The sequence below is a fragment of the Vanessa atalanta genome, chromosome 12 (genome assembly GCF_905147765.1).
Source record: "Vanessa atalanta chromosome 12, ilVanAtal1.2, whole genome shotgun sequence".
Classification (NCBI taxonomy): Eukaryota; Metazoa; Arthropoda; class Insecta; order Lepidoptera; family Nymphalidae; genus Vanessa; species Vanessa atalanta.
Genome location: NC_061882.1, coordinates 6,735,581 through 6,879,759, shown reverse-complemented (window position 1 = coordinate 6,879,759; position 144,179 = coordinate 6,735,581). Strand labels below are relative to the sequence as shown.

The 144,179-nt window shown below is 32.5% G+C and overlaps 7 protein-coding genes across 15 annotated transcripts; 4 read left to right on the top strand and 3 right to left on the bottom strand.

Annotated features, from left to right (window-relative positions):
- The first annotated feature begins 8,390 nt into the window (after positions 1 to 8,390).
- On the top strand, positions 8,391 to 10,470 carry LOC125067918. The gene is made up of 2 exons (XM_047676814.1): positions 8,391 to 9,089; positions 10,384 to 10,470. The coding sequence occupies exons 1-2, from the start codon at positions 8,505 to 8,507 to the stop codon at positions 10,468 to 10,470; spliced, it is 672 nt and encodes a 223-aa protein (XP_047532770.1). The 5' UTR covers positions 8,391 to 8,504.
- A 61,193-nt stretch (positions 10,471 to 71,663) lies between these two features.
- Positions 71,664 to 72,996, bottom strand: LOC125067645 (mitochondrial inner membrane protein OXA1L). Its single transcript, XM_047676347.1, has one exon. The coding sequence runs from the start codon at positions 72,900 to 72,902 to the stop codon at positions 71,721 to 71,723; it is 1,182 nt and encodes a 393-aa protein (XP_047532303.1). The 5' UTR covers positions 72,903 to 72,996; the 3' UTR covers positions 71,664 to 71,720.
- Positions 72,997 to 73,863: 867 nt separating this feature from the next.
- On the top strand, positions 73,864 to 75,856 carry LOC125067646 (U3 small nucleolar RNA-associated protein 15 homolog). The gene is made up of 4 exons (XM_047676348.1): positions 73,864 to 74,084; positions 74,164 to 74,262; positions 74,384 to 74,566; positions 74,651 to 75,856. The coding sequence occupies exons 1-4, from the start codon at positions 73,983 to 73,985 to the stop codon at positions 75,836 to 75,838; spliced, it is 1,572 nt and encodes a 523-aa protein (XP_047532304.1). The 5' UTR covers positions 73,864 to 73,982; the 3' UTR covers positions 75,839 to 75,856.
- Positions 75,857 to 78,176: 2,320 nt separating this feature from the next.
- Positions 78,177 to 107,936, top strand: LOC125067963 (DENN domain-containing protein Crag). Of its 9 annotated transcripts, none has more exons than XM_047676908.1 (36): positions 78,177 to 78,357; positions 78,576 to 78,727; positions 85,684 to 85,848; positions 89,891 to 90,130; positions 90,781 to 90,868; positions 92,267 to 92,426; positions 93,020 to 93,211; positions 93,414 to 93,515; positions 94,050 to 94,222; positions 94,572 to 94,663; positions 94,749 to 94,870; positions 95,607 to 95,709; positions 95,801 to 95,889; positions 96,227 to 96,391; positions 96,715 to 96,931; positions 97,169 to 97,340; positions 97,455 to 97,641; positions 97,802 to 97,968; positions 98,444 to 98,544; positions 98,778 to 98,882; positions 99,068 to 99,196; positions 99,264 to 99,367; positions 99,590 to 99,704; positions 99,899 to 100,010; positions 100,219 to 100,404; positions 100,721 to 100,804; positions 101,799 to 101,876; positions 102,146 to 102,372; positions 102,513 to 102,634; positions 103,149 to 103,334; positions 103,688 to 103,778; positions 103,858 to 104,043; positions 104,611 to 104,770; positions 105,041 to 105,157; positions 105,545 to 105,755; positions 106,377 to 107,936. In XM_047676908.1, the coding sequence occupies exons 2-35, from the start codon at positions 78,601 to 78,603 to the stop codon at positions 105,732 to 105,734; spliced, it is 4,854 nt and encodes a 1,617-aa protein (XP_047532864.1). In that variant the 5' UTR covers positions 78,177 to 78,357; positions 78,576 to 78,600; the 3' UTR covers positions 105,735 to 105,755; positions 106,377 to 107,936. The 9 variants fall into 9 exon arrangements, with proteins under 9 accessions (XP_047532864.1, XP_047532861.1, XP_047532862.1 ...); XM_047676905.1 differs by having other exon boundaries at positions 106,373 to 107,936; XM_047676906.1 differs by having other exon boundaries at positions 78,177 to 78,325; positions 105,545 to 107,936.
- An 11-nt stretch (positions 107,937 to 107,947) lies between these two features.
- On the bottom strand, positions 107,948 to 109,451 carry LOC125067964. Its single transcript, XM_047676914.1, has 3 exons — positions 109,147 to 109,451; positions 108,775 to 108,993; positions 107,948 to 108,675 (listed from the first exon to the last, which is right to left on the bottom strand). The coding sequence occupies exons 1-3, from the start codon at positions 109,348 to 109,350 to the stop codon at positions 107,986 to 107,988; spliced, it is 1,113 nt and encodes a 370-aa protein (XP_047532870.1). The 5' UTR covers positions 109,351 to 109,451; the 3' UTR covers positions 107,948 to 107,985.
- A 2,773-nt stretch (positions 109,452 to 112,224) lies between these two features.
- Positions 112,225 to 131,594, top strand: LOC125067658 (alpha-tocopherol transfer protein-like). The gene is made up of 7 exons (XM_047676364.1): positions 112,225 to 112,356; positions 119,449 to 119,538; positions 125,266 to 125,425; positions 127,881 to 128,136; positions 129,244 to 129,354; positions 129,526 to 129,662; positions 131,137 to 131,594. Exons 2-7 carry the CDS (start codon positions 119,451 to 119,453, stop codon positions 131,258 to 131,260), a joined length of 876 nt encoding a protein of 291 aa, XP_047532320.1. The 5' UTR covers positions 112,225 to 112,356; positions 119,449 to 119,450; the 3' UTR covers positions 131,261 to 131,594.
- Positions 131,595 to 133,065: 1,471 nt separating this feature from the next.
- Positions 133,066 to 142,209, bottom strand: LOC125067675 (alpha-tocopherol transfer protein-like). The gene is made up of 7 exons (XM_047676390.1): positions 142,124 to 142,209; positions 141,647 to 141,725; positions 137,439 to 137,598; positions 135,327 to 135,573; positions 134,523 to 134,633; positions 133,982 to 134,115; positions 133,066 to 133,382 (listed from the first exon to the last, which is right to left on the bottom strand). The coding sequence occupies exons 2-7, from the start codon at positions 141,723 to 141,725 to the stop codon at positions 133,271 to 133,273; spliced, it is 843 nt and encodes a 280-aa protein (XP_047532346.1). The 5' UTR covers positions 142,124 to 142,209; the 3' UTR covers positions 133,066 to 133,270.
- Positions 142,210 to 144,179: the final 1,970 nt, after the last annotated feature.

Genomic DNA, 144,179 nt, shown 5'->3' with positions numbered 1-144,179 from the left:
ATACCATTTAGGTACATGGAATTAGTTGCGAATTGCGACCGTATTGGAGCTGTAAAGCTATTAATTAGCGCGTCTGACTTTTGTTTGAAACCTTTGCATAACTTCCTCCTTCATAAGCGACGAGAAAATTATGAACATGTCTTATAAAAGGACAATAATACAAATTATTTTAATATTATACATATACACAATTATATTTGACTTAAAGAGCCGAGAAAATTATCACTTTAAACAGGTCAATCATTTGAATTTAGGAATCAAGTGTACGCAATTTACCCGTCCGTCAAAGGCCAGAGCTAAAACGAGCGGAATTTCGAATTTTTACGTAGTACAAAAGTTTACACTGGCTCAAACTCTCGCTGCCGCTTTGTTGCAGCCTGTTCTCTGTGCTTTTAGTCCATTGAAATTGTGTTTAATGCAGGTTCGTCTTGTCTCAAAAATATATATGAACTGCATTTTTTGCGGTACAGAGTAGCTGACGGATTTGTTTGATAGAATTTACGATTTATTTAAATCTATTGAAACAATTTTAAATTAAAAAATAAAAATTCCAAAATTTTGGTTCCAATATGCAAAGAAATGGTACTATTATGGTATAACCAAAACCATACATTCAATTCCGACTCAAATTTCAATACGATTGGCCAACACAAAGCCTTCATTATTTCAATTTGGACCGTGTCGGGATCCCGTCACATCACAAAGTTACTAATTGTAGCAGTGACACTCTGCATTTTAAAATCCATTTGATTCGAACATTGTACTGGATGCCGAATAACAAATATTTTCGTTTTATCACGTTCCTTTCAGAAAATATACATATATGTAATAAGGAGTATTTAGATATATTATAATGGTAAGAATTAACTCGGTCGAGCTTGAAGAAAAACTGCAATGTCCGATACTAATTCCCCTTCAGATACGATCGAATTCCGGAAACAAACTTCACTGATTATGTTAACAATTAATATTAAATACAAAAACATGGGAAACTGGTCGATAAATTAATCACTAATTTTATTATATTGTATTCATATGTATCGCAAATCAATTATTTGTGATAAGCGATACAAGTATTTATATATTCTTCTATTTTAGGGTTGTGTCGTTACAATAAAAAGTAAAAATAAATATTATCAAAATAAAATGTTAAATCTATTTATAGATGAACGATATACACAATACAGATGATTGTTTAGCGTCTTTTAGACATCGACATCATGTCTTCACATCGCTATACAACCTAATAAAGCCGATACCAGCCAATAAGCCCGCGATCAATCGCTTTAGAATTCCACCTACACTTTCCTTGACATTTCCTTACAAGTGCCATCAGTAATGAGCTGAGAGAGTTGTTTGATCTTTACACACAGAATTTGTGATTAAAATGTACTCAAAGACGGTACAAAATGCAAATATACACATATGTATTTGTACACATAACACATCTTTTCTCCCAAATTTTTTTTCATATTGCTGCGAAAAATAAAAATAATAATAAAGTACACAAAAAAAATAAATAAATAAAGAACTACATTTATTTAACGGTTAATTATAATAATATAAACCCAAGACATAAGACATAAGAGAAGACATCACAGAGGTTTATATTTACCATCGTGAAGAAACCTGTATTTGTCCGGTGAAACTCAGATATTGTCCAATCAGCAAACGAGCAACGTGGTGGAATACAATCCAACCTGCGTTTACTATTGCGGTTGTAATGTGTAAACATAAAGAGATAAAAATGTATGTACTGTATTTATATTGGTCGTAAATCTCGATTTGTTTATAGTCGCTCTCCTTTTATGGGTAATATTTATTTACTATATACTATACGTTTATAAAAGTATACCTTTACCGACGTAAAGGAAAACATTGTTGGGAAATCTGCATGCAAACGAAATGGTCTACATGTGTGTTTATCAACCAAGATTAATTGAAGAAGCCTGGTAGAACCTTTTAGTAATCTCATATCTAGTACTCAAAAGAAGATTCATCTAATAGTGGGATATTTACTGGCTGTTACTATCATCATCATCATCATCATCAGCCCGCTTTCGTCCACTGCTGAACATAGGCCTCTCCAAATGCACGCCACTGTGGTCTTTCTTCGGCAACTCGCATCCAGCTCCAGCCAGCCGTCTTGCGCAAATCGTCACTCCACCGTGCCTGAGGACGTTCTACACTACGTTTGCTAAGACGCGGTCTCCACTCTAGAACACGTTTTCCCCAACGGTTATCGGTTCTACGACAAATATGGCCGACCCACTGTCACTTCAGCTTACTAATCCAGTGGGCTATGTCGATGACTTTGGTTATCGGACCAAAGTTGTTACTAATACTTTTACTTATAATATAAGAACAAAAATTAAGAACGTCATGTTATAAATTAGAAACATTAAATTTTCTTTTTGGAATACTGATTAAAAAGGAGTAGATACTTATTTTAGTATTTCTGCTTATTCTACCCCTACGGGGGTGAAATAAGAGTTGAATGTTTGTATTGAAATCCGTCATTTGTAAGATAGAAACATGAAACATTATTTTTGGGATACTGATTAAAAATGAGTGGATACATATTTAAGCGTTTCTCGAGTCTCTTCTCTTTACTCTTCTACCACTGAAAGGGGGTGAAATAAGGGTTGAAAGTTTTTATGGGAGTCAGTCATTTTTGAAGTTAGAAGTATGAAACTTTTTTGTACTGATTAAAAATGGGTAGATACGTATTTAAGCGTTTCTTGATATTCTACCTCTTGAGGGGGTGAAATAAGGGATGAATGTTTTTATGGAAGCCCGTAATTTTTTAAATTAAAACCATGAATCTTTATTTTTGGGCTACTGATTAAAAATGAGTAGATACGTTAAACGTTTCTGGATATTTTACACCTAAGGGGAGAAATAGGTGTTGACATTTCGTATGCAAGTTAGTCTGGAAGTTCGTCATTTTTTACGTTAAAAGCATTAAATTTTATTTTTGTGTTACTTATTAAGAATGAGTAAATACATTATTAAGCGTTTTATTTATTTGCTATTTTGTTAGTCTGGAAGTCCGTCATTTTTAAAGTTAGAAGCATGAAATTTTATTTTTTGGCTACCGATTAAAATTAGTTGATACGTATTTAAACGATTCTGGATATTTTACGCTTTAAGAGGGAAATAGGGGTGACATTTCGTATATAGGAGAGTCTGGAAGACCGTCATTTTTGAAATGAGAAGCTCGAAATTTTTTTTTGGACTACCGATTAAAAATGAGTTGATTCGCATTTAAGCGTTTCTGGATAGGGTAGACCCTAAGGGCTGAAATACACACCAATTTAGTATACAAAGAGGTCTTAAATTTACGTAATATTTTAAGTTAATTTGTAAATATATTCATATTCTGCGCGAGCGAAGCCGCGGGTAACACCTAGTAATCTATAAATAATAATAAATAATCCATAAATAATTATAAAATTTCCATAAATAAAATCCTAAACAACCTCGAAATCTCACAAGACCGAGATCACAATCGTACTTTCGTATTACTTTAATTAGAGTCAACGTCGATTGACAAAACATTTTAATGATATCATCTGTGCTATAAAATCTCCATAAAAACCCTAAAGTTAGGCCCTTTTTACACAAAGGGGATCCACCAAACGCCTATTGCCCTTTAACAAAGCTTTGAAGTACTAGTTAATTAAATGTTTTGGTACTCACATTGTAATGGAAATAGGCATGTTTTTCGCGGAATTTATACTAAAATTATATAGGGGTTATGTTGATATCGAGACATTGATTAATAAATTCTTTATTTTATAATAAACTAGTCAACAGTCTCGGCTTTACACGGGTACAGTTGGGGTATATTATACAACTTTCATATTCAAATCAAATCAAAATATACTTTATTCGAATAGGCTTTTATAAGCACTTTTGAATCGTCATTAAACAAACTGTTTAAAGTAAAGTTCGGAATGTAGATTCTACCGAGAAGACCCGGCAAGAAACTCTAGTAGTAACTCTTTTTCAACGTCTAAAAATACAGTTATGTTAGTTAAATACAATTATATATATGTTATGTCTCCTGTCTGGAAGTCAACAAGCATTAACTCCACGCTTTTTTTTATTAATTTTTAAAATTAAAATTAATATTTCTTACAGCGCCTTTTTCACTGGGCGTTGGTGACCACTTACCATCAGGTGGCCCATATGCTCGTCCGCCAACGAATGCCATAAAAAAAATCCAAAATAATTATATTATGAGTTATTTATTATGAATCAATGAATGTCATCAGTAACCTTAAGAAAGAGCTGAGACTGTACTTTGACCTGCACGGAAGCCGGATTGGAGAGGGTTGAGAATAGATTGATTTTACTGTGGAGAGTAATAAATACAATTCGAAGATGAGTTGAAGCTCAAGGAAATGTCCTAAAAAAGTGTTCATTTAGTACCTTTTCATAACTAAAGTAGGCAAACCACCTAATCACAATAAGTGGTCACCACTGACCGTAGACATTAACGCCGTAAGAAATTTCAACTATTACTTAGATCGCCTATGCGTTACACACTTTGGGAACTAACTTGTTATGTCCCTTGTGCCTCTAGTTACACTGGCTCACTCGCCCTACAAGCCGGAACCAAAAAAACTAAGTAATGCTGCTTGACAGAGAATATATGATGAGTGTTTGGTGCGTATCCAGACGTGATTGCACAAAGATCTACCACCAAGTAAACTAAAATAAAGTAGTAAAGAGCTTGTGCAACTGCGAAGCACAACCACATTATCTTATATAATAATAGTATTTATAGATCATCACCTGTTCTAAATATCTGCAATAGTGTAAAAAGATTCTCTAATATAATGTTTAAAACTGGTTACGACGGGCACGAACGTCTAGCCACCGATTAGTAACATGGGCTATATAGTTTGTTCATGTTTACTCTATGGTCGTATGCTATTTGACCGATAACATATACCGGCAACGTCCAATCTTGCCGCAGGATATCCGATGAAACCTCGATGTGTTAATTTAAGTTGTAAAAGTGTATTCTACATTATGGTACAAAAACTTTGATTGACGTTTGTAAATTATGTGTGATGAAAGTTCAACAAACGGACAACACGCTATTATTTATAACCCGTACTAAAAACAAGTCATATGTTCTTTGAATGAAATTATTTTTCAGCAATAAACATGGCTTGTATTATGAATTCGACCAAATAGATGATTACGTTTTTACAATAATTTAATTCATAAGAAATAATTAAGTTCGTGCAAAAGGCCGCGTCAGAACGGCGTGTTTTATGTAAATATTTGCGGTTTCGTGGCGACTACACCAGTGCGTCAAATACTGTGACCGTTTTTAATTAAATTTTATAGAGGAATATTTTATGTAGTTGAAAACTTGAAAAATAAAACGTAAAAATATTACTTTTGTACATTTTGTCCTTTGAAATAGTTTTTTATTAAAGTAATAAATTTACAACCTAATAATCCTATAAAATACAAACCATAAATATAATATGGTATAATTATCCTAGAAAGTATATGACATGAGACTAGAGTAATAAGATATAGCTATATGTAAAAATTTCCACAGGTAAAAGTAAAATTACAGACCATCAATGTCCCACTTCTGGGCTAACGCCTCTCATTTTGAGAAGCTAAATCCACCGTGCAACATTTGGAGGGGTTGCTCAGGTTTTAACCCACAATTTTCGGTTAAGGTTCACTTATTTTAACCCCTACCCCATCTCGCCTATATATATATATTAGTAATAAAGGATTCTTTTTTGCACCCAGTTGCAGACCTGCATGATTTTTGTTACTTCATATTTTTATGTTACTTCAGCTCAATAAATAAAAAAATATAGCTTAGTTAGAATAAAAAAAAACACTTCATGTTATAAAACTCGTATTTCGAACATCCGTTTTATAAATAAACATTATTTTATCGTAATCTTAAATACATCTGCCATTAAATTAGTCTTTTTTAAATTAGTTAATAACATTAGTTTAAGCTACTTACATTAAGGTTTTCTGTATAACTTTTTTACAATTATTATTTCTGTCCAACTAAAACCTGATACATACAAACAATACAGGTACATCAAATTCTAACAAAAAAAAAACCGACGACGATAATGACGACAATTTTTATGGGATCAAGCGGAAAGAATACACTCACACACAAGAAGAATGCAAAAAAAAATTGCCAAATCGGAAAAATAATCAATCGAATTGATAAACACGTCAACAAACATTTTGTAGCTAATCTCATGGGAAACCAAGCCAGCCCGCCGGACATATTATAGTGCACAAGTGTGTACGGAAGCACAGGTGCTCTCTCTATTTCTTCACACTCATAATCGGCAAAGCCAACACGATCGGAAAGCGTTCAGGCGCAGGAAAAATGGTTTTACTAATTTTCCGAGCTACTTGAGTGTACAGGTACACACTTCTAACTTCCAGACTCCGGGCTGTTACTGAGCATTTTTCGATAGGAAAACCCAATGAGTTTTTATCGGTCTGACCTGGGGTTTGAAGCCCTCTGTGACCTATCTAGCCACTAGACTAAAGAAACAAACGTCTATATATTAATATTATGTACAAAAAGTAGCCGATTTCACCCACGTTAAATGTTTCTGCTTCAGTCCCGTCGGTCGAACGTGATGTTATCTTCTAAAACTTTTTTCAATGAACGAGCAAAACAATTTTCTCATCTAATTGATAAAATCTAAGAATGACATGTCCTGACAAACAAATGGTTCAGCTTTAGAGGTTAGTCACTAAGTATAAAAAACTTTGACGTTTGAGATTGGTTCATACCAAATTTCATTAAATTGGTTTCAGTGGTTTGGCAGTTAAGAAACGACTAACAGATGAGCCGAACTTACATTTATAATATTAGTATAAATAAAGATCATAGTACATATTGAAAGAGTTTATGTAAAGCATCGATTTTCATTTACTAATTACAGATAATATTACATCATTTCATTGTCAACAGATTAAAAATAATTAACTTTTATAGTGTATTTATTCAACAATGTCAAATTTTAATCAATTAAGTCAACAGGAATTAATTGCTACTGTAACGAACAGAACATATTCTGTAAATGTACACTTGTACAAATTGCAATAAAGTGGATATTACAAATTACCACATTAAACATTTACCGAACTTAACTTAATATATGTTAGGAAAATATGTAAAGGGTCGGTATATATATATAATGTAATATTGTTTGAGAATTCAAAGACAAGACAAATTGTTATCATAGTTATAAAGATAACTAGTTGTTGCCAGCAGTTTTGCTCGCGTTTTAGGTGTTAGGTATCGCCTTATTCTTCTTCTTTTCATACCAAATTTCATCAAATTTGGTTCAGTGGTTTGTTGTAGAATTCCAATTTTTTTGCAGAACTGTTACGTGTTTATGATTGTGGTAATTATATTGTGACGTAATTTCTAGAAAGAATTTTATAAATGATGTAATTTTAAAAGCGGATTAACTTTGTTTTTATCTGATGATTATAATAATCCGAAACTAAATTATTTCCAGAATACTATCGTCTTTTAGCTCCGTATACCGTTCAGGGAGGAGCTTCTGGCGGGCCTCAACCGAGACCCGTGGGGGCGCCCGTACCGTGGTGTGCGTGGAAAGTTCCGCAACCAAAGCGCCCCCGTCACGGAGACGCTGCCGCCGGATCTTCTTCTGCGCCTAGTTGGGGAACTCTTCCCCCATCCAGGCGAGCACGTCCCTCCGCAGATGGCCCCTCGCTCCGTGATAGAAGACGCAGTGGCTCCACCACTGATCACGGAGCGGGAGATGGAGATGGCCCTCGGCCGCTTGAAAACCAAGAACACGGCGCCGGGTCCAGATGGGGTTCCAGGGCGTATTTTGTGCGACGCTCTGGAATACCTAGGTGCAAGGCTTCGGGAGTTGTTCGACGAATGTCTTTGCAGCGGGCAGTTTCCGAAGCCTTGGAAGGAGGGGAAGTTGGTGCTATTGCCAAAGGAAGGTCGGCCGATGAATTCCCCTTCGGCGTACAGGCCAATAGTGCTGCTGAACGAGACGGCCAAACTTTTCGAAAAGGTCCTCGCAGCCCGTCTTGTTCAGCACCTTGAGGAGGTCGGTCCGGGTCTTTCAGAGGCCCAGTATGGGTTCAGGGCAGGCCGATCAACAGTCGACGCCCTGGACGCCCTGAAGACTCGGACGACAGAAGCGGTGGCCCGGGGGCAAGTCGTCCTGGCGGTGTCACTCGATGTGACGAACGCCTTTAACAGTCTTCCATTCGAGACGATCAGGGAGGCACTTCTATACCACGGGGTGCCGACCTATCTGAGGAGACTGTTGGAAGCGTACCTCCAGGACCGGGAGGTCCTCTGGGTGGGGGTCAATGGGGAGCTAGTCCGGCATCGGGTAGGCTGCGGCGTTCCACAGGGGTCGGTTCTCGGCCCAATCCTGTGGAACGTTAGTTTCGATTGGCTCTTGAGAGCTCCCGTCCTTCCCGGGATGGGGGTGCTCTGTTACGCGGACGACACCCTCATCACGGCGACAGGGCGAGATTTTGGGGACGCAGCCCGCTTGGCTGAAGTCGGAACTGCTCTCACCGTGGACCGGATGGAAGCGCTGGGCCTGAGGGTCTCCATTTCGAAAACGGAGGCTCTCCTTTTCCACGGTCCACGAAGGGGACCCCCTCGAGGGGCAAGTATCACCGTCCAGGGGACGGTGATCAAGGTGCAGGCCCAGATGAAGTACCTGGGCCTGATCCTGGACGGACGATGGAGCTTCAGGCAGCATTTCGCTCAACTCGGGCCGAAGCTCATCAACGCCGCTGCCGCCCTGGGACGCCTCCTACCAAATGTGGGAGGGCCGGGATCGCTATGTCGGCGACTATATGCCGGTGTAGTGAGGTCAATGGCGCTGTACGGTGCCCCGATTTGGATAGACGCCCTCACCGCTGGCAATCGGGCCCTCTTGCGGAAACCGCAGAGGGTCATAGCAGTGAGAGGTATAAGAGGGTACCGTACGGTGTCATGGACTGCGGCGACACTTCTCGCGGGTGATCCACCTTGGGAACTCCAAGCAGAGGTGCTCGCAGAGGTGTACCGGTTCCGGGCGGAGGCGAGGAACGGCGGCGACCGTCCAGGGTTGGCGGAGGTCGGGCGGATCAGGGCCATAGCCCAGCAAGCCCTGATCGCCCGATGGGAGGAGGATCTGGGGTCACCCACGGCAGGCCTGGCGACAGTGGAGGCGGTTCGTCCCCACTTGAGTCGCTGGGTCAAGAGAAAGCGTGGCACGCTCACGTTCAGGATGACGCAGGTACTTTCCGGGCACGGATGCTTCGGTAAGTACCTGCACGGGATAGCGCGGCGGGAGGTGTCACCCTCCTGCCATCAGTGTGGCGCGTCAGTGGACACGGCGTACCACACCCTGACTGAGTGTGCTGCGTGGGGGCCCCAGAGGCATTCCCTGGTGGCGTCTTTGGGCGGAGACCTCTCGCTGCCGAGCGTCATCAACGCAATGCTCGGTAGCGAGGCGTGCTGGTCAGAAATGCGCTCCTTCTGCGAAAACGTTATGTCGCAGAAGGAGGCAGCGGAACGGGAGCGGGAGGTGGACGCTGCTGCAGACCCGATCCGCCGAAGAAGACCGGGGAGGAGGAAACAACGCTACGCGCACCTTCTCCCCCCGCCTCAATAGGCGCCACAGGAGCTAGGAGGGTTCTCAGTACCCCGGGAATCCCCCCTAGGAATTGGAGGCCCGCATAGGTGGGCCGACCGTCAGGGCGTCACGGTAGTATGCGAAAGCGATCCCGTGGCGCCTACCGATGAGACGGAGAGGGTACCGCTGGTTTTTTAGTGGGTATTCCGGTGTGCCGCTAACATCTTGGGCACCGGCGAGTCCCACATACCCCCCCACTTCCACGTGGGGGAAACGCGTAACGCGTTTTTCCAGCGAAAAAAAAAAAAAAAAAAAAAAAAAAGCTCCGTATACCGTTACATTGGAATTGTAGATTAATGACTTATACTTAGTACGATATACACGGTATATTACATAACATATTCCTTAGATTAAAAAAGTAAAAAAAAATTATCCTGCTGAGTTTCTTTCGCCAGTTCTTCTCAGGTCCGAGGTGTTAAATTTCGAACCGGTGGTAGTTTTTTCACCATCAATAAGCAAGTGTAAACACTTCTATATTGAATAAAGATTTTTGACTTTGACTATGACAAGTCAGAGTAATATTTAGAATGATCCTCTCGATGTTTTGTTCACCGACCAACATGAGATTAAATATATAAACACCAATTAAGCACATGAAAATTCAAAGGTGCACATTGAACCCACCTTCCTGAACAACCTTGTATACATAAAAAAACGTTCAATTAAATAGAGTCCTACACTTAATGGCATTAGAAAAGATAGCACGCTACCAACAGTATCAACAAATAATCAGCTCGCATTCAATACGACGATGTGAACGTTTTTATTAGCTTTTCCCGTTAAGCGCACCGATGCCTCCGACATATACATATAAAATAGCTTTTGTTGATTGCGTGTAATATTGTTATTGTATACTCGCTACGACTACGCTAGTATATTGGTTTTATATCTAGTACAGAATGTTATTCTATTAATGATACACTGACATTGAAATATTAAAATGACATTCATTAATTCATATCATCCATGTTTAACTTTACATTATATAATTAAAAATTTGTATCGTCATATTATAAAATTATCTTTGAGTGAAAAATCAATTGGCATGCCTTGAGGGTTAGATGACGTGCCGGCAAACAGTATAACGTCATGTCTACTTTCTAAAATAAATATATTTAATTTACTTACAAAACTCTATGTTTATATATATTATGTTTATTTCGCATCACTGATGGTTTGTTCCTCGACGCTCTCATTTTTTTTTTTACTTGAAACTGTTTACTGTAATAAGTTATAACATAAGCCGTCATATCGTTAACTTCATTATTATGTTTATAAATACAAAAAAAAGTGTAAATATTAGATCCTATTAAATTGTAACTCACTAAACAGGCAAAGAAAAAAACGACGTATCGTCTTTCGGGAAAATGTAATGTTAAAAGCAATAATAAATAAAAACATTAAGAAATACTTGCATTTTTTCAACCAAAACAATTTAAGCAAGACTACCATTGTATATTTTATTTCAAGTGTATTTTACCTAAAAAATCAGGTGTTTCCGTTTAAGAAAAACATTTTATTATTTGATGAAAGCTACAAATATAGTCTTTTCAAACTGGACACAATCGTGCGCTTATCTCCATGACAATTTAACACGGATTTGGGGGAGACAAACATACGCAGGTGTGATCTTGGCACGTTTTCATTATACTCGGGAAAAAAAATGGAATGGATTACCCCAGGGCAGTACAGCCCAGTTGAGTGGGATGTATTATTTGGAAAGATTATAAGAGCTGTTATACGATAGAAGGTAATCCTGTGTGATATTGTGCTTAAGTTTTTCCAACTTCAGGTTTTTGTAAATAATTTAGGTAGATGGACGGGCACATGAGCCAAGTGGCTGCCTCTGACAGTAGACATTAGCGCCGTATATAACTATTAGCATTAGCATTTTTTTTTATTTATATTATAACTATTAACCATTCCTTATATTGCCATGCGACGACCTTAAGAGCTAAGATGTTAAGTCCATGTGGTTGTAGTTATATTCACTCACTCACGCTTCAAACCGGAACACATCGATATGAAATATTATTGTTTGGTGGTAATATATATATCTTAGCGAGCCAAGTAGAATCACCAAAACTAGCACACCTCTAAAATAAATACTTAATGTATAAAAAAAACTAACAACAATTCACCAAACGTCTTAAAGTCACAAGTTTTCACGTTAATCTGTCTTTGAAAAACCGAAAAATATTAAAATAAAACACAATAATAGACTTATTGTTTTTATTTAGAGATCATAAAATTGGTCTTTCTTTGTAAAAATACACTTTAAATATGAAATATTTAATTTATATATAATTTAAGATAATTTGTTCTTATGTATACTTAAAACCATCAATACTAAAATAAATTAATATAAAAAAAAGACGAAATATCTTCATAAAATTTTTAATTAAATATTATTTAAATCGTTTATTTATACAGTATAGCTTCTAACATAATATTCAAATGTTATTCCACCCTTTTAATTATCTATGACCAATCACACAAAATTTGTGCGCAGTAAGCCAAACGCTGCATTATTAGGATATTGGACGTGTCACGATTTCACAATTGAAAGGGTTATAATTGTCTCCATGATGGCTGTTGCATACAAAGCTGTTCAATTCCAGCATATTCATAAAATATACGTGTCAAATTTTATTGACTGGCAGTGTAATACTATGTCTGCTTTATGTACTATCTATTTATTTAGTAGAGTTATATTTTATCACGTTTTTAAATGGTAAATTTATTTCAATAAGTTTTTTGCCTACACTCCTGTCTTAAATTTGATTATATTATTTATCCGTATTGTCTCAAATAATACAGATGGTTTCCTGAGAACATTACGAAGTCAATTACAACTTTTTGAATGACAAATAAATCCAACGAACGAACGAATGAATGATATTATGTATACCGAGCGCGCTTGAGTCTTGAAAATACATAGTCTATTATATAATATTATAAAAGTGTTTTTTGTCTTTTAGACAAACCTGCTCGGTTTTTTAATAAATCCTTTACTTAGAAAGATTACCGAGCAATTAATACGTTACTTATCAGGAAGAAACATGCAGGTAGACCAAATAAGTAAAATATATAATCATATAAATTCGACGTGACAGTTTTAATATAACATAATAATGTTATAATGATTAACTTTTCCAATTTTGAATTAATTATTATTTATTTTTTAATAAATAGAAAACAATTATTAATACTACATAGATTATTTTTAAGTCAAATATATTTGAGCTTGTATATTTATCGAATTTATGCACAAAGTATATAAAAAATTATATGTAATGTTATCAACTGAATGAAGTGAGCCTTTAAAATTATATTTCTATTAAAACTGAGATGCAAGTTATGGTAATGTTATTATTATATTACTTAAATAATTGTCGAAATATCAATGATTTCATGAATTTATTTATATTTATAATTTCACTTTATTTATTGTTCATTGTGAACAATAAATAAAGTGTTAAATAAGATACTTTATGGGCTTGCAATCAGAACTTCCACACAAAAAACACCAAAGATTTACAAACGAATATACGAAAGCCGTACTTAATGACGCCCGACGGTTCGAGTAAATATCGTCTACGTGTTATCACATCCTCGTATCGCTCTACAACCGCCTAATAAAAGCAGACTCGAGTCAATAAGCCCCTAGAACAATCGCTCAATTCAAACACTACTCTCGTTTAACATTCGATGTGCAAGCGACTGTAATGAGATGTGGGTGTAAATTTGTTCCTGTTTACATTAGAAGTCTGTAATTATAGTACACAATTTTCTTTGATTATTATTTTATTAATTATTAACTTTCATACTGCCTTAGTAATGTCAGCATTCATATATAAATAACTTAAAATCAAAGTACTTTCTACGAAATATTTTAAAACAGTTTCAAAAACAATACATTTAAGACATTTAATCGTAGGTCTCAGCGTACAATTTTCTATTATATTATATAAGTTTCAGTAATCATTGTATATTAACTAGTGATCGCCCATTGGTCGAAATTCAACCGTAATTAAAAACATCAAAAATATTAGATGCGTTGATTCGAAAGATACGTAGGAAAAATGAGGGCGATACCTTGTCACTGCTAAAATAAAAATTAAATAGTAATATATACTATACGCCTCCGTTCGCGTCTTTTTGCTAAAAAAGGGGTACAAAGTTCAGTTCAAAGTTTATAAAAAAATTAACCATATTAATTTTTTTTTTTTATCACAATATTTTTTTCTAATTTTAAAAGTATTCTAATTACAAACAATATCTATAAAATAAAAGATAACATAATTGAATTTCAACAATTATATGATTTTCATTGATTATTTTGATTCATTTTAAATATTTATATTTGTATTTTGTAAATAGGCGAAAAATAGATAATAAATAATCATGATTAATTTTTCATTTTATAAGATTATCAAATACAAAGATGCAAAGCCTGGTTTTTTTTTACATTTAAAACACTATTTAACTAATAAATGTATTTATTTATTGGCTTCAGTGGCAAAAGTATAAAATAAATTGTATCCTTCAAAGTTGCAGTCGCAAGATATAATCATATTTTTTAAATATTACTTACCGACACTGTCAATTTAAGCAGTTGCTCAAGTGGATGGGTGTCTGAAAACCGCACCACGCTTAGGTTAGTTTGCTAAGTTTTATTCATTGTCACTACCGTTCATAGACGAAAAATGTGAATAATCTCTCACGACGTGAATACGACACCAATCTCGAGGTAGATCCCAGGCGGGCTTGCACACGACTCTACCACCAAGTGAAAGTTATGTACACATTATATGTATGGAACAAATGGCTTGTCGAATTCGGACTAATCCTTTACATATGTATCACTGTACATATAAAGATTTGGCATATTATTTATATATTTTATAGAAGATAGACGTACTTGTATATTAATATTTTAAAATGATAACATTTTTGCATTCAGAACGATGATTTTTAGAATTTAAATTCAGATAGTGATGTTGCCTGGAAATGAAAATATGCAGACGTATCAAAAATTACGCAAATGCAAATAACATAAAAGTTACACCATGGGTACGAACAACTTGTCTGCGTGGGATATGATTATTTGTAAAATAAGACCAATAATCTTCAACTAAGTTTTCATTATTATTTTTTACATCGTGATAGCGCTTTATCCAGCCCGGCAAGTCATCACAAATTCCACGACCAAAACAGCAATACCTGGTATTGTTCTGTTTCATTTTGAAGGATGAGTGAGCCAGAGTAATTACAAGCAAAATAAACATAACACCTTAGTTGTCAAAGTGTGTGGTGCATTAACAATGCAAATGGAATGGAATGGTTTAAATATAATGTGGTGACTACTTACCAACAGATGATGAACTGAACTTATGAAAAATATAATGTACTTGATCAAATTTGAAAATATATACATATTGTAGTGAAATAAAAAGAAAACACTTCCCACTTTTGTAATATCAACGTAATACCCATTTACAGTTTTAATGACGTATACGTAATCTGCAGTAAGCCGCGTGGGGTTCGATGCCTCATGCATGCATGCATGATATCGCGTTGGTGCGACAGATTGATTAAAACCGACGAACAAACGTGACTGCAGATCTAACGTAAACGCTGCAATTGCTATTTCCGAGTGAAACATAGCGATACACTGGGGTTTTAAGGTCATAGAATTTGTAGGTCATATTAACATGTTGGAAGCTACTGTAGTTTATAGATATATTGCCCCAAATATAAAGACGACGGTATTTGTACCAAGTACAGTTATTATCGATAATTTTTATACGCATCCCGACTCCCAGTTTTACATGGCGACCCTGCCTAGTGTTTCAGTCGTGTCGTAAGTAAATCTCGTGTAGGACCATTGAATTAAAAATTTATAAAAGAAAATTTTTTAAATGGTGATATTTTGATATTAATGATAATAGACAGGTTTTTAAAGAAATGCTATATGGCCGAGATGTCCCAGTAGCTAGAACGCGTGCATCTTAACCGATGATTTCGGGTTCAAACCCAGGCAGGCACCACTGAATTTTCATGTGCTTAATTTGTTTTTATATATATTCATATATATTCATCTCGTGCTCGGCGGTGAAGAAAAACATCGTAAGGAAACCTGCATGTGCCTAATTTCAACGAAATTCTGCCACATGTGTATTTCGCCAACCCGCATTGGAGCAGCGTGGTGGAATATGCTCCAAACCTTCTCCTCAAAGGGAGAGGAGGCCTTTAGCCCAGCAGTGGGAAAATTTACAGGCTGCTAATGCTGATGCTAATAAAATGGTCGACGCTGCCGAATTGTAATAATTAAGCTTGACTTTATCACCTTATTTCCGGATAACCTTGTATTAATATAAACATCAAGCTCATCATAGGACGCGGTCCTAATTAGTCAAAATGCTACGGGAGGCAAAAATTTAGCGAACACGCAGAAGATGGTACATTTATCTACTATGATTGTGCTAGTAACAATACTAGTACCTTTATATAGAAGCAAAACTTCTTAACGTCACATGATAAGAAGAGAGGTGACCAGCTTCAATTTTAGGACATCGTGGAAACACGACAAAAAGTATTCTAATGTTTAAAAAAATAAATAAAGTTATGAAATAAAAATGAGGCTGGAAACAAACTCCAAAGTATTTCCATTGGACCTTTTACTTGGATATCAAAAATGTCGCCTAATATTGAAAAAATAATAATAGAGATCTAGTTCATAGAATAGAAGGATTATATTATTTAAACTGATTAATAAGTCTTATTTTTAAAATGTTTTTTTATATTTAAAAAAAAATCGTTACTTTTATATAGCTATATACAATTATTAATTCAAATAGACTTTTACCCATGAAATATGGGAGGTACCCATTAAAAAGAATTATATTTTGTAGTTATGCAAACATTGTTTCAAAATATATTTGTATCAGATTGTATCTAATATATATTTAATTATTAATTGTATTATATGATTATTGTTAGAAGTAAGCAAATATAATAAATAAGAATAAGTTAAACATTATAGTTTAATAAATTTAATAATACTGTAATATATTTTACTTTTTTCTTTTCGGGAACGACGGTAATTGTATTGAAATGTTACTATCGACAAGTCAGAGCATTTTATTCTCGTCCTGCCTTACACTATACTCGAATCTTCATTTCGACCATCGAATCTTGATAGCCAATCCCATCTTGAGGTTCTAAATTATTCAAATTATAAATAACGGACCATTAATTACCATCGCAGTGCGGAAACCGATGTAACTTGATATATTGCGTCAAGATATATAATAATAATCCGGATATTGTATTAAATAAGACTTCGATTCATTTCAAATTTAGGAACAAGTACGTATAACAATATAAAAGTACACATTACATGTTACACTGCTTAGAAAAAGCCTCTCCTCTTGAGGAGAAGTTGTAGAGCTTATTCGCTTATTCAATGATAAGATTCGATAAGTTTCCTTTTTGATCAAGATAGATAGTTCTAAAGAGCATGAAATCACACCCTCTAGGTCGAATGCCTGTACCGAATACATCCAATTGTTTTATCCTGCGCCTCTAGATTGATGACAGTGTCTCGTGAGATATCAAAGTTTACTACAGATTTCAAGCCAAGGTTTTATATTTTAACAGTCCCTCATTCCACTACTCCGCCTAGCTCATGTGGCTTATATAGTGGCGACTGTGAGTCCTATAGCCCTGGATATATATTTGCCCGAAGTTTGACTGACAGTGTAACACTTCCGCATCTCGGTCGGCACGTAAAGCCGTTGGTCTCTAGCTTGATTATCAATCATAACAGATTTCTGTTATGAGAGGGTTCACACTCTCGCTTACTCTAAAATTCCTGTTAATTCTTAGGCCCTAGATGAATTATCTTCTAAAATAAAGTTGAATATATTATAAAATAGTTATACATTATCTAATATAATAGAATGGGAAATTGTATCGCTGCCAGATGTTGCGCACCCATCGGCCGTAATCATATTATATTGCACTAAGGTTAAATTTACGAAAGGCCTAGCCAAAGCAAATTATGGTCATATCCATCAAAATTATCTATTTTGAATGTATAGATATATCAAGAAGTACATATAAGTAATAGTAGATAAATTGTTGTTATTTAAATATGCATTGAATGCAAAACGCTCTCACTCGGAGGACTGAACATCAATGTTAGCGTTACCATAATAACTTCGATTGAGATTATCCATTTTGAACGTCACATCACCTTATGAACAAAAAAAAATTTTTTTTTAATTAATATCGTATTTTATTCTTACATACGCTTTTTTAGGAAAGGTTAATTTCGTACACTTTTTCTGTATTGTGCCGTAATAATCGTCTTTATTTAAATTTGACCAAAATATCGCATTTCTTTTAATATGGAATAGATGAACAAACCTAACACAAGTAGTTTTTGTATCATGTAAAAAATAATAAAATTATTTTACCTTTGAATTTGTCGTCCCCACTGCTAACATAACGTATTCAATATTACATAAAATATAAATACAAGTAATAGCTTATTATTTAGTTAAATATCTTTCAATATATATTCAAAAGTTAAAACGACATAGAAATACAAACGTACAAAGAAAACAATTTATTTGACTGTCTAGTTAACTTTAACTACACACGATGTTCGCAGTATTCAATACTGCAGACGGACAGAGGTGTTCACGCGTAGAATGCAATCATTCCGTATGGTTTGAGCTAGCGTTAGTTTCACAATCGTCCGACCGCGTAATCCTTCACTCACCACGAGATAATACATGTACAAGCCACTGCAACCTTTTTAATCCTCGTCCCAACGTATAGTTAAATTTAAACAAATAATATCGCATTTATTTCCCTAGGCGTAGATTATATTTGTTTCGACAGTGGTATGACGTCATAGGTATAAGGTAACAGGGTGTACTAATAGTAGTCGTACTCCCTAACCGATTACTGTACCTCAGGTTACAATGTACATATTAAACACATACAACATTACAATTTGCGTTGATGTTTTTGATATAGGAAACTATGTTATTAAACAGTTAACAGTACATGTAAACAACAACAATTGTAAATACGATTAAAACCAAACTATTTAATATTTAATAAATATACCTAAAATGAATTTACCACACAAAAATACATCGGTATTTTTGTAGTAGTTGTAAGTCTCGAATTCATAGACCGACCAAAATTTTAATCTACACTGAGGGAGCACAATTTGCACGGAGCTGAACATTGGTATATATCTTATGTAGGTACACTAAAAAAAAAAACATATCAAAAACCCCACTGAATCTAAGCTGAATAATACATTAAAGGTCAAAAGTCAAAGGTCAAAAAACTGTCATTGTAGATCTTGAAATTATTTACATTGAGATATCATTTGAAACATGAACACCATGATATTTTAATCTATCGCAAACGAGTATAATAATATCTAAGATAATTACGTTCATCATCAGTAAAATCATCATTACATAGTATAAAATAAAGTCGCTTACCGCTGTCTGTCCCTGTGTATGCTTAGATCTTTAAAATTACATAACGGATTTTGGTGCGGTTTTTTTTATAAGATAAATTGATTCAAGAGGAAGTTTTATATGCGTAATACATGCCCAATATTGTAGAGAAACACTGATAATTTTAGAGGGGCGGGCATTAATATATTATAAATCCTACAATTACTATTCTTAAGAAATATTTAGTCCGACATTCTGATGAGATATCATAATGCAATAATAATTAGTTCAATAATTAATAAGACTTAATGTTTAATTCTTATGTAAATAAATAATAATTTACTTAGTTCAATTTATAAAATTTATATACCAATGAATATATTTTTGCGCATTTAGTTTTGCTATTGTGCTATTTTGAATCACACCTTAAAAAACTTCATAATATTTTTCGTTTTAAAGTAAAACAATATTGTCTACACCGAAATCAAATGTAAATATGCTATTATTTTATTTCATACATTAATTCGTAAGTCCGTATTCAAAACCACAGACAGATAAAGGCGGTGAAGCGCGAGACGTAATCATTCCGTGCGGTCGAAGTTACCGCTTGTCTCTCAGGCGTCCGACCGTATGATTCAGTGCAGTATCACTTTCGCCGACGTGATAGATTTGCATAAAGCCTGCAGCTAGTTTCATTCTACACGGATAATTATGATAGGATTTTAGATTGTTCAGCTTCTTAAAATAATAGAGGCACTCAATTTTATTTTTTTATAAAAAAACTACTACACCAATAAAACTCATAACAGACTTGTTACCCCGACTTAATTCGAATGCAACTTATCAAAAAAGAAAATTAAATATATTTATCATCATCTTCATCATCTATACTCTATAGCACTCAAGAATAATGTAGCTTTCTATCAATAAAAAAATTAGATTGGATTGAATAATTAGTTCATTTTCCTATAAACAAACAAACAAAGTTTAACTCTTTAGAATATTAGTATAAAATATGCAGAGCGTCGTCAGAGAAGATTGTTGAATGACACAATTTGAGATAAACTTATAATAAATTTTATATGACTGATGTGTCAAATTAAATCAGCTTAACATCAACTGCATTCCCACAGAGGAACGAGGGCCTAATGATTTATTTTTTCAAAAATCCAAAATGTCACAAAATTTATTAATATGACTACATAATATGAGGTAACGAAATGCTTCCATCGAAATCATTATTTTCTTTAAAAAGTTGTAAAATTATTTAACGATGTAAAAAATCCTTTTAAGAGTTAAAATATAATCATATTCTTAAAAAGAAAAACAAAAAAATACGTTTAATATTAGGGGACATAACATGTGATTTAATTATTGACTTTTTTTTTTTTTTTTTTTAAATTTATTTATCCATTTAAAATGACAGAGTACAATATTTAATATAATGATAGCAGCTAAAAAACCACTAAGGTTTATACGTGTGCCATCCATAGTCTAACTTAATATACTGTACAAATGTCGGCATTGTAATATTGATTTTTCAACATTATAGTTCTTCAAAAAAGTTATGCTAGGTTTTCTGGGCTCGTTTTAAACGGTGTAATGATTTTTAAATATTAATGCGTTCCAATTATTACTTTTTAGTTCATAAAATACGCTGCTGAATAATGGTATATTCATCCCAGTGCATATAAACACCACAACAATTATTTCCCTTGATAATTTTGAATTTAATTACTATAAAAAATATTATTTTACTTCAATAATAACGAACGCCAACCGAAATAAATAATAACGAACGAAATCAAGTTAAAACCACTTAAAAATATATTTTAACAGATTATAAAATTAAAATGCCAGGTCCAAGACAGGTCTTTAAAAAGCCAATCGCATGTCTTATTATTGTCAAAATTTAATTGTCATATATACGAGTACATATTGGCTTTGATAAACATACTCGTATTTATCACTTGTACATCTTAAATCAGTATATGTTATATGAGCTTTCAACTACATTAAGAAAATACATTTTCTCTCTCTGATATATAAAGTAATTTTTAATCTACTCGATCCCCCGTGGAAACCGTTTCTATTACCTATTTAAGGTAAGTAGTGATTGTTTGAGAACGAGCAATAAAATAATACTCTTACTATCTGTGAGTACGTGCATACTACACGTTGAACTTATAGTCTTCTGTGTGACATTGTGTAAGATTCCATTAGAATGTAATACTTAATAGTAAATATTATTATAATTAATATTATTTACATATTGCAGACGAGTATTACTTTGTATAATTATCATATTGTATTGTCTTTTTAATCTGGCAACATAAACATTGACAGATACCCGTCATGGCGGGAAAATTGATTTGATAGATAAATAATTTCATTGGACGTCGTGTAAAAAATAAAATCAATTACCAATTATTTTTATTTAATTAATAATATAATCGATTTACCATTTAAAAAAAAAAACTAAAAAGTTTCGTAAAATTAAATTAATTAATAAATCTTATTATTCATTAAAAGAAAATTTATTTTAAAAGAAAATCCTGGATTTGGGCTCGGGTTCCTTCTGACTGATTGAACACAAATTGTGAATATGTTTATTTGAAAAGATAAACAAATTTTTATTTATGAGTTAAGCAAGATCCTTCAATTGTAACAATCAAATGATAACCATCTTTTTATTAGCAACATACTTCATTTTCAATAAGTCTTAATAAATATATTACTTATAGCAAATATAACTTCAAAAAAGTAAAAATTTATCAAATCATCTTAGTATTAAAACATTTAAAGTAACAGCCTGATAATGTCCCACTTCTGGGCTAAGGCCTCCTCTTATTAAGGAGAAGGTTTGGACTGCTTCCATTCGAGTTGGTGGATACATCACCGAATTTCATTTTATATTATAAACATCAACACATAGCACTTAAGATGCACGCGTTCTGACCACTGAGCCAACTCTGATTAAAATATTACTAAGTTTAAAAAAAAAACAAATACTGATACAATTATAGTTTAAATTTTTGTATTGTTTTACTCTTATTAGATCACCTTTGTACGGACTGCTTTAATTATTTTATAAATTTTGCTGTACAATAAATATTATTTTAACAGTAACAACAACATGCGATCGAATTAATCATTAAAGAGGTATACAAATGTTCATTAACACATAATTTATTAAATAAATAAATATGTATAATACATTTGGCCTAATAAAATGAATCGACTGAGTTAATTGTATCTCCTACGTTCATTATTCGTCATATTTGTGATAATAACATTATTGAATTGCATTAACAAAACATAAATATCAAACGGTTTTTTTATGTTTTTTTAAATATTACTTTTTATGCCAGTTATGATGGTAAGTGGTCACTATTGACCAAAGACAATTTGACTATAAGCAATATTAATCATTCCTCATATCACCAGTTCTTTATAGGTAGACAGACAGGCAAATGCATCTTAAGTGGACCGCTTATCGATACTCATTGATATCGATTAGTTACTTTAAATTCAACATGTAATCTCTGTACTGTCTAGTGTTCATTAGAGTGTGAGAACAAGTTATGGATACAGGTCCTAAGGCTGAACTATGTTAGTGTATTAAAGGTAGCAGGGAAACCCGCCTTGGTAGGTGTCATAAGCTCTACATTAATTATACTGTTAATTGAAGCCTAAAATATCCCTATCCTCTTATGGAATATCCTGGGCTATTTAAATAAAAATTAGAAACAATCTTTAAACACATTATCAGTTAAGAACCGTGCATTCTATCAATAGAGCATCTTTTAATTTTTTTACGTGTTATATACGTTACGTTACGTATTTGTGGTCACCGCTGTCTGTAGATATAAGTACTGTAATAAATCTCAATTATTCTCATATTATTTACCACTAAATATTTTCCTACACAACATAGAGATTACATACTGTCTTTCATTAGAGTTTCTTTCTAGGAAGGCAAAATTAAATTGTTTGCTTGCAGAATATAATATATCCTAGAATTTCAAGCAAGTTTCCTTACATACTAGAGTTCTCGTGTTATTTTTTAAAGAACATTCACGACGTTGTTCAGTCTTCATAATTACTATCGAAAATCTCATTGCGGTGGGAATCTACATTCCTACGTAGTTTAGCCTTCCACCAAAACTACTCGCATAAAGAAGGTTTCGTACATGGGAGAAAATATGACGAGCTAAATTATAATAATACTCAAATAAAAAGATGCAAATTAATAAGAAATAACGCGTGCAACCTTGTTCAGTGTAAATATAATTAAAAAAAAAAAATAATAACATTTTTAGAACAAGTTTTTTATTCTATTCCTAATACTAAAAATGTGCTAGATTTTTGGTAACTAACACTAAAATTGTTCACAAAACTAGCAAGACTCTAACTAAAAATGGGAAAATAAGTTTGGTTCATTATTGAATACCTAAATTTTTATTCATCTTGTTGGAAGAAGTTAAACAACGCCTAATGGCTTAAATACTTTTTTGTCATCTCTTAACTTTTCCTGATGTCTGTTTATATGTTATGTCACTTGCATTTGTTTTTAATAAACCGTTTTTTAATGCTTACATTCTAAATCGTATTATTTCTACACATCTATAGTGCCCAATATTCATCATAGCATCATACCTCAGCGATGTTGATTCTTTACAAATACCTCTCAACGGTTTTAATTCAGAGGACACAGTGATAATAGGCTGTAACAAATGAATGCAGAAGAGAACCGAAGAAGGATGATTACGCGGGAATTTGTCTTAAAACAATCCTAAAAAAACAATCAAAAGCCCTAAAAATCTGAAAACCTATGACAAATCCAGGTCAATTTATTCAGTTGTATTCAGGTTGTTTAATCCAATAATGAGTGAATCTTATCAGTTGTTAACTCAATGTTACCCTTTTATTTTAAACTAACACTAATCAAATATCGTGAGAATAAACTAAGATTTAATGATTTGCTCAAGGATAACTCGTGCAAACTCAGCAGCACGTACTTCCGCAGTAACGTGCGACTCAGCGCGGCTGAAAGGCATCGAATTATGGCTCATATATATAGGTTCACACTTTAATGTCTGCTGTTCACGTAATAGCTGCACAAGTAAAATACGCCTTTTTGTATATTTTCCTTTATATCAGTATATTTCCGAGTATATTTCAGAGAATGTAAATTATGTATTTTTTATTTTAAGTACATTTATTGAAATGGGTCCTGATGTATTGATAATTAAAATAAAGACTGATATATCTAGTTTACGTTTAAAAACATCAGTACCTCAAATTGCATAATACGAAATCGAAAAATAATAATAATTGCAAAGTTTTAAGTGTTTAATCTTCATTTGTGTATATTATTTTATGTTTATTCGTATTACAATACATTACAAAAACATTTAAAAGTAAAAGCATCGGACATCTTTATCTTTAAATATATAGCACATTACATTTTCTAAGCCACTCAACTTTGATGCAGTTTTCACTACACAAAATTTATAGAATTTTTTCAAAACCCCAGCAAAAATATGGAACACGCATATCCATGAGCGGGGCGGGCTATCACTTTTCATCAGGTATCCTGCTGGTTTACCATCTATGTAATAAAAAAAATATGGTGTTTATCCAAATACTATATTCGTACGCTTTCATGAATAATGGTACCTTAATAAACAAATAAAACCAATCTATAAAAAAAAATAAACGAGTACTCTAGAAGATATCAAAATTCCAAATGACTTGCCACCAAAAAATCTTTCTTTTCAATATCAATCCATCAATCAATCAATCAAAAGCCAATCGTTGTCCACTGCTGAACATAGGCCTCTCCCAAGGTGCGCCAAAGCTCCCGGTCCTCCGCCTTCCGCATCCAGTCGGTCCCCGCCACCTTCATGAGGTCATCGGTCCACCTGGCTGGAGGGCGCCCTACGCTGCGTTTGCCGATTCGCCGATTTGCCGATTCCTATTTTCAATAGGAAGAGTCGAATAAGCGGCTGTTACTATAAAATTTTGACATAGATCAATACATATGTTTTAAAAAAAAATTATGACTCGAATTATTTTTTATATTATGTGATGGTTCCTTGATAAGCTCACATCTCGTTTCTTTATTAATTAATTGCAATTAGACGTGTCGCTAAGTAGTGATCTCTTTGAGACAGCCCCATAAAAAAGATCATAGATATATAATGGACTACTGAAGTGAAAACAATATGTTTTTAATAATAATCATTATCAAAACTAGAGAGGAGAGAAACTCAGCTCACAATGTGCAAGGCACTTTTCAGCTTTACTTAAGTAGAGACAAACATAACTTAGGTAGAGAGAGGTTAGGTAGAGACAAAACACGATGAATTATGGGTCTCGTGTTTTGCAGTAAACTACGTTACTACTATTCAAGCTTTTTCTACTGCCTCTATTACAGTTTATTGTTTTTAACTAGAAATTCATTTTTTAATAACACCGCTGTCTGCAAACATATATAATATCCTCAGCAGTTTCGAAGACAAGGGGGCGGGACGTACTGAAAATTATTTTCTTTTCAAGATTTTCAAGTTGCAGTAAAATTCCCTGGCTTCCACAGGTACAAGCTCCACTATAATTTGTGGAAACTCAACGGCACGTACGGAAATATACGGCTCTCCGCGGAGCTATGCCGGATCGAATTTACTCTTAATGTTGTATCGTCCCGTCCTCTATCTAGTCGAAATGTCATTTCTACAGTGCTTCCATTTAGTGTTACAATGCTTTGGAGAATGTTCTATATTCATAAAACTCATTCTAATTTCTTTGAAAAGATTTTTGAGGACTTTCTTTTTATTAAGCTGACCTTCTAGAAAAACCTTTTAAATTTTTTTATTAAAAACTTAACTATAGATAAAAGCTGGTTGAAAATAAATAACATGAAGGATTTATCACACCCTGAAATAAACATAAAATTGTAACAAAACAAAATTCAACAAAAACTAAAATTGCATCAATCAATCAATTGTATTCAAGTAATCTTCACAATGAAGCGTTTTTGAGTTGTCGATATTTAAATACTACCACCGTTTCGGAAAGGAGCCTCCAGCGAGAAGAAATGGCAAGAAACTCGCATAGTTGCTCTTTTCAAATAAACTGATTTACAATGCTGTTTTTTACAATAATTGCTGTCCTGTGATCCAGGCGTCTTTTTCTTATTCTTTTAATGAATAATAATTAATTTAATCTTAATAAACTTTTTAAATTTAGTAAATGGTAAATGGATTATATTTCCCGGTATCTTATTATATATGCGTATACCATTGCCCAAAAACGTTCTCTGTGGAATATGCAAAAGAAAAGCAGGGGTTACAAGTTTATTCTTATTTCTTGTATGAGTAGTATGTATATCAGGTTTTATGGAATATTTTTGTATATTCTTCTGTATAAACATGATATTATCATAAATATATTGTGAAGAAGCCGTTAGTGATGTATATCACCAAAATGGTTTAATACGCTATTTTTGTTAGTGTATCTTTTAAGTTTATAATTCATCATAATAGTGGAAGTCACTTTCTAATACTTTCTTTTCATTTTGTTCTACGTTGAGTTTTACGTTTTTTTTCTTACAAAATCCAGATACAGAAGAATTCTAAAGATGCGGCATCATACCATCTTCCGCTACCCTGAGTCCGTCCGTATTGCTGCTCACTTGACGGCCTTTATCATAATATATTAAAATAAAAATGTATAAATAATAAATCTTGTGAAAATAAACAACTAGTTTTTCAAGTTATTTCTCTATAAGGAGCAAGTCGTAACTCTATATACGTCTGTAAAACTTTTTTATTGTTCTTAAAAATTTAATCTGGCGCACACATTTGTTACAAAGTTCGTGTAAGTAAATTAAAAGTGGTTTGCGCTCATCTTGCGAACTTCGTTCATTTTCAAAGTAAATTTATATGTACTTTTTTGGTTAAATTTGTAATGTTTGATTTTAAGTAATTTATATTTTCAACTTCTTGATTAAATTTATAAACAAAACCTCTGATTATTTATCTTCAAATAACTTACTTTGCAAATTACCAAAGTGTGTTTGCGTGCACATATGTCTACTATAATATACCCCGCACAAATGTCTAGTCTCGCTTGATAATGGTCGCCGTAACCCAAATCGATAACACGGATATCACATGATTACTTTTAAAATAATAAATGTTTATTAATATCATTTTCGTCTACAATAATAAACATCGACGTTATCCTTACCTTAAAGTTACAATATCAGAAGTAACAGCAGGTAATATTCCCTTCCTTAACTCCTCAACTTCGGAGGAATAAGATTCGTGCCGAAGTTGTGAATTCATTTAAAACAATAACAGTTCAAGTAATAGCACCTTCCTTATACTAACATTAAGCTTGTTTAAGATTTTAAGCATTACTTTTTTTAATATTCGATTTGACATTGCTTTAAAAATAACCATCTATTCAGTTTTAATTTATGTTTTACAATATTAAAAAGGTATAATGGTTTTAAGAAAAGGGAAAAAAAGATATACTCGACTTTTTTTCGCACGTAGCTCAAGTTTGGTATTTAAAATAGGAAGTTTTATATACGCTATGTCCGTTTTTGTAACCCCCGACAAAATATATGCAACATTTCAGGATCGATTTACTAGTTAAGATATAAAAGCGTGACAAACAACGGTTTTTAGCCATAACCGAATATTTTTGATAATCGAAGCAATACATTAATATGTTAGTTGAGTGCTGAATTCATGGATTCATTATAATTGTAACTCAAGTGGCTTTTAAATATAAAATTTAAAGCCAAAGAATTTCGAGTCACGTCCAAAAAACTTTATTTAACTCTCTTTGAGTGCCTCATTGGTCTTCTAGATATTAGGCCACATTTCCGGATGTTCTGGGTTCCAACCCCAGATCAGGCCAATAAAAAATTATAGGGGTTTTCGACTGCGACCTGCGACTGAACGGTGTTGTGTCGGGTATGCCATCTCACCTGATTTTGAGAGTACACCTGTGTATGCACACTCTTGTTTACTAGAATATGCCCTGAATAGTTGGAAGGAGGATTCCTTGACCAAAACCGTCATTGGTCACGACAATATCACCATAATAAATAATTTTACTAACTAGTTTTACTACTGAAGAAAGAAAATGAATAACATATCCCCTTGACAAGGATTGGAGCTTATTCCACGCTATTTATGACATGGTGGGAAATGCACCAACAAACACTGCGGAAAACTTAATAAACATTTCAGAAGGAATGTAGTTGTAGTCTTTCATTGCTGGGAAGTTAAAAATAAATTAAAAACAATTCCAAGTGAAACAAATGGCAGGGTCCAGCTATTTACTCTTTTGAATAATTGAAGTAACCCCTGCGGGCCGTTTTCGATACGCGGCGTCACATTTCAATCCATTTCTAGGTCACTGCGTGAACCACTCAAGTTTTATTTCATAACACTACGCTGTTGTGAACATAATAAATCTATAAAAGCATCGTGTCTATACATTAATATTTCTATTTATTTATTACATTGGTAATTGTTACAAAATTTTACGAACAAAAATTTTAATGATTTTCTTTTCTCGATCGTTCTCAGGTCAGAAAGAGTTTTAGTGTCTATTTTGACTTTTAATAAGTAACTGTAATTGCTTTCTGTGAATACTTTTATATTAAATCAGTAAATAATGTTTTTTTTTACATTTAATTAATGACAATTAAAATGAGCACTATTGTAAGAATATTGCATTTGATACAAACACGATATAAAAATTGAGGTATTCGATCATTACGGGCTTAAACAGTATTCAACAAACATTCAAACAAACAAACGCATACTTAATAACTTTATACTTCTAAAACTGGCTTCTCGCAGCGCGTAATATCACGAATCGCACCTCACGCATCGTCATGAGAAAATAGTGGCTCCATGCGGGCGCGAGTTAGCGCATGGTGCAAATGAATACGTCACTATGTTCATCATTTATTTCGCTGTTACCCTTTCCGTCACGAAGTACTCTCCCTTCTTACGTAAACAGTGGCCTAAAGAAACAATTGCTGAATGTTTAATTTCATACAAATATTAAACCAAATTAAGAAATTCCAAAAGTGTAGCTCCCAAAATTGGAAATAACAAGCTCGCTTCCTGGTTTAAAATTAAAAAACGACATCGTCCTAAGAAAAGGGATACTAGAACTGCGAGAAAACGCGCGCTGTGCTGAACCCGTGAGAACAAAGGGCGCAGGTTCGCCTATGATGAGAATTGCGAATATTACGCGCCGTATGAAACCAGCATTACAGTATTGATGAATCTACGGTTCCTATCATAATTGCCGCGTTTCGGACGAGTCGATAACTTCCTATTCAAACATTTCTCGATATATCAAATGACTCATGATAATTTAAAAAGCTAATAGTTGAGTTGATGCTAATTACCGATATTTTATTTTCATATACGTTTTTCGTCTTGTAATTATTTTAAGAAAAATGATTTTTTAAGCCATACCTATCAGAAAATTCACTAATCTTTTATTGAAAACTTCTTGGACTAAAGTCAAAAGAAACCATTTTATACCCTCGCCCAAGTAATCTGGAAGTCTGAGAGATATCTGCAATGCAAATGCTATTTTATTAATAAAGAGCAGCTGAATGAGAAATTTAATTTGCTGTATGCATTTTAACTGTCATCAAACTTCATATTATGATTACTTCTGGCTGTATTGACAATCTATTTATTTCTCAAAGACACTTTAAATTACTATCTTTGCCACTTCGCAAAATAAAAAAAAATTTTGATAGCGTTAACCGTGAAGGAATAGCTATATACTACTTACGAGCTAGGCTTTTGGGTTTTCAGAAGTACACTGCTTCTTAAGATAAGAATTATAAAATATACTTAAAATTATACTTCTTCGTAAACATTTTGGCAAACACTTAGACTTTTAACGATGATGCCCAAATATGAATTCATAGGCTCTGCGAGCATTTCAGTAGAAGGTTCTCAAATCTATCTAAACAAACAGACACAAGATAGTAAGAATCAAACCAATCTTAAGGCAAAAAGTTGGCTGAGGAGATTTTAGTTTTAAACAGGATAAAGGTTTTTCTATGTCTGATAGCCAATGGTGGTTAAAAAAATTCAGCTAACCTCTGCAACTTGAGGCGGTCTAATTTTAATCATCGGAAAAAGTGGAAGTTGGAATATCGGCTTCACCAATCCTTGACCGTTAGTGGTAGTTAACTACAAAATCTATCTACATTTTAATTGCATTCATTAAATGATCAAATCATTGATGGAAAACAATAATTTCCTCAAGATCGAAATTTAACAACCGGATATTTTTTGGTATACAAAAAGTAACTTAGCTCTAAATGCTAAGAAGACAAAATTGCGTACTGTTTGGCTTCCTTAATGTGAAAAAGCAACATTTCAAGTTAACTTTAAACAATACTAATCTAAATGTAACCTACAGTATTTCTAGGAATCACTTTAAACTCAAAGCTTCAGCGGGATCCTCGTATATCGTCCCTGACTCAGCTTCGAAAAAAATCACTGATAAATAAAGCACATTTCTCAGTACAAGATTATATTAAAGATAAAATAGCGTGGACTATTTATTGATTTATACGCAAGTATATAAAAATTCAATCAAACTTTACTGACATACTCTCTAATAAAAATGGTTTAAAAGAGTGACTACTTGGTTTCTTGTAGGTTCCTCTCGGTAGGATCTACATTCCGAGCCGGTGGTGCCTTCCGTTAATCAGCTTCGTTACGTATACTTGTGAAACATCGCTATAACGATACTGAATAAGGAAATAAGTAATAAAATGAAGTTCAAAATATATAAAATAACAAATACAACGTTGTTTATGAAATATAGCTAGTTATATCAAGCAATAGTCAGAATTACAGCAATAAAATAAAGGTAAGGTATTAATTTAATGACGTTACGCAAGGATCCGACCGTTCTTAAAGTGTTAAGCCGTGATGTGATAGTAACCCTTAATAACTTACTACACTTAAGGGCTGCTTAAGTGTAGTAAGTTAGTTCTTACTTATTCAGTGCTTTAACACTGCTTATGCAATGAAGTACTTAAAAACGAAATAAGATGTAATTCTACAAAAGTTGAGGTACGCTTATATAAGACTAACTTAATAACTTTTATAATTAATAAGTTAACATTTCGTGTTTCGAGTGAAGTAACAAAGTGTATGAATAATAAGATTAAATTATGCATAGAATATTGACAAGGAAGATGAACGAGAACTGTCTTACCGTTAAAACAGCGCTCTCTCGCTGACAACCTTAAATATTAAAACACTTGAACGTCGTCATTTAAAACAATATTGATAATTAAACGTAATATTGAGAATAAACGACATTACAAGTAGTTATTGTTATAACAATAATTAATTTGTTAATTATATTTAAATTGCATATTATCTGTATACTATTCAAATTATGTATTTAAAAAAAAGATCTGTCCAGGATTGTAACAAAAATAACTACACTTAAAACACCTCTTATATAGGTATTCCTATCGAATCATAAAAATCAAATGAATCAAATGAAAAACGTATAAAAATGTGAATGAGACACGAAATTCATCTTAATAACCATTCCAATAACGTTTCGTCTTATTTATGGCATACAATTCATTTATATTAAAATTTATAAATATTTTTCCGAAACGAAACTCTTGCCAATGATCGTAAAATGTTATTTGAGCGAAAACAGATTCGCTCTCAAATTTACGAAAATAAGTATGATTTTCGTAATTAATGTTTTACTTGATGCACAAAATCAAAAACTGTTTTAAACTTATTTTAGTATCAGGCAAAGTGCATGTTTTAAACTTATTAAGTAAGATCTCATATTTTTAAAATGTTTATATTTGAATATTGTATTATTATAAAACTAAATGATTAAACCGAGATGGTCAAAATTAACGCATATAAATTTCTACCAGCCATCACAAGTTCAAATCCGCGCTAGAACCACTGTGTCCTCATTGTGCTGCATTGGTACTTACGATCGTTCATCTTTTAGGTGGTAATGAAAGACGTGATTCAACTTATACCGGATGAAACTCTGCCACTGATGTATAAACAAAACCTTAAATGTATCCTTGAAGTAATATTAAGGAATAGGTTTCAAGGATTTGTATCCGATCGGAGTATGGCTGTTGCCCAGCTGTGTGATTTTCACGAGCTGTTTCTTTTTTTTTTATCTATATCAAACAACACAATTTAGTTAATATTATGTTTTCTTTATTTTTATGAATCTATGTGCATATAGCCGAGAATTCTCAGTGGTTAGAATGAGTACATCTTAACCGATGATTGCGGGTTCAAACCCAGACAAGCACCACTGAAATTTCATGTGCTTAATAGTTGTTTATAATTCATCTCGTGCAAAGGGAGAGGAGGCCTTAGCCCAATAGTGGGAAATTTACAGCCTGTACATATTGTAAGTGCATATAAAGGTTTAAATATGGAAATTTGATGGCATCATTTTTATTTAATAAGTACTTACTAAATTACTAACTTACTCTATACTTCTTAATATGTCATATAAGATATGACATTAAGATGTAAGAAATGCGAGGATTTTTGTGTGAAATTTTAATACAATTAAAACTTAGTATAAGTAATTAGGATTACTCGTTTCTCCCAACCCATCGGCAAGCACCGGCCTCGAAGGGGTGGCTGTGACTCCCTAAGTTCTCTCCTAGTTAGATCAATATTCGTATAAACATATTAATTCCAGAGATCTCAGAAATAAGCTATCAAACTTTTCATAATTAATTGCTTAAATAACTAAAACACGTTGGAGGCTTTAAGTTACCCAAGCCATGGAGATGACGAGGGTGTAAGATCTCTGTACCGCTAAGTTTTCAAGTCGAATCTGTCATTATTCCACGGGCCCACACCTGCGCTCGTACAAATAACCACGTAAGGCTGACAAATTGTATCACATTCGTATTGGTCATGCGCGCTGTGTGGCGCGGCGCAGCGCGGCGCGGCGTGCCGTTCTAAAAATTCGGTATATGTTAAATTCGGTTCACGTGTTTTCTATCTTTGGATATATATTAATATGTATGTTCTATCAAGTAAAATCGTGGAGGATTTACTATTTTTTAAAAACACTTGTTTCCCAGTATATTAAAAGGACACATGCTTAAGATACTTTTTATTATATTTGCATTCAAGCCAGTAGCTTTTTAATTTTATTTAAAAATAGATTACTTAAAAGAGGTTATCTATAAAAATATAGTTGATTTCATTTTAATAAATATTATTATGATAAAACATAACACAGATTAAATGAGTAATTTTATATTTTGTTTTGTATTTGAAAACTCAGAAGGGCCTTCACCAGAACTCATTTTTATTTAGAGCGGGTAGATGGGCGTGGTAAAATAAACTATCCAGTCCAAGATGTTAATTACAATTTAATAATCACTGTAGTCACAGGAATAGTTCGAATACACAACACTTTCACACAAAAATCAAATAAGATATTTTAAACAAAACGGCAATATGGCGGCAATCACAGCGATTCGTCATAAGTGTGTTAAACGGGCGCCGTCTCGTTCGATCGTGTCGTTCAAGATGGCTGCTCGCCTCAACATCGACAATGACGCTTCGCTAGGTTGACAGCTTGTCAACCTGATATAGGACGGAAACGCCGTCACGGCCAGACTGACATTCGACCGTCCACGGGCGTTTAACCTGAAACAAATTAAGTTAACTGCGTAATCTGCTCGTTCATCCTGACTTAATGCTATTTATCAACCACTCAGCACCACAGATAGACCAATCGTCTAGAAATATGAACCTAAATTTTAATGTTCTATCTAAAATTTGTCTCTGACACCAGACTTCACATATTTAAACATCCTGACAGGTCTATTCCATCCAAGATATGACCTGGACGACATCTTTCGTCTTTACGAATAGCCAGACAAGCCAATCCTTGGCAGGATATGACCCGGACGACACCTTTCGTCTTTACGAATAGCCAGACAAGCCGATCCTTGGCAGAATTTGGCCCGGACGACACGTTTCGTCTCACTTATAGCTAGCAATCATCCAGGACAAGTCAGCCCTCGTAATGGACCCGACTCGGACGACAATTTTCGTCAGATGATGCTAGGTTCATCACATGACAAGCTGACCCTCTGCATGGGTGAGGCTCGGACGACAAATTTCGTCTACTCTCTGGGACTAAGAAGTGCATCATCTAATCAAACAAATTTCTAAACATTCAAAATATTCACGACGTACATTACACATTCAATACCTGGCAGTAAGTATAGTCAGTAGACCTACCTATGATGGTGAATTGTCTTGTTTCAATGTATTTCAACTTCGTGAATAACGTCCCACGTTTCGGGGTCTGAATGAGCACTCATTGTGTCTGAGTTGGCTGACATAGTACGTGAGTCCGCGGAATCGGTATCAGAGCATACGGTCAAGGTGTCTAAACGGTCTAATGACTCGTTCTCATTGTTAAAGCCCAATATATTGTCTTCATTATCCGACGCCGTCTCGGCCTCATCCTCATTCAAAAGACTAGTCGCGATTTCTAGTAATCCGATATGTCCCTGGGGCACTGCGCGCAAATTCTCGTGAGAGTATTTAAGAACTCGATTGGAACTACCTGCTATGCTTTTAAGTTCGTATCGATCATTATTTAAAACTTCTGTAATTACGAAAGGACCCCTGAATTTCCTATCCAATTTAGTTTTATTGCGTTCGTTGTTTTTAATGAACACGTAATCACCTTTAGAAAATGGTTTAATTTTTGCGCGACCGAGGTTAAATCTAACAGTTTCAGATTCAGCAGCTTTCTGAATATTTATCGAAGCATCCTCCCTAATCGAATCGACATCCAAGCGAACCGCATTATTGTTATCGATACAGTTTATTTTGGCCATACCTAAAGAATCGGAATTAATCCCGAACATAAGCTCTGATGGTGAATATTTAGTAACAGCGGACTTGGTACTATTTAGGGCAAGTTGAATATTTCCTAGTTCGTCACGCCACGTTTTGTTAGGGTCGTTTTCTACTATAGTTAAAATGCTCTTGAGAGTACGCATTACTCGCTCGACTTGACCATTTGCTCTACTGGAACCCGTCGCTATAAAGTGAAGTTCTATTTTATACTCATCGCAGAATGACTTAAAGTCAGAACTGATGTAGCAACGACCTTGGTCTGCAATAATTCTTTTTGGTGCTCCAAAAAGATTAACTGCTTTTTGCAGTGCATTAATCGCACTCTTCGCATCAAGAGACAAGGTATATTCTAGTAAAACGAACTTTGTGAAAGCGTCTATGATTACTGAGCAATACTCCTTCCGATCACTCTTTCCGCTCAGCTTTCCCGTGAAGTCAATATGAATCGTATGCCAAGGTACAGGTACCTTTGGAATCGGGTGAAGCTGAACGGCTTGAGGTCCGGATGGGCCCTTGGATGCCTTACAAATGATGCACGAGTCTATGTATTTTCGGACACATTTAGACATGTCCGGAAACCAATATTTCTCATAAAGCTTGTCAAGCGTTTTGTCTTTACCTAGATATTGTAATTCAGTATGAACATGATTTATAAGGGTCCAGATAAGAGATCGTGGAACTACTGGCAGCCAGGACACTACTTTATTCCGAACAATTTTCCGGTAGAGGATGCCTTCTCTAACATCGTAAGTTTGAGCTACAGTCTCAGGAAAACCATTGTTATGGTATTTCGAAATAAGGTCTTGGATTTCGGCATCTCGTTTCTGTTCAACAGATAGCCAGCCGTGGTGGAGTTCGATAAAATGAACAGATTGAATTTGAGATTTTTCGGGTTCTGTGGTATTGTCTGAATCTGGATTCGGTAAAGGGTTTCGAGACAGAAAGTCAGCGTGTTCCATCCTACTGCCTTCACGATACACGATATCGAAATCGTAGGCTTGCAAATATGCCCACCATCGATATACGCGAGGAGTTAAGTCCTTCTTAGACTTTGACGCTTTTAATGAATTGCAGTCGGTAACAACCACAAAATTCCTGCCATACAGGTAATGTCGGAAGTGCTCTATTGCTCTTACTACTGCTAAAGTTTCTAGCTCGTAAGAGTGATAGCGCGACTCCGCATCCGACGTCCGACGGCTAAAATATTCTACTACGTGGGGAAGGTTGTTTTTCTTTTGCAAGAGGATCGCTCCATACCCATCGGAGCTAGCATCAGTATGCAGCTCTACAGGGAGGTCTGGGTCAAATATGGTAAGTACGGGTTCGGATGTAAGAATGTCTATTAACTGTTTACGTATCCTTTCATGTTCTGGAGTCCAGGTAATACGTCCTTTGAGTTTCGTAAGTGGGTAAAAGGGACCAACTATATGAGTAAAATTGGGGATGAATTTTCGGAAATAAGATGCCAATCCGAGGAATTGTCGAACATTTGTAGCTGACTTGGGCTCTGGGGCATCTATCAACGCTTGGATTTTTCGTGAGTTGGGCCTAACTTTACCAGACTGAATAGAATATCCTAAGTAGTCTATTTTTTGTTTCATAAACTTACACTTCTTTAGGTTAATTGAAAATCCAGCTTCTGATAGTGCAGCCAATAGTTCATCAAGGCGCTGCAAACCTTCAGAAATGTCCACTGAATAGGCCAACACGTCATCCATATATATCAAAGGTTTTTCTTTAAGATGGCTGAATGCCTTTGTGATACATCTCTGAAACACTGAAGGCGCGTTACGCAACCCAAATGGCATGGCGAGGTATTCGTACTGGCCCTCATTTGTGACAAAGGCTGTTTTCTGAATTGAGTTGGGATGGACAGGGATCTGGTGAAAGCCAGCAGCCATGTCCAAAGAAGAAAAGAAGTTGGCCCCACCAAGCTGGTCGATTTGTTCGTCAATGCGGGGCAAAGGGTAACGTTCCGGTACAGTATTAGAGTTTAACTCCCTATAATCTACACAAAGCCTATACGAATTGTCCTTCTTTTTAACGAGGACAATCGGGCTTGCAAAAGGAGAGGAACTCTCTTGGATAACTCCAGCATCTAACAATTTTTGGACTTGTTCCTTAATTATTTGTTTCTCTATAGGTGCGCGTTTGTTAGGACGTCTATACACTACTTTTTGAGGGTCTACCAAAATTATCTCAAATACTCCTGTCTTAACTCGTTTAGTCGGTGTACCTTCGATAAAACTATCAGAATATTTTCTTAAAATTGAAATCAACATATCCTTATCACACCCTTGTAAATCTGTATCAATTTGATATAAATCTAAAGAATCCGATTTATTACAAAAATTTGATTGTTCTTTGGCATATATAACAAGATTATCATTGTCAATTTTAACACATAACCCTAAATCAAAAATATCTCTGCCAATTATAATAGGATCTGATATGTTGCAATCCGGAACTACGTGAAAGAGCAAACTAATAAGGCGATCACCGATTTCAACCTCACTTAGAATTTGTGTAGTACATAGCAGATCATTGCCACCGATACCACTAAGATAAACAACGTCTTTACGCGCAGTACCCAAAATTTTATCGCAATAACTTTCTTTTAAAAGCGAACAAGATGATCCACTATCAAATAAAAAAGGGACAGACTCACCGGAAGATGTTTTCAAAGTCCCCCTGGACGGACGGTGCTCACAATGTTGGACCTCCTTGACCGCAGCCTTGCTTCCATTCTTCTTGTCAGGACAGTTAGTTGTCACGTGTCCTCTTTTTCCACAAGTGTAGCAAGACACGGATGTTGTGTTCTCCAATGTTCGTGACGAGCTCGGTACCTCTTGAGATGCAGATCCGAAGTTGTCACGACGTTTTCGACAGTCAGCGAAGCGATGTCCTCTTATTCCACAAAAGCTGCATCTGCCTGAGAATCTTTCAACTGACCGGAAACGCTTGATCTCAGGCTCACTGGTATCTCCACCACCATCCGATTGGCGTTTTAAGGACACACCTCCGAGTACTCGAAATAGTTGAGTGCGAGTCGTAATATTGTGAGCATTTAATTCGCGACGTATTAGTCTATCCTTTTTACACAGTACTGATATCACAAATCCAGTAACTACTTCTTCAGGCATCGTGCACTTCGGAATCCGTTCAATCAAGCTCCACAGACGTAGTGCAGATTCGGAAGCTGTTTCTTTGGCAGCGATTTGAAATCGTAATATGTCGTCGAAGTAATCCTGCGGCAACTTTGGTTTTGAAAATTTCGCCATTAAACATTGCTTGACCACAGTCCAGGTCATTTCGTTTATATTCACTTTAGTAATGCAGGCTGCAGCTCGTCCTTTCAAGGCGCTGGTAAGGGCCATGAGCAAGTCTATTCCGTTTAAATTTTTCTTAAGAACGATAGCTTCGGTTATATTGCACCAAGCCTCAACGTCAGATTCTTCGTCGTCTGGGTTAAAAGGTAGCAATTGCGTAGAATGAGTAGTGTTGGCAGTTGGTGTTTGCTGACTTGCGAGAACCCGAGATAACAACGCCTCCATACTGCTTAGTAACTTTTCAGCATCCGATTTTGTCCGTTGACCCTCAATTTGGGCACCATCGAATCCCACTTCTGATGAAAACTCAGAAGGGCCTTCACCAGAACTCATTTTTATTTAGAGCGGGTAGATGGGCGTGGTAAAATAAACTATCCAGTCCAAGATGTTAATTACAATTTAATAATCACTGTAGTCACAGGAATAGTTCGAATACACAACACTTTCACACAAAAATCAAATAAGATATTTTAAACAAAACGGCAATATGGCGGCAATCACAGCGATTCGTCATAAGTGTGTTAAACGGGCGCCGTCTCGTTCGATCGTGTCGTTCAAGATGGCTGCTCGCCTCAACATCGACAATGACGCTTCGCTAGGTTGACAGCTTGTCAACCTGATATAGGACGGAAACGCCGTCATATTTATTTAAGTTGAATGATAAAAAATAATGCCAATTGTAACTATAAACACACTTTCATAACCAATGAAATCATAATAACATTGACAATGTCAATATTAATTTGCTTTAATTATTTCACTGTCGTTAAATCATCTTTGATTTCGTAGTGTAATCAGAAAAAACAACGCCGGAGCAGTCTTCGTAATATCAGGAAGTTAAATTTTAACATTATAAAGGTTATCGATATAGGGATTTCAGTACGAGTCGTCCCCCGTACTGTTATATTCAAATTTCGATTCCCCAACGTACTTCGCGTATGGAAAATTTAATAAAAATCCCTCGCGTACAGAACGTAAGCTACTGCCTTATCAGACTACCGTTTTATTTCTGAATCATTCGCTACCTGTAAATTTTTAAAAACGAATGAATATTTTAAATTGCTTTCACCAAAAGGTAAGGGATTTGGTTTTAAATTTTCAAAATTTTTAATCTACTACATCGTACCTGGAAATCTAATCTGAAAAGAGGATTATATATCAAAATAACATGATAGAAGACAGTTATTAAACCAAAATTGAGAGCTTAAGTTGAATTCGTTATTCAATTAGGAATTCAATCCAATTTTCGTTAATTTACATGAGTTTCTTAACTTAAACCAATTAAATCGAAATAGTTAATTTTTGCAGAGTTTGAAATTGTAAAGTAGAAGCTTATTGTAATCGCAAACTTTGAAAATAGTGAAGATATGTGAGCAATGAACGCACAAAAAGCCGTTGGTTTGGGCTTAAATTCATTCACAGTCCAGTCGGGTTCTCTGTTTGTGATTAGGAGAGTTAGAGGATAACGAGTGCACTTGTCTTTTCACGCACACTTGACATTATCATTCTGCCTCTGTACGAATGTACATGACATTATCATTTTTAGGCATATATCATATTAAGCAATCTAAAAATATATTAACAATAAATCAAACTTATCATTTTTAAGATAGATAATATTCGCTGCGTTTCTTTGATTTCTGAGGATCCTATTCCACTTATACAAGTTTTGAGTATACTTAAAAATTTTACGATTTAAAAAAATATATAACATTGTCCATAATATTCGCAGCGTTACAAGTTGTTTAAAATTAAATCCACTCTCCTGCCCTTATCCAAATTTTACTTGGGGTCGGCGCAGCATGTCTTCTTCTTCCATACTTCTCTGTCGGACGTCATCTCACAAGTAACATTCTTACTCACCATCATCGTTTCTTTGGTCGTCCCCTACCTCTATATCCATCCACATCCATGCTCAAGACCTTCCTCACAACATGGTCTTCATTCCTGATAAATAATGTTTAAAATTAAATGTAGTTTAATTTTATAAAATAGATTTTTTTACATACTGGTTTCCTTAATCAAATACGAGTAAAATACGTCAACAATATCGAAATAATATTAGAATAGTAACCTCTTTATTAGCCTTAATTTGTTTAACTTGTTTTTACTGAATAAACACTTTGAATAATCTATTCGTACACCAAAGTAATATAGGTCATATAAACGAAACTACGAGCGGCTGTATTAAATCAATTTTTCAACGGCATTCAACCTACACCGAGTAATGACAGGTGGACACTTTTTAATCGTATCGTCAGTTCATCTGTATACCTATAAATCGCTAGTGTTGAATCTCACAGTGGAAATACAATAAAGCACATGTCACGGCTGAATCGTACGCCCGTTGTCGCCAGCCAACGCGCGAACTGAATTTTAAGTTTCATCTGTCCATTTTCAACCTAAATCTATATTCTAGCTGAAAGAAATGGTTTTAGGTTTAAATTGTTAGCACACCAGAGCTTTATAACAGTTGCATACTCGGAATCCTCTTCGAAATATATATAGACATGCTATGGGTATGCTGAAGATGTTTTGTATGTGTGCTGTCTATGGCGTGTGTGAGATATTTGTACCGATCCTTGGAATTTCCTTTAAAGCTTATTTTTTATAATCCAAAATAATATTTATGAAAATAAAATAACCACACAATTACAATTCTTGAAATACGAAAATATTTGTTTTAAACTTTATCGTAATCTTAATTGAAAATCTGACACTAAAACTTATACAAAGCAGCAAATGTTATTTTGTCTAAAATTACTCCAGCGTATTCTTTTGGTGCCGAATAATTATTTAATATTTACTTTTAAAATATCTTCAGTAAATAACAACTTTATTCTCACTATTCAACAAATGTTTTTGGAATATTTCAAAAACCATCGATATACGTTAGTACAAGTGCTTTGTAAATTGTACTAAAAAAGTAAAAAATAATTTATATCGTTTGTTGTTTCATGGAACCCTAAAATTTTCAAAGTAGCAACAATATGGAAGTCAATGAAACATGATCGTCGTCAGAATGTGATTCACGATATTCACGGTATGTGACTTTAATCACTGTAACATTTAAATCGCGTATCACGCATCAAGTGCGTTAGTTTTCAACATTTCACTTGTGAGATGCAAAGTGAGTTCTCCAGATAGCACTGCTGCTTCTGATCTTCTTATCGAGACGTTTAAGCTGTCACCTAAAGTGTTTACGGGCGATTTATTCGCGAGATGAAATAAGAGAAGCTCTCTACAGTTTACGAAAATAGTAATCATAATATATTCTATTCAAGCACTTTAACAAATATTCATTTTACAAGATAAACTAAACGAAAGACTAGCGATGGTGTTAAATGTACATTTTACCAAATAACCGGATATCATCATAAGATTTGCTATATATTTGGTTTTATAATATGTATTAACCAATATATTTTGTATAAAACAAAGTCGCTTTCTGCCACTGTTTGTTGCTCCAAATTCTTCTTTTAAGCCATGCAATGGATTTTGATACGGTTTTAACTAATACAAAGAACAATAAACGAGGATTTTTTGTATATATCATTTATAACCATTTTGGACAAAATAGCTGAGCTACGACGGTATTTTATATAAAAAATTGTTCTCGTATGCGTACACAGCTAATGCTGGTTGAGCCTTAAAAGATGCCTAAAAAAAATTACTATAAATTGTAGGTGTTGAAAAAGCCTAAAGCAAAGTTCGCAATAGCATGTGTTTATCTCCTAAGGTAAGTATGTTAGTCGCAAATCCATTTTCTCTAATTTAGATAAATATGTTACCTTAGGTATTTAATTTAGATTTAGATTATTTCTATCAGATTAACATTCAAATAAATAATTTTGAAGATATCGCCGTTTCCAAATTAAGTGAAACAAAAATTTCAAAAATTTGGTTAATCGGGAAAACTGGCCAATACACTCAAATGTAAATTATCCAAATTTCTTTATGTAATCCATAGACTCATTTTGATTTATATTTCACAATAAAATGATTTTCTTGAATACGTCTCACAGGTTCCATTCAACAACAACATCCCGTAAATAATAGTAGAGTAATACCTCAATATACTCAATCTTGTACAATTATCATATTATTATGCTTTAATTTTAATTAATATTTTTTTTAAATAAATTATAAATTCATTAATAAGTAAACGTACAGTACATTCAATTGTTCTAAGTTATATAATTATAGTTTCTTGCTGTTCATTTTCATAAAATTTATTAAATTTACTAAAATTATTTTATTTAAATACATTGACACTTTTTATTAATTTAAAAATACATACTTATTTCATGTATTTTTTTTAGATAAAAGATTTTGTGCGGGTAAAATTTGTAAATAATCATATATTAACAAATATAATACAATAATAATCTAGCCCAACTATCCTATCCAAGACTACTCCTAAGTAATGGTAAGGTCAGACATTCGGAACACTCTCTCCCCTATTGGCTGATTACTTAATTGCTTGATATTGGGCAGCATACATCTCAAAAATTTATCGAGCTATACTATGAAACAAAATCGAAACTTATAAAAAAAAACACGATCGTAAAATTTCAGAAAGTCATTTGCGATATGGCTATAACGATTATAACATTTAAACGCATCAAAATAGCGTGTCATCGAAAGTTGGGTTTCAAAATATCAAGAGCGAAATATTAAGGTTTTTTTACAAAATAGCATTGCATTTTTAATACTGCTATCTCCTTTCGATATAGTATTTTTATTATAAAAATCGAATGTCATTAAACCGAACCGGGTGCTCATTGGGTATGCATTCGTGATATTTTAATCGATGCGGAGTGGAGTTAATGCTTGTTGACTTCCAGGCAGGAGACATAACATACATATATAAATGTATTTAACTAACATGAGTGTATTTTTAGATGTTGAAAAAGAGTAACTACTGAGGTTCTTGCCGGTTCTTCTCAATAGAATCTACATACCGAACCGGTGGTAGCTTTACTTTAAATAGTTTGTTAAATGACGATTCAAAAGTGCTTGTAAAAGCCTACTTGAATAAAGTATATTTTGATTTTGATCCCATAATTTATTTTCTAGGCATAAGAGACGAAAAAATTAGCCATAATCGATTAAACACATAAAAATTGGACTGAGAATTATTGCTACAAGTATATACTGATAACTTTTTAGAAGTCAAACCGTCGACCCTGAATACAGGTGCCAATATATGATCATCGCTTGCTCAAATGATATGAATCATAGTACCACAACGCTAATATATATAATAAAAGCATTTAAATTATATTAAAACTAATTTAGAATCACTCAATTGCTAAAAAAAAAACAATAACCCACTCCTTCTTCTTAAAATTTTACTTCGAAAAACGAATCGGTTCCCGCGTTTGAATTCTATGCTAATTAATTTTAAACTTAATTATCAATTTGCACAATCCGACAAATAAATCCTTGGAACAGTAGATTAAAGCTATTATAAATGCTAATCAAACAACATATTTTGATTTACGATATTCTAGCTGGATATACTCGTATATTTTAATAATATTTTAATATTAAGCTTTCATTTTGAATATGACGATGAAGTACCATCCTCTGGGAATCATCATTTTCGAAACAAAAAGTATGGTTTGTAGTTGAGAGTATAAACTATAATGATGATGAATTTCAGATATCATGCTGTAGTTTCTGCATAATGTGCGGTCAGACCGCAAAAGGATTTTTTTTTTTGGTGTGGTGAACATTTGTATTCGGTGTATCGATAATAAATAATATAATAAAATAATAATAATATATTCAAATATTAATTTTCAAACTAACAAAATATCTGCAAGCATTTATTTTTAATATAAAATACACGTATTGAGTTTTAAAACGGTTATCAAACGATAAAGTAGAAATTGAAAAGGTTAATATGAGTTTTGAGCTATCGCAATATATGAAACAAGACTTAATATGTTTAATCAAAATTTGCAAAATAAATACAACGATGTTTCCTAATCTTAAATTTTAAATCAACATGATACAATCAAAGTACAAGTAATTTTAAAACAGAGATTAAAAAATCAAATCATGTCATTTATAATAGCTTGTCAAAATTATATAAAGAATTTTACATAAAAAAGGTTAATAACTTTTCGAGACATTGTTGTATACAAGAAGACAAATTACTAGACACGAACGTGGTCACGTTTATTATGGGAAAATAACAAGAGAATAGCTAGGCGAAATAGTTAAAACTCCCGTACGACTTTAGGATCGCCATACAAGCTGCACGAACACAAATGAAAACATACAGGGCGTATTTGAACTCGATACAGTCACAAACGTAAGTGTAAAGAAGCAAACTATTTTAAATAATTGTTTAATATGCAGTGAAAACTGCTCGACCTCATGATTCATATTGAATAAAAGAAATAACGTAATAAATTAGATATCAAACAAACAAATAAGTATTACAAAAATACATTTATTTGGATTATATTTTAGGCTATATTTTAGGCTCCCTGGTGTTAAAAATGACCATGGGTGATGATAGGCACTTTAAATCAGATAAACTTCCTACTAGTTAGCCAGTTATGGCATAAAAAAATATTTACAGAGAAAAAAGATTATATTACGTCAAATTCACATGTTTTGACCAATGACATCGCATCCAAATCTGTTTATTAAGACATTTAGAGTGAAGACATCACTCTTCCTGTGATTGGAATCCCATCAAAAACATAAATGTAAAAATGAGAGCCAAGTCCAATATTATGATATATACCTTGGTTGTTGACTTCAATGACAAAAGAAGTGTGATCTAAATGGGTGCCAAGTACAATGGTCCTTCCTGAAATTTATTTATAACTACATAAAATATCATTTCTTCTTATAAATTAGGATAACATATTGTAGCCTAAGGTCCTGTCTTGGCTAGTTCTCATATACGAATTATATTACAGCCTTCGCAAGTTCTAAGGCTGTTACAAATGAATTATAAAAGTAAGTTATTTTTTTGATAAAAAAAAGAATCATTGGAAATGTACCGCTACTAACATACATTTGAGTTGTACGAGAGTGTAGCGTAATTTATGAGCAGGTCGGCTTTGTGGCCGTTGAAATAAACGCTTTTGTTCCCGACGCGAATGTTTCTAAATCACTCCGAGATACAATCGGTAATGTTGCACTTTTTGTTTCAAATACAATAGTCGAAGCGTTTTATTAAAATGCTACATGCAAAATATATTACTAGTATGTGTAATGTGTAAGTCTTCTAAATATTTTTATATATATAATTCGTTTGTAGGTGTTATGTAATTTAACTTCTCCTGAACGGCTGAACCGATTTTGAAGAAATATTTTCTGTATTTGAATTTCGTGATTTTGATGGTTTATCATCTGGTTGGTGGACTTTCGATCGGGTTCCACGATTTTTTCAGTTAAAAACTAAATTTAGTCACTCTCATTTGTGCTAGCCCTATTTGAACCCGTAATCTTCGGTTAAGCTGCTCGTATTTTAGTCACTAAGCTATCTTGACAAGAAATCATAAGTTTGTTTGTCATTACGAGAATTCATTTTTTATTTTAATCAAACAATATATCATTTAACATAAATATTGACTTGGGAGGGCTTCTTGCAAGCCCGCGTAGAAGGTACGACCCACGCACCTGACTAATATTTTACCGACAAACATCAATACTTTGTATTGTTTTATTTTTATAGTACATAATATCTACTTTTGAGGGTTGATGAAGCATTGGTGATTATTTCTTACTGTGCCAATGCCTAGCGATGGTGACCTTTTACCATCAGCCCATTTGCCAGTCTGCCTGCGAGTTTTCAATAAAAATATAAATAAGCATAGGATTTAATATAAAAAAGCAATATTGTCATTTAATAACCCTTAATGTCCCACGTTCAAATATAAAGCTGATGCCCACGTACATATGTACCTAACATAGTATAAGGCGCTCTTACACTTGATTCTAAAGGAAATTGTATCCAAGGAACTCGATTCGATCGAAGGTACACACAGCTCTTTCGCATACAGTCTTTGCGAAATGCATAAAGTTGCAACACCAAACTTTCTGTATGAAAATCGTAACTGAGTTTCACCTGCAATTTTCGAAACAAATATACGAAGTACCTTTACGAGAACTGCTCGCCAAAACTTATTTTCTTTTCGATATTATTTCTTCTTCATGCAGAAAATTGTAATCTATGTAGCATAATTTATGTATTATTTGGCTGTGCGAAATTTCTTTGCCTAAAGTCATTTCAATTCGCTATTCCGACGTCGTCTGAAGGGTTTAACTTTTATAACAATTGCCGTATTCTTTTCTGTTTCATTCGAAGTTCAAGTAGCTCCTCTTTAATCGACAATCGTAAAAAGTTTCGTAACTCTACAGATAAGAGAGTTCATGAGTTATACAGTCTTTAATTACGTTATAAATGCTTAAATTACCGTTAAATTGATCGAAGTTTCTTTACTCGTATATAAATTAACCCAACAGAGCGGAAATATTTCTCTTAAAAGTATTAAATTCTAAATAAATTCTAGTTAATGTATTTTTAAATTAAAAGGCGATCTTCATATGTCTTTCTCAACGGTAATACGTCCATCCATATTACTATCACTTCAATTCGACGCAAACAGTTAAAAATGGGTATCGAGTGTCGATACAAGCGAATCAAACGATCGGCAAACGATTAGACTCTCAAGTGTCCCGGTTCGATAACGGTTTGTGACTTACTATATATTTATTTATATGTATAACTTTGTAGTAGAACAACCATAAGTAAATATTATCCAAACATTTAACATGCATGCACGAACGCACGCACGCACGCATCACGCACGCACACACACACAAACACGCACACCGCGACAACTAAAAAATATGGCATATTATTTATTAATTCCTGAATTTTATATATGTAATATCTTTAATAGCTATCTTATGAAAGGAAGCCTAGTTGCCGATCCATCACATAATAATCTGCTTGATCTTTTGGCTTTTGGCTTTGCCTACGCAAAGCGATGTTGAATCACTCTGTATCTTCTACCGATTTTTAAACGAGGAATTGTTTGGATTAATTCCAGCTACCGAATTTCACCTTCGGACATCTCGTCAAAATTCCAAATATCACCTGCACCACCTAGATGTCCGAAAATCCATAACAGCGCGATTTTTAAGACATTTTCTGCCTCGCAGAACCACTCTGTGGAACCATCGCTGGCGGTTTTTCCGAACCGATACGACTTGGGATGTTCCAAGAAAATCGCGATTCCTTAAACGGCCCTTTAAGCCCCCCAGATGTCCATGGGCGGTGATATTCTCTTTCCATCAGGTGAGCCAACTGCTCGTCTGCACCATGACACTTAAAAAAAATTTGCCTATTACATAAATAATGGTTATTCGATAACGTACCAGACACCAAAAAAATGTTTCTTTGACGAAAAAGGCTTACGACGCAACTGATGACAGTCACGTCCATGTTTTCACACACATTAAAAAGTTATACGTTACATTTTGATGCAAAAACCAATAAAAACTAATACTATGATCTAAATGGATTTTTTATTTCAAATTTGAATAACGAAAGAGAAAGCAATTAAGAGCGAAAGTCGCGATTTGATTCCATTCGGCTCACTTGACATTTAACAAAATCAATTGCGTTTACTTATTGCAATTTAAGCGCGTTTAATTTTGTTTTCGATTTTATCTGTTATTTAAATTGCGTCTTAGATTAAAAATTATGGTTAGGTTTTGTGACCTGTCTAGTTAGTTACATCCCAATTGTAGTGTCACATTTTGATGGGTGAGTTAGTCATTGTAACTCTTTAGGAGGCACAAAGGACATAACATCTTCGTTTCCAAGGTTGGTAGCACATTGGAGGTACGAAGAATAACTATTAGTTCTTACAGACCATTTATCACCTGGTGGCACATTTTTCCGTCCGCACACTTAAGACGTATAAAAAGCAAAAGATGGTCCGTTGATAGAATGTGTGGAACTTAAAGTTTTTTACGCAAAGAAAACGTATTTTAATAATAACTGCCCACTTAAAAACCAGCGGTACCTACTATATTATCAGCACAAAATCGCTTGCGCATGCTTCTGCCCCGAAAGTAACCGGTGTACGAAGAACCCACCTAACCATAGTGACGCTTACGGCGCGGGGAGAAGACGACGTTGCTATGCGGCCCCCGGCGATCTACTTCGGTGGAGCGGGTCAGCGGAGGAACTTTCCTCACGCTCCGTGCGTGCGGATCTTATCTTTAGGGTTCATTTAACAGTAAAATAAATGTAGAGCTTATGGCACCTAACAGGGCGGGTTTGCTTAGCGCTCTTCTACCTGTAATAAACTTATATAGGTCAGCATTGGGATGAGTATCAAATTCTTCACACATTATTTATATTGTTCACGCAATGTTACCTTCAGAAAGGTATCCGGACCCCTGGAAAAAGAACCGGGTTATGTGGGATTCCTACCTACAAAAACCACTGCGATGACCGTCTTCGGCACCCCACCGACTACGTTCTGAGCCGAGGTGCGATCTCATACGAGACACCCTCAGGACGAACGTCACTCTCGAGCCCGAAAGGGTTCACCTTAAGGCAGAGTTTTAACACTCGCCCCAACGTTCGGTGACGCTGTAAAGGCCAGTAGGGCCAACAGCACTACTTCAAACAAGATACAAAAAACCGTCTTCGGTACGGGCCGTAGAGACTCCGGGATCGTATCAATATTACTACTCTAACAAACACTAGACGATATTGAACCACAGACGAGATATAATGTTAAATTTACAGTAAGTGTTATCGATGTCGATCAGTATCAACAAGCAAATAACATTAGGTGGTCCATTTTTCAGTCTATATTTATACCTATAATAATTTCAAAGAACTTCTTAATGTACCACAACTATACCGTTGTACATAAAAATATTACAATTTAATCTTAAATAAGGTTCCTTGTCTATTACAATTAACATAATCTAAACAGACAAGCGTGGATAATCTAATTCAATGTAGATAGAATTTTCAACTTTTCGCCAAAACTTTTTACTTATAAACAAGAAAATAAGGAGAATGAAAATACAGTTATAAGCACCTTAAGCGAAAACATAATCCGCTAGCAAGCACATTCAATATGCGGAGTCTCCAAACTACTTGCCTTTTAACTGAAAACCTAATAACAATTTTTACATGACTGCGGTACCTATTGCTTTTATCTTCATAGGTTTTTTTTTTTCATTATATAAAAATTGCAACAGAAAGTAGCGTGAGAGTAATTTACAATTTAAAAAATCATTAGGTAGTGATGATTTTAAATAATATAACATATAATCAATTATCACTACAATTTAAATCTAAGCTGATCGAGATATTACAAATGAATATACAATTTATTTTAATATTTTTTGTTAAAAATATATAGCTAAATATAATTGTTTCATTTAAATAGTACCCACCAAACAAACATTTATTTAAAAGCAGTACATTCAAAGTAATGTTACTTTTATTTTACACCTGCGAGATCCAGCTCGACGAGAGCTTAACGAAATGAGTATGTTTCGTAGTCTGTAGCCATTTAGTTCAGAAACAACTATTCCCTGGTTTTAATATAATTTGTAAATATGTTTTTAGACAATATTATGATTTTATAATTCTATAATATTACAACAAATATTTAGGTTTATCGCATAAGGCACCGCTACATACAAATTATTGGATATTCAATTAAAATTCCCAGCAAGTATATTAATAATAATTATCAACATTCAAAATCAAAACCTTAAACCCGTTAAGGTAAACTCTAAAACCAGCGCGGCTAAATTTCTTTGCACGTTCGGGACTCGGAAAGTCGTTTCGCAAAGTAATTGCTTATGAGTGGAAGCGGATAAACGAAACGAGTTCCACTCTAGCGGGGCTCGTAAAATGGACTCAGGGGCTTGCATTTAATTAATACGACCACCACTACGTGAGAGCCACATCGTCTGAAATGGAATCATTCCTTTTGACCGCAAAACTGACTTTTCATGCCGAAAAACTCGGTATGTTCGCATTGGTTTGGAATAAAATTGCAAAACAAATTCGCTGCTTTCGCTTTGACATGAGCTCGTAAGCTAATTTCCACGTTGTCTTTTTTTTTTTAATTTTTTTATTGCTAAGGTGTGTTTTTATAAATGTTTTGATAAAAGGTTTAAAAAAATATACCTGCATTTACCTACGCTGTGATATTCGTTTTTGAATTATATTAGAGACTTAGTTGAAAATTCCATTCATTCTAAACTCGATCTTCAAAATATTTTATAAAAAATGACATTTAAATAAAAACAGAAATATATAAAAGACACATACAAATGAAAATAACACAAGCGGCAAGTTTATGCTTTAGCGACGTTTCAAGTTCTTTTATCATACTTATAAATGAGGGAAGTTGAATAAAAGAATACTGCCAATAAAGACTAGGAAGGCTTCCTGAAAATTTCCAGGACCTACTTCTAGAGTTACTAATAGCGTAGCCGGTGTACAATAGAAAAAGTTAAGGTCAATAGTCTTTAATTTAAGGTAGAACAAAGAGACGCCAGTAATGGGAGACAGGAGCGCGATTACACAATGACTTTTATGTTGCCTACTTCATATTTCATAGAGTTGTTTTACACCTTAATTTAAAAAAAACGCGTGGGTGCAATCCACAAAATCTGACTGTATGTAAATAAAATGAGATGTAACCTCTCATAAGCGAGTCTAGATTTTTCATAAAACACTCTTTTCTTCGAATCCCTATCCCATGATATGAAAAACACAGAGAGATGAGTACTATTCTGATTTGAATTGGGATAGGACGTCTTACAAGACTCGTTTGTAACACACCATGCAACACACAAGGAAGGAAGTCAAAGTATAATAATAGTTTAATAAAAATATCAAATAATATAAACCAAAATAAACGTTCTAAGTTACGCTTCAACCCCAAAAACACTACAGTAAATATCTGTCACATTAATTTCATAATGTTGGCGTTACTTGTTAAGTACTGATATAAGGACCTTGTTTTCAGGTTACTGAATATTGATGAAAACTGCTACAATGCGACACCATATTGCCTAGAGCACTTAAGAGAGTCAATTACTTGACCGTCAATATAACATAATAATTGTCTTATTTACTATAGTTATATATTTCAATGTTGTTTACACCTTTAAAGACGTATCACTTTGTATGTTACCCAAGGCAGATATTAATTTTAAGTGCTTAGTGATAAGTTGATGGTGTAACCATTGTCTATGGGCGGTGGTGACCACTTACCATAAGCTTGTCCGACAACTAATGCCAAAAAAAAACGATTTTTTTTTCTACGAAGAAATTAACGTTATAAAAAAATATTCACAACTCTATATAGATCCCCGTTTTTTCTTAAGGCCGTCTTCGGTATGCAAATTGCGAATTCATTAAATAATTGTACGTCCGACGCGAGCTTTCTTTTTTTTTCTTTGTCCTTGTTAAGAATCTCTTGTCCAAGGGACAAAGAGGCGTTTAAATATACTAATAAAACTGTCTGGCTCGTGTTTACATTATTTCGTGTCTAAGTAATCAAATTACCCATTTAATTTCATTTAATTAGCTTTTATCACTCACCTTTTGTCATACGATGATTTATTTTTCTTTTTATGTCAAGAGACTTATGTATTGTATATATATATATATATATATATATATATATATATATATATATAATACATATATAATTTATATATATATATATATATAAAGAGTCATATTATAAAACTAAATTAAAAGGAGAACGTTTTCGTTCGTTTTTTCAAATCTCTCTAACATATAATAGCGTACAATATCAAAAGGCCATGTTATTTTTGGTGAATAAATAAAATAACTAGAACAGTTTTACCAAAACATTGTATTAACGTATAGTGCATCAAAATATTCACAGAAAAGTTTATATTATAAAGTTGAATTAGATATATTATTTTTCGTAGCAAAATTTCACAATAATTTTGAGATTTTTTAACAAGTTACGGAAACTTAAAAGTGTCTTTTTGTTTTTTCCATTTAAAGTTGACGGAGATATTAAATTATGCTTTAAAGAATATATAACAATAAAGTCTGCGATATAATGTGCATAAATATTTACAATAGGTAATAGAGTGGGTACAATGATCATTTGAAAAAAATATTACCTAATAGATCACTAAAGTTAACTTTAGTTGTACCACCATAAAGTCGAAGCTAGCTATCAGCTGAGTAGAACACGCCCTAGCTATATTAAAAGTTATACATAGCCAGTCTGGTTAGGTCCAACTTTTCATTACAATCCATTAGCCAAAAAGCAAGGCTTTGTATTTTTACAACTCAGTAAGGTCAAGTGAACCAGTAGAATTATATGAAAAGTAAATTAAATATGAGATTCCATGGTTGGCAGCGCAGCGCAAGTAACAGCTAATGTCATCGTTCATTGACAATCATGACTAATTGGATCATCAAACGATCTTCGAACCGAGTCGATATGGGCTACTGGTTAAAACAGGTTATTGTGTTTACAGTACACATGCTTGATGCTAAATGTAAAAGGAAAATACTAATATTTGGCTTGAAAACACTCGTAGTGAAATGAAGAAGTGGAATATTCTTCTTCTTCTTAACCGATGAGGTGTCTTTAGCCTAACCATTGTAATATTACTTTCAGACTCTCTGTAATATGACCGTTTAAACGTTTATTTATTTCAATATTGAGGTTAAAAAAAATTGATTTAATTTTTTTTTAATAAAATTATTTCTCCGTCAATTTTGTTCCCCAAATTGACATCAAATTAATTCCGGTTGATGAATTATTTTGTAAAATTTGTGCAACTTAAAATTTTCCATTTTAAGATTTTTATTACAGCTAAAAACCAGGCAAAGAGCCACCCCAATAACAAGGCAACATGCTCTTTTACTGAGCTGGTGCGACGCGTACGTTGTTTTGTTGGGTAATGATGTAATGCTGTTTTTAGGTTAATTAGGTATATAATTTTTTTTAATTGTGTGACTACCATTGTATCCCTGTCAGATCTCTTAACGTGTCCCTGACGTGCTATTCCATGGACGGCTATTTAGAATCCGAAATGGCTTAAAATCTTTCTACCCTTTCTCGTCGCCCTCCGTTGATATATTCAACCGCTATTATTTCTAATATGGAACATTAGAATAAGGTTGAATGCAAAGCGGTGTCAATTTGATTCAAATGAAACATCGATTAAATAAACATTGATTAAATATGGTCAAAATAAGGATAAGTTACGTTATTCCTTATCCAAGAGTTTCAGGTTGCCTTGTCAAAAATACATCATATCTATGATTGCTCCGCTTTTAAACGTTAAAATATAAGCAAAATTGTATTATCTAAGCGTTAAAAAATTAATTTTTATAACCAATGATATATTAATAACGAATTTTTAGTTGTAGTACAATTTCATCGTTGCTAGTAGTTAACCTTTGTCAAAACAGACGAAGTAATATAAATAGATACATTACAGAAATGATATAATTAAATTACCGTCTTAAAATTTCAGCAGCCTCGACTGCAAATTTTTCTTACTCATCTGTTCCTTGCCTCCGACTTTCAGTTTTACATGATTTAGATAGCTTTATGCAAACCGGATTAAATATGATAAGGTGGTGATAAATGTTTAGGAATAATTCCATTTCGATCCTAAGAATATTTATTGGTATTATTGGCATGGACAAAAACAAAAATCAATACATTTTTTAACTATATATTGTGTTTTTAAGTGTTGGTAAATACATATTATAGAACTTCATGTGAACATTTCCGTCACAGTCACGTGATAATTCTAATCAAATGCTAAATTAATAATTGATAATAATATGTTTATATACAATTTATACAAAAGTATGTTTACTTTAATACGATCTAAACTTGTCTAATATGTATAATACCTTCATATAACCAAACTAACGAACCACGTCCTGAAAGTCTTTCATGAGTAGAGTAACTTTTAGACGCAATATAATCACGCTGTCATGAATGTACATTTACAAGTCATCAAAGGTATACATATAAGAAATGATAAATGTATATAATTCTAAGGTTGAAATTAAATCTAATTAAATCCTCTGACAGTCATTTTATTTCTAATTTACACGGGAAAAAATATTGTATTCATTTCAAAGCAGAATAACGGAATACGAATAACGTTCTGAAATCGATTACACTTATTATTATTAAATCGAATACAATAATATTTTGTTATATATTAATTAAATATATAACACTAATATGAATGTAACTGCAAAATTAAGTACTTCTAATACATTACTTAGATAAGAACCATAAAAGTACCTACAATAAAATATATTATTTCAAAAATATACTAAAATATTTATCAAACGAACCATACAGCTACTGCAAAAATTTCAACGGCTATAATACTCTAAACGGTATATAAATAAAAGAGCAATATTAAGTCAAAAATTTACAGTTATGTGTAACAGCGTCATTCATTCCATGACGGATGTCTGCATTTATCGAGGTTCGCAGGTGGCTTGCATCGCTTTAAATCAGACCATACCACTGCACTAGCTTAGTTTTGTTATTAATATATCATAACGCTCAGAATTGTTTACGCAACGCAAATACCACCTATGTGGACACCGTTATTGAATATAGGAAGTATTATTAACCAACGAACTGTGGTGTGATATTTTATAATATATTGATATGTTACCGTACACAGCTTAAACAGCTCAATTGATTTACTTGGTTAAATTCATTGTGATGTCACGAATGACGCAAATCAATTGAGCTCATTTGATTTACGTAATTCGTGACGTTACGTTTTTTTTTCTTTTAACACGTTAATGACTTACGATTAATTCAATTTCAAGCATATCAATACAACGTGCAAATCAATCAGACAGTAAAAAATAGTTTATACTTAGTATAAATGAACTAGAATGAAAATTGTATTTTAAATATACTAGGTTGGACTTACTAAGAGTTAGGAAACTCTTATACAAATGTATATATGTAATACTAATGTTTTGCTTAAATAATTTTATGTTAATAGAAAATTAGTATATAAATTCGTATGAGATTTTTTCAAATATAAACAGTATTTCAAATGATAGGAAAATCACCAAAATTTTATGACCATAATACATTGCTTCGCATTTTAATCCTGCTTTAGCAAACTTTAAACGCTAATATGTACCCCTTGAGAACGTTTTCTATACTCCAAAAAGATAAAACATTAGGTATACGCAAGAAGAAGACAGGCACTTGTCCGTGGAAAATACATTAATTTTATTATTTCAATAATCATAACACTATACTATTTGTAGCAGTTCAGCACTGAAAAGGGTTCGTTTACCTCCTGCAGTTATATAATATAATCCTTACTATTGAAAAGAGCCAATCGTGAAGCAAAACCTAGTAAACAAAGTTATTAAACTTATAAGAAATAAAATATCTTATGACCTTATTCCCGACAATCGTTGATCTGATAGACTATTAAATAAACGAATACGTCAGAGATTTTTCTTAATTATAACCAATCACATTAACATCACTTTATACGAAACTGTAACAAAACAAAAATAAAAAATTTCAAGGAACTGTTACAAAACGAATCAACAAGAATTTTAGAAGTTTTTTTTTTCACCAATCGTATTCATGATGTAATAATCATACGCATATAAATATATGTAACAGGTAATATATAAGAAGATATACAACTTGTGTCTGAACATCAACGAATACTTATTTTAAGTTTTTTTTTTTATAATTTACGTAATATTGTACAATAATTTGATGTACAAATGTTGTTGTTGTAAAATAATTTGACGATTCACGATTGCGAGTTTCTTGCCACAGCCGGGTCGCTGAAAGCTTCCTGAAACGGTGTAATAATCGAAATATTGACGATTCAAAAAATATGTATTGTAAAATTTATTTGAATAAAATAAGTTGCTTTTATTTGCTATATAATTTTTGATTTAGTAAATCACCCTATGATAAGTTTAATTTGACAAAACAATATAAACTTTGTACAATCAATTTTCTCGTAATACAGAGAGACACTTATAACAATATCGCTAATGAAAATATTAACGTTTAATCATATTTATTTTTACGTATAATCTATACATTATGTAATTTTCTTATTAACAAATCATAAGGGTAAGAAAAATTAAAAAAAAAACAATTCATATACATCATAGTCTCTGTTAACTAACACATACATTATATTTACATTATGTTTACAGTTGATAATAATCTGTACTGCGATAAAATACCGAAACACATTCGAGATTGTAATTGTTTTACGTATGAATAAACCATTACTTGCTTATGTATATAATAAGTGCGATTGTTTTTTTTATTTATTGTATTGTTGACGGATGAGCAAGTAGATCTCCTGGTGGTGAGTGGTCACCACCGCCCATAGACATTGGCACTGTAAAAACTATTCACATTCCTTACATCGCCAATGCGCTGCCAACCTTGTGAACTATGATTTTATATATTACTTACTACTCTTTCAACCGGAATATAACAATACTAAATAGCGATAGAATGTAAATATTGTAATGGTAATATATATTTCTCATTAAAAAATATTTTGTCCGCGAAAACTTACAAACTAGTACCCCATAATAATATAATTCTAACTATAACATTTTATTTAAACTTGAAATTAGATTACAAATATTAAATTAAAACTATTAAATAGCCTTATGATGAACGAAACCTTTATTAATAATGTTAGTCATACAATGATCATTAAAATAGCTCGTCTATGAAACATTGTTTCAAATAATAACCATTATGACTTCTAAAACTATAAACAGTAATACTTTCTAATTGTCACTATAACAAAGGCCTAAACTGAACAGAATGGGTTGTTAAAATGAAATATATCGGATGAAAAGTTGGAAATGGCACTCATATATCTTTGTAAGGGTTCCCACGTTCCACGGACAGTCAGATTGTGCGGACAAATAACTTGAACACAAGACAGCGAAAGCTGACAGAACAAATAAGTAATATCAAATACAAATACTGTATTTTATTTATAAGCCGATATATATTACTATTGTACAACGATATCTGAGTGACGCGGTCAAGGAAGTGACGTTACCTTTCAGACGTAGTAAAAAAAGAGGCATCCATCTTAGGTTGTTGCGGTGGTAAATAGAATTAAACCGTCAGTTGCATTCTTGATGAATGTATAATATTTTGTTGGTGTATAATTAAAACTTAGTTAATCAGTTTCCGTCAATATTTATTTTTAATGTTTTAGTAAATGTTGCCGTCGCTTGTTCAAACCACGCACATGGTTCAAATTTAATTAGTTTTTATCTCTGATTATTTATAAGATAGATTGCTTAAATATTATACATAATTTTAAATCGCTGAATTGTAGAATAGTGTGTAGTATGTCGCTTTGGGCTATAATAGCAGTAGTTGAGTTATTAGATTGTAGTAAGCAACCGTTGATGATGATGATGAGCTGAGATGGCCCAGTTACAACGCATATATCTTAACCGATGATTGCGGTTTCAAACCCAGACAAACACCACTGAATTTCCATATACTTAATTTTTGTTTGTAATTCATCTCGTGCTCGGTGGTGGAGGTAAACATCGTAAGGATTCTGCCACATGTGAATCCACCAACCCGCAGCAGCAGCGTGGTGGAACATGCTCCTAACCTTCTCCTAAAGGGGAGAGGAGGCCTTAGCCCAGCATTAGGAAATTTACAGACTGTTACTATATAAGCAACCAACCCTAGTTGATTAGATTAATTGAAGTTATCTTTTATTTGCAAGATATACGTATACACATCACACAGATTTATGAGAAAACCCACTTCATAAATATTTCGATTGTATAAATTACATTGTAAAATATTAGCTGCTCTGCGCGCTTTTACCCGCGTTAACGTTAAACTCCGTCCTCTTGGGTCGTAGGGTGATGATAGCCTACAAAATCTTTCTCAATAAATGGGAGAATATAATTTATCAAATCGATCTGGTAGACTTAAAGAAAATATTTAGCTTTTAAAAACGGTACACATAATGAAAAACAAAGCTATACAATCGGAAACAAAAATTTCAACATGTTTATGAAAAAAAAAAACGACCATTTTCGTCGGTAAGGACTCAAAATTCGCTCAGATATTATTTTTATTTAGACCATCGGTATAAACGTGCGATATAAATTTTCTGCTTCTTGATGCCTCAGTGATACTATTTTACCCTAAAGCAGCAATACTTTGTATTGTTGTATCCTAGTTTTAAGGATAAGTGAGCCAGTGTATCTACCAGCACTAGAAACATAATAACTTCCCAAGGTTGGTGGCGCATTGGAAATGTACGTAATGAGAAAAATTTCTTATTTCTTATATCTGTGGCCCATTTGCCCGTTTGCCTAAATATAAAAGTATATCTTACATATTATGTAAATATAATAACGTTTTTATATATACTTTTATGTCATTTGAGATTATATAATGCATGTAATAAATACGGATTTACCGCGCGAGTGTGATAAACAGCCGAAGTACATCTTCACAACTAACATTCTCTTCCACCATCGCTCTGAATTAGAACGTGAAATTCTTTATAAATAAAGATCTTTATATACATACTATAGTGGCAATATATCTGTTACTGTACGAGGTGACAAAATATGAATGAGAAAATTGTGTTTTTTTTACATCAATTGTGTAAATAAGGAAATAAAAAGACATTCTCTAAGTACGTCATCAAACATGAGTGAAAATGGAGTCTTTCCCATACACACAAAATGAAAGAGCTCTACATTCTGTAAGCGCTATTCTGTAAGCTCACTTTGTACCTCACTCGTTAAATGATATAACCCTATGGTTTAATACAACTGTACTATTATAGTGCTGTTTGATGCGTGTCTCCCTTCAATACTGGTATTATATCGTCAATCTCACATAACATTTTCTGACGTTTTATGATCGTATTCTGCGGTGACTTTCAAATTTATTTTTATTATATCTTTTAGTGTTATTATTATTTAGTTCTTATTTATATTCTTTCTAATATGGATGTTTGTTACTCTTTCACGCAAAACTAATGAAACTTTACAATAATATAGCTCAAAAATTATGATAACACAAAGGTTATAATTGAAAAGGATATTGTGTGAATTGTCTAAAATATACCGATATGACAACCAAACCCTAAAACGCTCGCCAAGCCGCGGGTGGAAACTAGTAGAATATATACGCAGAACGCTTTGTTTATATATAAAGATCGTTTGGAACAACACATCACTCGGTGAAATTGCCTAATTTGTATTCAAGAACACTTTAAAGCATTATATGTCTTTATTTAGCAGATCCTTTATATTTTGCTTTGTATACTTATTCGTCTAGCTAAGTTATTAATATTTTAGCAAAATGATATTATATTTAAAAAAAAAAAGTAATAATAATATTATTATTAACATTTTACTCGGCTCTTTAACAATACCTAAGAGAAAGATTCTACATTTATGTATAATTGTAAATATATATATATATATATATATATATAGTAAGTAGTATGACAATAAAGAAATCACAGTTATAAAGTGACAATATATAACATTAGACAAAATAAAATAATACTATAATTTCTTCAGAAATTAAAGTCACTTATGTTCCCAAAAGTCTATCGTACGTAAAGGATTTCTATATTACAAGAATTCCTTTGCATATTTCCACAAGAACTAACACATTCTCGCAACATTACTCATAAGACATCGCTCAGCTCTCGGCACGTCTTAAGTGAGTTGGCTAAGACGCTTACATATTAAGTATCAAGTAATTTCAATAGAAGTATTCAGGGGATGTTTCAAACTCCATATAATAGTAGACATAACATCGATGATGTTTACCGTAACACACGAACTGACTAATAAGTCTTCTATAATTCTATATAGACTCTGACTAGTCACAACTTTCTAATAAGATTGCTTGACTATTTGGGGAGTATGTCGGTCTATTTATATTGATATATTTAAATAAGCTTATTAATCATACGTAGTATATATTATGCATGTAAGAGTTAAATATATCGTACATATACAATAACACTTCAGATACAGATATATTTGATTCAAACTCAACTATATTTAAAAAAGGGTTTCTCTTTAAGAAATTCTCAGTAGCGAAAATTAGCAATTTTTTAAACGCCCTTGCCTTGTTGTAGCTGCAACTGAACTCTCTACGGCCGTGGTCTTAGTAAAATCTACATTCCGAGCTGTTGGTTACATTCATTTTAATAGATATATCTTGTAAAATAACGAGACCAAAGTTCTTGTAAAAAGTTGGCTCAAAAAAAGTATATCTCTTATCTTAAATTTAGTTTGATCATTTAAAGCTAGTTTTAAATAAAAATATTCTTAAAAGAAAACAATATCAAACAACAACTACATATTTTATAAAATTCAAAAGTAGTATCTGCTAGTGTATAATATCCAATGCTTATAGCAAATAAATATATCAATAGCTACATTTTATTGGGGTCGAGAGCAAATCATATAATACGTGACCCAAAAACGACTGGAGTTATGGAAAATAATAAATATCTATTGTAACGTGCGATTATTAGATACTACCGACGTCCTTTATATTTTATTCATTCAGCAAATACATTAAATAAATTGCTTCTATTGAACAATATCTCATTTAGTCCATATACGCTTTCATTGATTAAAATTCAATGCAAGCTATAAAAACTCCATGCGGTGCCAGTAATTACTCCAAAACATTGTATCCGAATTACTCCCAAATATTACAATATTCTGCTTTCATTCTCTGCTAAATTGCTTCCAATCGGCTTTCTCTGAAACACCGAGTATACAATGCTTACACCGCTTTCCATACGTCGATACTATTTTCCGAAAGTACAAAATTACATTTACAAACTCATATTCGATAATATATACATTATTGCAATGTGTTACATGCAAATATAAGTCAATTATATATATGACATTAAAAAATCTATTTCTAAATTAACCATTAATTGTAAATTATTTAATAACAAATCCTTAGTAGTTTCGATGATTCGTACCGACAGCTATGCATTTAAACCGAGCTTTGAATAATCATTCCATACATACGTAAGTTATACGAATAAAGGGTTTTTCTTAAATTTACTTGATGGGGGGAATTTGTGCAACACACCACACTTTAAATAATCTATCGCCAAACAGAAAGTACTCAATATTGTTGTGTTCTAGTTTGAAGGTTGAGTGAGCCAGTGTAACTAAAGGCACAAAGCTAGCTAGTCCGCCTACTGTATTATTTTAAATAATTTAAAAGACATATATAAATGTCATCGAAAAATTATAATTATACTCACAATTTGTTAAGCATAACATTCAATTTCAGCTAAATTACTTAAAACTAGTAGTTTAGTTCCATGAACTATTAAAATTGTGTGCATCATAATGTAAAGTAAATTTTCCAATGCTTATTTGATATATAATTATGTGAATGAATTTGTAGTTTAATTATATAAGTAATTATAAATATTTGATCATCCTTCTTTGTCTTATCTAGGGTTTTGTACAAGCCCGTCTGAGTAGGTACCACCCACCCGTCATATATTCTACCGCCAAACAGCAATACTTAGTATTGTTGTGTTCCAGTTTGAGGGGTAAGTGAGCCATTGTAACACAAGGGACATAACATCTTAACTCCCAAGGTTGGTTGCGCATTGGCGATCTAAGGAATTAATATTTCTTATAGCACCATTGTTTATGGGCGGTGGTGACCACTTAGCATCAGCTCGCCCATATGCTCGGCCGCCAACTCGTATGCCATAAAAAATGTCCTTCGACCGTTTTAGAGTCCCTCAAACTATCTTCGTACCAGATATAGTATGAAATATCATCTAAATCGGTTTCTGCAGTTTAAGCGTAAAGAAGAAAGAAGCAGACAGAGTTGCTTTCGCGTTTAAACATTGAATATATAAGTATCTATTCACGATTTTCTATATGTTCAAAGTTTTCTCGAATACGCTTGCAGTATATTTTTTATTACTTAATTATATCAGTATATTACACGCAATCATATGGCCAAATCGAATGTCCCAGTTTACTATCTGTTTTTCAATGGATTCTTCTTACTTTCGACGACGAAATAAGCAACTATTTAATGCACTAAAGTCAGGTACAAAGGATGCTTAAAATTCTATTGTGATTCATCTGACACGAAATTACATAGATTTATATCAACATCTTTATTATTTTTCGCTGTGGAAACCTAAAGAAATGTACCCGAGCCCTTTATATTTATAATAAATAAACTGCATCTTAACGTGCATTCATTAAATTCATATCATTTCACACACGCACGCACACACAAACAAGTCTGATAGAACACATTGATCTATCCAACCAGAGCTCGTACCAGTAGTGTGTAGTGTTTTAGTTAATTAATCAATATTATGCAATATTCATAATCGCTAAAATATAAATTATATTTGTATCCGTTCTTAAATCGTAAGAATAGGTATTTATATTTCTTTAAAAAAATATTTATTGTTTATGAATACTGTAGACGCTGAAAACAGGAAATTGAATTATATTTTAAAACTGCGAGTCAGGCGGGCGAAATTGAAGTCCCTTCGGAATATTGGAAGCGCAACACTCGAATGATCATTTCAAAATGAAAAATTCCGAACGTTTCGACTATTGGGGAATGTTTAAACGTCACATCACTCCGCTATATTGCATCGTTTGCTTAATTTGTATTCAAGAACTCTTCAAGACACATTTGTTCATAACTTGTACCCGTTTTAAGGAACCATTCATTCAAATATATTAGCTTTTTTAACACCATTACCATTCGTTCAAGAATGTTCTTTGAACTTATTTGTTTTTTAGGCAAATAATCAAAAATCTTAGAAACAATATGTAGAAAAAATAGCACTAAAGTACCTAAAATAGCATTTTCTTTTAGATGAATTATTTTTAGATAAATCATATTGTAATAAAGTCGTATTTTTTATATTAGTGGAGTGCCCAAGAGTTTTGACCTCGGAAAATGGTTACAGTGAATGATTTTTTTTGGTTGTGGTGGCATTTTCTTCTTCTCTAGGCACTCCACTATATTTATTTCAAGATAAACATAGATATTGAAATTTATAATGTTTATAATTACTGCTTTATCGTCCTAACAATGGTATGTTGGTTACACGTCACTCAATGTACTATTACCTACCCACAGACAGCACTTTCAGCTAACAACTCCCCTGAATATAATTTATTTCGACAAACGACTCTTTCAGACAAATTGAGTCGTTTGCGTGTCTCTCGCTGTATCCGACTCATTTCCCCGCCTGAACACCCCATCTACTTCGTTTAAAATGAAAATCAGACGATACTAAATAGTAATATTAAATTGTGTATTATATATTGATAATAAAAATGAAATAGTATAATAATTTATTCAAATTAAATAAGTGTATGAAAGAAATGTGATCTTTAAAAGAAAATAAATTTTAGTTACTGTCATTCGATTATTAAACCCCAAACAAGTTATTAGCGCAATAAACTGCCAGTGTATCGGAACATCGTCCAATATTCAAGCACATGCCGATAATATCGAGGTTGAATCGTTATTAGAGGGACGAGAACAAATCATATCGTACGTGCCCACAAACCGCAATAGTTATGGATATATACGTAATTATAACAATGAATGTATACTTTTAAAAGTTTTGGGATTTTTATTCAGTTACTAGTGTAAGTGTAATCGTGTAAGATTACATCATGTAAATATTTTTCAAAGATTAGTTAGATTCCGATATAAACTCAATCTGGACTAAGTAGCGGCAGATAAACATCGGAAAAGAAGTCCTCACCTCTTAAAGAAAAAAGTTTGACTTTTTTTCACCACACTTCCAGTAGGGGTACCAGGGGGGGTTGCGATACATGTTCGATACCTCACGATATTAACCTTCACCATCGAATGCGAATTGAACTCCAAGCAGAAATAAAACAATAAAAATTTGGAAGTGTATGCCCGAATTTACACAAAACAAAAATTGCCATTTAGCCGTAAAATGATATAATATAATGGGTATAAAGATGGAAATAAAACCAGTATATCTCCTTTAGTGTCCCCAAGGGCGCTAGAGACGCGACATTTCGACAAATCCCCTGAAAACTTGCGACTATGAGCCCGAGTATTAAAGCTGAATAATTAATATTTATTTATTTGACACGGAACAGACGTTAATCATTGAATTATGAAGTGTTTATTAATAGGTTATTAAACATTATTTTTTTATAATATAATCGCGTTTTTCATAGACTGTTATTAAAGCTATTTATCAATAATCTCATTATCTTTATCTATTATTATTTGTTGTTTGTTTGTTTGTAAAAAAAATAATAGGAATTTCAAATACTTATTATTGTACGATTGTAACGAAATATTATGTTCAGAGGATTTCTTTGTAAGTTTAGTAATTTAAACTTCACTAAAGAATTTCTTGTCCAATTCTCCAAGGTACATGTCAGTCAGCAGGTGAAACATATATCACTTGGAGAACAGTAATATTCTTCCGTTCCGCAGATTTGTCGTATAAATCTTTGGGACACGGCAAGCGACCGGTGTCTGGGACGTACTTATCTTCTACTCTTTTATTTTATTCTCGTGAATTATTTGTAAGCAGTATTAAATGAATAAATGCTGATAAGTTGACAATTTTCAACTAACCCACAGGGTTTTACTGTTTAGAATTTAACTGCTTTTTTATTAAGTAAGTAAAATCAGCTTAATATAATGACATAATTGAGTAAATCCTTCAATGTCGTAATAATTTTTCACTGCGTTGTTTTTTTTCATTTATTCAAAATACATTTGATTCAACCAAGATTAACTACGAATATATTTCACAATATTGTAAAATGACTATTCAATAGTGCTTGTAAGAGTTTTAATAGTTTCCATTGTTTTTGGATTTTCTTAATTTAATTAACCTTTTTTATATACCTATTTATAGAATTATAAGTACAAAAATAATTAACAACATTAATAATTTCTTACAATTACAGTGGGATCAAATTACTACTGTTTTTTTTTAATTATTTAAAACTCAAACGTCTCAGTTAAACTCAGGAAGTAAATAAATAATTCTACTATTATAATTATAATGTCGGCACAGCTTCATCTACTCTGAGAAAGTCGGATTAAGTTTGAATCCCCGACAGGGAAAGATATATTTTGTACTCTCCTTAAGTACCATTAACAACGCCGTAAAAACCGGCAAATTATATAAGTCAAAATATGGACAATATTTCAATACCTACATTACCTATTTAAATTAGATAGCTACATTATATATACAAAATATACAATATTTTATAATTTCCATTTGTTAAAATAATTCTAATTTGGATAAGTGTTGTTCTAATAATAAAAGTTAATACGTAATTTTTTTTCACTTTTTAATTCTTTGTCACTTTTGTTATTTGGAAATCGTGTAAAAAAATTTTTTTTTTCATTTTTTTACAGCTAGTATTGCTGTGGCCAAGAAAAATGTTTAACCCTCCAAAAAAGGAAGAACGGTATATTATTATGTTCGACGTATATTTTTTCCTGTCTTTTCACTGATTACTCGAAAGCAGCTTTCAGGAATTCTGAAAGAATTACGTTTTTATTAAACTTATATGTATTTAAAGGATTTGTTTGTATCAGTATCACGATGATCTACTTAACGATATATTTATAAACTTATGGACTAAATTATCTTCTTTTATAGGAATTAGTTCCGTAGTTCCATAGTTGTACTTATAATACCTACTAAGAATTGCCAGCAGCTTACACTAGCGCTAGCTTAGGTAGTGATTTTCGCCCGGTTCTCGATATCTTTAGTTCAAATTAAGGACATTTATAAATCTGCTTTCATCCATTCATTACTTCAAATTTACGTTAAAGTTTAATAAAGTTGGTGATTTTGATAAAATTAGTTATCTTCTCTTCAACTTTTGTATTCTGTCTGTGAGTTCCATTATTTTGTATATAATTTAACTTGTGTATTCTAAGTTCTAAGATGCGGAAGGGTCGGAAGTGGTTCGACACCTTTTAGGAAAATAAGTACTTTATACTTTTACTACCTACGTATTTGTGAATGTTTTTAATGAAATGTATAACAGGATTGCCGTAAGCGCTTATTTAATTTTAATTAATCAAATTTGTATCCCAGTTTCTGAAGAAAGTTAGCTTTTTAATTAATCATCGCATTTCCTGGTATCAGCCATAACAGGTTAAAATAGGCAGTTGATAAATTTACCAAGCTTTTAATTTAAATATATTTTTTTTTTTCTTTTACATACTCGAGTTACATAACATTTTACTAATACAGTAAATATATTATAAATTTCAATGAAATATTTTAATAACAATAGTTTTCATATTTTACGTCACTTACGTCTCAGAAATATGTAATTGCGTCCTAAGCATTCATCCTTTGAGATCTTTGCTTTGTTCGAACAGCAATGGCTTCCCACTTTATTATTATTTCAGTCCAAAACATTCCAACAAACGTGCCGACTCCCGACGTTCCCAGTAACACAATACGTATTATTTTTGGAGCTTTTCCATTTGTATTTCAATATTAAGTAAATTGTTTTTCGCCATGCCATGTACGTCGTAAATTAGTATTTGCTTTGTTCTGAAAAACTAAAGATGTCTGACATATTTTATTGACGATTGAAACGATTTTTACAAGTGTTTTCTAGTAACCATGTCGTTGATATAAATATATCATTTAATTTGTCTTTCTTTATTTAATTACAAACATTTTTCAATATATTTTAGTCTTTATCAAAATGGAAGCAATTTTATTTAAGATCGAATAAATTACTGCTATTGCTGTAGGCGCTTGTTACTATTGTCAATAGAAATATCTATGTCGTCTTCACCATTTCGTCGTTGCGCCTGCAAAAGTCGCTATGTGTTTTTTCTTATTTTTAGTTAGGTATGCCGTTTTAATCCTTATTTCAATACATACGTACCTACGGTAAAAACAGTTTTGTGATAACTTCAATAATAATTTAAAACTTTTAACATTTAGATATGTGACGTTCATACATCGAAAGCTACAGAAATTTAAATAACGATTAAAATGAAATAAAAATAAGAAAAAAAACACAGCGACTTTTGCAGGCGCAACGACGATTTGTATTTTTAGTTTTTTTTTTTACTTTAACCAATTCATAAACGTAATTTTTCTTAGATAACACATTTATGAAATGTAAGGGTGCAGGGGCCCTCGCCAATGGTCGTCAAGTCTAGTAGCATCAGCGAGACAAAAAAAATATTTTCGGGGGAAGAGAATGAACTAGAACCGTGCTTGCACCCAGACTGTTGTTGTGGTTAAGACGACGCTAAACTGTTCTTACCTCCAGTTTCAGGTAAATAGTGTTATCGGTATAAACTTACAATTTCGTTTACGTTAAACATACTTTGCTTATAAATTTTCTATTGATTTAACGATAAAATAAAATAACTATATTTTTACTACGATGTTATGAGAAAAATACTACTTTTTAATAAACTTTAAATTATTATTATTCAAAGATTATTTGAATCAATGAAAGTTATCAAATGTAAATCTTACTTTAACGTAATCTAGCAAATAACATTTGTAGGAATAGAATGAATTATAATGATAGAACCTAGATGTTTACGTAAAATTAATTAATAACTTACTTTATATTTAGTTTAATGTTTTACTAATGTTAGTAAAATAAATTTCGATTTCTCCCACTCACTATATTCTACATTTCACCACTGGGTGTGATCGCTCAACTCACGATTTAAAGATATAAAACGCTTTGTTTCCTTTTGTTGACCAGTGATTTGTTAATGGAATATCCAGAAAAAGATCCTATGTTTGACCAATGTCTTTAAGAATAAGTTTTGTTTCACTTTCTTTAAATTAAAAATGCTACCAAACAAAAAACTGAATATAATGAAGACACCACTACAGTCAAGATACAAAAATAGAGAAATCTGTCGCAATTATACCCCAGACCAGTCAGAACTATTTGAAGGCATAATTAATGTGACAGCACTTTTGACGTTAACAAATACATGCATCTAGACACGCGGTAGCGTGTCAGCCAAGTTCTAGTATCAGAACTGGCGTGCAGCACCGTGTGTAATATTACACGAACCATTTGGAGCCACTTTTGACCTCCTCATAACTCAAAAACTATTTGATATAAATGTGTCAAATTTGGCTCATATATTGAGACTCGTGAGATACATATGTGTTCCAAATTTCATAAACGCATCTCAAATGGTTATTTAGATATTAACGTCTAAAAATCGTCATTTTTATCACTGACTGACCTATAGATCAAAACTATAACCTACTTCCAGGTGACCTAGAAAGTTGAAATTTGGCATGCAGGTAGATAATTAGGCCAATATAAAGGAAAAAATCTGAAACTGGTAATTTTTTATCATTTTATTATAATTTTTCATTTTATTGGGTCTATAGGAACACTTATATACTTAGTTCCTGTAATAACTGTAAATAAAAAAAATGATGTAAGAACCAGCAATCAAAACTTATGACAGCCGGTCTTAATGTGGATTTTAAGGTCTTCACGTGAATATATAACAAGTTGAATACCACCCTTAAGTTTTTTAAATCCAAATATTTTCGTTTTATTACTTATTAGTATAGCCGACTTTGGTATATTTATTACGTTATTAACTAGCATTTAGCGCACATCAATGGTGCAAAATCTATATATATACTTAAAAAAAAATAGGCATTTCGGTACACGGCGCGCGACGTGACGCCGAAGCAGCGGGATAGAAGCGTTGCGATTAAACCTTAACGCGGACGTGTCTGAGCGAGTGGCAACCGCGCTCATAAGAATTATTTCAATGCCTTCCGATGGAAGCTGCCTAGTCTATTTGACTGCATATTTTTTGTTTGAGTATACTAGTATACAACAATAAAATAGGTTTCGTGAGACTGTAGTAGAGTATGTATATCGTAACAGGAATGATTTAAGTTTGTACTCTAGCGCTACAAACGGGGATCCTTATTGCTTGAAAGAACAGTATCGAGTGAGCATGCTGATATCAGCAAAGGACTGGTGAATGGGTCCAATGGTAAAATAGAGAAAGTACATTGAGGACGTCGACAACAGCAATAGCGCACGTAAAATAACAATTCAATTTAAACATAATTTAATTTGTGAACTAGAAGCCAAACCAAGTTACAGATATTAAGTAATGAACATATATGTTCAAAGGAAACAATTCTCTATTTGCTTAGCATATTCTACTACTATACACAAATCACAAGGCCTTCGCCTTGACGGTGCTCTTTTCGACATAGGCTCCTCTATATTAAGTAAAGAGCAGGCTTACGTTGGCCTCTCTAGAGTTAAAAACTTAGATGGAGTACATCTTATCAATTTAGGTCCAAGTCAAATCAAGACACAAGAGAGCTCTATTGTAGAGTACAGCCGTTTGCGCACATTATACCACCCCTACTAGGGCAAATTAAGTATAAACAGAAAACGCGTAAAAATATCCGGACACTGAATGGGCAATTCACTCGAACATTTCAGAGGTACCTACAAGAAAAATAAGAACGTATCAAAAAAAGACAATTATACCCCGTAAACATAAGAAAATAGAATAGCTTAACAAAAACCATTTGGTATTAATTTTGTTATTAATAAGTACCTACTAATAATTTATATACAAAAAGTAGTGATATCCCATCAAAAACATAAATGTAAAAATGAGAGCCAAGTTAAATATCATGATATATACCTTGGTTGTTGTCTTCAATGACAAAAGAAGTGAGATCTAAATTTGTGCCAAGTTAAATAGTCCTTTCTGAAATTTATTTATAACTACATAAAATATCATTTCTTCTTATAACTTGGGGTAATATATTGTTGCCTAAAGTCTGACTTGGCTAGTTCTCATATACAAATTATATTATAGCCTTCGTAAGTTCTAAGCCTGTTACAAATGAATTATAAACACAAATTAAGCACGCAAATATTCAATGGTACTTGTCTGGATATGAACTCGCAATATCTGGTTAAGATTCATGTTTTCTAGTGACTGGACCATCGCAGCTCTTAATGTACGTTAATACTAACTAAGCAATACTGAGCTGTCCTCAATTCTTCTTAGATGTTCTGAGCTATAATTTGTTATTCTAAAAACAAACTACAATTTGTGTTTATAGACATATAAGAACTAGCCAAGTCAGACCTTAGGCAACAATATATTACCCCAAGTTATAAGAAGAAATGATATTTTATGTAGTTATAAATAAATTTCAGAAAGGACTATTTAACTTGGCACAAATTTAGATCTCACTTCTTTTGTCATTGAAGACAACAACCAAGGTATATATCATGATATTTAACTTGGCTCTCATTTTTACATTTATGTTTTTGATGGGATTATTATTTCGCACTAACGGGAGTTTGTATTCGTTTTTGTTGCGTCACTAAAATGTTACGCGCGATCATCTCTCCATTTTTATCATTTGAGAAAAATATTTTTCTTTCTTATCATTAATTTCAATTAGGTAACAGACAATATAAAAAATTAAGAAATGGGGAAAATATTATAAATAATAATATTTTAAAGTTAAATTTACCCTTAACTGGTTTGCGACCAGTACAGCACCATGTTATAGATTTATAACGAGAATACACATTAACATAAAAAGGCACGAGAATATTATGTCTATGGAGTACAATTTAATTGATAATTATGTAACATAAGAATCTAATATACAAATTTAGCTATAAAATTAAAAAATATTTTTCAAGATCAGATGAGAATGAGTTTCTTTGATTAATTATCTTAAAACAATTACACTAGAAATAAATTAATAATCATGATTACAGACATAATATTTTGCAAGTTATTATTGATATTCATTGAATTAATTATTCTTAGTTAATTATTATTATCAATGAATGATCAACTAATACCATCTAATGAATACAATTTTATTAAGCAATTTTGTCAAATTAACTGAATGGATATGAATTCCTATAAAAATAAGGTTATACAAATAAATAATACATAGAAATAATTAAAACAAGATTTATTACATAACTACAAACTAAAGTTACAATAAGTCTAACAATTATTTTTGTTTGGCTTCGATTTTCGTTGGATCGTATTTATAAGTTTTTTGCAAAGGCCCTTTACCAGCTCTTGTAAATATCATTTCATCGATTCTCTGTCTGTCAGCAAGGTCCCTCGATAGTTTCATGTTTGTCCATGAGTCCTTAGCTCCCGCTACAAATCCCTTTTTCTTAATTGGCAAATTCTCGGGATTGTGTTTGATAAGTTTTGGTATTTTGAAATAATCTCTTATTGCTGGTATCTTCAAGAAAGATACTTGACATAGAGAAATGAAATTTGTCGAGCACCAATATACTAAAATTGCCCCAGGAAAGTTTATTGTAAAAGGTATCATAACTATTGGAATTGCTCTAAGGAAATACCTCATCATGTGCATATTTTGGGAATCAAGACGTCCACCATCTACACCAACTTCAATGGTGGCCCACATTGTCACACTTGTTATTATAGGTAAAATAAAGAATTGATCAGGTACAGTAAGATCTGTAAACCACCATAATCCACCATGCATCATACTTTCGACTGGACAATTTGCCATACCTCTTAATCCCATGAAAAATGAAATAAAGAGTGGAGCTTGAGCCAGAGGAACTAGGAGATTTTTTAAGGGATTTAAACCTTTTTCTTTCATGAAAATCATCATTTCTTGTCCATAACGAGCTGCTTCTAACTGATTTCCTGTTTGCCTAGCCTCTGTCATTTTCATTTGAAGTAATTGGATTTCTGGTAAATTGTTATTCATAACTGCAGTATTTCTTTGTGCTAGAATTACGAGAGGGAACATGATAACTCTTACAACTATAGTTCCAATCATGATAGCACCCCACCAAGGAACATCGAGTGAGATGTGTAGGTATTCTAAGCAATTTTGAACAATTCCTACTGGGCCCCATCCTCCAAGACCAAGACTGGCAAACGTTGGTTCACCGTTAGCAGCCACGGACTGAACTACTTCTGTAACATCACTGATAGTTAAAGGATCAGGTATCGGTGGTGGCTCTGGAATATATTCCACCAACGGCGTAGTTTTACCGACATCACTACCGGTAGAAGCGAAACGCGCTGAACTAGCTGAAGAATAGAAGTAATATACTCTCGCTCTTCTAACCTCAATGTTCTTCTCACAGAATAAACTGACTATACCGCTTCGACGTCCATGTCTACTAAGTAATTTAAACATTATGTACCTAATTTAAATATACCTAAAAGATTAAAAACAATTCTGCAGTTACAAAATAACCAGAAAACACAAGTTTATTAAAATGTCATTTTTGACAACTATATTTTTTTTGTATTATTTCTCTTGGAACAGGCACAGGAAATGCTTCATAAAGCTATGGTATCATAGCAAAAAATTATTAGCATTTATAATAGAAAGAATCGTAATTAATAAGCAATTATAATACAGGCAGTCAAAAGTCAGCACACTATAAGTATGGATAACATGTCTATGGAGATTTGATTGTACCCAAAAATTATGTATGTATATTATTTTAGCTGCAGAAACTATTAAAAAGAATACCATTAAAATGTAAGTGAAAAGAAAAATATCGCCAAATAACTGAAACCCAAATGGATAATTTTAGACACCACGGCCTCGGTTATTGCTGGTGTTTATTAAGTTTCAATTCTTTAGTTATAATGCATGATTACAAGACTTAAAAGCTTTTGTATTCAGATATCAAAAAATATTTAATACCATCAACCTCCATTAGGTACAATTAATGACAATTTTTGAATTGCACATATGATATTATATCAGCTGTTATATAATTTTTGTCTATATTATATCTATTAAGCTTTATTTTAGTTTTCATCCACCGCTTCAACCGCGTGTTAAAGAGGATGGGAAGGTGCTATGTACATTACGTACTTTTTTATGCACCAGAAACGATCAAACTCATAATTTATAATATTTATAATATTAGTTAAGACGACAGTTTTATAATACATGTATGTATGCTTAAACAATGATACTAAATGTCATATAATTTATTTAATCAGATGTTGTTTCTATGTAAACTTAATAAAATAGAATAGATCGACAAAACAGGATGCCTATGATATGAATATCGGATAAATACTTTTGCCTTTTAAATTATAATTTAAAAGTAAAAACCACGTGCGAAGAATGTCAAAGATCTAAATGTCTCATGTCATTGTCAAATTTTAATAACAATGTGATCCAGTTTGTACACCAAGAAGTTTTCTCGTTTTTTTAATAAAAAGTCAAGGTCCTGTTAAGACAGTAAATATCGTAATGGCGCATATATCATATCCATTTAAAAGAATAAACAAAGCTGTATACCAAAAGCCGGCATCAGTTTTAACAGAAGATGCAATCTACTGGAAGAAACTGGGGGTAACAAATTGTTTATAAATTTATCATAGGAAATAACTTTTATGTTACCCTGAATAATACGCATTTATTTATTTTACAGTTGCCTGTTTTAGTAAAAGAATTTGGAGCTATAGATTACATAGATTTTTGCCCAGTGGAACCATATTACTTTGCAGCAACCTGCTCTGTTAGAATACAGGTAAATTTAATAAATCTATTTAATTATATTATAGTAATGTGTTCTTTACAATTACTTCTATTATTTATCTTTCAACTTTAATTATAATAATGTTTATTTGAAAAGTATAACCTTCTTACAGATATATGATCCAATTACTAAAGTTGTAACTAAAAATATTTCCAAGTTTGCAAAAGCCGCTTATGGTGGTAGTTTTAGAAGGGATGGAAGACTTCTAGTTGCTGGTAGTGAAGAATCAGCTGTGAAGTTATTCGATGTACAGTCTAAGAATGTTCTAAGAGTATTTAATGGCCATACTGGACCTGTAAGTTGATTAAAATATCATTAGTAGCATAAAATGCATATCCATTATTTTGTTCACACTTAATTTTTTTGGTATCAATTTTAGGTCCATAGAACATTTTTCTCAAGAGATCAAGTTAAAGTTCTTAGTTTCTCTGATGACAAATCCGTTTGCATGTGGGACATTGCTACTGAAGAGAAGATAGCAAGCTTTTCTGAACATACAGATTATATTAGAACTGGTGCCCCAAGTCCAATTTCCCCTGATATAATCCTATCTGGTAGCTATGATCATACTGTAAAGCTATATGATTGTAGATCCAATGAAACAATTTTAACAGTTAACCACGGCTGCCCAGTTGAGTCAACCCTATTTCTTCCATCTGGAGGAATATTTATTAGTGCAGGAGGTACTGACATTAAGGTGTGGGACATATTCAATGGTGGAAAATTATTGGCAAATATTTCTCAACACCACAAGACTATAACAACATTAAAATTAGCCAGTAACAATAGCAGACTCATGTCTGCATCTCTAGATAGACATGTAAAGATATATGATTTAACAACATTTAAAGTAGTACACAATATTGATTTCCCTAATGCAGTGCTTAGCATGTCCATATCAGAAAATGATGATGTTTTAGCAGTTGGTATGATTGATGGAGTCATTTCTATAAGAAAAAGAGTACAGCCAGCTTCTCTATCAGAAGAGAAAAAAGGCTTATTTAAATTTGCACCAGATCATGTTGAAACAGCAACAGTGGATATGGTAGTAACTAAACAGAAAGCTATCAAAGGACCAGATTTTGAAAAGTTTTTAAGGAAAATGGATTTTACCAAAGCTCTATCAGCTGTACTTAAACCATATGTAGCAGTTAAATTCCCAGAGAAAACAGTTGCTTTAATGCAAGAAATGCTTAGAAGGAAAGTTTTGCACATAGCTATAAGTGGATTGCTTGAAAAAGATATAGGCATGCTATTAAAATTCTTTAGGAGAAACCTTGGTGAAACAAGATTTACGAGGATTATTATTGATGCAGCAAATGTTTTTATTGATGTTTTTGAGGATAAAATAAAATTGTTCTCTGAGCAAAACTTGTGCCTTTACACATCATTGCAAGAAGACATAAAAGAAGAAATTGATGTTTGCAAAAGAGTTAGTGAATTAGAAGGTGCAATAGGACTGCTATTTTCGGGTGCTCAAGTTTCTACACATATAGACACTTTAGAAATAAATGATAATTTATTACCATCATCAAAGGCACTAAAAGATATTGTTATTGATGTGTAAATAAAAAATAAGCTACAATATGTACATTTTATTTATCCAAAACTCACCAAGTCTTAATTTTAAATATGTCAGACTTATTTTTAATCAACTCAATCCTTTAATTATATCAAATGTTTTAAAATAAATCAATATTGCTAAAATAATTTACTTCATCGAAAAACTTATAATAATAATTGTTATTTACAGAATAAAGTTCTTATTGTAATTTAAAACAGGTCATGTTAATTTACAATAGAAATAATATTATAGCAGCGAACCGCGCGATTCGCACGTCTATATTTATGACTTCGAGTTGGCCAGCCACATGAAATAACTGCCTGTAGTCGCTTTTCGAAGCCCAAAAGCATTTCGAGCGCTTAGTCAGCTGTGTGCACAGACTGCTGTTTATCACAAAGTTCGACATCTCAATGTTGGTGTCGTGCGATCGTTACTCCGCTTTAGAACTAAGATCCTAAGTTGGCATCAGAAAGTGGCCATCCACATGGTAAGAAGATATCGCACGGTATCTTCGAGTCAGCAACATTTCTTGCTCGCTTACCGCTCTTGAACATTACGTACGAGATAGATACGTGAGAGTATCAGCAAATATTCGTCAGAACGCTGAACACCGAATGCACTTAAATAGTTGAAGCGACGGGAACATCTTCTAGGTCCAAAAAGAGAAAGCAAAACAAGAAGGGAAAAGACCGAATCCGCTCGGAGGAGACTACTCCCAGCGCTCGCGGTTTAAAAGATAGGTCTTTACCCCAGGCCCGCGTTGCCGCGTGAGGTAGGGTACTCGCGTATCCTTCATCAAAAGATCTTCAGGGGAAGAGGATGCCAGCGCTGCAGTACGCACCAGCAAGAAGTAAGTAGGGGCGAGATCACCAGCAAAGCACGAGAACATATAGGTAACCGAAACATAGACATTAGTGGAGGAAGGGTAATTGTTATAAAAACAAAAATTGCTCTGGGTGAATTTATTGACTTTGTGGAGTCGAAAACTTGGCGTCATAAGCTAAGTTCTCTTATTTATAATATAATAATTATCATTGATTCTATTAAAATTATCAATTTTATTGTAAATGTAGATACATAACATTGTCGGAAATACGCTGCTGTAAGTATTCCTACTTTGTTGAAGGGAGTATTGAGCTCCATGATTATTAATAGATCGTAAGTTATCTTTTGTAAAATGGACAATATTATATTTTTTTGTCATATTAATTTAGGGTATGACCAGATTCAATATTTGCATCATTACCCCAAAGTACTATTGCCGTAAGATATAATACAATGGAAACAACCAAACTATACTAACGGAGCATTGTCTATATCAGTTAGCTATTATTATAGACTTATATGGTTATATATAGTTTTCCTATTAGGAACTATAAATGAGGAGCCTAGCATAGCTTGCATGCTTGCATGCAGCTGAAGTAGTAGTAGGCTGAAAACGTATTACGACTACTGTTAGAGCAGACGAAAGTGGAGACCGCTAATCGGCAAAGCAGCGTAAGAAGCTTTTTAGGCCCGGTGGACTGATGACCCGAATAAAGTAGCGGGACAGGACTGGATCCGAAAAGCAGGCAATCTAGGTATGGATTGCGATTGCCAAATGATTGATAATTATAGCTTAACTTCAATAGTCAGTAGTCTATTAACTTTAATTAACATTTTTGACCAACTTGTCCCATTTCTTATTAATGAAAGTCCAGCATTAGTCGAGAGACTATACACGAGAAATTGGAAAAATATAAGTTAATACAACCTAATACAATTATGAAGTTGCCATGTTCAAAGAGTATAACATTAATAATATGTTGTTAAATTATATTTTGTTACGAATAGAAAGGTTACCTTACCTCAGAAAATCCCTCATACTGTTAGCAGTTTCAGTTTTCTGATTTTCTTAACGAAGTATTTAAATCTAAGCATTAATGTGACAGACCCTTGCGTCATGTATAAGTATGTAAAATTTTTAAGTATATTATTATAATTATTCATCAAATTGTTTTTAAATTTAAATAATTTGTCCAGCGCAAAGTCTTCATGGACAATCTTGAAATCTTATAAAGTATATAAATGTACATTATTAAAAAATAATTATGCAAAACAAACCTTGTAAAATCATTAGAGAATTGTGTATTTAGCCTGAAATAATACATTATAGCAATACTTTCTGATTCTTAATTTTTTTATTTTTGGCTACTTTGTGTTTAGTCCACAATATTTCAACCTGTTTTAGTCATTCTACATTTTAGTAACTAAATTTTATAAGCTGTATGTTGTTTTGGCAGGTGACATTTCTGAATTATAATTTATAATCTGTGGATAAATAATGTGATTTGTGATTGTGGATGTGAAGTACGTAACTTGCATAAGATTTAAGTTGTATTTAAAACGTTCAAAGCAACAAAATGACTATTTTGCTTTCAGTTTTGATATTGAAATTTGCTTAGCCAAACTGGAGTAACAAATGTAACAGTGATTATGCTCATTTTGTTGGTAATATAATTCGTTATCTGTACCAGTAATTTGTAAGTTGACTTTAAGGGTTTCATGTTTTTCATTAATTTCTTGTTTATTTTGTAAAAAAAAATATACATTTGTTCTTGCTATTATGGTGTTTTAAAATAATTGTAAGTTTTATGGTAGAAATTGATTTAAAATATTCTATTGAATATTGTAAAAGTAATACTAAAAGGTTAAATTAATCATATTTTTTTTTTATTGAATATTTGGTTTTATTTTGTAGATTTGCAAGAGTAATATTATTTGCAATGGACGAACGAAGAGTAGCTGATTATTTTGTAGTGGCTGGATTGCCTGAGCAACCAGAAGTACTAGATGATTCTGACTCTGGTCATCTAAAGGGATACAGTACAAAGCCTCCAATTACTGACATAGGTAAGTTATTGTGTATTATATATTTTGGTAAGAAATATTTTTTACTATAAAGCCTAAAAAGCAATCAACAAAGTTAAATAAAAAAAAAACTAAATAGAAAAAATAAAAAGAGATTACTATAATAAATAAGGAAGGAACTAATTAGCCCGATGGTACATGTGCATAATTTATTTACGAGGTCACAATTGGATGTTTGATTGTGGACCTAGACTGTTTAGTTATTCTGTTCGAGCCATCACATTGTTGTGCATAATAATTGATTAAGGTTGTATAGTACATTTAACTACCATCATAATGTTTTATGGTAATTCAACTTTTAACAGAAAATTACTCTAATATAAATATTTATATCATAATATATATATATACAGTGTTAATAGGTATATTAACGGTGAATTATTATAAAATAATTAGATTTATGGATCCTTAAATTAATATTACAAATGCATATATTGAAATGTAAATAGAAAGTAATCATTTATTATTTTTTAATTACTTAATTCTGCCAGTTCAACAAAGAGCTTGAAAGTTGTGATTTGTACTGGGCTCTATAACTGGTACAGTTGACATATATAAAATATGTGATGCTAAAAAAAAATTAGTTATATCATTTACTAATGGCAATGGTAATATGATGCTTGACCACAGTCTGTTTCATATTCATTGTTACATGATCACTGGAAGCTGACCACATTCAATTTGATTTATATACATTGATTGCAATAAATTATCATACTTTTTCTTGTTAATAATCTATGCATTCGTGCAATTTTCATCTGATTAAGGTGAAACTACCATGGAAGTGATGTATTGGATAATTATTTACAACTTTATTTAATATAAAATTCTTAAATATTCGTAATTTCTTGCCAAAACTTTTTTTCCTCATTCAATATTTTTTTATAGATATTGTTAATAGGACAAAAATCCAAAAAGAAGGAATAAATATGGCCTTAACTTGACAGTACTAACAATAGTTTAGAAACTATAATAAGATATTTTACAAAATGTAATATCATGAAGGAACATAAAATCTGAATTAAAATATGCTTTGTTCAAGTTCACTCGTACACACATATTAAAATCAATATTTTAAAAGATATATTGAATTTTCTAACTGTTTAGGAATGTATGTTTTACAAAAAATTACTGCCAAGAAAAACCATAGTTCCACTTTTTCACTAATTACAAGAATTATAAATTACTAGTAAACCACCCCTGTAGTAGTCAGGGATAATGTAGATTTCTACCAGTATTTTTTTAGAATTGGATCATTAGTTCTGGAGATTATTCCCCTACATTCAAACAAACAAATTTTATCCCTTTATAGTATTAGCATAGAAAAGGAATTGTCTTTTTTGTTATTAATAGTGCAAAACCTGTTATGTAAGATCATTTAAATGTTATAGGAGCGAATAAAAATTTATATATTTTTTTAACTAATTGTATCTCGTAACTTGTATTATATTTATATAATAAGAATAAAAATTATATAGACTTTCTGTAGTTTTAAATAGGATAAAAAAAATTACATAGGAACTTATGGTACTAATAACTACATCACCAATAGTATTATTTCTTGTAACTTTACGTTTGCTGTATAGTATAACTGGAACCCTATTCCGCGCGGCACACTTATTCGTATTTTTATCATATAGACATAAAATTTCACGGTAATTGATAAGATTGTTATCGTTTGAAAATTCGATTAGTCAACATGTCATAAATCCCCATAATCGTTAGAAAATGATTGATCTCTTTAAATTAACAACATTTTCATTCAGTCCTATAATTGTGCCATGTACAGACTGATACATATGACCTACATAATTTTTTTAAATAAATGAATATATTTTTTTATAAATTTAGATTGCTCTGAAAAATTGTTATTATGTAATTTACAATATACTGATTATGAAAAACGTTGGACCGCATACGAAAAATAATATCAAGCAGTGTAATTTCTTGACTGTCGGTGGGTGCGAGATTTTCTATTAAAGAAACATAACAAAGGAACACACGGATAGACATGAAAGCGAGATGATAAGTTAGCTGGATGTCAATCATCTAGTTTTGGGAAGTTAGTTTAAAATTGAATATAAAAATTCAAAACACAAACTAACAAATAGACCGACACATAAGCGAGTCTATAAAATATAATGTTTGCCGTCTTAAGGGATATGTTCTTAAGTTATGTTCTCTAGTTGTTCCGTTTTCATAATATTACATACTAGTTCTCGCCTGCGTTTTAGGGATTCGTCGTCAGCTGTGGGGCATAAAATAGCCTATGTCCTTTCTTGGGGTTCAAACTGGCTTACCAAATTTCATAAAATTCGGATCAGTAGTTTGGTTTCGTCTGGGAAAGAGTAACTGACAGAAAGACAAACAGACCGACCGACAGACAAAGTTACTTAGATAATTATAATATTATTTTAGATTCTAAATTTACTCGCCCCTTAATTTTTTATTTATATTCTATTTATATGTAAATATTTTCTCTTCTTCTATTCGTATGAGTTCGTTAATTTGTAAGGTTTCGTTACCGTATACTGTCTGGTGATTTATGATCAATTATAAAAGATAAATTCAAAAGACTATATTATATATAAATATATTTAAATACTATGGATTATATCTAAAACGAAGCTCTTTCTATTTCAATGATATAATGTTTAAAAGTTAATTAGTAAATATAGCATTGAAGTTTTATTAATACAATTTTTATAATATTTATATTTATACCTGTTGGTAAATTATTGATTCTTTTGAAGTAGGAAATCTATAATAATATATTGAGCAGCACTCGAATGTGTGAAGACTTCATAAAATTAAATTAAATACATTAAAATATATACTAAAAAGTAAAAAGTTTAGCGTAAATTTATATCTGAATACTTAAACGAATATTAAAAAAAAACACGACCATTTTAGTGGGTGAAGGTGAAGGTCTTGTAAAACGAACGAAATGTTTTTGCGTCACGCTTTAAGTTACTGTTTATTATTCTAGTGAATATAATAAAGATATTTAATTCCTATTTTTCTAATGACGACTTAATGTTATATGGTACGAGCGTTTTTAATTCAATTTAAACTTTAAACTAAATTACTTCACACTGCAGTACTATTCTATAAGTAGAACTCGGAATAAATGAGTACTCACTTCGTATCTCACTAAATGTGTATATATTAAATATTCTGATTCAACGAACCTTTAAATATTATAATTATTGTATAGTCAATGTCGCTTATCACTTCCTGACATCGATCGAGTTCTGCGTCGGGTTTTGAGTATATTCCTAAAGAATATCTTTACAGCTCATAAAAATAATGTACACAGTGCAAGATTTATCGAAACGATGTCGAGTGGCATCGACTTTATAGTGACTGAGTGTTTGAATTATCTTATATTTTTTTCTTCATTGTGATTTATTGTAAACACAACATTCTCTACTAATAGTATATTATTTTTCTTTAATTCAGTAATTATTAGGTTATCGATTTAAAGTTGGAAAGGTTACATATTAATAAATAACGTCTAGATTTATGTCCAGAATTATTAAAGTTTACATAAGGTTATACCTTCGAGACCAGTCTATACATCGGCATACATTACCTTATGAAGCAGAAGTCTAGGACGCAAGGGGACCTTGATTCGCGCGACAGATGAACCAGACTTAAAAAGATAAAAAAAAAAGTTGTAAGTCCAGTTTACAGTTGTCTGGTTAGACTTTTAGAGCCATTACGCACTATCGAACTTACCAACGTGAACGACCTCAAATCCTATACAGTAATCTCCCGTTCCAGTATAATATAATCTATATAAATATAAATGAATATTTATGTTTTTTCTCTATACGTTATTGGTATACCATTCATCCAAATGTAATCAAAATTTGGTGGGTTCTGTGTTTGCCCTGGAGGTTCCTGACGCAAAAAAGCAAGACTTTTCGTTACGCTTATTCTACCCGGGTAGCTAGTCATTTATAATGATTTTAAAGGTAATACTAAATTATTATAAGTCATCCAAAACTTTCGTTTCAATGATAGGGCTTATTGTAGCAATGCCTACCAGAACACTAAATAGATTTTTTTATCGGACAGCCTCCGTTAGTCTCGTAGTCTTTTGCTTTATGAGTCCCGAATATTATATTTAGGTAGTTATTTATATTATCTGTTACATATGATGTAAAGTTAGGATCTTTTGAAACTGCGTTATGTTTATGTGATTATATTTAGTCCCACAACAACAGTTGGATTAATTTGGTCGGTAATAAAATATATATATATATATATATATATATATATATATATATATATATATATATAAAGTTAGGAGAAATATATGTAAGTTACGATTTTTTAGGTTATTATAATTTCAAAAAAAATCTGGCCATAATTGTAGCTCTGTACAAGTCAAAAGTTTTTTTTTTTTTTTTTCAACTTCCGAATACCTAAAACTGTGATGCAAATTTTATAATTATGTTCGAGTCGAGCTATTGTTCAGAACTTCGATATCTGAGTTTCTGGAGACATACAAAATGAGAGCCAAAAGTTCAAATTATAATAATTTTCAAAGAAGTTTAAATTTTATTCATCGTTTAATATTAATACACTCAGGACTATAGTTTTTACCAAAAAACATAATAATATTAATTTTCGAAGACCATATGTATATTTTTAATATATGACCTGCAATTTAAACACCAACAAAAAAATAATTTATGCTTTTGAATCATCTATTTTCAATACAATATCAGAATGTAAATGTATTCTAACGCGATAAGTTGGTCACCTAGCTCGTTTTCTATTTCTATTTAATAATCCTATCAACAATGTTACGTAATACATGTAACAGCATTATAATTTCAACAAAATTACATTCTAAAAGAATTTTCAAGTCGTATGGAACTTTATCACACACCAATTTTTAATGCATAATAATAACAATGATGGAAATAGAAGTATTAAATAATAATTGACTACCCGTTGTCGGGGTTTTACCTGTGATGTGATAAATGAAAAAATGATGTTACTGCTTGTTTCAATTGGGTAGATTCTAGGATTAGTCCGTTCAAATAAATAGTATAAATTAATACAGATTATTAAAGACGTATAGTTTTAACAGAGTAAAATAGAGCCACCGAAGTATCCTGGTGGCTGGGAATCAAATCATTGTCTTTGAAAAGGAGGGTCGACGTGCGGCAGAAGTCGGCCGTAAAATTTTGTCAAATCTTTTCTGTTTCATGCAATTCACACAATGCGCCGACCCCAAATAAAAGGGCAAACGGCGAATGGCATTTCAAATAAGGGCCCATAGCTTGCCCTATAATTATTATATATAATTAGGTATATATATTATTTCTACTCTATGTCTGTGGGGTAAGCGAACGATGAAATGCATGATTGTAAAATAGAAATGGTGAAAGAACACGATCTAAAAATAACATTGACAATTGTATATCAGTCAGTTCCAGTGATAAAGTTCAACAAAGGTCGCTATTGATTGACCCTCTCTGATTCATATTTATTATCTTTGATGGGCCTTGAATGAATCTTTGATAACTTAAAGTAACAGGAAAGCCAGTTAACGACATGTGTTCGATTTCATATTGATGTTTATTTTATAATAATATTGCACTCTATATAAACTTAAATCTTTTTCACTATAATGCTCAAAAAATCTATGAGGTTTAGTGTTTAAATAAAATTAGTGAATATAGTAACGAACTATTGACGATTGACCAAATGTTTTTATTGCTATATTTACCGGGTAGGCATACGACTCCACCTGATGGTAAGTGGTTATGGAGTCCAAACGTGAAGACGGCCTGTACAGTCAGGAAGAATGTAGTGTCCTAGCCGCCCTCGCCATGGTCACGCCTCCTTTAAAAGAACCGAGGTTATAAGAGGAAGGGAACACTTGCATGGTAAAGAATTACATTTTTTAGCGATACATCAAAGAAAAGTGTTGCCTAATTTCTTCGAGCGCGATGAAATTGATGTCACACTTAGGCGGTGACACCGAGAGCCAGCACGCGTAGACTTGCGAAGCCAAGGGGACGCAGGAATTACAGAGAATAATCCTCAGGGCACTCACCGTGATATAGTCGATAGAAAGCGCTTAGTGCCGCTATCTCTCGACGCAATTGTAAAGTTATATCATTTACGTTACGTTATATCATTATGCATAAAATGATTAAAATGAAATTATAAATAAATATTAGACATTGTAATACAAAAATTACCAAGCGCCATGAATAAGAGAGCGCTGAAGAGAGTATCAAATTATTTGTACGTGACAAACAACTCAAGACGGGACGAGAGAGTGTGCTGTGTACTTGCGTTGTTTTTTTTGTAGTCAACGTCGTTGGTTACACCTATAAAATATACTTAATATGGGTGAAATGATTAAGGTGTGTATACACTAGGCTTTCTGCCTCAGACCTATAATAGTATTGAATACAGTCAAATGTGTAACCAGCATTAACAAAACCTAGAGGCTCGGAACGTTTAATGTAGAATGCATTATTTATTCAAGGTATATTTCCAGCGACCAATAGTGCACCCGCATATCTATTTTATATTCTCTTTGTATTTAGAATATAATATCCCTATAACACGTAGTATTTTTTGTCTATCAAACTTAACGATTGTTTTTACTTTACGTACCCGATGGGATATTCATCGCAAAACGCTGTACCGTTGGTATTTTACTTATAAACATAAGCTTAAACACCGATTTCCATGTTTCTAACTTAAAAAATAATCAATTCTTTTATAAACTTTCATCCCAATTTCACCCACTTCGGATGGATTTATCATACTGTTTAGCAATACAAAATAAAATTATAAAGACTACAAATAATATACATAAGTAACAATTTTTTTAATTAAAGACTAATTAAAAAAATGCTTTGTGTTCAAAGCAAATTACTCATTAGCATGTTTTGTTGCAGGCGTTATATTCCCAGATCTAGGAGAAACGGTGCCAAATGGGTACGAGATGTTAGAACTGACTCCGACGGGGTTACCTGCAGATCTGAACCATGGCTCGATGCGATCACCGGAATGCTTCCTATGTTTGAGGAGGGGTCGAGACAGACCGCCTCTTGTGGATATAGGTAATATGGAGTTCTTTTCTTAGTAAATATCTCTCTTTGGGATAAGTCCACCTTTGTTCCATTATTTACTACATTATCAGCTATTATCATGTCTAATATCAAAAAATTAAGCAAATGAAGAAGTCATTGAAGTGTTGTTATATGTACAAAATATATATACATATGCCAGCTTGGGTGCATCAATTGTCAGCATACGGGCGATGCATGCGATGGCGTGCAACGCTCTACAATTCTTACAGTGTCTGGTTCTATAACCAGAGATTACCACATATTATAACCAGGCGGCAAATTTGCAAGCCAGCTATCCTACTGTAATATGTGTGATATGCTTTTACTTCACACATTATTAATCAGAAATAAAACAACAAGAAAATATTTAAAAGAGTCTTAAGGAAATTTATGTAAGACAATTAAAATCAGTATTAAATAATCTGAACTTGAAACTCCTAGTGAATCTCAAAGGAGCAGATAAAACAATAAATCCTAGAAGGTCAGGCGCACAGATTGTCTATTATATATAGACGCCGCACCAATTAAATAATTTTAAACTAACGAAGTTTATCAGCATAGCTAGGGAATTCCTTATGTGTTGATTACAAATGTGAGCTAAGTCAGATAAGAATCGTTTTCGAATTAGTTCTAACCGTTTTATGTAAACGTCATAATACGAATTCCAAAATATACTGCAATATATTATGTTCGAGAGTGTTAAATGAAAATAAGTAATACTCCACTATGTTAAATATTTACAAAAATTGCCTCAATATCTTGTAAGGTTTATTTGTGTATCTATATGCAAATATTTCAGACTGAGGTGGTTTAATGTGAAAAAAATATTTATTTTTAGTCGAAACAAAACACGGGTCATTGTTTTTATTATAGCCAATTGTACTGCTTCGTGGATTATAACTATATATGTATGTCGCAAAATAAGGAAAGAACCGCAACTGCAGTAGAACCTCGATTATCCGAACTAGTCTCGGTCCAAATTGTTTCGGATAATCGAGGTTTTAATTTAAAATGTAAACAATAGACATATAGCTCTCGTTATATAAATAAAATGTAAATGATAAAATAAACCGTTCCGTCACTTTAGACATAATTATATACTTAGTATTTTTGAAGAAGCGATCGGAATTAGCATTGCAAAAAGCAAGTTATTACATAATAATGAATAAGACTACGCAACCATTACAAAAGTAATGATAGTGTAATTTGGAATTAAATTTTATATTTGAAGAACAACTAATAATTAGTGTTTCTGTAATCACACTGAATGCAATATCTGCTTCTATTGTATATATCTTTGCTAAGGCTTAGAAATATATTTACATTACAGAATCACATTCTATTTCTGATAGACTCGTTCGGTATGATTTTTTATTACCTTTAAGCATTTCGAGCACAGAAATAACAATATATTAATTTTCTCAAAGAATCATTGAGGGGTATTAAACCTCTCGAAAATATTTTTTTCGACAAAGCTTTATTAGTTAAAGCTTAGTGGGGATTAATGTCGTTTTTCACTTAACCGCAAAGCAGACGTTTTGACATTAAGACCGTCTCTGAAGTATACTATAAGGATTCTATTATATCAATGAAAGGTAAAATTATAAAACAACAAACAATCACCTATTTAAAATAAACAAGAAAACTATATTACTTATACAAATACTTTACGTATTTTTTATATATAATAAGGTATAGTATAAATATTCGAATATACACTTAAAACTGTTGAAAACAAAAAGTGAAGCACATGCACTCTGAGAAACCTTTTTAGTTATTTTTTATTAAGGCTGTTTGTCCACTGACTTTTGCGTCCTTTTTAAGTTTCGTTTTATTTTGTATTGTATGTTGATTTTTGTTGGTTCCGTTCCATTCGTAAAAGCCTTATTCCAAATGGTACACATAGAAAGAGTAAAACACATAGAAGTTTTATTTAAATAAGTATATCATATAAGTAATAAGTTTTCCGTGCCATCCAATTTGTATGGATTAAATATGTCACAATGTAATTTCTAACTGGCTTTCTCGCGTAGCAAATCCCATGTGCTGTTACAAACTTGGAAACGCAACGTGATTTTGAAACATTAATATGATGACAGCAAACATGATAATATCATACAATGTGTGCAATTTTTTATTGATTTAAATTATGCATGTCATTGACCTTTCAAGTATTCATTTTAAGTAGTGCAATATTTTCTTTCATTATTTTTTTTTGGACTTTGTTATCTTTTATCAACGGCACAAGATTGCAGCTAGCTGAGGTCCAGTATGCATTGCAATGCATGATTAAATTTGTTTTTTTAAATAATACCCATTACGACCTGTCTTATAAAGTAGTCTGTGACCGAATGTGTACCAATTATTGTCAGCGATCGGTTGAACGGTATTGTAGTTGAAGTGCTTCAGCGCCATACCGGCGAGTTACAAAGAAATATTATAAATGTCCATCTAAAATAAAACATCGTCATGAAAAAATACACATATACCCAACTATCATGGTAATTGGCCAAACGGTTTCGGAAGTCTTTATCTCCAGATTTAACAGCAATGGATTTTATATGTAATTTATTTCTTATATAACTTTTAAAAAAGCATATTTTGATATGAATAGACCAGAGGATATTAAATATCAAATTGCAAAAATGACCGCTGAGAATTTAATGTTCTAACTTTTTAATAGGGTTTATGTTCATTTATTTATTAAAATTGATAATTATTGAATTGCGTTTAATTCGTGAAGTATCGATTATTGAAAGTTCAGAAATGTTTTTAACTCAATAACTATTGAAGGTTAATTTTAGTTCTTACCGTTTTTATTCAAAAGTTGATTGACCCCAAAATAATGAATATTGGGGGTTCATTTATAGCGTTCATTCCGTAATTTTAAATTCAGCAGTGATATAGTGATCTAAGAAATGTCGGTTCTTGAAACGATAAATTATTATTATTGTTTAACCCGTCCATAATATACTCCAATAAAAAAAAAAAAAAACAAATAATTCCTATCTTGCTAAATATCTTACTTGATCTGACTTACGCTATGAGAGTTATCCTATTTTTAAATAAATTTCATTGAATTACGCATGAATAATCACGTGTACTAATATGTATCGTTCTGATTTCTAATAACATCAGGAGGAAGATCTTGGTGATGTAATTAAACCTGAAATAGTGCTGATGAGAACTGCTCTACTGGTATATTTCAAAGTGACAACTTTTTTATTTTAAAAATCTGATGCGTTAGTAATAAGGAATGTGAAATAACATGGAATTCATTGTTGCAATCATTCATTGCAAACATCATTAAATATATATATATATCCCGCTGAGTTTCTTTCGCCGGTTCTTCTCAGGTCCGAGGTGCTAAATTCCGAACCGGTGGTAGATTTTTGACTATCAATAAGCAAGTGTAAACACTTCTGTCATATTCAATATGACTTTGATAGAATTGAAGTTTTTACATGATATTTATTCGATAGAATTCCTCAGATGAGTTGCTTTAGAATATTTCCAGTTAAAATGTTTTAATTGCAAATATTTTTCAAATATTTTAATCGTGACTAACTTCGTCGTTTTTTTTTTTAAAACCACAAAAACTTTTTGAGTTCTTCTGCACATGAATAACATCTCGTCATTATCAATCTAAAAATCCTCGGGCGTAAACATCTAGCTCCAAATATTCTCAACAACATATATCCCTCGATATTCCAGCCCCGTTTAGGCCTTATCATCATCCTCCTGTCCTTATCCCAATTTTACTTGGGGTTGGCGCAGCATGTCTTCTAAAATAATAATGAAATCATCTATATGATGACCGGTCAGGAACTTTTCCGATTTAAAAAAATATTTTAAGACAAATGCCTAAATTTAAATGATCATTTTAACATGGAATATTTCATATATACCTATGATGTGCTCATCCGCTAAGCTACCTCCCGTGTGTACATTGACATAGCCCCTGGATAGCTTAGTTTTATCGATTTTTGATGATGAAATATTCCTTCTAATAATTATATATATATTTTTTTAGGTGTCATGTACGATGGGAGAGAGAGATTGATGGCAGATGCTGAGATGGTTCTGGTATCCGTCGGGGGTCGACTCGCCAATGTAAACAATTCTACAGCGAAAACATTCATAACGTACAGACGCGCTCATCCCACTGCGCCTTGCAACGCGCTCGTCGTCGTCGACGTGTGTGTCATAGTGGCCAGCAGGGGGGAGACGCCGCCTCATGCCTTTTGTATGATAGCCAAGAATCTTAATAAAGGTATGTTCAATTTAATTTATTCAAGATGTCACAATTATACCTAATAGATATAATAATCTCCTGTCTATTAACCAGAATAATTATTTAGTATTGTGAGTTACAATTAATGAGCGATTGAATCCAATACTATGGATGACAAAAGGAAGTTGGGCTTGATATTCAATGAGAGCAATGTATTCGGTACTGCATTTTTTTACAAACTATATAAATTATAGTATTTTCCGACTTTATGGACTTACATCCCGAGTACTAATCAAATAATCGACTAATAAAATTGACGATTACTTTTAACTAATAAGTCATTTGTAAGTCCTTTATAAGTCCTTACATACCTTTTTTTAAAATAATATTATATTTATATACAAAAATTTTCTTTGTCTATCAATTATCTTATACCTATGAAATAAACAATATAAAATTTATATTTAAATTCGGCTTTTGCAATTTTGGAGCGACAAATGATGATTTACAAATTTAAAAATATCAGTCAAAATACGATTAGAAAAGGTGTATAATATTTTTGCAAGAACAAAATGAAATATATTGTATATAATGCATTCTTAATATGCAATCGTATACTGTCCAACCACGTAATAAACATTTCGTTATATAATCTGTGATAAGTATTGTAAAGTTGTTTTAAATGGCAGGTTTAATGGGAAGTGATGTATTCCTTTGCTACAAGAAGTCAATGAACCGTCCGCCGCTAATAGCCTACAAACCAGAAGTACTATTTAGGTAAGATAAAAAAAAACATAATTTGTTTCATAGAAACATACAACAATATGTTTAAAACACAGAACAATTTTTTGAATAGCTAGTAAGAACTTTATATCTAATGAGATACATACATACTTATATGTATGCTTGTTAGCTACCAGGTACTGTACATTGTTTTATTTTAAATATATTATTATTTCACTGTAATGTGTTCATATATTATGTTTATTGATGCCTTGTACACCCCTACCTCTTTCTATATCTGTTTCTTTCCTCTACCCTAAGTTTGCCTGGAAGAGATCGCTGTTTAGCGATAAGGCCGCCGCTTGTGCTTAAATGTGATTCAACTTTATGTTTACTGGTGTACAATAAAGAGTATTTTGATTTGATTTGAACTTTTAATTTATGCTGTAGAACGGTTGTTTTTTTTAACTGGATATGGTCACTCGTCTCTTTTAAGTCCGAACATACATATACAATATAAACATAGAGTATGATACGGGTATATTCTGTACCTTTTAAACGCAATCAAGTTTGATAAACGCCTTAGGCCTCGTAACTCCACTAAGGAAATCGTAGACCTTTGAGAGCACAAAGCGCAATTAACACTAGGGTTTCTCCTCGAATTGAACACCTCGTGTCGGCCGTTATACTGTATCAATGAAAACGGAGAGTGTTGAATGAAGCGGTGTTACATTTAAAACAAACGCTAATTGAAATAACTTTCACAAAGTGCGTTTGTAATTAACGCCTCACGTCGCTAAAAGGTTCTGTTTAACGAACTTAGTCACACTGACTGCCGAGTTTAACGCAGTATTTTAATTGCATTAAAAATCATATTTCTATTGCTAAAGGCGCTTTAAGCGCTTTTATAAAGTGCTAAACTGTATGAAGTTGTTTTGAACAGCGCTTTAAGATCATAGTCTTGAGTTCGTTTCCGCTTTAATCTTTAAGATTTCTTACTTAATGAGCTAGTTTACGTGATTTTATTTTTCTAAATTCGTGTTTGAGTTCGATCTTTACAAATATAGTTTTATACACATTACATTAGCAGCCTGTAAATTTCCCAGTGCTGGGCTAAGGCCTCCTCTCCCTTTGAGGAGAAGGTTTGGACCATATTCCACCACGCTGCTCCAATGCGCGTTGGTGGAATCCATATGTGGCAGAATTTCGTTGAAATTAGACCCATGCAGGCTTCCTCACGATGTTTTTCTTCACCGCCGAACACGAGATGAATTATAAACAAAAATTAAGCACATGAAAATTCAGTGGTGCCTGCCTAGGTTTGAACCCGAAATGAACCCGAAATCATCGGTTAAGATGCACGCGTTCTAAGCACTGGGCCATCTCGGCTAGTTATATAGATTTCGATAAAATAAATAGCGATATATTGTTATGATATACATCTTTTTCTAGGTATCCAACAGTCGATCGACGTAGTTTAGTTTTTCCGACGTCCGTGCCTCTATTCTGTTTGCCAATGGGCGCTACGTTGGAACTGTGGCCGAATAATGCAGCGTCACCGAAGCCGGTGTTTTCTACCTTCGTGCTGACAGTAGCCGATGCCACTGATAAGGTATTTAATCATATTAATGAATACAAGTTAAAAAGGTTTGTTGTTTTAATATAAGATAAGTGAAAACTTTTCATGTAAACTTCTGCTTGTGAAAAAATGAATGTTAATTGTTTTTTAATTATAAGTTTACTGAATACTATTGATGTTAATGTGTTCACACACTTCTAGCTTAAATAACCTCTGACAGAGACTCGTTTAAAAAACCGTTAAATCAACTTATCAGTAATCATTCTACCGCCAAGTGCCAATACTCCTAAGATTATTGATTAATTTCAAAAATAGGCGCGGAAAACATTGTATTCGTTTTCATTGTTGGCGGCTGAGCACTTCTAAGGGTATGTGTAATCTGGTCCAGTGGATAGAAACTGGATAAACAGCACTCAGTTTCCATATCTTTAATTCTTGTTGAGAATCGTTTATTCCCACACATGTATATTCATCAGACAGAACGAATGACTGAGCTCCATATATTTACCTTCGAAGACATTTATGGTTTGCGTCTACTTTTACTATATTCCACATTATAATTTTATACATATATGAGAGAGACGCAATCGTAAGGCTCAGGTCTAGTAGTGTGCGACGTGGCCCAGGTGTACGGGTCGGCGGTGACGTTCTACGAGAGCTACTCGCACACGCAGCTGAGCGAGTCGCAGGCGGAGCAGCTGGGCTGGCGCGCGGGCGTCTCGCACGGCACGCACGCGCTGCACGCCAACAAGTGCATCTGCCTGCTGTCGCGCTGGCCCTTCAGCGACACCTTCGAGCGCTGGCTGCTCTACATACTGGTGAGGAGACATCCCTCGCGACTAGCCGTCTACTGATGATTATAGTATAATCTTCATGTAACAAATGTGTGTTACTATTTTCAATCATATCAGAAATTATTAAAACATTTAGTACTTTCGTCAATTTAAAAAAAAATCTAAATTCTGTTATTTTCGCATATGATATTATTCACGTCTAATTAATTACATTATTTGTTCACAGGAAATGTCATGGAGTAAGGAACCCTTAAATATACCGATCGAACGTTATATAACACATTTGTTAGAAGAAGTGCCCTTCCCCGAACCGAGAATATTATTGCAGGTAAAAAATATACAATGTCAAGATAATTTTTTAACAGTTGATTTTTGTAAGCTGTCATATAGTATAGTTCGCGTCATGTAACTTTGCTGCTCCGAAGTTTGTCGGATAAAAAGTGGAGCATGGATTTGGTTTGTCTCTGTCGCTCGTTTATTCACAATGCTTGCTTTCATCCCCCTCACTTATTACAAATCACGGATTCTAATTAAACAAGATCATAGTCGGAGAAATATCTAGTATGAAAGACGATAGAATTTTTTTTATAGTAATGTCTAATAAAAAATTTCTGGAGACTTGTATTTATTTAATATTAAATGCAGGTTATTCGCTTATAAAAAACATACAAGGTACTTGAAAAATGCATTACTTATCAAATTCTAGTTTTAAAACGGCAAAGTTACATGACAGAAACTGTATGTTTCGTCTGTTATAATTTTTTTAGAAAATTCAATGAATTTTCACTTGCATTTAACAAAAAATTAGGTATCACAATATTATGAACATAATGATTATCTAATATATATTCTCTCTATTCAGTTGTCACCGACGAACCCCCACGATCGGGTCATCGTGACGTGCCGTGAGGACCAGCCTCTGGTTCGCAGCGGGGCCGGCTTCAGACAGCTGCTGCTGAACCTGGGACCTGACAACTGCCTCCTGCTGCTCGCACTGGCCATCACCGAACAGAAGATACTTATACATTCATTGAGGTTTGAATATTCTTCGTTTATTTAAACTATAGCGGTAATCTATTTTAAACGGTTCCAAATGCTCCCGACCGATAAAAACATAGCCCTATACCGATTTTTCAATGAAATTGGTTTTTAGATTAAAAACCATTTTAACTCTAGGTATCTTATGTCACTCACCATTGAAATACCTACAACTTGTAAATATTAAAAGCTTCATGTGTGTATTAATCAATTTTTAAAGATTTCTGATATTAACTGTTTGAGTTCATTAAATATCTATCTCCCATATTTATAATGTTAATATTCTGGAATACAACAGTTTCTGTATCATTATTGAATAATTAATACATTTTTTTAATTTTTTCAGGCCAGACACGTTGACTGCTGTATCGGAAGCAGTTTCAAGTCTCCTGTTTCCATTTAAATGGCAGTGTCCATACATACCTCTTTGCCCTTTAGGTAAAACAAAAGCATCAGTATAATGTTTGTTAAAGTACATTTATTAAGTTTGTAACATTTAACGCATTCAAAATATTTTCTTTAGGCCTAGCGGAAGTACTTCATGCGCCGTTGCCGTATCTTATAGGCGTGGATTCGAGGTTCTTTGACCTTTACGAACCACCACCGGATGTCACGTGCGTCGATCTCGACACTAATAATATTACTGTAAGTTTATTGTGTATTCATATTTGTATTTGATCCATTAACACGCCACAATTTTTATTTAATTCAAATCCTATCTCTTTTCACCGAGCAACAATAATTAAGGCTGACTCACTTATACAATAGAATACTTATATATAAAAAAAAATATATATATATCCCGCTGAGTTTCTTTCGCCGGTTCTTCTCAGGTCCGAGGTGCTAAATTCCGAACCGGTGGTAGATTTTTGACAATCAATAAGCAAGTGTAAACACTTCTATATTGAATAAAGATTTTTGACTTCGACTTTGACTTTGACACGTGCATTGTTCTTAAAGTTCTGTGTAAAATTATTTATTTGTATGTTAAAACAAAATTTAAGAGTCGAGATGGCCCAGTGGTAAGAACGCGTGCATCTCAACCGATGATATCGGGTTCAAACCCAGGCAGGCACCACTGAATTTTCATGTGCTTAATTTTTGTTTATAATTCATCTCGTGCTCGGCGGTGAAGGAAAACATCGTGAGGAAACCTGCATGTGTCTAATTTCAACGAAATTCTGCCACATGTGTGTTCCGCATTGGAGCAGCGTGGTGGAATATGCTCCAAACCTTCTCCTCAAAGGGAGGCCTTTAGCCCAGGAGTGGGAAAATTTACCGGCTGCTAATGCTAAAAAAATGCTAATGCTAAAACGAAATTGACTGTATTTCGATGAATTACAATTTATATTTAATTGTAAAATAAATTTGTTATTTACAGATATGTGAATCCCAACGACATATATCGTTAAAAATTCTACCGAAACGACAAGCGAGAACGCTTCGCCAGACACTTGAACAGTTATTTTCAAACATACGACCCGGTAGGTTAAATGCACATTTATGTATTGTAATACATTTTATTGTGTTTTACATATCATTATTATTATACCTAAATATTAATTATTTTTGTAGCCTCGCCTGTCCATTCATCAAACGATAGTAAATATAATGGAGAACCTACAACAAGCTTAGATCGGGATTTTCAGAAAAGAAAGAAAGAGGTAAATCTTTACTTACTACTTTTATTATTGACGACCTTCGTGGTCGAGTAGTGTATACACCGGTTTTCATGGGTATGTCACTCCGAGGTTCCGGGTTCGATTCTCGGCCGAGTCGATATAGAATAAGTTCATTAGTTTTCTATGTTGTCTTGGGTCTCGGTGTTTGTGGTACCGTCGTTACGTCTGATTTTCCATAACACAAGTGCTTTAGCTGCTTACATTGGGATCAGAGTAATGTATGTGATATTGTCCAATATTTATTTATTATTTATTTTTATTAAACAATTAAATATCTTGGAATTGATTACAAACTTAAAGTATCGTATTTATCTTTCAGCAAGCTTTAGAACTGAAGATCCAGGAAGCGTTTCTACGGTTCATGGCGGTGACTCTACAGGGTTACCGCAGCTATCTCATACCGATCACCAAAGCACCCACCGTTGGTACCACCGATCCGCACGCATTATTCCACATGGACGCATTCTTGAGATCCAGAGATAAGGTAATTCTTATTTCACCTTCATATTAACGGTGAAAGGATGACTATGAGAAACACAGGAATGATCTTTAATGCATTATAGTATTTTAACACTTATTTAACCAGTCGGGATGTATTATTTAACAGACCTAACTTTGCATCTCAAATGTTGGAAAAGAGTAACTACTGAGTTTCTTGCCGATTCTTCTCGGCAGAATCGATATTCCGAATTGGAATGGTTTGGAGGTTTACGTTGCACATTTCTGTAGAATGACGATTCAACAGTTCTTGTAATAGCCTACTTCATTAAAATCTATATTTTGAATTTAATTTTTCTTTCTCTTCAGACCTACCAGCGGTTCTACGCGCTCATAATGCGCACGCAGATGTTCACGCGCTTCATCGAGGAGCGCTCGTTCGTGTGCGACGTGGACCAGGGCCTCACGTTCTTCGACGAGTGCACCGAGCGCGTGGGCGCCGTCGACGAGCCGCTGCTCGGCCTCGACGCCGCCAACGCCTCCGAGCGCACCGTGTTCGTGCTGCCGCCCGACCCGCCCGACCCCGGTAACGGAAACCCACGTTGATAGCACTCGTTCCTCATCAGTTCATGGATAAATTCACGATATAAAATTCAAATTATAATATCAATAAAACACTCCATTTAACCATTTAATGGCACCGATTTTTAGTATTTACATTTTTGTTCATTATTAAAGAGCTTAAAATAAGTCGGAAAATTAGTCACGGGAGCGCGAGGGTCCCGCGCCGAGGCGTCCGTCACTAACCGCGTGCGTGTCGCAGAGGGGCAGTACTCGTACGAGAAGCTGGTGCTGGACGAGCGGCTTGCCACGCGCGGGCGCGAGGGCCGCTCGCTGCGCGCCGCGCCGCCCGCCGCGCTCGCGTCCGCCGAGTCGCTGGCCGACGCCTCGCCCATGGCGCGCCGCACCAAGAACGAGATCGTCGCCGCGCAGCGGTACGGTAGCGGCGCCCCCTCCCCTTGCACATACCGACACAATGCATGCGCCTCTTTCCTCCTTGTGATTCCCGTATCATTCATTTGAAAACCGTAATATATTCTTGTTTCTAGTTTGGCACGTAAAGCTAGTCTCTCGCCCGAAGCGTGGGCGAAATGTCTCCTGGGCGCATGTTATTCGCTTTATTTCCTGGCGCTACCGTGTCGCCTCATACTGTGTCGGGGAAAGGAACACGCCACGCTTCGCAGCGCGTACGAGCTGCTGGAACGTGCAACTAAACTGAGAGTGCCTTGCGATGAGGTCAGTATTATAATATTTCTAATTTATAAAAAAGCTTACACACTAACGTGTTAAATAAGAATCGGCATTTTTGACTTATTTCTGATATGTAATGCATGCATGTAATGTACTATGGTGAGGGAAATCGCATCGAACTTATAATATTTTATATTTTAAACAGGTATGCTACAGAGTAATGATGCAGCTATGCGGTATTCACTCCTTGCCAGTACTCGCTGTACAATTGCTGTTTCTGATGAAGAGAGCTGGACTACAACCCAATGCCCTCACATACGGTTACTACAACCGGTGCGTGCTCGAAGCAGAGTGGCCGCAAGATATGCCAAGGTACGAAAGTAAATTAGCTTGGATATCTAAATTGTCTACGTAAATCCGGTTACAATATAATAAAGTTTATACGTTTGTGTTGATTAATTGGTTATTGCTTGTATCATATAAATAATAAATACCATGAGTAGATCGAAAACTATCACGCCAGAAAGTGCTCAATCAAAGCAAATATGTTATTATTACTAAATAAATATTTATATTTCCGATTATTGAAATGCATATCTGTATAATAAATCTCCCTATGCATTCTAATTTGTTTCATAATATGTAGTAATAACGTTTAGGGGAACACAAGGGTGTGTCCATTCTATACATTACTATTTTTATGTCGTAGTACAAGTCCCAGAAATGGTTCAAATGTTAGGGGATGTCCAGTACCCGTTCCTCAGCTTAGAGGCGCTGTAAAAGCCAGTAAGACCAAAGGCATTACGCGGTCAGCAAATAAATGAGTAATGTTTGTTGTGTTCGTCAGCGGCTCGCAGTTGCTGTGGAACAAGCTGCGCGTGGCGGTGCTGGGCGCCGCGCTGTTCCGGCAGGCCGGCGCGCAGCGGGCCGCGCGCGCCGCGCTCAGCGGTACGCGCGCACACGCACGCACGCACATATATCTGAATATCATGAGTTTATTTGAATTCGTTTGTGGACTACCATTATTACAAATATAAGAAAAATGTGGCGTAACTATTCAAAATTCGGTGAAATTTCAAATAATATAACAATAACAGCCCTATTCACAGCTATGTTATATCATGACGTTGACGACAGTATTTTTGAGATGAATGTTTCTTATTTACTGTGTACGCTTCCAGGCTCGGGTACTCTACCGCGAGTACGTACTGTCGGCGGTGAGGGTGCGGATTTATCGGCATTGGCGTTGGCCGAACCCACTCGCAGCAGGTCTAGTCTCGATTCTGGTTAGTGTTCTCTTCTATAATTATCATAACGTTAGCCATAAGTGTTTCTTCGCTTTAATTCTTATACATCTTGTATTCAATAATATGATAAGCAATATTAAGATACATTGGTACTTAATATAGTAGTAGAATTGCATATCAATGAGGACGGTTTAGTGTATTAAGCGTTCGTGTCGATTGCGCAGCGGGCGAGGCGAGCGGCGCGGGGGCGAGCGCGTTCGAGGCGCTCGTGCGGCGCGGGAACATCGTGCGCGCCGCCACCGCGCACCCGCGGCACCACCAGCTGTCCGCGCACGCCGGCATCCTCATCTCCGGTACGCGCCGCGCCCGACGAGCGCGCTAGCTGTGGCCCGGCGTAGTGACGCGCTTATATTCTTACAGGTCTGCCGTCCGATCCCGATCTGACGAGGACGACGAGGCCCAGGAGTAACTCGTTAGGAAACGAGGAGACCGAGCAGACGTTGTCGATTGCTGAGAAGAGACAGGTTCGGCATTTTTCACGTCTTTTATTATTTACTATCGACTAGAGATTTCTTAAAAAATTAAATACTTTAAACAGAAGTTAACTTCTTAGAAACATACCTAAGAGTTTTTCTACGAAATGTAAACAAAATATATTATCTCACAATATTTTTTTACTCATGATATTATGTATTCTGCTGTAAGAAAAAAGGAATACTATGAAAAAGTCATTGTAACTTCCGCAGACGATCCACGTAAGTCCAGATAGTCCGTCCGATTTACGTATCCTTACACGATCCGAGAGTTTCGCAGGAGATGCGCAAATAGTTCAGAACTTACAGAGGCTATCATTCTCTAGTGGTAAGTAAATTATTTTATATTACATAATTATTGGAGTAGTATTCAAAAATGTATATGCTACCAACTTGTTTGACCAAACCTTCAAAATAAATCAAAAACAACCATTGTTTAGGAATACTGAGTGTATGACTTCAGAGATCATAGCTGTTTTTTACGAACGTTAAATATATTATTTTATTATAACTGTATTTTAGGCACGTCAAATCCTAAGTCTCGCTGTTCAAGAACGCTAAGCTTTCCTGAGGAACCAGAGAAAGAAGCGGCTGCTACTGATCCTTTGGAGACGACAAAATCATCACCCCTTAAGTGAGTCATATACAAAAGCTGTGCTATCAACTTTACAAATTAACATTATTACGTGAAAAAAGTTGATACGTTTTGTAGTCAAATTGAAATTAATTAAAAAAATATTGATTTTTAACATGTAGTATGAAAAATTGTTCATATAACATGAGAATAATTGGTACTACTTTTTTATAAAAATAACCAACTGAGACGGCTCGCCCTCGCCCAGACTGTCCCCGCGCACGCCGGTGCTGGCCGACGACCCGCTGGGCGCGCTGAGCGCGTGCGCGGCGCCGCCCCCCCGCGAGCGTGCGCCCGAGCCCGCGCCGCCGCCGCGACACGACCTCAGCGTCAGCCCCAAGCTGTTCCACCGCCGCAGCGGCTCCTTCCAGGAGGAGACCGCGCCCCTGACTGGGTATTTAACATCCTTTATCGATTCGGTCCGAAATTAATTAATATTGGATTCTAGCCCCTCCCGCTCTCCCTCCCGGTAGGTCACACTGAGGCGTTTAGCTTTCGATTCGCATGTACATGGACAAATCGTGCGCTAATCGTGAGTACGCGCTTGTTACGCGCTAACGAATTACGTTTGCATATTCAGTGTGTATTAGTTAACTGATTTTCTCTACAATTGCCTCGACGTTCGCCCGAGTCCCCACTAACCGTGTCCCCGCTAACGCAGCGCTGGCTAGCGCGCGAGCGGGATGAGCTCGATAGTTTCCTGCCGGCAGGAAACTGCACAGGAGCGAGACGGCGCCCGCCACCGTGTCGTCCGGCCTGGCCAGCATCGGGAACACGCTCAAGATCAGCTTCGGGTGAGTCACAGCCCCTACCACACACCATGAGCTGTGATGGAGGTTATTCTCAATAGATGATTTTAAAGACGTATATATATCAACATTATTTTTTTGGACTATTATATTGAGCATCATAGATTTATAGAGTAATTACCTATTTTTTATTTACAAATTACACAAACAAATTGAACTTTTCTTAAGTGGCTATTCTGATCTCATATCATTTGATAAAATATTGCTATCAATTATTCAGTTATTAGTAATATTTCTATAATATTATCAAAATATAGCAATTAAGCAAGTGCATATTTTAAAAAAGGCTCAAAATGAAATGTGTAATTTTCAAATCGCTCAGCAACCATTAAACGTTGAGCTATGAAACATTATGATACACTTTTGACTGTCCCTAACATTGATTGACTATATTTGAAAACAGAATAAATCTTCATTACCTCGAGTGGTTATATCAGTCCATCAATGTTAAGTAATATAAAATATGTCTAATTATTTTGCGAATAACTATGCTCTCGGGTAATTTTTATTCAACACTTTTAACTTTTAATTGAAAATTTATAATAAATTACGTTGAGAACTACATAATTATACTATTCACATGTATAAAATCATCATACATATACCATTCATTCATAGAAACATAGCATGTAGTTGAAAACATAAAAATTGCATGCTGAATTCCTAGTAGATTCTACATTATATGAAAATCATTACTCGAGAAAGGGAATTCTATTGAATTGTTCAGATATAGTTACATTAGTTGCTAATCAAAATTCTAAACATATAGCATGCTAGTATACGATGACTTATGGACTTTTATTTTGTTTTAGTCACCATTATGCTTTATTACATATTATTCCAATTTCTTCATCGTGAATACTAATACATTTCAGTGATAGTGTTAAATAAAAAATATAGTTTTGTGATGAAATTGGTATACTATTTGATTTCACATTTTTATTCGCACCGTACGCCAGCTAGCTGTTTATTTTCTTAGACGCTTTTCGCCTGCAAGACTGTCGTTGCGCAAGGAAAACATGAATATCGGCAAAGCAATGATCGAGAACTACCTCAGGTAAGCATTAAACTGATATTGCTGAAGAACATAAGTCTGGGGATTTTCGTCATTAACATGTCTATATATTTAACCACTGGCTGCCATATTTTTTTGCTTTTTATTTTTAAGGTTACATCAAAATGTTGTGTCTTAGTCCATGTTAATTTTCAATAGTTTAAGTAAGCCTTGTCAAAAATTTCAATCATAAATCCACTGCGTGAATACTGTTTCTCAAAGTCAATGTAAACGTTCTTATAATTTTTATTCATAAAATTATACTCCATTAGCCCAACAAGTATAGCGGGTAAGAAGTCGAACGAGCTGCTTCAGAGCGGTCTCAGTAGTCTCAAGTCTGCGGCGACCAGTATGGCGAAGAAATTTGACGAGATGAAAGAGGTTATATCAGCGAACTCGACTCCGGTTAAAGGCGCTATCGGCAACGCAACGAGCGCCCTGACCAGTTTCATGACGGAGGAAGATTCAGCGGATGGATCTTCTGAGTTGAATCCAGATGGTAAGGATTCATTCACATTAATACATTCCTGCAATTCCAATATTTCTAACATTCGTATCAAAGCTTTAAAACAAAACGCTGTTGGTGATGTGTCAATGTTCTTGGAATAATTGTATACTAAGAAAAGTTTTCATCTCCAGAGTTTACGTTGGGGTCTGGGTTCCGTCGCGCGTCGAGTGACGCCGAGCTGGCGTGCAGTATGGAGCGCGGCTCGCTGGCCACGCTGCTGGCGCACTTGCCCGACAATCTCTACCCTTCCGCCGTAAGTTTATATTGAAAAAGCACAACACTTAGAGACTCATCGTAAATAAATCGAAATAATTAATAATAATTGCACTTAAAACTTTTTTTATAATAATGAAATAGTCTTGAATGAATTAGAATTGAAATTTCAGTTCTCGATCTCCACCTCCATTCGTATAATCCATTCATATTGTCTTTGGTCATCTCCCTTTTCATGTATCAATACTAATATTCACTACTTAATATGTCATTTGAAATGAATCTCGAATTCACAAATCTTATTACATGCCCAAAAAATTGGTCTTTTTTTTTCTTTGCATGTATCAATCATAACATTTTTTATTTAATAAATTTGTATATGATTATTCTGTAATGGATACAGTGCAATGAAATATTTTACGATGTCAATAGTTGGCATAGAATAGCAATTATTATTTTTACTGATTCGCAATTAACTGTCTTGTGAGCTGGTGAATTTGACCGGTTGGTACAAGTTCTTGTTTATATAATACATTATTTTTAAATATTTTCAGCAGGACAACTCAAAGTTGGATAACCCATCAATAGAAGTCCACATAACGTCGTGTTCACAATGCCACCAGTGCCTCGCATTTCTCTACGACGAAGACATCATGGCGGGCTGGGCGGCCGACGATTCTAATCTCAACACGCGTTGTACTGCTTGTGGACGACATACTGTACCTCTTCTATCAATACAAGTAAGTTGTATAATTGTATTTTGAAAAGTTTTGGAGCAACTTGAAGGTAAGGAGTCGGTGGTATTACACTACCGATCTTAAGAAATCCTTAGGTATGCTACACTAGCTAAGTATGGTACGGTACAGAGGTACCTCTGTCCGATTACAGAAGTTGGTCGTCAATGTCAATGTCCTTTAGTATAATTAGTATACCTGTGTTTGTTGTAATATTGAACACCTTTAGCGCATTTGCATCGGTATTAAACACTGTCAGCTATAGTTGAAATTGAGTCAGAAGCATAACATTATTATTAGTCTAAATTTAATATTATTAACGTAAAAAAAAGACAGTAATATTTCCTTATATTTTTCAGGTAATTCGAATAGGACAAACGCAAGCAGAAACATTAAGCGTGCCTTATTTAAATCCATTGGTTCTGAGGAAAGAATTTGAATCTATTTTAGGTGAGATACAGTAAAAATTATTTTAATATGAACTTAAAAAAAAATAGCAGCAGTTTTGACATGTGTTTCTTGTTTTTAGGTAGGGAAGGCGATTCTTGTTTGGCTGAACCGGAGTTCGTAGAATCGCATCCTATAGTTTATTGGAATTTAGTTTGGTTCTTAGAACGCGCCAATATCGAGAATCACCTCCCCGATTTGTTAAGTCCCGATTACTCTGCGAAGTATCAAAGTTCTGATCCCCTGCCGGATTTAGAAAAACCTGTCGGTAAGATATTTTTCTTTATTAATTTATAATAAATATTACACCTTACTAATGTTATAAATACGAAAGTTAGGGTATGGTTTCTGGCAGAGAAGATATAGAATACGAAGAGGTTGTTCATGGAGTTTTGTAACACACGTGTCAATTAAATAGGATGAGAAAATAAGAGATAAAGAAATTAAGTTAGTATTTTCTATAATCTCTATACAATATGATCCCTAAATGTAACAAAGAGGCCGATTATTAAATATATTCGTTTTTAATTGTTTACTTATCTATATATGAAATATAATTTATTAAAGCTTAATTCACACCCAAGTGAAGCGGGAGATAAATAGCTGTTAAATTATATCTTAATTCTCAATCTCTGTTCCGAACTGTCATTCCAAAATATTTTTATGATACTTTGCTTCCATCCAGCTTAAAGCGTTATTAAAATGAAATAACGTTAGATGAAGCTTTAGCTCGTTTAATACAACAAATTTTGCACGCGTAATGAATATAGAGCACAGGGTACTCTGTAATAATTGGCATCAGCGGTGAGTAGAGGTGAACACCAAAACACTACAGCGGGCAAGGGGCTCCCCGCAGGCGTGGCGGTGGTGTGCTCGTGGGAGGGCGAGGGCGAGGCGCCGGCGCTGCACCGCGCGTGGCGCGGCCGTCTGCAGCCGCGCTCGCGCACGCTGCGCGCGCTGCTGCTCACCGACCACGACTGCACCAAGCACTACTCGTGAGTACTGCGCTCCCAGTGGACTGATGTGTCTTTAGATATCTATCTGTTTTAAAAGTCGATTGATTATTGACATTAGTCACTGACCGAAATTAAGTTTTTCAAATTAATTTGTAAAATATTAATTAGGAGCCCCCCACTCCTTTGTGGGTCACAAAGGAGTGGGGGGCTGCCCGACGCAGAAGTGTTCGCACGAAAACTGCTCTACTAGTCCATATTATATCGAAATTTTAATAGTAAACACGCAAGGCATGTATTTTTTTTACACAGAGTCGTACTGGCAGTGTTGGACGGTCTCTTGAGTAATGATCTCTCGGACGCGATCAGAAAGCTGGCCTCATGGCGAGAATCCACTTGCGGAAATAAACGCTACTATTCGTACTACAGGTGAGTTACTTTATAAAGTTGTGTAAAATTTATAAAAATATCTTCTTAAATCATAACCTATATGATATAGGATCTGTGTAAATTTTATTGAAAATTTAATTAAAAAACTAAGATTTAAATTTATTAACTTTTACTATCTTTGTGCATTCAGTCGCTTACCATTTATTGTATCTCAAAACTACAGTACGAAGTATTAAGGTGCTTTAGCTTGAAGGTGAGCCGGTGTAAAACGGAAATAAAATCTTAGTGTTTTTACGTAAAAATAATAAGAATGTTTTATTTTATAGTTCAATTCAAATTTTGGCCAATTTCGTCGTCAATACTGTACCTGACGGTGGTCAGGTGGTCAGTAGATTCAGTTAAATTTAAAATTTAATAATATTTCAGGGATATTCTCTTCCTGGCCATGGCGGCTCTGGGTGAACAGAATATTGACTTCGTAGCTTTGCAGAACGAGTACACTCGCGCCCTCGACCAACTCGGCACTGAAGCCAGACCCCAGGACTTACCGCCTTCACCGACGGCCATATGCTGCAGGCATTACTTCAAGAGATTGCGTTTGACTGTACATGAATAATAATTCGGATAAGAAGTATAAGTACGAACAGAATTTTATTCAAATGTCGCGAACAAATGCATTCTTATGGAATATTTTAGAAGTTAGATATTGATTATGACATTCTGTAAATTTAAACGTGATTAGAATTTTATTCTGTGCGGTCCAAGTATCAATACGCCTTATTAGTTTCATTTTATGGTTGTAAAGGTACAAGGTTTAAAATTAATGCGTAAAGCTTACGTTTTATTTCTTAATTGTTCACTAAAATAAAGAAATGGTTACAACTTATGATCACATATCATCATGATATATTGACAGATTTTGTCTTAATCAACAGTAGAAACCATCCCAAATGTTTGTTTTTTTTAATCTGCGATTCAGAATTCAGACTAGTTATCAGAAAAAAAAAGTTTCTTTACATCAGGTCCCAAAGGCCATTACCGCGTTCATTAAACTGTAACATATAATATATTAATAATAATTATTAATCGACGTGTACATAAATATTGCAAATTAGTTTTTGAAATGAAATTCTAACTATGAGTACGTAATTAAACATTATTCGAGTATTACATAACAGTACGTGCGTTCGCCGTCCAGTATTTTTAAGTTTCAGCTTATAACTGCATGATGCTTACTATATAAAAATGTTCTAGAAAGTTCCCGTCCTTTCTGGGGATCAATATGGCGTTAACGGTTAGTCCTAGAACAGGTCGAAGACTGTTAAACTAATCTTCGTGTGAAGTACATCAAAACTCCTAATAAAATTGACGTAAATCAATTCAGTGGTTGTTTACGGTGTAGTTATCTAAGAATTATTGCCCCAATTATTCATTTTGAATATTAAACGAGGAATCATTTGAAATCTCAATCATTTATACAAAATTGCAAAACTTATAATTATTTAAAAATCTAAAGTCTAATTTAATTCAAAATAAAATGATTATTGTTTATACATTTTGAGTATTATTTAACGGGACGTGTTATTGATGTATTAAATATTTTCCCGAATTGAAAAGATTATAATGTTTTATTTTTATCGTGATCACGTGTTTAAATCACAAATAACACCCCGCACGAGTGAAGTCATGTCGAAAGTGTTGTGTTGAAAACTAAATAAATTTATTATTAGATTTTATGTATATATAATGCTACTGGATTTAAATGGTTTTGTTTTCGGCATATATATTAGTATAGGATTGCGGGTGCTAATGCAAAATAATTTGGAATCGTTATTATACAATTAAATTAATGTACATACATATTATATGTTAAAAAAATAAGAATAAAAATTAAAAGATCATGACATAGTTTACCCGACTATTCGATGAAGTGGTTGTTACACAATTGTTTGCAAATATTTGTCTAAGCATATTATTATTTACACTAGATTTTTTATTTTGTCGCAGTTTTTTTTCATTCCAAAAATGCACTGTTTTGTATAGAGTTGTGCTAATAAGTATTACTTGTCGTATTAGCTTCAAATAGAAATATTTTAGTCACTTTAAATGTGACTGCCAAATTATAAGTATTTGATACGTGTCAAAGTATACGGTTATGTAATTTTATTGTTAAAGCAATTGTGTGTAAACTACCCACAAGTTAAATTAGAATCATCACATTAATAAACGGCCTAATAACGAAGAGCTACTTATTATATATTTGATTGAATTCGGCAATATCAATATTATTAAATGTGTAATATACAAATACTCATGATTTTACCAATATTGGATTGTTTTGTATGTGAAAGTGGCTCGAGATCGACATGTTATTTATTAAACTGTAGCTTTAGCAAATGAAATATATCGAGGCAATTATTACAAATCAAAAAGTTGTATGCGTTTAATTCTAAATTAATTGCAATTATATTTGTATTGAGTTTTCGTATACATTATATAATCACTAATCAGTTTTATGTTATCATTTATATAACTTGATTATTGTTTTGTTTGCCTCCGGTGATGTTAAAAGCCATATTTTATGTTCCATTCTATGTACAATATTGATAGTCAATCAAATGTATTTTTATAATAAAGTAGATATTATATTGTTATTTTTAATAATTATCTTATTGAACAAGGTAATCGAAAAGACATGCAATAATATTATATGTGAGCATTATTTTCAATAATTATTTCAAATTTATTTCATGTAATGGACAACTATTTTATTAAAATGGTAATAATTTTTATAAAAAAAATATAAGGCTTCATTTCATTTCGATTGTTTTATTTTATTTACAAACTAATTACAGTACATACTTATTTTAATTATTTTCCATGCCTATAACTCGGTACAAGAATCTGCCGTCATCATCATAGAAGCAGTCATTCATTTTATAAGTTGCACCTTTCTTATATGCCTTCTTGGGAATCCTTATTCTTTCTGGATAATTAACGCCTACAATAACATTTTTATCATTTTCTTTGAATTCTGTTAAACCTTTTTCTTCATTGGTTTCGTTAATTAATTCAATTTCTTTGCTTATTTCTGGTTTTGTCTCAGATTCATCATTATTTTTTGTAATAGAATCTATGATTATTCTATCTGGCACATTTACATTTTGACCATGAGCTAAACGAGTCTTAATTTTAGTAGTTAATTCATCTAATGTTACTCTTTTAAAATCTGAATTGAGTTTAGTTTTTGTTTCATCTGCCATATTTGTTTCATGGCTTTCATGGTCTTCATTATTCTCCTCTTTTTTTTCATTATTAGCATGTTTCCTAACAATTTGTTCAAATTCTCCCATTTTTTCCTGTGAAATATCCATTTTAATTGATTTTCTATTAAGTGGCGGTATTGTTCTACTTGAGAATTTAAGGAAGTGTTCTCGTAGACTTTCTGAAATGGGTAGGGTCCCATCTTTGAGTTCTCGCCAGTTTCTCATTGCTGATGCATCATGTCGAGCAATTCTTTGATCTGTTGCTGGTTTCCATGGGTATTTCAATAGTTTCTGAAAAAAAAACAGTTTTTTTAGGTAAACACTTCCAAGCATATTGTATTTGTATAAAATGAAATTAAACATGAACAAAAATATTCACAAAATATATACCTTAACAACTTGCTCAGTTACGGGAAAACTCTCAGCAATTCTCTGGGGTGTCCATTCTTGAGGCTGGGTTGTGGCCAAGTGTCGGATTTGTTCCTTTTCACTCCATGTTAGAAGATTTGGCAAATTTTCTTTAAAATACTTTTCTTTCACGATTTGTTTCCGCAAATCGTGTTTCCCAATTAATGTCTCAAATAAATGTTCATCATAAACTTCATCAACCTGTAATAGTATTTTCACTACACTATTGCATATATATAAGAACAACTAAATATTGTGAATTATCAAACATCAGATCTGCATATTTTTAATCGCTTTACTTAAAATTAAAGATTTGTCGAAAATAGGTTATATGTAACTATCAATAAAACATACATTTTGGAAATTGCTTTCTGACTGTTCAATAAATTCTTCAACATCATCTTTCTGAATCTTGATACCTTCATTGCGAAATGCCTTTAATCTATTATCGATACCAGGATTTCGCCGGGGTATTTCCAACTTTGTACCACTTATAAAATTACGTGATATAATTTTATCACAAACGTAGAAAATACGTTTAGCATTTAACCCAAACATATCTATTAATCACATGAACACTGTTATTCCAATATATAAAATTTAATACTTTGTGCTTAAGTTCAAAATATAACCTTAAATGTTTAAAAATACAAACTAGAGTGACAACTGACAACTGACTGCTGACACTGACATCAGACATGAAAACTTGATTACTAAGGAAATACAAATTTGTTCTCATAAGTTAGCGGCAGAAGATCAATTATAAAGTAACCTCCGATCAACAGTACCATTACTGTTTACCAATATTATTATATATTTACCTATTTCAACTGTTCGTTATTCATTGTTCGTGTTATGTATATATATTTAAAGGTTTGATTTTATTTTATAAATAAGCTTAAATCGTCGAAATAAAAAAATAAGTGTAATTTCCTTAAAACAATTAAACTGTCATTGAAGCAATTGACATTTGATATTTTTTTATACTTAATTGCATACCTACTGGGGCGTGGTAAAAATTATAAATCATAGAGCTTTGTATTATTATTATTATTATTTATAATTGTATTGACAACACTTGACATATATATTATATCTTATTTATGTATAGTAATCGATACATGATTTATTTCATTGCAACATGTCAAAGTGTTTTCAAGTTCACCTTACAATGTCTGACTATTATCAGGCCCGGTCTTAATTTGATCAAGATCTGACTCTAACGATAACTGTAGGGTAGAAGACTCCAGATCTCGAAGCTCCCCTAATAGCTATATGGCTCCTAATGGCGCCATGAGCTGTCGCCCCATCGCGCCACCCCCTAACTCTGCCGGCGTTAAAAATAAATAAGCGAAGTTTTGAGAATGTTGCTAATAATTAATATATTAACAATACAAATATTTATTACGTCACATTGTTACGTTGTTGTTGCAAGCTGATTGTGATTACTTTTCGTTTCAGTATTACCGATAATATTTATTTTTAAATATGTCATTTAAATATCTATTTATTGATATAAAACCCTGGGCATTTAACCCCTTACTCGTCCTATGTTATAAAATGCAAAAAAGTTAGTAAAAAGTAGTGACTGCGATAAATTTTAATACGTTTTTATGTTTACGGATAGTCACTGTGTAATCACATCTACGAGAATTGTTTCAGTTGAGTCAGTAAGTAGCGTTTCAATACCTGCCTAATGTGTCCCCCACCCCACCGACTACGTTCTGAGCTGAGGTGAGATCTCATAGGAGACACCCTCAGGACGTCAATCTTGAGCCCAAAAGGGTTCAAACTTCAAGGTTGAGTATTGTACTCGCCCCAACTCCCGGTGACGCTGTATAAACAGTACGACTAAAACAGACACAAAAAAAATACTACCTAAAGTAGGTATCTTGCGAAAATAAAATAATTATAACAGCCAAATATTTACTATGCTACACTCGAATATGTAATTTATACCTTAATGATCACCTTTTACTCTCTCCGACATTTAATTTTTATTGCAGCTGTATTATTTTATGCGATACATGCATTGCAATTACATTTATTTTTTAATTTTTAACCACTAGGCCGAGATATCCCAGTGGTTAGAACACGTGAATTTTAACCGATTATTTCGAGTTCAAACCCAGGCAAGCACCACTGAACTTTCATGTGCTTAATTTGTGTTTATAATTCATCTTGTGCTCGGCGGTACAGGAAAACATCGTGAGGAAACCTACATGTGTCTAATTTCAACGAAATTCTGACACACGTGTATTCCACCAACCCGCATTGGAGCAGCGTGGTGGAATATGTTCCATACCTTCCCCTCGAAGGGAGAGGAGGCCTTAGCCCAGCCGTGGGAAATTTACAGGCTGTTAATGCATTGCAATATTAACATAATTAATAACGTAAAAATATAATAACGTTTGTATTTTACTTATAAAAAGAAACCTAAACAATGATTTCCATAAACATTCCTTAGTACAAAATGGCGAACTCCCATACATAATTTCATCTGAAAAGTCCAATATACCTATACTAATACTAGCTGTTGCCCGCGACTTTGCTCGCGTGGTAGTTGAATATATTTACAGATTAACTTAAAATATTACGTTAATTTAAGACCTCTTTGTATTGGTATTTTACCCCTTAGGGTAGAATATCCAGAAACGCTTAAATACATATCTATTCATTTTTATTCGGTCGCCCAAAAATAAAGTTTCATGTTACTAACTTAAAAAATAACACACTTCCATACAAACTATCCCTCATTTAACCCCCTAGGAAATGAATTACTATTACATTACTTCTTTGGAAACCGATATTAGTAAGTTAACCGTAAAATTTATATAATTGAGTAATATCCAACAGTCGTGAACGAAAAATTCAAAAAGCTCATTTTATGTATTTTGTAATTGGTCGTAATTACTGGTTCTTTCAAAATCCTTACAGATTGTAGCTGTATCGCATGTCTGTTCAGTATACGATACTGACATGCAATGTGTATAATGTATAAAATATAAAACGTAGTTATGCCGTTCCCCTGCTGAATTCTATAATATGTTACATTCTATAGTTTCGCTCTTGATGTCACAAAGTTCAATGAAACCAGAATGAGATGATAATTTATTTTTTAATAAAAAGATTATTATTATTACTTTACAGTAGGTCCTCAATCTAGTAAACATAATATGTCATAATACTCATTTTTTAAGGCAATTGACATAGACCCTACATATGATTTTGGAATACTATCAAATTATATAGATATTTATTAATTTATCTAGTCATGACATGAAGGTGTTGCCATATAAGTTTGTTACTATTATTAATTAACTTAAAAACGTGGGGTCGGGACACATAACTATTAAAATTGTTTGATTGTAGAGCGCTAATATTATATAGTATTTAATGGACAGTAGACCTTATCGTGAAAGCAAGAGTAACAATCTTAGTGTGCACTCGCCAGTTCAGTTCGATTGTCCGATAAACGCGCTCGTTTCAAAATATCGTGTTTTAAGTTACGTGTACAAAATAGTTTTATAATTTAAATAATTTTATATCGGATTGATTTTATAAGTAAGTTATCATTTTATTAAATAATAAAAACTAGAATTACGGAATATATATTTTTATTTACTATTATTCAAGGCATATTTTTAATTTCCGTAAATACGAAATTAATATTTATTTTAAATATCTATTTTTGTAATTCATTTTATTGTAGCAATTTACAAAATATTAAAAAGCAATTTAGTTTCAATTTTATTCACATTAAAAAAAATGTAATACATTTCTTAGAGCGGAGTATTATATCTTTAAGGGAATAAGGACTTATTCTTAATACCCTTAGATAATATTCTGGTCTTTCAAATTTATTATAGTTTCAAAATTGTAATAGGCTAGCTTATAGGCTAAAGGTACAGTTATCTATGGCACCACTAGTCATTTGGGGGTGTAATTGTCTTCCAACTATATACAAATATATACCCAGTGCATCATTATCACCTAGTCTCATGTAGTTAGTATATACTTTATGTACTGATTATAGCAGCAGAGTTTATACGAACTGTGTTAAAAAAAATATATGCGTTATAAATAAAAGGAAATGTAGTTAATTTGTTTCTATGCAATACGAATTGCAATAGGCTGGTGTAATACTCTAGCTATACGTGTTTAGCATCGTGTAATGAAACGTTGAATTAAAAATTGGTGTACCATCCAATGAATACCAATCAACAAAGAACATCTTAACGCAGTTTGAACTTTCTCTTTTAGTTTACGTATTTTATAAACTTTTTTTATTTTTAATATTATTTTTCAAATAAATCATTTCAACAATTTCAATAGTAATTAACTAACAAATTATAATTTCATCAAAACAAATGTAATAATATACGTTTATTTAATCGTAATAATTGACTAAAGGTCATCATAATTATAGATAATTATGTATTAATTATTCTTCTTCTAAATAAAAAAGGCTACATGTACGGGTATGTAAGTTTGTACATGCCTAGAAACAATTACACACGTCATCCCATCAGATTGTCATTAATCTATAATACTGGGACTTAAATATGAGCAACCTGATCGCCAACTAAGTGGTCGCCAAAATTAGAGATGTATGTAGACATATATATATAGCACCTTTATTCTACCACTAAACAATAACCTTTATTATAATTGTTTTCCGCTTCGTAAAGTAACTACAGTTAGCCATAACAGCTTGGTTCTTAAGAAGGTTGGTGGCGCATTGGTGACATTAGGAATGATAAATATTCTTACAGTACCAATGTTTATGAGCAGTGTTGATCACTTCCCATCATTTGTCAGGACACCTACCTATATACCAAAAAAAATACACTGGCTGACGTAGTCTTCGAACCGGAATATCCAACAAATTCTAAATATTGTTGTTTGGATAGAATATGTGCCTCCTGAGTGGTTCGTATCCAGTAAGGCTACCTAACACTGACTGTTTTTTTACGTGTTACGAAAGATGCTTATATAAATTAGGTACCTAATTGCACGAAAACTCGTTATCTACATATCTATTCAATAACCAACAAACAATATTGTTATAATTAAAATAATTCTTATTTTACGTGAAACTTGGTGGAAATTATCATTATATAAAAAGGAACGTACAACTAAGGTAGAAAAAAAGGCTATTTTCTGGACAGTACCTAACAGCTTGAAGATTCTAAGATGCCAGATTCAAAAGCAGATCAATGACAATAAAAATAAAGATTTTTTATAGCACCTACATTACCGGTCCGTTTCATATTCAAAATATAAACTACAGAAGCGACAGTGTGATAATATTATATAATTACTTGAAGTGATTCTTTTTTTTAATTTCTTAATATTTCGTTTGTGGGAATAAATAAAATCCGTTAATTTTAGGTATTCTTTTTTATATGTAATTTAAATATTTTCGCAGAAACATTAATTATATTTTTATTATCTTTAATTTCCATTAATATGCATTATTTTTCTACAGACATAACTGAGCTTAGTTAAATGTTAACTTACGCTAGTTCGCCTTGACTTAATATAACGAAACAGTAAAGACATCGTCGTCCAGGAACTTACATTACTCAAATATATTACTAGAACATGTTAAGAATGCTACATAAACATTAATAAGTCACGATATTGCACTGCATTTTAAATTAATAAATTACGTTTGATATTAAAAAAATACATTACATCTCTTAATAACTTATAATAGACACGTAAATGCGTTTATAGAATTGAATATTTCAAATTATAAATATATTTTTGAGTATGACGTATTGTATTTTTCTATACGCAAATATTTTTTTACAAAATTAGTACGTCAAATTTAATTTCATAAGAGTATATCAGTGTCATACAAAGTTCATTATTTTAATGACTTCGGCCAAAAGTCGTTGTTTTACCCTTGACCGTAAGTGGAAAATAAAGTTTTTTTATAAATACCTCTAGTCTTTAAATTGATACAAAAAACTAAGCTATCGCGTCATTCGTTATTTTCTACGCATGTAATCTAAATTGTCTAAAGGTTGCGGATCTTGTATTTTTTTTTATTACATTTATGAGTTACACTGAATAATGATCTATAGGAAGAGGAATAACTTTTTAATGCTCTTTTATCGTCGACTATCGTGTACGTCTTCAAGCGTTAGGTATTACTTTTACGCTTGTTTGTTTAAAAAGTTTTTATGACTCTATAAAACAAACTAGATTACACGGACAAAATAGATTATAGAACAAAAATTTAGTTGTTTAAAATTTAACTTTTTTTTTTTTGTTTTTGTGTATTAGATAATATTTGTATTATTTAAATTTATACTTATTTATTTTTACTTATATGCCAATAATTTTTTTTTCGAATAATTAGTAATAATTAAATACCAAGGAATGTTTTCGGATAACATTCAAATAATATAAAATATTTTATTTAATAATATTTAAAAATGTATAGTGTCAATCTATGTATACAGATAATATACAAAAACGTCTTATGTGTTTTTTTTTTAATAAGATCATAATTCTGTATTTGATGATTAAAAAATAGTTCTAAAGACGAACATAATAGATAAGAAATAATGTTTGTATTTTATATCCGTACAAGTATTAGATGTATTAAAAAAAATAGTTTAGAGGTCCTGGGTCCAGTCTGCTGGTCTGGTCAGTAAAAAGTTGTCGGGTCGAGAAATTCTTCGTAGCAGCGTGAAATTTGAAAAGTGACAGTATGACCCCATTACCCATGCCTTGAAGAACTCTTTCGATCGGATTTGATTTTTCGCCCGAATTAGGGAACGTAGATTGTACATAACATACGTCTCTGAGCTACTCTCCCTTAAGAATTTCCGTCATGGCCATTAGATGTATATAACCATCATCGTTTTATTATATTATTTTATATATAAATAATTTATTTTTAAATAAAAAATATTGTACATTATTTTTGTGGATAACAGTACATGAAGATTATATTTAATGTGAAGTTCATTCAATTAGGTTATAAATATTCTATTCAGATAAAAGCCCTGGTTCTAGAACATATCAAGACGAGTAATATACGACGACGAGTTTTAATGTACGTGATCAGTCAATGTTGTGATTGCAAACGATTGTTTGATGATAATTTCATGTTATGAATTGAATATTTTAGGTATTTTTAAATATTTAATCTTATCTTTAAATATAATAAAAAGTCTTTAAAATATTGAATACAATTTTAACATAATGACCAAACTGAAACTAGTGCGATGTCATTCATAAGAATTTAATTGAATTTATTTGAGCCAGAATATTTACTTATTTTTACTAATTTATGTAAACACTAAAGTTTCTCATCTCATTAATCAATATTCAAGTCATCTCACTAAAAAATACTTAAAGTAGATCGCTATCCACCTTTTTCTACATATTTTTACAATAACAGTCTTAATTATATTAATTATAATTGTATTAATCATTTCTTTTTGGTACAAATTTACAGCAAATCGCCTTATGGTCATATTACATAATTATGCATACACTGAGAAAAATAATAACAAGCGCTTATACGGTTAACATGTTATTATATACAAGCTTATTTTTTATTCAAAATTATCTTAGTTTGCGAGCAAAAAATGAACAAAGTTATGTAACAAAAAAACTCAATAGCGATTGGTGAACCACAGGTAATTATTACTAAAAAAACCATAGCTAATTTATTGTGTTCAAATTCAAATCGACAGGTATTAGTAAGAGATGCTATAAATGTAATTTATTTTTAATATTTAATTCGATTTGAATCCCTTCTACTTCTCAACACTACAACACTTTGAAATCGAATCTGAATGTAAATTATTCTGAGAAGAACCATCAAGAAACTCGGTGATCTTTGACACCAATTAGATAAATTACATAGATTCCTATGTCAATTAAATAAAAACAATTAAATATTTATATAATGCATACAAGGACTAAATCTATGTTATTTTAACATATTTACTATCGTGTAATAACTAATACGCGTTGATTATTTTAATAACTTATTAGGTAGGTATTTGAGTTTAATTAAAAGTAATGTTAAAACTATTTGCGACAAACATATATTTATTTACTTTTAGAGGCGTTTTTTATGTCGGAGGTTCAATATTTTTTTTCTTTCTAATTTTATTAAATTGATTTTCTCGAGCTGGACTGTAAATAATATGAAACGTTTCATAATATTTACAGTAACTGTTAAATATATTTCCAACAAAATATCTCTACAATTGTCACAGTAAGATATGTACTATATAAACATTAATCATTTAGGCGGTCTAGGTATCAGTTCAAAGTTGCCATATCTTGGAAATACCACTGAAGTAACAGTATACCAAAGTTCAAGTCAAACGGACCTGTTAAAGGTGGTTCATACCAACTCCGATTGTTTTTATCATACCCTTGCTTGGCAGCTACGATGCTACAGACACAGGTAGTCAGACACACACGTAAAACTTATAACAGCCCTTTTGCCGTCGGGGGTTAAAAATTAACAAATAATCTAATTTGCTATCTCTATTCTTAAATAGGTCATCTCACAAATATCGTGCACTAAGACATTTTGTAGCGTCACTCATACTAATACACGTCGATAATATATAATGAAGGGACGCGTCTTCGTGAATTAAATACATTTGTAATTTATAAAGTTTTTTGCATTTAAGTATAGATATCCATAGCACAGAATAATTACCAAGCTTAAATTGTGCTAAGAAAACCTTTTCGCTATAGAGCTCTCTTCCTGGCGACCTTTTTTGATAGCAATTGAAGTATAAGAATAATAGTAAATTATCACGCCAGTGTAAGTGGTATCTCTGACTAATAAGATATAAATAAATAAATAAATGGTAGTGCAAATTTCAGCAACAATAAGATTAAATAAAAAATAATGAAGCAAAATAAAAAGACTGGATATAAAAATATATCAACCAATAACGATATCATAATGTAATAAATATAATATATTATAACGATGACATAAAAATATATCAAATAACAAAGAAAAATGATAACTCAATAATATCTCAATATTAGTTAACTTGAAGTTTTATTTAAAAGTGTGTCGCAAGCTTCATTTAGCTCTTAATAGATACCTTAACGTATTTTACGCCATTGGACTGCTTTCTATGATACATTTCATAACATATTGGACACTGGTCGCTGGTTAGACTTTATGGGTCGTACCTTTCGTAATCGGTTTCTAAGCTACTAACCAGTTTTTTAATAACCATTCGATTGCAGAGAACTTATGGTGTATTAAGTTAAAAAGTTTTGTATAGATAAAATATAACTAAGTAACCGTCCCAAAATTAATAAGACTAAGGTGTTTTTTTAACTTTTTGATTTTATATAACATATATAACAGTTAACCGGACTAAATGAACTATTGTTAACCAACCGGTAGTAAGTGATACCCACTGCCCATAGACGTGGGCGCTATAAGGATTTTAACAATTCCTTATAATGCGCCACCAACCTGGGATCTAAGATGTTATATTCCTAGTAGTTACACTGGCTCAATCACATTTCTAGCCAGTAAAATAGCTGATGGTACGTACCCAGACCAAGTAAAGACTTAGAACATTATGGAAAAATTGACGAAAACATCCAAATATTAATTTGCTTGTTTCGAACTTTTTTGTTTCTCTTATTTAAATGTTGTTATGGATAACACTAAATTTATGTTAACATAAAAATGTTTTCTGTAACTTATTCACTAATTATAATCCTGTGCCATATATATATAGTTAAAAAACGTAAATCTCGTACCGTAAACGTAAAGTCCGGTCAAACAGTAGGTTATTCATTTCGCGATCGGCGATGAAGGAGAACATCGTGAGGCAAATTCGTGGACACTTAAGTAACAGTTTGTTCATGTCTTCTCCCTTTCGCGGAGAAGGTTTGGTGCTAACGCCACACTGAAGGATGCTTCTCAGATGAGGTTCTCACGATGTTTTCCTTCAACACCGATCACGAGATGAATTATAAACACAGTGAGAGATGTTTGCTTCAGGTTTGAACACAGACTTATTGGTTAAGGAATTTCACGTCTTGTAACCACTGAGCCATATTAAATATGTATAAATTAAATCGAATTAGAACCACTCAATATTTCTAACTAAAAAAATAATTGACATCGTATTTGATCGTAATTGAGATAAAAATATCATCGATATCTTATCAACCAAAGTGTTCGACGGTTTGTTTGTTCGTTCTATAGATAGTCATAATGTACACAATAAGTAAATATTATGGTTTAGTATACTAACAATAGATTGACGCAGATAATCAGGGTTTTCCTAGAATGTAAATGATTGTAAAGGAACGAACATAAAATATATATGATCGGCCTCTATGACAGTATTTATTAACCGACCAAAAATGAAGATTATCAATTGGGTTGCATTTTTGGAAATATGGAATTGAGGTAACAACCCTTAATTCCCATAAATGAACTGATTGAGAAAATTCTTATTTATTTGGCTTTCCATCCCGTTTAGTCTCACTTAAATTGGTCGGTCTTAATTTAAAAAAGTCGGTTATTTTTTTGTTAAAAATGTATCTTAATTAAATTTTTTTATAATGTTAAAATACAGAGCATTTTATTATTAAAATATACATATATTCCATTAATTCTCACAGCTATGCCTGACCAAGAAGTGGAATGGAACACAGCGCTCGTCCCCATTAAGGATTGGCTCAGCAAGCAACCTCATTTGCCACATGATGTTGGTAAGTTGTATTTATTATAACACTAGCTGCCGCCCGCGGCTTCGCTTTACAGCTGTTAGGTACCTTATATCTGTGCTTGTATATAAACTAAGAATAGTTTGTAACTATATAGATTCGTATATAGATTTGAAATATATTATTTCGTTTTATGAAAACCTTTACATTATAGGTATCTATTAATATAATGATATACAAAATTTGTATTTAATGGCCATGAAATTATAGTATTTATAAAACGGAACCGATTACATTTACTACAATTATTTATGCATCAATGCCTTTGGTGTACAATACTTAAATTTCAAATGATTCGCGTAATTATACTTAATATACGTATATACTTCGTATGAAAATGGATTTTGGGAATTTATGGGAATGAGCAATTACGTACGAATTGGAAGAAGTAGGGCTTTGTATAGGTCCTTCTGAATAAGTACAACTGATTTAACATATACTCTTCCGCCAACAGCAAAACTTAGCATTTTAGTGTTTCGGTTAAAGGGGCAAGTGAGCTAGCAAAACTACAGGCCCAAGAGACATAACATCTTAGTTGATAAGGTTAGTGGCCATTGGTGATGTTAGCAATGGTTAATATTTCTTACAGCACCAATGGCTATGGCTAATGGTGTCCACTTATCATTAGGTGGCCCATTTTCCTTCTACCATAAAAAAACCGAACACACTGCTATACTGTGATTTGCTGAATACCTGTGAGTCAACCATCATCTAAGACACAAAGGTTCCCGTGGGATGTTTTCCTTCATCATCAAGCATGAAATAAATTATAAAGCCACGTAAAAAGTCAGTGTTCAGTGCACGTATTTAAAATTATTTACTTCAGTATTTAATCAATTGGACTATTTTGGACATATGTAGTACGCTAAAATGACAAGAATTTTGCTTTAGATCGGGTAAGTAACTTTAGATCTGACAGAAAATAATAATGTGAAGTAATAAAAATGGAAAGATTTATAAGACTTAGAAGAATTAGAATTAATTTGTTGTATTTAATTGCTATTTAAAATTATCAATGTTGAGGCCATAAATTTACTTTTACTATAAATAAGTACAAAAGATATAGATTACAAAATTTATCCGCTGTTTTTTTTTTTAATATCGAAATGTTATAAATTATTGTGTTTAATATTTATAAAAAAACTTCCGGTTTTTTTTTGTATATCAATGCCAGCCTTATAATGTTAATATATTAAAACAATCACTAAGTATAGTTTTTGAAAGCCATGGCTACCTTTTGGTTTTATTGTGTGATTGTCATTACAACTTTCGAAAATTCGCCATATTTAATAGTTCGCTCAAAGAGGCCCTCGTGAGGAGGTCAAGCCTTGATTTCTGTGTTCAAAAGGCTAAGGTAAGAAGATCCAATTATAGTAAATTTAAGGATCTTGACCTGTTTTAATTTTATGAATTACAGAAATAAAAATAAATTTAAAAATAAAATTTGTTTTCGGCCTATTGAGAAAACAACAAGATTAAAAAAAATATATTATATAGAATGTTCGTTTAAAATTTGCATAATAATAATACGTAATAAAACCTGTTTTGTAAACGTATTATTATTTGCTGGTACTGTGATAAAATCATAAATCCATGTCACATTCTATTTTTCGTTAATGGTCAACGTAGCTTTGTAGGTTATGGATTGAGACCTAAGTAACAGTTACTTTGGATTGACTTTCAACTGAAGATGTTTTGAGGTCAACATCCGTCAGTCCCGCTGTGTAATAATAAAGTATACTCATTCGAGAGCCATTTGTGCACATTAAAAGGAAATAATTTTGAACATGATTGATAAATGTTTTAAATTATTGTAAATTTGACAAAATTACTGGCTAAAAGTATGAACTTTATTATTAACTTGCAAGAAATTATATACCTATACATAGTCTATTGAATTTAAAACAAGACAACTTATTGTTTTCGCTCAATGTTTTGTTTATACTTCTACTCATTTTATTATGAAGACTTCGTTAAGATTTTCAAGATAAACTTTGGAATTAAGAATCAATACAGCCTTCGATTTGGACTTTGACTTTATTTGTTCTTCAATGACTGAAGAATACTTTTTATTTTAGCCGTAATATTGGTAAATTGAGTAAATCTTTAAAATATCTAAGCTTAAGCTTATTTACTGGATAATAAACAGAACTTATAATCAAAGTATTATGAATTCAATTTGTTCTAAATCGCAGTCCTCAATTTGATAATATAACATTGGTTCTAAAATTTTGTTGGACTTTTTATGATAAAGATTCTAAATAAATATTTAAAATATTTATATTTGTTTTATGTGTTAGTGTGGGTGCTACGTGCCAGTATTTTGGACACATATAAAAACTTTTCATTGGAACTAATATTTTATGAATATGTTATATTCCTTTTAAATTTCACAGTGGACGAAGACATACTCTGGCTAGTAAATAGATTTAAATGAAACATTATATGATACGAGTATCGGGGATGCTTGGATTGATGGACGAACTTTAAGAAAATTTCCATGTGTCCGTATGTGTGTACGTGTGTATGGTTACTATGTACATGAAAGGATCCGTTTTTCTTCCGAATGGTAGATTTGTCAATGACGCGTAATTCAAAATAGTTCCTGTATAAAGACGTTTCGTAACTTTCGAAATCTTTAACGGCTCGGTACACGTAACACAAAACTTCCTGTCATAGGTGTACAATACAATTGTTACAAGCGCCGTCATTATTATTGGCCGTCATCAAAGTTCTTGTTTTCATTTAATACTCTGAAAAATCGTCGTGATGATGGCACGGCTCATTTGACTGGTTTCCATTTCTTAAGGACGAGGACTGACTTTTTTGGAAGGTCCGTAGAAACATTCACCTTATTTGATTGCAAATTATAATGTCAACAGAACGACTTTAAGACCGGAAGCCGCAATATAATACTATAAAACATAGTGATTCAATCTGATTTAAGTTACCATAAATAATATTGGTAATAGTAGTTTGTATTCGGTTCCACACTAATCCACTTCGTCATAATAATTTTAAGATTATTTTATTCTTTTATTTAAAGGTTAATAGACTTAAAATTCTATAGTATATTTATATTTACAGTACAACACACTTTAGAAAAGAAAGCGGAGAAGTTACGAAGTACAGCTTGGACATACACGCTCATAAATAATTATGACACACTTAACCAAGAACGAACGTTTGCGACATCTTAACTTACAACTGTAATTCTTAACATACTTGTAAAACATAAAACTTGAAGTGATGCTGCAATGTAGTACTTCTAAAACAGTCTTTTATGGAATATGATTGACGGAAAAGAGTAGTTTAAATTGAAATTAATGCTGTAAAATGACAAAAAGTAAATAAAGTAAATTTTAATTTAATTTTATACCTTTAAGAAATATACATAGAAAAAAAAAGTAAGAGTCTATGGATGACCCATAGCAAGACTAAGACTTCTAATTTGTTTTTAAAATAAAATATTCATGTAACACAAGGATTTCCACACGATATTTCACCTATACAACTAAGCAAGATATTAATATTGTAAACATAAACTAAGCACATGAAATTTAGTTGTACTTGCCTGGGTTTGAATGCGATCTGCGTTTAGATTCCACGTGAATCTGACGCAGATCGATTTTAACTTAAGATAATATTTTATAATAGAATTTATTGATGAATAAATACAGTTAAAAGATTTGTTTTAAATTTAGAAAAGAATGGTTAAGTACTTTATTGTTCTTTTGATATGAAATTATTTGATAGACATGTTGTACGAAGATATAATTACATTATCGAACATTTCTAGAAGAAAATCTTTGTACCATTTTATAGCTTCTCAACGGTACAATGCAAATATATTATGTCAACGTAGATTACGTACGTAGATACGAATTTTCGATAACATCAGAATATTTGTTTTTGTTGCAACATTGTCACAATTATCTTTTTAATTAGGTATTATTTTTGTTATTTTATATTTATTGATAAGATTATAAATACATTATATAAATAAATAATCATCTTTAATAATTAATTACAAAGTTTGGGTATAATTAGCCAGAAAAGATTTAATAATAAAAGTATTTCTTTTTTTACCTTAAAGCTATTGTAGCTCTATTTACATGATTTGAAGAAACTACAAATACCTAAAAGGTGAACACTTTTGCACATCTTCTAATCTACTAAACATAATTTGACAAATGAGGTTTTATTAGAAGTATCGATTATCCGCAGTCTATTTTTATCTCAGCACTTCACTAGTGATAACTACCTTCGTTATAATGATATTACTATACAATATCTTATATATTAGTAAAATCCGGGTAGCATACAAACTAAACAGTTGTCATCTCTTTTGAATTTTTAACTTAAATGCAGAGCCGAATTTTGGGGTACAGGCCCGGTACTGATACAGATTTCTTTTGTCGATGACCCACAATACAGATGTCTTGTGAAAACAAGCCAGGTTGAATTGGCCAGTGTCACATAATTTTACCAGGCGGTAGGGTTTTGTGCAAACTCGTTTGAGTCAAGTCATCGCATAATCTTATCGCCAAATAGCAATACTCAGTATGGTTATATTCCGGTTTGAAGGGCGAGTGAGCTGGTGTAAGTGCAGGCACAATGAACATAACATCTTAGTTTAAGATTGGTGCGTCATTAGTTTTGTAAGGAATGGTTTATATTTATTCAGCGCCCATTTTATTGGTTATGGTAATTAACATCAGTAATTCTTTGCTAAGCCGCGTTCCATTTTTACCAAAAAAATATGGTATTGTTTTAAATAAACAATTAATATGGATATTTAAAAGACAACTATACAGCACCTTCAATGAGTGGCAAAAAAGTAATTAATTACTTACACAACATCCTCGTTACGAATTACATTTTCCTATTGCATTTTCCGGACATCAAAATAGTATTGCGATGATAACATTATCAAACCAATTTTGCAATGTTCATTATGTTTTTAAATTAGTATTTATTGTTTGTCTACTTACTACTTAAGCTCGTATTGTGTTCAACAATACAATCCTCTCGCAATAAGGAAATATAATTATTATGACAGGTTAAGGAAGTTCTAATCATAAGATAAAACAATACTATTTTTAATTTAATATAATATTATCCCTAGAATATCACGAACAGCATTTGCCTTGTAAGGACATAACAAACGAATTAATAGACCGTTGCTTTAGATAAAGGTAATACCAGTAATATTATATATTATAGCGTAAGGCAACACCACAACATACGTACTGGTAAATAATCTCTACTGACTGAGTATCAACCTAATACTTAAACTATATTTATATGCATGTACATATATGGAATAATTTAATCGTGGAAATATTTAATTCTTCGAGTGACGCGTAGTTTTTGTTAGCTTGTTATATAATGCCAAAATTAAAAAAAATAGAAAACATATTATTGCTCAGTCATTCAAATACATATAGGTTTCGCAGTAGGATCGATAATTTGTTTTTTTACTTATGTTAATAATATATTCTTCGAGTGCCAATGTTTTTTGTTTAACACAGGATAGTAGATGCTTAATAAGTTCATAATTAAACAGGATATACTCTATCTCCCAAATCTCAAAGAAATTCTCGTAAGAAAATAAAAAAATATAATTAAATAGAAATATTTTAATTGAGAGTTTCTTGAGTTCTTTTTATTTAAAGTATTATATTTTAATTTGCGTTTACATTTTTACAGAGGATGTACTTCTCCGTCGATTCTATACCAGCTGTGGCCAGAGCATGGAACGCGTTAAACGTACCATTGACCTTTTCTTCACCATGCGATCCACAGCACCAGAACTTTTCCTTCAACGGGACCCTTGGTCATCGGAGATCAGAAGAGTATTTGAAATTACGTATGTATCCTGAACGTTTTTTATATCGACTAGATTTTAATTATCAAGTAATCGTATTAATTTTACAGAGATTTAATTTCTATATATATATATATATATATATATATATATAGAAAGATAGTTATAGTTAACTGTTGGATTAAATGCTTTGTGTTTATCATTTAAATATTTTTGGGTTTTTCTGAGGACAGGAAAAATGTTTAGCTTGAAAGCGGGATCCACAATACACGGAACATACCTATGTATGTGTGTGTGTATCTTTATAATTACACATATGTAATTATCAAGTAAAAATTAATGTATTTAGCGTTAGTAGTATATTAGATATGAAGAATGGAAAGCAGAATATCCGTGTTGAAGGCAATGAAATTTTATTTCCTATTCCTTTCTAGACATTCTCTTATTTTCAAACAAAGAACTTCAGATCTGACATCAATACAAATACATTTGTTCATACTAACATAAAATATACACAATACTGATATACTTTGTACTTTGAACTAATTATTTTAAAGGATTTTTTTTTATTAAAAATGTTTCAAAATGGAACATTTCTACGCAAATTTGTTTCAACTATGTATACTGTATTAAAAAACGAACGCACATTGAACTTACTGTTCCGCTTCTAAAGAAGTTTTTCCTCAAAAAACATCCTATGATTTGTATTCGCTGTGTTTATTTTTAATGTTTATATCAGATAAGACATGATTTTTAAAGGTACTGTTAGGAAATAATAATATTCGAAGATAAAACGTTTATAGAGCGATTCCTATCTAACCTTCACTATCCTTTACGTGCTCACCTAGTATACTTTGTTGCAAGACCTTTATCAAATTAATGATTATATACGTGTGATGATAGCAAAGGATACTAAGCCGCTTAATATTTATCAAGGCACGGTGTAGATACATTATATTCGTGCCTTAGGTCAACAATCCACAATGCAACTATTAAATTAATTCACACATATTCAATTTTATCTAAATCTCGATGATATATTTAAATTCATAATTTCTATATTAGACGGGACTTTACAATTTATTTATATTTATTTAGTTAAAGTAAACTTAAATATTTGTGTGAAATCGTACCCGTTTTGTACCTACTTTATGTTAAAACGAATTATTTATTGGTACTATGTTTATCTTATAGGTATAAACACTATTAACACTTATGCACTTACGACATTAATCAAATTAAATGTGTTTTATTACATTTTTTGAAAATTATTAATCAGCATTACTAGATACATATGTACTAAAAGGCTATTAAAATTAAATTCCGTTTATATAGTTTATAAACTGTTAAGCTTTCAGACTAACAAGTTTTCATTGAAAGAATATCTTTACTAAACCGACGTAATTGTTTGGGGTATTTACAATTTTGATTATCGTTATTTCTTTGGTGACCGCCAACGACCTCGCGCCTAAGGGGCCCCGCAGTAATATTTTACAAGTTATTTAAAGTTTAGTAATTTGCAATTATTTTATTATTAAACAAAATCTCAGAGTCGTCTGCGAACACTAAAAACTATATAAAAAACTAGTCTTCAATGCTTTCTTGTGTGTCTAGTGTGTACTTAGAAAAGGAGATATCACGCGAAACTCGAGGAATCCCTTAATCGGCTATAATTTCTGTTTGAATCTGACTGAGATAGACAGAAGTTTATTTACATAGTAAAACAAATTTTCTACTAATTAATGATTAATTTAGCTCATTCAATTTATATTAGCTTCATGAATGGGTAAAGAAAGGAACCTCGCATAGCTGACGCCGTCGATCTCCACGTTTGGTGTAACGCCGGCTCGGTGCTCATTCCAACAATATTAATACTTTTTGGTAGATATACAGTTTAGACACATTTTGCATGGAAATTTGTGGTCTATCTTGACATGGTCCGTTACTGCCGGCTAAGAGATGATTTATAAAGAAAAAAATACCATTATATTTAGTGGCTTTACTTCACTACTCACGGTACCATTTTAGTCTATCTTAGTAAGCCCGATGTTGTTGTGTTTGGTTTGATGAGGCAGTCAGTATTTAGGCACAATGGACATAACACCTTAATCCTCGAGGTCAGTAGCGTATTGAGAATGTAAGAAATGGTTAATATTTCGTACAGTTCCATTGACTATGTGTGATAGTAACTGCTACCATTTGGTAGTCTACCATACTAATAGAAATAATAAAAATATATATCGGGAAGACGGTTCACATCACCGTGCAACGGAATAATAACGTAAATTAAACCAATGTACGTAATAAGCTTTTATTGCATAAAATAATAATAACAACAACGATTAATCTTCTAAATTTATTACTATTTACGAGCATCATGACGTAATCAGTTGAACACGATTGATTAAATGTAAACAACATTTATTGATAATTCAAATTTAATTTCTCAAAGTCAATGGACGTTAATATTTATCATATATTTTATCATCTGTTACAGAGACATGCTGCCTTTACCAAATAAAACAAAAGAGAACTACAAAGTTTTCATCTACCGATTGAACAATCCCGACTACGATCTCTTCAATTTCGTAGACGCTGTAAAGACATTCTTCATGCTCGCTGATACTCGTCTCACTGAAGAGGATGACATACCTTCAGGGGAGATACCTATATTTGACTCGGCCAACATCACTCTCAAATTTATTGGGAAAATTAATTTGTCGGTTTTGCGCAAATATATGCTATATACACAGGTAATTAGCTCTTCTTTCAAAGCTTTCAATACATGAATTGTATAAAAATGTGTTTTCTTAAAACATCTAGTTGTTTTCTTCTCAAGATGAATTCTGATGAAAAAATTGAATGAATTATAAACTGCGTGCGTTATATTATTTTGTACATCAACTTTTATCCGATAGGTCTTGCGTTAAAATATTATCCGTGCTCGTACAAGACTTTTACAACTACGTCGACAGATTAAAAACTTTCTCCATGAAAAAATAGAAATATTTAGTGCCAACTTTAATAATGATCTGTCAAACGATATCGAAGCCTTTTTAATCTCAATTTATTTCAACACATATTTATATATAAGTACAACGATGTAGGTAATATCATTTTCTTCAATTCAAATAATAAATCCATTATAATGAAAGACCGTAGAGGAATTCTCACAGTATTTTTTTGACTACTGGAATATTTATGAACGTCACTTTGCACGTTAAGCCTGTTATTGCATAGATGACGTCATATATAAATTTTTGTATTTTATTATTATTGTATAAAGATAAACAAAATTCGCACCACAGTGTTAATTGGGAAATATTTTTTCCCAAAATAATTTTATTAATAACATTAAAAAAGTAATCAATTTCATAAAGGTTTGCCATACGACGTAACGTAGAGTTGAGTAGAAAATAAGTATAAAATATAATAGTTATAGATGTACAGGGTTACTTTTAGATTTTTCCCACATAACTTACCACCTTAAAAACAAAAAAATCGTCGTGAAACTTGTCTTGCAGATTATATTAAAAACCGTTTTCCTAGTTCTCCAAAAATTCTCCAACTAGAAACTATTCCAAAGTAACTGAAATGTGTATAGTACATGAAACTCAAAAATGGTTTACTTTTGGCATAATGAATATCGGAGTTAAATTTATCGTAAATAGACACCTCTATCACTTCCTAACAGGAGTAGGTCGAATTACCAATAACCATGTATAATATTGTTAACGTCAATTAGACAATTCACACTTGGCAAAACGTATCGTTTATCGCATAAAGTAACCGGGATTAAGATAACCGTGCATTGAAATAAAAACTATAACTAATTATTATTATTTGTTCTTAATTTTCAGGAAGCAATTCCGATTAGGTTAAAACAAGTACATGTGATCAACACGCCGGCTTACATCGGCAAATTATTCGCTCTCTGCAAACCCTTTTTGAAGGCTGAGGTTGCTAAGTTGGTAAGCACATATTAGATTGAACAAATAATTCTTACGCAAGTTGAACACTAAAAGTATTTAGAATGGTAACCACCATTCACCACCACCAATCTAAAAACTTGAATTTATTTTCACATCACGAAAGTCAAGACAATTCTTATAATTTAAAATAATATTTTCCTATAATTATAGATAAAGTTCCATGAACCAAATTCAGACACCCTGTATCAAGACGTGCCTCAAGATCTACTACCTACTGAGTACGGTGGTAAAGCGGGCTCCATCGACCAGATTAAACGATACTGGATTAAGCGGGTGGAAGCCAAAAGGTGACAATTTTACAATAGACAAACTGGTATATTTATTGGGAAGTTTATTTACAAATGTGTCCGTTTAGTTCTAAATACGACTTACAATATATTAGGACGTTTGTAACTGTTATCGAAATATACATTTTAATTTATTCTAATATAGACGCCTATTTCCTATTTAATAATGATAATTAGTATTTAGTTATTTTTGGTAAAAATCAATAGTAATTATATTCAATTGAATTTATTGAATACTTAGAAACAATTACGTATTTATAAAATAAACTAACATACATACATAACATACAGCAAAAACACATAATATTATATGTATAATGATAATATTCAATGCAACTGGGAGGGTGAAATATTTTGAAAACCAATGATTTAATTATTATTTTAATACTAATATAAGTATAAAAAGAATTATTTAAGTATACAGTTGTCAATTATGAGCGAAATGGTCATAATTTATGACGATATTTTTTTTCAAAACAACGGTATAATTTTAAATCGAAAATTCCAATGACTTAAAAGCGTATAAGGAAATAAATACGATAATTTAGTCTTCCGAGTTCGATCGAATTCAGTGTCTGTTTGATTTAAACGAAATTCAATTGAGCGCATCATATTACCGCGAAATATTACTCGCAAACAGCAATTGTGAAAGTAAAGAAAGAACAATATTAGTGACGCCATTTTCGCAAGTAACGTCAGAAAAATCCCTACTTTCTCAAATTTACAATGCAGTATATTCTGTTTACTCATGTTGTGTTACTCATGGTTGCCAGAATGCAGAGAATACTGTTTGTAATTGAAAGACGTTATAAGACTAAATAATAATAAATACAATATATTTTTCCTATGATTTCCTTTATATTATCAAATGCTTTCTGAATGCGCCTTGCTTTTATTAGTACATCTGCTATTAAGAATTAATCAAAAATGGGACGTTTGGAATTTATCTATACTGATATTATTACGAGGTAAAGTTTGTTTGTTTGTAGTGTAGGCTAAATTATATTTAATTTTCTTGTATAAAGTTGTCCTGATTTTTATAGGGTATTAATTATATTTATGTCATATCCCTTATTTATAAATTGAACCCGTTTATAGCCGTACGTATTACGTAAAATTTAAGTTACGAGTATGTAGAATGTAAGATTATGGCAAGATTGTCATTACAATAAAAATGGAAATAGTTATAAAACACTTAATTAATTCTTAATTAATTCTATATTATTAACAAATACACAAAAAGTCGCATGTACAAAGTTAACCGAAATCTATCTGAAATCAGCCCGGAGTTAGGAAGTATTAATTCTCGGTTGGTTTATTGCCGATCGATCTAAAGCCATTAGGAGTAACGCCACACGATAACAGCTTAGGACCGATCTGCTTCCTCATCCATAAAATAATATACGGTTGAGCTATTGGGAAATATTCTTACTAATTATTTACATTTTATTTATTTGTACCTAATTTGTTTCAGGGATTGGTTCCTGGCCAATGATAAGAACTGGGCTTTGGATGAAGGATTACGTCCTAATGACAGTCATAATGAGAACCAAGTGAAAGATCTTCCTGGCTCCTTCAGGTCACTTGCTTTCGATTAAATGTCGACTATCTCATTAATTTATAATTTAAAAAACATAAATGAGAGTCCAAGAATAGCGATCCAGAGAAATCCAGTTTTGGTCTAGTTTTTACCTACGGAATTAACTTCCTTCTATATTATAATCATTTAAAATATAAATTATATATCTAATTTAATTATGTATTCATTTATTTACAAGTGTCAATATAAGACCTTTTTTATAATATAATTAATTAGACGGTTTTAAGATGTTCTTTGTCACATTTTAATCATTATTTATTAATAGGCTTTAAAAAAAAACATGATATACAATTTATAATCTTTATTAAAGTCTGTTTAATATCTAAAAGATATTTTCGTATTATTATTTGTTTAATATCTATAAGACGATAACTAAAAAGACTCTTCTTACTCGTCAACTTTGGATACAAAAAAATATTGTATAGACTAACCCCTGAGATCCTTTATTTTTTTATAATAAAACCTTTAAACCACTCAGAATAATGGAATCTACCACCATACCTAATTTTATTATAAAATTGTGTTGTAACATATAAACTAATAATTATAATAAAAATTAAAAATAAAATCTAATATGATACATTTCAAAAAGGAAATTTTATGATAATTAAAAACATTTTATTTGTATTTATTATATTTTTTTAATTTCACGTTAACAACATTTTAATTTCAATTAACATATTATGAATATCAAAGAGTTTAATTGTTATTGCACGTAATATTATAATTTTATTAAAATACATGCTCAAAATATAACTACGTTAACTTGGTTCTGTTTTGGTTAGTTAGTGAGTGACGCTCACGACGTTCAAAGAACTTGTTTACTTATAAAGTATCAAAACATGTCCGCCTCATGGGAATAAACAGTTACTTTAACGAAGTTATTTGACCTTGATACGATGTAGACACGAAGAACTTTTTCTACTTATGAATATACTGTAATGTAGCACACGATTTTATAATATGTACTCGTATGTACTCTTATATCGATACATTTAAATATATAGATAAAGAAAGAATAAGTACCTGTGTACCTTTTTCTCCTTCGTTAACTTAGTTACTTTTTCTAGTACATACTCTTATGGACAAGTTTTAGTGTCACTAAAATATAGTGTTAATAAAAAAATAAGTGGCTTCTGGGCGAGCAATAATTTCAATAATTGTGTTGTTATTATTTGAGAGTTTTGTCAAAATTAACTAAGCCAGTTTTATAATAGGTATTTTCTATTGAATGTGTGACGATGTGTTTATATTATGAGGGATTTTTGCGAACTAACTACACTACTGAATGTTTCTTTGCCAATGTCTTTTATTCAATTGAAAGCAACAAAAATCGATCAATTAAAAGAGTGAAAAAAGTTAATAGAAATTCGTACGAAAGATGTCAAATTTAAACGACTTACATAATTCTGTACAACTGCAATATCAATTACAAATTTAAATAAAACAGTTTTACGATCAAAGCTTGCTGTTATTCCACCACTCATGCAAGTTTTGTACTTATGTAAGTACCCTAACGAAAAAAATAATAGTCATATCCGAACTTATTCTTTAACAACAGCCTATTTGTATATTTAATGTATGTATTTATAAATAAATACAATACCTAGTTGGTTATAATTTAAATCAAGTATTTCTAATAACATTTTTGATATCAATATTTTGAACATTTTATAATAGATTATTAAAAGGATAGAGCGTGCAAAAACTTAATGTAATAGTAAATTTATATTTACATTTTCGTGTCGCCGCCCCATTTGATAAGTGTAGTCGTGTAAGGTGCAGAGGGTATCAATACGGCATGAAAAAAAAAAACAGAATTCGTAGACCGACTGCCTTCTTGAAGAAAATTCTCCTTGAAAATTCTTCTGTTGGTTGGATTGATTGGCCTGGTTTCCCGCAATATTTGCATAAATATGTAATGACTTAAAATATGTTAACATAAAATATATACATAACCACGTCTAAGCAATACAATTTCTGTTACAAGTTTATTCCCAGTTTTTTATTAGTCTATGGATAGTTTCCTAAAGGAGCCATTCATTGTTACGTCTGCGTTACTATTTTTCAACTTCTTGGTCATATCGGCTTTCCATATGTTTTCGTTGAGGTAAAAAAGTCTGTAAAAAATATATATATAAGTAAAAATATTTAAAAAGAAATTTATATTGATAAATATGTGATCGTATTTACATTAATATAAATCTACCTATTTAAACCGACTTAAATAATGTAATTTAATTTTACAAAATAAATAAAAATAAAAAATAAGCTAAAGAGCCCAACCACTAGCCAAAAAAACCCCAACCAAAAGGAACCCCGTTCGTAACAATCAAACTTTTGTATTATACGTATATTTCTTTGAAATTTTCTGAATACAAACCGTGCCTTTGTCTAGAAATCTAGTCTAAATTTCAAATGCATAAACTGTGTACGTGTAGAGTATTTTATTAGGAAATGTTTTAAGTGAAAACAATTGTGCAATAAGTAATCGCATATGAATGAGATTTAAATTTTTACAAGCACTTGATCTTTACTACATATGCGTGAGTGAATATTATATTAACGGAATTTTATACCCTTGTACAGAATGCGAATTAAAAATAACTTGCCATAACCCATCGAACTCGACCGCTTGATAGATAATATTTCAGCAAATAACATATTCTCACTATTTTAAATTCATTTTAGACTAAATTTATTAAGATTACAAAATTACCTGTCATCTTCTATGTATCTCAGCCACATTTTATTTTGTTCGTACATACTTTGTGCCTCGCCGCCATATTCAGAGGGCAAGTATTTTTTATCTATGAATTTGTATAAGCTTTGGTAGTCAGAGAAGAAATATATCTGAAAAGAAATTATAAATATAATGAGCACTGAGTTTTATAACAAAAGATACAATTTAGTTTACGCTTATTATATTATTTCAACAAATTGACTGATAAATCTTGTGAATTATCTGTTATTCATTTATTTGCTTAGACTTATTATTTTTATGAATTTCCATGAGATTTTTTCTATGTTTATAATTCATTTCGTGCTTGACGGTGAAGGAAAACATCATGAGTAAACCTGCATGTGTCAAATGTCCACATGTATCCACAAATTCGCATAAAAGCAGCGTCGTATAATACGCTCTAAATCTTCTCAAAGGGGAAGGATGAACTTAATGCAGCAGAGGAATATTAATAGTCTATAAATATTAAATAAATAACCCCCTAATAAATATAATTAGATATTAGTTAAATTCTTACCACGTCACAAATCTCAGCTGGTAAAGCAGGTTTGATGAGGGCGTACATCTTGTCGTAGAAAGAAGGAGCATTGATGGCAAAAACTTTCTTCAACCTTACTGGCATGCCTTCCTGAAATATGTCTTAACATCTTTAAATTCAATTTAAAAAAAAAAAGTTTTGGTATTAGTAAGTAACAGACCAACCAACAAACACAGACACTTAGTATTATATTGGTAGAATTATATATTTAAACTTATTCTAATATTATTTGGTAATAATCGATTTGTGTAGCTGTATTTTGTGTTAAGTTTCTATATATAATCGTGTAATTAATCATGTCGATGGTATTGGCATTGGCCGATGGATTAGCCGCAAAGCCTATAAGAGTAATGGATCAAATAAACTTATAGTAGAATTATACTATATTTATACGATACCACGAACAGGGTATTTATTAACTTAACCGTTGGTTTTATAGTTGCACCATGACGCGCTTATAGATCAAGCATTATTATTATATTTGTTATGGTTTTAATTTAATTTTTTTGAATATTGTTTTCTAATGATGAATAGTGAACCCAAATAAACAACCCAAATGCCAAACCCCTGAACTTCTGAACAAACCCTTTATAAAGTAATCGTTGATTAAATAAAGTATATGTGCGGAAGGTCCACAAGGATGAGGTTGTATGTCTTTTATTGATTGGATGAATTGTATGCGGTAAATTTAGGACCATTGAGAACGAATACACAAACTATTAACTTTATTACATCTATAATTCAGCGTCATTTGGATATTTATAGATATATATAGCTTATTACCAGTAGAAATAGTAGAAAATCTCTGAAGAACATTATGTTAATTTTCGGTATCATCTTTAGAGAATAACATGACATATCGACGATTATATAATGTCCCTCCGCCATAAACTGCTGTTTCTTGATCCATTGGTCAGCTTCCATTGTCAACGTTTTCAAAATGTCATAGAAGTTAAATTGTTCAACGGTTGGGTCATCATATTTGTGAATCATTATCTCGTCCTTCTCAAATTCGTAGCTTGCAACAACCCTGAAAGATTAAATGCATTTTAGTTAAACTATATTATTTTACTATGCCTTGTGGACTACTGTGGACATCTAAATTCTTGCAACTGCTGATGATATCAGAAGTTAGTTATTTTATATATATGTATAAATATTTTAATAGACTTTTATACTCAGTCACAGAACAAATATAAGCACACGATGGATTGTAGTCGATCATACGACTATTGACGCAAGACAAGATGCAAAACAAGGTCCACATTGTCAACCAACCGTATATAGCCTGTTCCGATCGAAGAAGGAATAGCAATAAACCAACCTTAGATTTAGACATACTTAATAGTAATCTTCAGTCTTGATTAACAAACTACTCTTTATTTTTAATACAAAACTATTCCATTTAACTACTTACATATTTAAGTTAATTTATTTTCAAGAGAAGTTTGTAACTAAGGATTGGGTATTTGCTAAGTTTGAGTGTACTGTGTGATTTAAGAAAATATTTTTTCATGATTGCTTATATAAATAATAATATTATATACTTGTAAATCATACAAGCGGAATAAGAACAACTTCATCTTATCCTATAAATATATCTTTATTTTTAATTTTACATATTGATTTCGGTTCCAAGGACAGCGTACTTTTATGGTAAAGATGACCAGATATTACATCCAGGATTGGTTCTAAACAAAGGAAATCCTTAAGCATTGTGCAATAGCATTTTGTATATTAAAACGGGTACATAGCTTATTATTATATTATTACATAAAGCTTTTTTATAGTTCATGTATTAATAAATAATAAAACTGCTGAGAAAATCAGAATAGAAAACAACGAAATAGCAAAATTTGTCGAAGAAACAGGTCATATATCACAAACATGAATATTCAAGTCAAGATATTATTTAACATATTTAAGCTCGTAAGTCATAACTAATTGGTTTTTATCAATTAAACACTATATATAACTCGAGGTATTTAATTTAAAAGTTAACCACAATGACCTTAAAGCTTTAGCTCCATTTTGAAGTTTGCGTATTTTTTTTATAATTATACATACCTTTTTATAAACTGGCTTAAAATGGTCGCAATCAGCTAAGGCTAAGGCTTAATCGAAATGAATTGCATACGGACATTTTTTTTTATGTATTTTCTGTATTTATATAGTTGTTTAACAAAATTAGTATAATCTTCAGTTTATTTCCAATTTATTTTCCAATGTAGATACTATCTGACATTTCATTGTTTTTTGAATTATTGGTATTAAAAATAAATAGTATCTAGTAAACAAGTATAAAGTATAAAGGAGACGGTGACATAGAATAAATCAATTTTGTCTTAAATGTGAGAAAACCAAATGCTTTTTAGCACATTTTTAATAAGGTTAAGCATGTGCAAAATCTGTAAGGCTGCCTCACTCTCACTCTGACAATATTGCACCCCAGAGCGCGTCGTTTAATGGATATTATCGTACAGTTACTTTACGACTTTAGAAGAAATGAATACTTCCAATACTCTAATAGTACTTGGGCTAGACAGCGTTTTCAAATGAACAAAACTTAGTGCACTCTGCAATACCTTGTCTACTTAAAACAATAATGCACTTGTCATGTTACAAAATGTCCCTTCGTTCTTATTGTGGTAGTATGTTTTTAGAGCACTTTGTAATTTTTGTAGTACATTTTTACAGTAGTAGATAGTTTGCAGGTATTTTTACTTAGTCTTAGCTAGTTCTTTTGTGACTTTATTGATGATTATAAAATGCTAAGGAAATGAAATATGTGATATTGGATTTAACGTTTGTTGCAACAAAACATAATTCAAGTATAGGTATTATTTTAATAATTATATATTCAACTAAATAACAAAATACTTTCATATCGCTTACGTTACAGAAAACATGGCCTGCAATTTAGGTGACAAAGGATCCCTCGATGAGTAAATTTCATTCATTGTACTTCGGCCGATGAAAAATCGGTCTAAGCATTTTTTAGTTTTCTCTAAGCTCCAGTAACAGCTGTGCAGGAATTTTTTTATAATCTCATCATCTGAAATATTAAAAAAAAAATGGTCAGTTTAACTTTTACCTTAATGACACGCGGCTCAAAGTACCTACTCTCCTGGTTGCCTCGAATTGCTATGGTCCTAATGCCGTCTATTCTCCGAATGCTAAAAGTTTGACTCAGGACAAAAATCTTAAGGCTTACTTAAGTTGAACATGATCTAGTGCCAACTATTGTGTGTAGAGGGTTAGTCAAAAGAACTGTCGTTTTAAAAGAAAGTTGTTACCAGGATCTTCCAATGCTGTTTGGTGTAAATACATGTAGTAGAATCTTATTTGACTCAATTTTACCCGTGCTAACTAAGAACCGATACCGTGTACTATATATGGATAGTATTGGCTAAAAACTATACATAACCGAATATCTTTATTTTGTTAAGAAAATGATGATTGACCATGTTCTACTGAAGTATTGACTGCACAGAAGTAATTATATTGCACTTGTGTGTACGCTTGCACATATGAATTATTAATTCCCTCAATCCAACGGATCCAAGTGGAACTTCAATCCGAAACAATCGGAGAAACCTCCATTGAAGCATAGCAATAAGCAGCATAAAGTTATAAAAACTGAAACCTGAAGGAAAATCCTACAACCCAAAAAAGAAAATAATAATAAATAAATAAATATTGGACAACATCGCATACATTACTCTGATCCCAATGTTAAGCTAAAGCACTTGTGTTATAGAAAATCAGAAGTAACGACGGTACCACAAACACCTAGACCCAAAACAATATAGAAAACTAATGAACTTGTTCTACATCGACTCGGCTGGGAATCGAACCCGGGACCTCGGAGCGGCGTACCCATGAAAACCGGTGTACACAATTCTCGACCACGGAGGTCGTCAAATAGACTCTTTACGCCATACTAAAACGCTAGACACTCGACTCGTTAACATTTTAATGCGAAAAAAAAACACAATAATCTCGCGCCAAATGTGGTAATTAAAATGTATACAATAATATAAAATAAAATTTAACGAGCAATTCATTTCTGAACGCTGAGTTTGACTTACCACAAAAATTGAATGGCAAAAAACAATGGCCATTCGCTGGATAATCCTATTCGAAAAATTTAACGACTTTAGGTTATATCAAAAATATTATGTACTAGTAGCATACGGTTAAATTAGGATTTTTAATCGTGCTATTTATTAATCAATGAGGAAGCTGATTTGTAAACATCCAGACAGGTTCTCGTATACTGACGGATATGGAACTTTGTTACCATTTTACTTTGTAGTTGCGTGTCCGAAATTGGATATAATATGTATAGTATGCTAAAATGTGACATATTTTTTTAGATATATCTTAAAATGCCGCTATTTCTACTGCTGGTACAGGCATTTTAGAAGCGATCGCTGCCGTAATTATATAAGACATAATGATTTTAATAAATAAATTATATTTATTTAATAAATAATTAAAATTATTTTATTTTATTTATTTAATAAATGATTTTTAGGTATCTATAAAATATGTAAATGTTGCACCTCAATGGTTAAATAAGACTTTACTCAACGACGTTGCCTGAATAACTTTTGCCAATACATCTACCGTTGTTATGGTTATTTAAATAATTTATTATATTAATAGAGTTTCATTAATTTATACACATATTTACTTATATACATTACATATTTACTTTAGTAAATATTGTAGATTATGATTATTTATTATAAGTTATATCGTATTATTATAACGGTATTATTTTTATTAATAATAAGCTCAACCTACGTCTTTACCCGCGCGAAATCTATATATCTTTACCAATCACGCCTCCCCCTATATTTATTATATCCTCACCCCCTCGAGGGCTAAATTAAAAAATAGCCTATGCCCTTCCCCGAGACTCAAACTATGTAGATAACAAATTTTATTTAAATCGGTTTAGCAGTTAACGTCAAAAGCGGAAACAGACAGATTTAAATTCGCATTTACAAATTAATTATAGATGTATAGGAATCATTATTATAGTAACGATTTATAAACTTAATTTTATTGATTAATTGTAGGATTAAATAACAGTATTTTTATATTACCTAGCTTATTATGGATAGCTATTATAGCTAATAGCTATCCGTTATAAGCTAGCTGTAAGTAACGTATTAAAATTTTCTAAAGCCTAACAAGATTAACGGAAGCAAAATTAGGTGTTTTTATGCTATGCACTAAGAAGAATCCTGAAAAATAGTTCGTATCAAAATAAATAAGACGTTATTTATGTAATGCCTTACCTAAATAACTATTAAATCAATATAATTAAAATTTATACTATATAATGCAACGCTTTTCAAAGCTTTATATTTTATATATTCAAAAACTTTATTGCAACATTAAGTACAATTATATAATAAGAAACAAATAAAACCGATAATGAGAACCACGTAATTTCGAAATATATATAAATATCTGTTTAAGTGATATATTTCTTGAATCGAATTGAAAGAACACGTGCATCTTAACCGATGATTTCGGGTTCAAGCCCAGGCAGGCACCACTGAATTTTCATGTGCTTAATTTGTGTTTATAATTCATCTCGTGCTCGGCGGTGAAGGAAAACATCGTAAGGAAACCTGCATGTGTCTAATTTCAACGAAATTCTGCCACATTTGTATTCCGCCAACCCGCATTGGAGCAGCGTGGTGGAATATGCTCCAAACCTTCTCCTCAAAGGGAGAGGAGGCCTTTATCCCAGCAGTGGGACATTTACGGGTTGCTAATGCTAAACGTAACACAATTTATGAAAAAAGGATTATATAGTTTTTAAACGTTCTTTCCACTTTCGAAATATGATTCTTATACAATAAATAAAACGTAAAACAAATACTCGAGCGACACTTCACACATTTTCGCAAGGTGATATAATATGACGACGGGTATTCCTCTACACTGAGTATATTAAAATGTACATGTAAGTTATCTACTTAATACATGATAAATATTGATAGTTTATAAATAAGAATGTCACACAGGAACATTTTCTTTTATCTTACATTTCAGACCGGTTTTTTCCAAATGTGTTTTACTTTAAAACCGAAATTTTCTAATGTTTCGTTAGTTAGAGCTTTAAGTAAAAAATAGGTTCTTACAATACTAATTATAAAACAAAGATTACATACAAATTCTACTTCTACACTAAAACATTCTTTAGATTTGAAACTTTGCATTTATATTTCCACAATGTACAATTTGACGGTGTTTTATCCAAAAAACTATTTCCCTACCATTTATTAGCCCAAGACTATTTAAATCTTAGGAGGATCAAAACTATGAACGGGTTATTTCCAGGTCTTAAAAAGGCTCTAACCTACACCCATAATATTTATTTTTATCTTTTATAAATTATTTAAAATTAATTACTCTCCAATTAATTTTATTAATCCTTAATTAGATAAATAAGTTAGTTTTAACGTATCATTTTCCAATTACATGCAATTAAAAAAATCGTTCGCTACGAAACTGGTGATCACATTATTTTGACCTTCGGAATTTGCCCAAATTAATTACATTCTTGAATTAACTAATATAAACTTTATAAAATAAATATACGTACTCAGTATTTTCTTGCTAAGTGCATTTTTATGTTAAAGTTTCAATTTTACTTTTAATATAAATGCAGACATGCAATGGCCAATAAGTGGATAAAAAACATAAATAAATGATTATCGAAGACAGTATAGATGTTTGAATGTCCTTAAACAAGGATAAAAAGTAAAGTAAGGTAAACAGCCTTTACATGTCCTCTCCCTTTGAGGAGAATGTTTAGACCTTAGTCCACCACGCTGCTCCAATGAGGTTTGGGGAAAAAAGATTTTCATAATTACAAGATAAGGCTGAAAAATCAAAATAAAATGTGCATTTTCTGGATCCACTGAATAGATTAGCGGAAAGTTTAACAATCACATGATCCAATCCGAAGATTTTTAGGAATACACTTTAAATGATGTAGATATATTAAAACAAACATGAAAATCGATATATTGTGGTTATTGATGCAATTAAAAATAATTAATCTTTTTACTTACCTAAATTATTGGGTAAGTGAGATTCTTTTGACATCCATTCTCTAATAGCTAGCACATCTTGAGTCGAATCTTGTGGCATCTACAATCAATTAACGAATATGACGTATAAATATATACCTATAGTTTTTAAAGAGCACTAAGATTATTTATTTTAAAGTATGTATGTATGTAACAAAAATCGCACTGATATTGTGTTTAATATACTTATAAACACGAAAAAAAAACCAATTCAATTTGTAATAATAACAAGAAGGTACAATTTAAATACTTTATAGTCAGCAAGCGTTTAAATTTTGTTATTTTATGTATATTTTACAAATAGTGTTTTCTTGTTTCTTTATTATTCACTATGAATCCAACAGTGTTACGAAAATAAAGGCCCATGGTTTAATATCGAATTAAAATTTTGAAGAAATATGACACACTTATTTTATTTATTAACATTTCGATATATATATAAATAAAATATTATATTACCTTTAGTATCCAGTATTTAATGCACTTAAGTTTAGCACTTGTACGTTAATGCACATCAACAACAGACATGTGAATGTATGTTGTATCGTTTACGTTGGCAAATCGTGTGTTCATTACTCAATGAGACATAATACATGCGACGATAATGATCGTAGTTTAAGGATATCGCATATTAAAATGTATTTAAGTAACACATGCTTCATGTAACTATTTTTTGAGACTGCTGTTGATATAGCGCCGTAATGCTAGAAAAAATGAAATGCCTTCAAATTAACATTTTTTGTATTACATCATCAGCCGAAAATACTGCATAATAAGAAATACCACTATTAATTATTAATACTAGTTAATCGTCAATTTTTTCTACGCACATAACATATTATGAATATGCCAAGTCGATAAATATAAATAGATTTTTTTTACAGATTTTTTTATTACCTGAAGACTAGTTTCATTTTTAACAAAACACCTAGATAATTATCGTGTGAAAACGGCTTAGTATATGCTGGCCAACATTGTTCTGATGGTATTTATAGCATAACTACCATAATAAAATAAAATAGGTATCTATATGTACATAAAATTGAGTTCAACTACTGTTTATCCCATTAAATATGTTATATGAATTTTGGAAAATATTAAATGTACTAACTGACTTCATTGAAATATTGCAATATTATTAAGAACAATAAGTAGGTAGTACTTGTTTCGATATATAATAATAGGAACAATAAACGCGATTGACGCATCACGATTTTTAATTGATAAACGTTTTTGTCTTATTAACATAAAACCTATGCGACTAAATAATATGTTATCTTTTGCTCGATGCTACTAAATTACAGAATCGTTTAATGAGAGACATTGCTGTCAATGGTAATTACTTAGTATGATCAGGTATCATTGTATGACATTGAAGAATACTCTTGTAGACGTGATCGCTTCTAATTGTTTGATAGATTTACCGAAAATTGATTTGCACTACGACCAGTATATTTTTCATTAAGCCTTGTAAAATAGAAAATATACTCCTTTTTTTGTTAAAAAAATCTCCTTGATTTGATTTGTTAGGTGTTGTCTGTACGTGAAATGGTTTCATTTGAGTTACATTGATTACGTTTTCTCGGTGATTGTTATAGGAAAAACTTACCTACATCATGTATAAGCATTTCCTCTTCTTCTCCGAAAAAAGAAAAACATACATAACATAACATAAGCAGCCCGTAAATGTCCCACTGCTGGGATAAAGGCCTCCTCTCCCTTTGAGGAGAAGGTTTGGAGCATATTTCACCACGCTGCTCCAATGCGGGTTGGCGGAATACACATGTGGCTGAATTTCGTTGAAATTAGACACATGCAGGTTTCCTCACGACGTTTTCCTTCACCGCCGAGCACGAGATGAATTATAAACACAAATTAAGCACATGAAATTTCAATGGTGCCTGCCTGGGTTTGAACCCGAAATCATTGGTTAAGATGCACGCGTTCTAACCACTGGGCCATCTCGGCTTTTTTGAAAAAGAAAAACAATTAGAAGTAATACAAATAAATAAACAAAGTATCTTTTGAATTTGTATCACAATTTCCTTTTTGTGTATATAAAGAGAAAATAACTAGGAAACCTTCGACTTATTTTTGCAGAATATCTTATTTTGTACGATACGTTACGATGAACGGACCAATGATATTTTCCTTTAATACCCAGTGGTTAGAACGCGAGCATCTTAACCGATGATTGTGGGTACATACCCACTGACTTTTCATTTTCATGTGCTTAATATTTGTTTATAATTCATCTCGCGGTGAATTAATAATCGTGAGGAAACCCACTTTTGTCAAATTTCAATGAAATTTCGCCACATGTGTATCCACCGACCTGCCTTGGAGCAGCATAGTGGAGTAGACTAAAAACGCTCTCCTCAAAACAGAAGCCTTAGCCCAGCGGTGGGACATTTGCGGGCTGTTACTTTACTTTATATTATGTTATAACTCGACATTCTATACTTGGTTCAAATCGCTGACAACTAATATAACCGCTATATTATTAGCTTTTATA

Excerpts from the sequence above, each read along its gene's own strand:
- LOC125067658 (XM_047676364.1), top strand. The coding sequence starts at position 119,451 with ATGCCTGACCAAGAAGTGGAATGGAACACAGCGCTCGTCCCCATTAAG. Across the intron at positions 125,426-127,880 it reads AGAAGAGTATTTGAAATTAC|AGACATGCTGCCTTTACCAA; the intron begins GTATGTATCCTG and ends CATCTGTTACAG. Across the intron at positions 128,137-129,243 it reads AATATATGCTATATACACAG|GAAGCAATTCCGATTAGGTT; the intron begins GTAATTAGCTCT and ends CTTAATTTTCAG.
- LOC125067963 (XM_047676906.1), top strand. The coding sequence starts at position 78,601 with ATGGACGAACGAAGAGTAGCTGATTATTTTGTAGTGGCTGGATTGCCT. Across the intron at positions 90,869-92,266 it reads AAACCAGAAGTACTATTTAG|GTATCCAACAGTCGATCGAC; the intron begins GTAAGATAAAAA and ends ATCTTTTTCTAG. Across the intron at positions 103,335-103,687 it reads TACCTCTTCTATCAATACAA|GTAATTCGAATAGGACAAAC; the intron begins GTAAGTTGTATA and ends TATATTTTTCAG.
- LOC125067646 (XM_047676348.1), top strand. The coding sequence starts at position 73,983 with ATGGCGCATATATCATATCCATTTAAAAGAATAAACAAAGCTGTATAC. Across the intron at positions 74,263-74,383 it reads CCTGCTCTGTTAGAATACAG|ATATATGATCCAATTACTAA; the intron begins GTAAATTTAATA and ends ACCTTCTTACAG. Across the intron at positions 74,567-74,650 it reads TTAATGGCCATACTGGACCT|GTCCATAGAACATTTTTCTC; the intron begins GTAAGTTGATTA and ends TATCAATTTTAG.
- LOC125067675 (XM_047676390.1), bottom strand. The coding sequence starts at position 141,725 with ATGCCACAAGATTCGACTCAAGATGTGCTAGCTATTAGAGAATGGATG. Across the intron at positions 135,574-137,438 it reads CAGGCCATGTTTTCTGTAAC|GGTTGTTGCAAGCTACGAAT; the intron begins GTAAGCGATATG and ends TTAATCTTTCAG. Across the intron at positions 134,116-134,522 it reads CAGCTGAGATTTGTGACGTG|ATATATTTCTTCTCTGACTA; the intron begins GTAAGAATTTAA and ends ATTTCTTTTCAG.
- LOC125067964 (XM_047676914.1), bottom strand. The coding sequence starts at position 109,350 with ATGTTTGGGTTAAATGCTAAACGTATTTTCTACGTTTGTGATAAAATT. Across the intron at positions 108,994-109,146 it reads CAGAAAGCAATTTCCAAAAT|GTTGATGAAGTTTATGATGA; the intron begins GTATGTTTTATT and ends ATACTATTACAG. Across the intron at positions 108,676-108,774 it reads TAACTGAGCAAGTTGTTAAG|AAACTATTGAAATACCCATG; the intron begins GTATATATTTTG and ends TTTTTTTTTCAG.
- LOC125067645 (XM_047676347.1), bottom strand. The coding sequence starts at position 72,902 with ATGTTTAAATTACTTAGTAGACATGGACGTCGAAGCGGTATAGTCAGT.
- LOC125067918 (XM_047676814.1), top strand. The coding sequence starts at position 8,505 with ATGGGGGTGCTCTGTTACGCGGACGACACCCTCATCACGGCGACAGGG. Across the intron at positions 9,090-10,383 it reads AACTCCAAGCAGAGGTGCTC|AGTCCTACACTTAATGGCAT; the intron begins GCAGAGGTGTAC and ends TCAATTAAATAG.